Genomic DNA, 113676 nt, shown 5'->3' with positions numbered 1-113676 from the left:
TGCTGGAGCCGCAGCTGATGTCTGTGAGTAGCTGACCTTCTGGACCTCCATCAGCGGCCTGCAGCCAGGAGCTGAAGCCACAGAAACGGTGTCTTCTCAGCTATGATAACCTCAGTGCAAATGTGATTGATTGACTTTTGAATGCCAAACCAATTTTGCTTCTATGATATAAATGCTACTTGGTCATAATATATTATCCTTTTAAATGTATTGCTGGATTCTATTGGCTATTATATTGTTGAGAATACGTGTTTTTCTTCATATGCCACCGTCATCACCAACCCCTAAAACATCTGTTATGCCTTTTGAATGATCAGCTTTCTTTACCTCAAAAAGAAAATTGTTGATGAGAGTCATAGACATCCAAAGGCCCTTTCACTTCTTCGAGGGTTGTGAAATGCCACAAACTGCTAAGCATGAACTACTCCTTTGTAGCTGCTAAGTGATGAGCTGATGACACTCCCCATTCATGGTTTTGTTATACAAGTCTCTGACCTGGCATAAATTTAGTTTTCTAACAACTTTAACATGCACATGCAACCATCGTTGCCCACACAATAGCTACTAAAAGCTGAAAAGAAAGAATTCAGATTCCCTGCTGGAGAAAAACTTGAAGAGTTAGGCTTCGTATATTGTTTGCTAGGGTTGCTATAACAAAATGCCACAGACTGGGTGGCTTAAACAACAGAAATTTCTTTTCTTGTAATTCTGGAGGCTAGAAGTCTGAGGTTGAGGTTAGTAGGGTTACTTTCTATAGAGCCCTCTGTCCTTGGCTTGTAGATGACCTTCTTCTCCTTGTGTCTTCACGTGGCCTTTCCTTTGTACATGGATGTGTCCTAATTTTCTCTTCCTAGTAGGACACCAGTCAGGTTAGGGCCCATGTAGCTACTCTAAAGAGCCTTAGTTTAGTTGAAGAAGTAGATATTTTAAACCGTAATATAGTGTGATATGTGCAATACTAGTGGTGCTAATAACGTGCCGGGGGAAAAGGAGGAAATACAAATTTTTCTACAGAAAGGGATTTAGAAAGATACCTACGTAGGTTTGCTTAGACTGCTGCGAATAGCATACTATAAACTGGGGGGTAATTTGAGTCTGAGCAAACTGAAAGCTGAGAATTCAGGCTTCTTGTTCCATCCTTGTCCTATCATGATTTAGAGTGGGGGACTAAAGAGCCAACTGGAAACTCTAAGCAACTGGGCAGGGCTTATCAACTTTAAGCATCATTATAGTGTGGTCTGGGGGCATTGTTTCTTGGAGAATCCCCAAAGTTGGTATCATTAGGTCTTTCCTCTTACGTTGGTCTGAATCATCAAGGAAGATACATCTAATCTCTTACAAGTGGGTAAAGTTCTGACTGGCTGCCAACTGTCTTGCAGCCAAATGAAACAAGAAGCCCAAGTTCTCAGATTACAGTTTGCTCAGACTCGAATCACCCCAGTTTATAGTATGCTATTCACAGCAGTCTGACCAAACTCACATAGGTATCTTTCTAAATCCCTTTCTGTAGAAAAATGTGTATTTCTTCCTCTTTCCCCGGCACTTTATTAGCACCACTAGTATTGCACAGATTACACTAGATTACCATTTAAAATGTCTACTTCTTCAACTCGACTAAAGCTTTTCAGAGTAGATACAGAAATGAAACATGCCTGCCTTTCTTAACACCTGGCATAAAGTCTGATACTTGGTGGTACTCAAGTCATTTTTCATTACTTTGGGTAGAATAAAAACAACCGAAGTGCCTTTATTTTATGGGCAAGACTTCCTTTGAGGTAATAGCTATTTCTGGAATGCTGGATGTAGAGAAAGATTTGGAACACCTAAAGAGTCATACCTAGTAATTATAATTTATAACAATTGGGTTCACTGGACATTTATGTATGTGGTAGCTTAGACTTCTAATGTTATTTCTGAAACTGTTACAAAATTTATTCAGCAAGTGTTCATTGAATGTATTCTAGGTGTTGGCCACTGTGCTAGACACTAAAACAAGACTGCAAGCCCTAACCGACCTAGTTCCTACCACCACGGAGCTGACATGGCAGAGAGGAGTTTAAAGGTTTGGGAAAATAGCTTGGTTCATGCCAGGTTTCAGAGATGTAAACAGGACATGGCCTGTACCTTCTGCTTCATGGACGGGCACTGTGGGAGCACTGTGACACTGAGCTCTACCTCAGAGAGCCCAGGCAGCATGGTTGTTTTATAATGTCTCTTCTGGAGACATCTCTAGAATCTGACTCATAAATGAGGCCCTCATGGGTACACTACAAATGAGAAGAGCCTATGAAAACCTGGCTCCATTTGTCCCAAATGTTTGGAAATCAAATTATTTCTGAGTTTCAAAATGAACAAGAGAGGGCTCCTAGAAATCTAACACTACTAGGGAAGATGTCTGTACTTGAGACAAAGTAAGAGAAACAGTCTTCCAGGAACCAGAGACAGCCTTAGGAATGCTGATCATTCAGTAGAAAACAATTACTACACCACAGGAGTCATCACATCAGGTTCCTCGTCTCCAAATTGATTATAGATGTTCATTGTGCTAATCAATAATGAGATTTTTACTTATTTAGTCAGAAAATATCTTTTCACACACGTAGGTACTGGCAAACAGTGGTATCAAACTGTGACCATTGATTCTACTTTGCCATAGTCATTGTTTGGAGGATGAGAGCTGGACTCTCTATTCCCTGCTGAGGTGTTTGTTTTGTCTCCCAGTGTATACCATTCCCTCTCAGACCTGGTTTGGCACTGCTGACATCAGTCTCACCAAGACAGCCAGTTCTCAATTCAGCTTCAATGTTGGATCTCCACTTGCTGAGGATTAGCTTCTGTCCTTCCCGTACCAACTGCCTACCTGTTTAGCTTTCTGATTACTTTGTGTGCTTGTCAATCTCCTTGTAGGTTTTTCTGCTTTTTCCTCATGACTGGCCCTCCCTGAAGTTAGTCACCTGCCCATCTATCTCTGGCATTATGTTATTATGTGAGGTCTCCCTTCCTTTGTGGACTCCTTCTTCCTTTTGCTGTTGGACCTGAGCCTAGCATCCACCTCACCTCCACCACCCTCCTCAGTGTGATTAGTTTCTCTGGGCTCTCCCAGTCTAGCTTGTCCACCTATCACCCAAGCTCTAGCACTGGAACCAGGAAGGGCAGGTTCCTGAGACTTAAGGAAGTAGATGTTGGCAGGCCCCTAGGGCTTTTCTGAGACAACAACCCATTTGTTGCCAGAATTCTGTGGACATTGGGACCTTCTGTAACATGAGGAATGTTTATGGTTTACATTGATGGGTGACTTAATGGTAGCTGCCTCTCAGAATGCAAGTGTTCTGGGCCATTAAGCATTAAAATGTTCAGAGTAAAGTTTTCGGAACCAAGAAGGTACAGGTTGTTCTGAAGTTGAAGAAGAAAAGAAAAGAAGGTACAGATTTTTCTGAAGTTAAAGAAGAAAAGAATAGGCAAGGTTTCAAGGTCCAGTTAACTTAGAAAGTGTAGGTTCAGATCTAAGTGACACAGGCAGTCTATTCCAAAGTCTAAGCTGCATGGAAGGTGTGGTTTTGGCTTGTGTCCATTGATCAGGTGAACTGTTAGGATTAAGTTTTTCTTTTTCTTTTTTTAGATGGTGGTCTTACTCTGCTGCTCATGCTGGAATGCAGTGGTGCCATCATAGCTTACTACAGCCCCAAACCCCTGGGCTCAAGCAATCCTGACCACATCCTCCCACCTCAGCCTCCTGAGTAGCCGGGACTACAGGCATGCACCATAACTCCTGGATAACTTTTTATTTTTCATTTTTTGTAGAGACAGGGTCTCACTATGTGGCCCTGGTGGATCTCAAACTGGCCTTAAGTGATCCTCCTGCCTCAGCCTCCCAAAGTGCTGGGATTACAGGTATGAGCCACAGCATCCAGCCAGGAATAAGTTTGTAGAACTTGAAAGACTCAAAAGAGGTTGGGGTTTAGAGTTCAGTTAGAGGAATTGTTATAGCTGAAAATGTGGCTGTCGACTTGGCAATGCCAACCATCTTCACTATACCTACTTGTATTATACATAGCTAGATTCCTTAAGGTTTATTCATCTCAGGACCTGAAGGACTAGGATGTGTCCCTATTATCATATCCAAAATTTAGTGACTTAGAGATAATCTAATAATCTCTGATAATTCTGAAAAATGAAGAATTCAATGTCCATTATCAATTAGTTTGTAACAGAGACAGTCACCTACAAGCTAAGCCTTTATCAGAGGCCCCCTGACTTCCCCATCTAGGATTTTTGTGTGTGTGTGTTTTTCAGGGTTGAAAGAGGATGGGGATACACTTACTATGTACCCACAATTTTTTTAAATTAAAAAAAAAAAAGAAAAAGGATGAGGGATGAGGATGAAGGGAGAGAGAAGTGAAATTCTGGCAGTGTAGGACATAAGGAATCACTTAGTAAAGATACAGAGTGAGAGTCAGTAGTACCTTGGTGATATGGTTAGGCTTTGTGTCCCCACCCAAATCTCATCTTGAATTGTAATCTCCACATGTTGAGGGAGGGAAGTGATTGGATTCTGGGGGTGGTGTCCCCCATGCTGTTCTCGTGATAGTCAATTTTCACGAGATCTGATGGTTTTATAAGTGTTTGACAGTACCTCCTATGCACACATTCTCTTCTTTCTCCTGCCACCATGTAAAGAAGGTTCTTACTTCTCCTTTGCTTTCCACCATGATTGTAAGTTGCCTGAGGCCTCCCCAGCCATGTGGAACTGTGAGTCAATTAAAGCTCTTTTCTTTATAAATTACCCAGTCTCAGGTAGTTCTTTATAGCACTGTGAAAATGGACTAATATACTTGGTGTACAAAACTGGTATAGAATCAAGTTACATTTTGGAGAATACCAGGAAGAAGCATCTGAAAGGGCAACTGGAGTGTCAGAACCAGGTTAACAGCAGGCTCTGTGGTGCAACGGATAGTGCATTGGACTTTAGACTAGATTGAAAGCACCAGGTTAAGCTCAACAACTAATGCTGATGCTTTCACTGGTTAGGCTTGTAGGTGGAATTGGTGAAGTTGAGGGTATACCACACTAATTTTTAATTTTTCTAATTCTGAAACCCAGGCTCACCCGATTGTGGCAGTGGGGAATGTCCAAAATCTGTAGGATAGGGCAGGTTGGCAGACTGGCAACTCAGGCTAATGCTGCTGTTTTGGGAATGAATTGTTTCTCTGGTAAGCCTGTTTTTGCTTGTAAGGACTTCAGCTGATTGGATGAAGTGCACTCACGTTATTGAAGACCATTTCCTTTTTTAAAGTCAATTAATTGTAGTTATTACCACATCTACAAAATATCATCACAACATCACCCTAGATTAGCGTTTGATGAAATAACAGGATACCATGGCCTAGCCAAGTTGACACACACAACTAATCATCACAGCAGGAAGGAAAAGTAGGATCCCTAGCAACTGAAGGTAAGCTAGAGTCAGTGCACTGCCATAAGTGCAAGTAGGCAATCAGAACTCAGAAACCCATAAAAACGGAAGGCACATAACAAATGATTAGATAAAAGCCTCAGATTCTAGGAATCCCCTAAATTTGAGACAAATTATGACATAGGTTTGGTCTTTGTTTTTAAAAAATAGGTATGATTCAACAGCAAAATACCCTGAAGAAGGAACTGGTGGTATTTCACTTCCGAGATATCACTAACTAAAAGAATCGTGCATAAGTGACCAAATCCCTTTGGTGGTCCTCTGACCTTATCTGTAAAATCTGGACGTCTGATGAGAGTAATGACAAAATGTTTGCAGGAAAGAATTTGAATGTAAAGTGTTTAGACTGCCCTGAGCTACATATCACTAAGAGGGATATTTATTTATTTGTTTGTTTGTTTATTTATTTATTTTGAGACGGTCTCACTCTGTTGCCCAGGCTGGAATGCAGTGGCATGATCTTGGATCACTGCAACCTCCGCTTCCCAGGTGCCAGCGATTCTCAAGCTTCAGCTTCCCAAGTACCTGGGATTAGAGGCACGTGCCACCATGGGCCTGGCTAATTTTTGTATTTTTAGTAGAGATGGGGTTTCACCATGTTGGCCAGGCTGGTCTCGAACTCCTGACTCCATGTGATCTGCCTGTCTCAGCCTTCTAAAGTGCTGGGGTTACAGGTGTGAGCCACCATGCATGGCTAATTTTTGTATTTTTAGCAGACATCGGGTTTCACCATGTTGGCAAGGCTGGTCTCGAACTCCTGACCCAGGTGATCCTCCCGTCTCATCCTTCCAAAGTGCTGGGATTGCAGGTGTGAACCACCGTGCCCGGCTAGGATATTTTAAAAATACTGCTGCCCTAGTCAAAACTACATAAGATCATTAAACTGAAGTGGAGCCTGGGCTTCAGAATTAGAAAAATAAAAAATTTAAAAAAAAGAAAAAAGAAAACCCAAATGTCTCTGAGTACTTCTAAGTTCATCCAGTGTGGAGAGTCAGGTGCCCACGTTATTCAAATTTTTTTTATTATGATTTTTAAACACATGATACTCCATGTGGTTCCTGGAAAGAAATCTGTAAGAACCTGGATTTGGTTGTCTTTATGGCATCTTCTAGTTCTAAAATGAATTCCTTCTGTATCAACAACTAATGCTGATGCTTTTGCTGGTTAGGGATATAGGTGAAATTGGTGAAGTGGGGGGTATACTGAACCAAGGGAGTGATGGAAAAGACGGGCACAAACCCATAATGCCCGAAAGGAAAAGTGGCTCTCATGCTGCAGATTTATTTTTTATTTATTTTTACTTTTTCATTTTTTTATATTTTTGAGACTGGGTCTCACTCTTGTTGCCCAGGCTGGAGTGTAGTGGCATCATCTCAATTTCCTGGCCTCAAGTGATCGTCCCACCTCAGCCTCCTGAGTAGCTGGTACTATAGGCATGTGCCACCACACCTGGCCAATTTTTTGAATTTTAATAGAGACGGGATTTTGCCTTGTTGCCCAGGCTGGTCTCCAACTCCTGGACTCAAGCAATCCTCCCGCCTCAGACACCCAACGTGTTGGGATTACAGGTGTGAGCCACCACAACTGGCTATTTTTTTATTTTTTGTTACAGGGCCTCACTCTGTCTCTCAGGCTGGAGTTCAGTGGCGTGATCATGTGGCAGGCCAGGTCTCACAAACAGGCAGGTCTTCATAACAACTGTTTCAGCACTGACTGAATGGTTAGGTTAAATATTAAAGACTGAGAGAGCCAGTGCCCTTACACAAAAGCTGGAACGAGTAACAAAGGCCCACCAAGATTCTTGCCCAGGTGTTCCCCAGCCTTAAAGCATGAGAAGATAATGAAGGAATACTCACGCTCCTTGTGACAAGACAGTTGTCAGGAGATTCCCAGCAGCTGTCGGGTGAGATTTTCCTGGGGACTCTCCTGAGGGCTATCCCATGTGCAAAACCACATGTCCCTCTGCCTACCGGGAATAACGGAGAACAGGGTGGACATGCTGAAAGGGTAAAACCAGATTGTATACCAGGAGCCTATTATTTTCCTATCTGGGTTTGTTAAGCCATTTGCCTGGTACTGCTAATAGGGCTTGCTTATATACCCACTTTGCATTTGGTTAAGATCAGTTTTGAGTGGGTTTTGAATCTGTTCTGCCTGAGTGTACCCACCCCCTCTTGTCTTTGTCTGAAATCTGTCTCTGCTTGTTTGTGTATCTGTCATGGGTCACTGCAGCCTCAAACTCTGGCCTCAAGGGATCCTCACACCTCAGCCTCCCCAGTAGCTGGGACTGTTGGCATGTGCCACCATGCCTGGCTAATTTTTGTTGTTGTTGTAGAGACAGATTCTCCCTATGTTGCCCCGGCTGGTCTCAAATTCCTGGACTCAAGCAATCCTCTTCCCCATGATTTTCAGAAATAGTGTCTAAATCCCATGTTTCAGACATGTTTAGTTAGAGTGGTGACGTAGTCATTGTATTTATGTTGGAATGCATTCTTTTCATATTTTTTTTCTCACTGCTTTTAGGGTTGGAAGAGTTTAGTTAGAGTAGTGTTTTCCAAAGGGTTTACTGCAGTCTACAGGATTTTGATAATCTTTTCATTAGAGAAGAGTACTCAAGCTTTATTTAATCAAGGGGGTTATCATAGAACTCATGTTCCATGGAACCACACTTTGAGAATGACTGCCTTAGGGTCACTGAAAGTAGAAGACCTTAGCATCCACTATTTGCTAAAATTCTCTTTGGCCAACACAATTATTAGTTTAGCTTCCTTCATCACAAAACTGTAACCCCTTTTCAGCATGGAGTACACTTGCTAGGATGCACCAGTCTAGATAAATAAGAAAATAGTGAATTTAAATTGATTAGTGAAAATTGCTTCGATTTGGGGAGTTGAAAGTCTTGGGTATCAGTTCTAGTTCTGGCACCTAGTAAATAAGTAACTTTGAGCAATAAGTCATATATAATAATTTAAATACTCAGAGCCTTAATTTGCTCACCTAAAAAGAAGAATAAAATGTTTATAAGGGATATTGTTAAGCTTGACTTGAGCTAATGGGTATACAAACTAGTCAAATTGTGAAGACTGTAAAAAGCAAGACATAATTATCACAGAGATATGTACTTTATATTGGTTCAGTAGAGTTTCAGAATTTCTACTATAGTCAAAGCTTGTTTTGCTATATTGATTTTCAACTGCTATGAAGTTTATAGAAAAGCAGAAAGTCTGAAATTTCTGTGACAAGCCTTTTTGTTTGGGGTTATTTTTAAAGGAAACAGAAGATCAGATTGTATTAAAATTTGATGATTGCATTATTCTTGTTATATATGTCTTGACTAGTATTTAGTAAAAGTTATAAGGAAAAAAGGAGCAGTTGTCTGCAATATACTAGAAATGAACTTGAATCTTTTCACACTATCGTTATTACAACATTTTTCCTCTCTCCAGATTGCCCAATCACTGAAGAGCTGTGATCTTCCTAAACAGTTAAAAGTCAAGCACAGCTATGTAACTCATACAGTTTATCTTTGCCAGACTAGATGAAAGGAGCACTACCGCATTCTGATACCAGGACAATGGAATCTGTGTTGACTTTAGCAACAGAACAACCTGTTAAGAAGAACACTCTTAAGAAATATAAAATAGCTTGCATTGTAAGTACAATTCTTATTTTTAGTCTTTCCAGTTTTGTGACAAATGTTAAAAGTATGATTTCCCATTTACATTGCTTTGTGTTGCTATTAAAATGTAAACTTTTAAGTAACTGTATTAAGTATTATCCCTTATGAAAACTCTAGTGCAAATTAATATCTTAAATCATATTTTACAAGAAATTTGAGTAACAACAAGTTAACATTTCATTAATCTCAAAAGTTGGAATCCATGACAGAATGCTTTGTGACACTGATTTTTTGCGTGATTATAACTACCTCTCAATCACTTTTTTATTGCATGAGTATTTTAAGACAAGAAAGTGAAAAATTAAAATAATCATATCCTATTATTTACCGAACCAACAATTTTATCCTATTTTACTTCACTCCTAGAGATAGTCTCTTTTGCCTATTTTCTCTTTCTTGTCCTTTTATGTGGTAAGATCTCCTGCCACCACTCCTCAGCCCCCCCAAAAAAATTTCCTTGATTTTTTCTTTTTTCTTTATTTCTCTTAATTTAAATTTTTTTCCCTTTTTCTTTTTACTCCAGAAATATGCTTAGCCATTTCCTTGATTTTATTACTCTTTTCCCTTCGCCATCAAAATTTTGGGGAAAAGAGGGCTTATTTCATTGCTTCAGTTTTCTCAGCCCCCAACCATTCCTTCGTGCTCCGGCTTTTTTTCTACCGTACTAAGTCCCCGACTCAAAAGTCAGTCCTCCTCATCCTTTGTCCACTTGAGTGTTCATAACAATAATAACTGCCTGGTACTTTCTCATTCTGAATTATTCTCTCCCCTTGCTTCCACTATGACACTGACATTTTCATTTTTATGACTTTTTCTTTTTCTGCATTCTTAGTCAACAATTTCTCTATTCTCATGAAAATTACAACACAAGCTTCACTAAACCCTATCTAAGATCTCTTAAGAAATCTCATGTTCTCTAATAGTCTTTTTAATTTTTATTTTATTTTTGAGACAAGGTCTCCCTCCATTGGGATCTCAACTCACTGCAACCTCTGTTTCCCAGCTCAGGTGATCCTCCTGCCTCAGCCTCCTGAGTAGCTGGGGACCACAGGTACATGCTACAAGGCTCAGCTAAGTTTTTGTGAGTTTTCTTTTTCTTTTCTTTTTTTTTTTTTTTTTGTAGAGACTGGGTTTCACCGTGTTTCCCAGGCTGGTCTCAAACTTCTGGATCAAGTGATCCACCTGCCTTGGCCTCCCAAAGTGCTGGGACTACAGGAATGAACCACCGCACCTGGCCTCTAGTTTTTTTAAGAGTCATATCCCCAGCCAAGAATTCCAAGTAATCCACTAACTCCGACTTTTTGCCCAGTCTCTGTCACACAATTTCTTTTTTTAAAAGATGTTATTATTTTGTTAATATGTATATTTTTAGAGACTGGGTCTCGCTATGTTGCCCAGGCTGGTCCTGAACCCTGGGCTCAAGCGATCCTCCCACTCAGCCTCTTGCGTAGCTGGGGACTATGCGTGTGCCCCAGTGCACTAGCCTGTTTCAAATGCCTGCGTCCTGACTCCTGACTCAGTACCTTATACCAAAACTAATTGCGTTATTTTTTCACACCTATCTTGCTGCAGTTTTTCCCTGTATCCTGCACTTTAAGGTCACCACTATTCTCTGTCTCTCCAGAATTGTTTCAAGAAGTAAATAAAACAATGTGAATTAATGTGTGTAAAGCCCAGTAACAAAATAAATCCTGGCTATATTCCATTTAATCTTTATCCTTCTGGGAATTTCAATTTCAGAGTGTTCTTTACAGTTCTTATGCATATATATATACACACATATATATATATATACACACATATATATATATATACACACACATATATATATATATATATTTTTTTTTTGAGACAAGGTCTCCCTCCATTGGGATCTCAACTCACTGCAACCTCTGTTTCCCAGCTCAGGTGATCCTCCTGCCTCAGCCTCCTGAGTAGCTGGGGACCACAGGTACATGCTACAAGGCTCAGCTAAGTTTTTGTGAGTTTTCTTTTTCTTTTCTTTTTTTTTTTTTTTTTGTAGAGACTGGGTTTCACCGTGTTTCCCAGGCTGGTCTCAAACTTCTGGATCAAGTGATCCACCTGCCTTGGCCTCCCAAAGTGCTGGGACTACAGGAATGAACCACCGCACCTGGCCTCTAGTTTTTTTAAGAGTCATATCCCCAGCCAAGAATTCCAAGTAATCCACTAACTCCGACTTTTTGCCCAGTCTCTGTCACACAATTTCTTTTTTTAAAAGATGTTATTATTTTGTTAATATGTATATTTTTAGAGACTGGGTCTCGCTATGTTGCCCAGGCTGGTCCTGAACCCTGGGCTCAAGCGATCCTCCCACTCAGCCTCTTGCGTAGCTGGGGACTATGCGTGTGCCCCAGTGCACTAGCCTGTTTCAAATGCCTGCGTCCTGACTCCTGACTCAGTACCTTATACCAAAACTAATTGCGTTATTTTTTCACACCTATCTTGCTGCAGTTTTTCCCTGTATCCTGCACTTTAAGGTCACCACTATTCTCTGTCTCTCCAGAATTGTTTCAAGAAGTAAATAAAACAATGTGAATTAATGTGTGTAAAGCCCAGTAACAAAATAAATCCTGGCTATATTCCATTTAATCTTTATCCTTCTGGGAATTTCAATTTCAGAGTGTTCTTTACAGTTCTTATGCATATATATATACACACATATATATATATACACACATATATATATACACACATATATATATATATATATTTTTTTTTTTTTGAGACACATTCTTTCTCTGTTGCCCAGGCTGGAAGACAGTGGCATGTTCATAGATCACTGTAGCAACCTGGGCTCCAACTTGGGCTCAAATGATCTTCCCATCTGAGCCTTCTGAGTAGCTGGGACTTTAAGCATGTTTATTATATTTATCCTAGCTTATCAATTCAGGAAATTATAAAATCTTCCACAGCAAAATTTGTGCATCATTAATTTCCCTTCTTTGTATCTTTCTAGTGGTTTTGAGTATATATAATGAAGTTCAATATTTTTAAATCATTGTTTCAAAAGTACCCTGATGTCTTCAAACTTTTACTAAAGTTTCATGTAAACATTTTGAAGGTATCTGCTGTGTTTCTAGCACTCTTTGTTTAGCCCAGTTAAAGCCAAATGATGTGTTCTCAGTGGTTTTTGACATTCAGAGCATCCTCCCCACTTTGTTCACCGCATAACATCGTTTTAGATATATGTGCACCCCAATATCTAGAAGCTTTTTTGGAATTACTTATTTATAGTAAATGATTATAAAGGCTTAAAAATAGACTTCTTAGGCACAGCACAGTGGCTAGTGCCTATAATCCCAGCACTTTAGGAGGCCAAGATAAGAGGATTGCTTGAGGCCAGGAGTTCCACACCAGCCTGGCCAACATAGTGAGACCTCCAACTCTAAATAATAATAATAATAATAAGTAAGCCTTTTACTCTCAAGGAGCTCACAGAATAATGTAGAAAACAAGCCACAAATATATGGAACAAATACGAAATCATGAAGAAACAGATTCTAACATTAAACATTGTGAAGTTTTAAAGAATCTTAAGAACAGCTAGATGTTGTTGATTTTTCTAGCAAGTTTGAACAGCCAAAGTACCAAAGATAAAGTGTAAACCAAAATATGTTAATTTGTAAGTCTATGACGCGTGAGGTTTAGCAGGAGTTCCCCAATGTTGTTTTTCTGCTTTGTAGTAACTCTAGTTTCAGTCGCCTGTGTCTTCTAAGCACCATGACAAGGGATGAACTGCTAATGGTGTTATTTAGTAGATGTTTATGTTCATTTTTTCCCTCCATCCTCTCCACTGAATGAATACATACTGAAAGGTCACTGACCCTTGGGCTAACTTTGAGACTTCATGTAAGAATTGTTTTCTTAGTATTTTAACATAGCTTCCCCAATGGTTGAATTCACTTCCATTGTAAACATTAGATGTGTTAATTTTCCAGTTGACTTTCAGAATGAAATCAACCCTCAAAAAAAAATCATGTAGTTCTTAATTATCTAAGCAAAATCTGATTTTTTTCTTTTGTGAAAGTTTTTTTTGCGTGTGTCTGAAACTATAACAAAGGTTATTGTAAAATACTTTCCTAAGTAATTTGATTGTGTGTCCTTTTGCCATTCTTCATGACAATACACAGTATTCAAGCCCTGTCATCCAGCATACTTATCTCTGAACTTCATGTAAGACCAAAGAGGGCAGCTAGAAGAATTATATTTAATTGTATCATAGTTTAATCTAATCATAGCATGAAGTTCGTTACACCAAAGGGCTTTGTCAGCAGAGTGATAATGAATGACACAAACAATCTTTGGTCAGGCAGTTTCCAAATTACCTAAGTGGTTTGTATGAGTGGAAGACCAAAGCAGATCATTTATTTGGACAATATATTTTTATGCAGGTTAAATATTATCATCATCCTGTGATAGAGTAGGGAAAAAAAAAAAGCCCTGATCCCTTAGAATGAGGCGGTTAAGGATTTAATAGTTCTGGAATTCTTTTCAATAAATGATCTACAAATTGGTGTCTGGTTTTAAAAAAATGGCCCACAAAAATGGTTTTATGGTTTTAATTCTTAACTTTAACTCAATTTGCAGTTAGGTTCATTGCATTTGAATGGTAAATGTGTTTGAATTTGAAGATCTGTAATAATTGGTATCTTTAAATTCTTCCAAAATATTCTTTCTTATTTTCAAACATTAAATAAAATACTATACCTCTAGTTAGGCCAGATACTAGATCATTGTTGGATCTGGTATCTGGTATAACTAGCATGCTGCAGGTACTTAGAGAGAATACTGAGAAAGGGTGGTTATTTGTATCTTTGTAATTTTTTAAAACATTACAAAAGCTACTTTTTCTTTTTTGCAATAGGTTCTTCTTGCTTTGTTGGTGATCACGTCACTTGGATTAGGCCTGGGACTTGGACTCAGGAAACTGGAAAAGCAAGGTATACCCCTCAGTCTTTTCTCGGAGCATTCCCTTATTTCTTCTCTCTTCAGGCCTTAATTCATTAAAATGTATCTCCCATCCCAAGCCTCCTCTGTCCTCTGTGCAGCATTCTGCTCCTAGACATCTCCCACTCTACACTCTACTTATCTGGAGCCCACATCTGTGGTTGGCATTGCTCACTGTACTTTCTGGACTTTACTTTTTCACCCTGCTCGTTTGAGATTCATTATCATTCCAGTGTGTTTTTCTCTTACATGTCTCCATCCTTTTTTTTTCTTTTTTTGACAGGGTCTTACTCTGTCTTTCAGGCTAGAGTGTAGTGGCACAATCTCGGCTCACTGCAGCTCCTCCCTGCCCTCAGGTGATCCTCCCATACTTGAGCCTCCCAAGTAGCTGGGACCACAGGTGGGTGCCACCACACCCGGCTAATTTTTGCAGTTTTGGTAGAGATGGGCTTCACTATGTTGCCCAGGCTGGTCTCGAACTCCTGGGCTCAAGTGATCCAACCACTTCAGCTTCCCAAAGTGATAGGATTACAGGTGTGAGTCGCCATGCCCAGCCCTTCTTCATCTTTATAATGGACTTTGGTAAGTGGATCACAGGCTTTTCATTCTGCTCCCACTGTCATTTTCAACATCTGATGACAAAATATCTAGCCACTTAGTCTTGAAAGTCTTTGTTGCTTCATTCCCATGACCTCTTGCCACCACCCTGTACCTTGACACCATGCTAGAGCTGTTCTGCCTTTAAAATCTCTTGGTTCTGATTGGGCAGTGCCAAATTTTTGAAAAGTAGTGCATAATAATATCTTCAAAAAATTTGTTTCTCATAAGAAGCAAAGAAAAACAGGAGAAATATGTCCCCAAATATAAAAATACCTCACGTTCCTTTTGCTGTATTTCATTATTATGAATAGTAAATGCACCACTTACAAATGACAATATAAAAAGAATTACCTATAATCTTTTTACATATTATTTTATTACTTTTACTAAGGTGAAATATGAGGCCAGTTGCTAGATCATTCATGTCCCTCCCTTTCTGTTGTTTGTTTTTTGAGACAAGGTCTCACTTTGTTGCTCAGGCTGAGTGCAGTGGCGTGATCACGGCTTACCACAGCCTCGATCTCCTGGGCTCAAGTGATCCTCCCACTTTGGCCCCCCAAGTACCTGATATACAGGCATGCACTACCACACCTGGTTAATTTTTTAATTTGGTGTAGACATGGGGTCTCACTATGTTGTTCAGGCTAGTCTCAAACTCCTGGGTGCAAGTGATCCTCCCACCTTGGCTTCTTGAAGCATTGGGATTGCTGGTGTGAGACACTGTGCCCAGCACCCTTACCCCATTTTTGTCTTCTTAAAAATGTTTTGAACAATAATCATGTCTCAAATAAACCTCATTGGCTACTATACTGCCACTGCACAAAGCTCTGGACCCCTTTTTAAATTTCACTAAAACCTTCTAGTGTGACTCCAGTGGAGTAAGTCTCATTGCTGCAGCATTAGGAAGCCTCAGTAAGGTTAACTGGCAATTTTCCAGCCATGTATCTACTTGAGAAATACTCAGTTTCCCTAATATGACCTAGGAGCACAGCAGAACTGAAAAGTTGAATAATTGCTGGAAGATTACTACCTTCCCTTGGTCATTTGGCTGTTGTGTCTCTGGGCCATGGTGCCATGCCTTGATCAAAGAAATGTTGACAGGCCATTTCAGTAGTATTGTTTTGACGTTAGTTCACACAAATGGGCATCATTTCTTGGCTATTTTACCCCCTAAATCATATAAATTGATTGCAAAAGGCATATCTAATGTCTGAACAAAACCTCCTTTTGTTCCAGCTCTTTCATTCACTTTAGTACACCCATTGGCTGGCTTCCCAGAGTCATTTTTCCTTGTCCTCTTCCTTTCATCTGAGTTGATCAGCCCTATGTGGCAGAACTCTCTTCCCTCTCCCCGGCAGGACATTGGTAATTAACTCCAGCCTCTTTTTGCCTGCATCCTTAACATAGTCATCCTGTTTATTACTCATTTTTCCACTGCATCTATTCTCCTAAGCCCCAACCCTGAGTCATTTTCACCATTTTCCACTCCAGTTAACTCACCTTCCATAGGCATTATGTATTTTTTTTCTAATGTGAGTTTTAAAATCTGTGCATGTTATTACAGAATTAGCTAGCCAGTTGTGCCATTACTGTGTGTTATTCACTGTTACTTTGCAGTTACCACTTAAAATTTTTCATTATATAAAGTCTCTACAATTATATCTGCATTATTTATCACTTAATCTGCAATTTCCAGCACAGTGCCTGAAACAATTACTTTTGGAAGTCATCCTTGGCTCATTCCTCTTCTTCACTCTTTATATAAAGCTGAACTCAAACTAATTGCCCTTTAATTTCTCTTAGCTCTATTTACATCTTCCTTATGTCTACTGCTACTGTCTTCCTTCAGGCCCTTATCATTTTTGGTTTGGGTTAAAATTTCTTGCTTAGTTCAAGAGTTTCCATCCCTACCCTACTCACCTATTTTCCAGAGTGACTTTCTAAAACACAGATCTAATTCATTACTCTCTGCTTACTCTTTAATGACTTCCCGTTACCAAAGGTTGGGCTTCAAGCCTCTTAGTATGGCATATGCACCTTTCCTCACTCTAGTCCACCTCTACCTTTGAACTCTACCCCTTAGCCATCATAACCCATCTGCTGTTCTCCAAATATGCCTTCCTTAGCTTCACTGATTTTTAAAATCTTGATCCTTTCTCAAGACTCACTGGTGTCCTTGAATCCCCTTGCTAGTTTTTGTCCCACCCCATGTGCTCCCATGTACTTCTTGAACACATTATTATTATTATTATTATTATTGAGGCAGAGTCTTGCTTTGTCGCCCAGGCTAGAGTTCAGTGGCACAATCTCAGCTCACTGCAACCTCTGCCTCCCGAGTTCAAGCAATTCTCCTGCCTCAGCCTCCCAAGTAGCTAGGACCACAGGTGTGCACCACCATGCCTGGTTAACTTTTGTATATTTAGTAGACATGGGGTTTTCCCATGTTAGCCAGACTGGTCTCAAACTCCTGACCTCAAGCGATTCTCCCGCCCTGGCCTCACAAAGTGTTGGTATTATAGGCATGAGCCATGGCGCCTGGACATATCGGTGTCATTATTTATTACATTGCACTGGTAGATCCTGTAGCACCATAAAAATCATCTAGTTGTCTGTTGTAGTCTGTGCCATGTACTTCCTGTATGCTTCCACTGTTTAAGTGTGAGATATTGGATAGCTCCTAAATGTTGGGGCCCTATTTCCTTTACTTTGCAGGCAGCTGCAGGAAGAAGTGCTTTGATGCATCATTTAGAGGACTGGAGAACTGCCGGTGTGATGTGGCATGTAAAGACCGAGGCGATTGCTGCTGGGATTTTGAAGACACCTGTGTGGAATCAAGTATGAGTTCTGAGAATAAGTTTATTAGCATGTTGGTTGTGCTACTATTAATACATGTCAAATTTTTTTCTTTTCTTTCCTTTTGTTTGAGACAGAGTTGCCTAGGCTGGAGTACAGTGGCATGATCATGGCTAACTCCAGACTTAATCTCCTGAGTCTAATTGATCTTTCCACCTCAGTCTCCTGAGTATCTGGGACCACAGGCATGCAGCACCACACCTGGCTAATTGTTTTTAACCCCATCTCTACTAAAAATACAAAACTTAATCATGTTGCCTAGGCTGGTCTTGAACTCCTGGGCTCAAGCAATTCTCCCACCCTGGCCTCCCAAAGTGCTGGGATTATAGGCATGAACCACTGCGCCAGGTCTGTGTCCAAATTTTCATCTACATACCTTGTGTATTAGTTTCCTAGGGCTGCCATGACAAACTACCACAGACTGGGTGGCTTAGCCAACAGAAGTTTGTTTTCTCACAGTTCTGGAGACTGGAAGTCCAACTTTTAGGTATTGGCAGGGTTGGGTCCTCCTGAAGACTCCAAAAGAGAATCTGCTCCATGCCTCTCTCCTAGCCTCTGGTGGGTGCTGGCAGTCTTTGGCTTGTGGCAGCACAGCTCCAGGCTCTGCCTTCATCTTCACATAATCTGTGTCTCTTCACATAATCTTCTCTCTGTCTGTGTCTATGTTTAAATTTTCCCTTTTAATAAGAACACCAGTCATACTGGATTAAGGCCCACCCTAATGACCTCATTTTACTTAATTATCTACAAGTAATTTTTTTTGAAACAAAGACAGAAATGAAATAGTCTGTCATTTCTACTTCACTAATTAGCTAGAATGTTCTACAATGAGAAATATCTATGAAGCAAAATGTTTTGTTTTTGCTAATTTTTGTTAAGATTTTAAAAATTTGTTAAATTTCCCCCGTTTGATATCAGTTATTCTCATTGGCTATTTCTTTTTTTTTTTTCATACTTTCCTTTTTCTCTTCTTAGACTGTATGTCTATAGTTATTAAATCCGTGTCTTTTTTTTTTTTTTTTTCTGAAACAAAGGCCGGATTGCAGTGGCACAATCTTGGCTCACTGCAACCTACACCTCCTGGGTTCAAGCAGTTCTCCTGCCTCAGCCTCCTGAGTAGCTGGGACTACAGGAGTGCTCTACCAAGCCCAACTAATTTTTGTATTTTTGTTGGAAATGGGGTTTCACCATGTTGGCCAGGCTGGTCTTGAACTTCTGGCCTCAAGTGATCCTGCTACCTCGGCATCCCAAAGTGCTGGGATTACAGGTGTGGGCCACTGCACCTGGCCTCGGCAAGTAATTTGGAACCGTTTCTAAATAAGATCACATTCACAAGTAATGGGGGTTGGGACTTCAACGTCTTTTTAGGGGACACAATTAAACCTATAACACCTATACATGGTCTTATTATCATTTCTCCCTTAACAATGCTAAATACAGAATTCACACTTTATTTAACCAAGGTTGAGGAATAACAGGCTATGGTAAATGAAATGCTGTATCATTGCATACATTTCAGTGGAGTTTCACTATGGCTGAAGTTCAACATCTTGTTTGTTTCATTTGCAGTGGTTCTCAAACTTCAAGGTGCATAAAAGTCACTTGGAAAGCTGGTGATTCTTGATCATTCTGATGCCAGTATGCCACAGGGCACAATTTGAGAAATGCTGTTCTCTAGGTGGAAAAGGCAGCTTGCAATGTTTAATTCCCTAAATAATCTGGGAAGGTGGTGGGGGGGGTGTCTAGTGGTTGGAGGAGAGTGAAGATTAGAAGAGTAGAGTTCTTTACTTTATGTTCCCTGAAAAGGGCAAGAGGGAGAGGATAACCCAGTACAGATAGAGATCTGTGTTCCCTTTACTTAATCTCCAAAACCCTTTTCTTTCTATGTAAATGAGAAATGCTGGAGAAGGAAGAAATCTATATATAACTGAGGTGGACAAAATTACCTATTGAGAGTGTTTGTCTCAGAACAAGGCTGACGTTGATTTTAGTCACTGTTTCCTAGCAGGTGGCAGTGCCAAGCCACCTTCCTCCAGCCTCTTGCTGCTTTTAACAATGGGATTTATTGAAACTGTTCTCATCCTAAGTCCATAGCCTGGGAGAACCCCCAAGGCTTGGGTGGTAGCTGCTTTGTCACTGCTGTCACTTTCCACTGAGAAGTACCTTGACCTGCCTACATTCTCAAAGACATGACTGTGCTCCTGTTACTTCTGTTGTCACCTTTTCTTCCTTGCTGCTTGTCCTTAGACAAGGCTGGGCAAAGCTGCTCTTGGGTGGCAATAATCAGTCAGGGCTAGTGATTCTTCACTTTGGGGAGCTCCTGCTCTTGGGTGGGAATAGGAGCCGTGTCCAGATCTTCTCCAAGCTCACAGTGTACCTGCTAAGTAAACGTGGTTGTGGTTTATAAAGCTGCATTTCTCTCTGCCACCTAGCTAATGAAGAAAAGTGGTGGTTTACCCCTCATTTGGCATTATGTATTTTCATTTATTAATACAGATAAATGAAATTCTTGTTTGTATTATTTGATTGTATATCAAATGTATTATTATACAATCAAATAATCTGATTGTATTATTTACAATAAAGAATTGTATTGTATTATTATATTTGGTTGTATTATTATAATATAGCAATAAATAAATGAAATTTGTGTATTTTATATTGGAGGCTTAAATGCTCAGAACTGAATTGTATCATTTTACAGCTCGAATATGGACGTGCAATAAATTTCGTTGTGGAGAGACCAGATTAGAGGCCAGCCTTTGCTCTTGTTCAGATGACTGTTTGCAGAGGAAAGATTGCTGTGCTGACTATAAGAGTGTTTGCCAAGGTAAGCAGGAATATGTTAACTCATTTGTCCCTGCAAATTCAGAGGAACTCTGTGAGTTTCCTAGAGCTATGCTAGGCTGCAAAAATTAAAACAAGTCAGAGAATCGTTAGTTACTCCATGTAGAAGAAAAGATCAAATGCATTTACTGTGGAATGAAATGCGGTTTGTAACCACAGAGGAGGAGAACTCACAGCATAGATATAGAAGGGAGATCTTAAAATTCCTTATTTGTCTGTAAGGGAAAGTCTTTTCCAATCCAATGACCTTGCCAGATGCAGTTGTAGTTCCAGACACTGAATAGCAGATCCTAAAGTTAAAATATAGAGAATGAGGTTTTCTAGCTCAGATATCATCTTGTTAAGCCAATGTTGTTATTGCCAAAACAAATGTGTCCTCAACGGTTTAAATTGCTAAGTATCCTCACGGAGTTAATGTAGAGTCAAGATTAGGATTCAAGTTATTCAACTCTTTATTCTACCCACTCCCCTTTATAAGTAATGTGACTTTAAAAAAAAAAAATCACCAATTCCTCCAAACATCTGATGAAATTTATGACAAATGCATATACACATATATCAACCAAATTTCTTCAAGCTATCAATCCCTTTTTATAACCTCACACCAAACTGAGCTGACAATTTTAATACTTTTGACAAAAAAAGATTAGGTTGAATTCTGATTTCTGAAATTGGATGAAAATATTGTAGTGGAAACCTTAACTATAATCTACGAATGAAAATAAGTTGTGTACCAATGGATGAATCAGTTTTTATACAAAATATAATTAAAAATCACCTGAAATGGGTTATTAGAAAAGTCTGAAATGGTAACTCCTTTTTAAAAACAATAATTACTCAATATTTAATACTCAATACTGTATCATTTCAAGATTTCTTTAATTTCACAAGGCAAGTATAGGTTTTAGTCTGCTTCTTTCTCTAACAAATTCACTGACCATATTACCTCTGACCTCTCTATTCTCCCTTCTTCTGTTCCAATTTGGTAACTTTTTAACTTTTTAATCTCAAGGTGGATGCTTAGGCCATGTGGTAATTTTTTTTTTTTTTTTTTTTTTACTGAATTCACTGGTTACTCTGATGGAGTTAATGTAATCATTTCAGTTTATTTTTTAAAACAAATATAAATGTTTTCTCACTCTGAGAGTTAACATTTTATATTTTAAATGTTAAATGTGCCTACCAGCTTTTAGAATTAAAAAAAAGCTAAATGATTTTTGTCAAAATTGCATCTTTTGAGAGTAGTTTGAGAATTTTTATTAAAATTTTATCTTCTGAGAGTAGTCTGAGAGAATTTGAATCATTTTTGTTTGAGAAACCAGCTAATTACTTTTATATTTTGTTAAGTTTAGAATTTCTAAAAACGTTATGATACATTTCTACCACATACAGAGGTAGAGAGAATATTATGATGTTTTCTCTCTAAGTCCATCAACTATTTTCAACAGTTATCAATTCATGGCCAATCTTGTCTCACATTGACAAAGTATAATTTTGAATATAAAATGAACATGTCAAAGATTTACTAACTCATTTATAAGGTAACCAACTAGAATTAAAGCAAGTTCAAGGAGAATAAGAAACTAAGCTACTAAATTGTGTATATAAGACTGAAAGAATGTTGGAATAAAATCACTAGAACCATATCTTTTGGTGGGACAGAAATGAATTGCATTTCTGTAGGACAATTTATTTGCTATCAGGTATGAATCAGTTATATTGTTATTTGTTTTCTACTAGTTATTTATTACTCCCAAATAAACAACTTGTAAAATGAATAATAAGGAGTAAGCTGGATAAAGACACATACCCCTTGATAATTGGATAATATATTGTTGGGCTTTTTAGATAATTCCCAGCATGACATTAAAATGAAGTCTAATGATCAGTCCTCTTGCCTATTTTCAACTTTTAGATTTTTTTCTTTAACAAAATATGCTCATCATTGCCAGTCTCTCTTCCATCATTTTACATTGTTTCAAAGCAAAACCAAGAGTATCATTCATCTAAAATATGTATTTAGGTACATATTTTAAGTACATATCTAAAAAGATAAAGATAATTTCCATCAAGAGGCACATCATGCCTGCAGGTGTGTTTTTTGGGATATGTTAGCCAGTGATAAGCATTGCCAAGATCCACTAGGCATTGCAGATGGTGACACTAGGCGTTGCAGATAGTCTGTCATTTCTACTTCACTAATGAGCTAGAATGTTCTACAATGAGAAATATCCATGAAGCAAAATTTTTTGTTTTTGCTAATTTTTGTTAAGATTTTAAAAATTTGTTAAATTTCCCCCATTTGATATCAGTTATTCTCATTGGCTATTTCTTTCTTTTTTTTTCTTGATACTTTCCTTTTTCTCTTCTTTAGACTGTATGTCTATAGTTATTAAATCCATTTATTCTAGCAGTTGGGAAAATATTGTTCTTGAGGCAAAAAACATTGTCAAGAAAAAGAAGAAATATCTTTTTTTCATCTAAAAGAATCCCCTTTGGGGCTGGGTGTGGTGGCTGACATCTGTAATCCCAGCACTTTGGGAGGCCAAGGCGGGAGGATCACTTGAGGTCAGGAGTTCAAGACCAGCCTGACCAACATGGTGAAACCCTGTGTCTACAAAAAATACAAAATTACCCGTGCGTGGTAGCGCATGCCTACAATCCCAGTTACTTGGGAGGCTGAAGCAGAAGAATCGCTTGAACCAGGGAGGTGGAGGTTGCAGTGAGCTGAGATCACACCATTGCACTCCAGCCTGGGCAACAAGAGTGAAAGTCCATCTCAAACAAAATAAATAAAATAAATAAATAAATAAATCCCCTCTGTTTCTCTTGGTAAAGATAGACTTCCTGGTACTCAGTTAGTGCAGATTACTGGTCTCTACAAGTCACTGGAGACACTGCCTTTGCCAACAACTGAAAATGCACTTTACATGTTTTAGGAGAAATTAGTCATGGGACAGAAATTAAGTAGTTTGGGAAGATCATGTCTATTGAACACTTGCTTCTCGTTTCTTGTCTGTGGTGCAGCAAGTATAAAGATTTCGATCTTATGCTTTTCAGGAGAAACCTCGTGGCTGGAAGAAAACTGTGACACAGCCCAGCAGTCTCAGTGTCCAGAAGGGTAAGCATGACTGATACAGGGATTTTTATCCTCCTTTAACAAAGGTGCACATAAGAATGTAGTTAGTTCAGATGCAGAGTAGAATTTCCTCCACTTCATGTACATTTCAAAACAGAATAGTTGACAAAGGATTAGATTTCTTGTGGGTTCCAAGTTCTAATGGACTTTTGTTTGCTTTATTTTTTACAAAGACCTTTTATATTAATTTATTATATTCATATCTTACAACGACGACTTTATTATGTTTTTGTCTTTGAGACAGGGTCTTGCTCTCTTGTCCAAGCTGGAGTGTAGTGGTGCAATCACAGCTCACTGCAGCCTTGACCTCCCAGACACAGGTGATCCTCCCCATCTCAGCCTCCTGAGTAGCTGGGACTACAGGCATGCCACCATGCTTGGCTAATTTTTTATTTTTCTCTCTCTCTCTCTTTTTTTTTTTTTTGTACAGATGAGGTTTCACTAGGTTGCCCAGGCTGGTCTCCAACCCTTGAGTTCAAGTGATCCACTCGCCTTGGCTTCCCAAAATGCTGGGATTCCAGGCATGAGCCACTCTACCCAGCCACAGTAATGACTTTAAAAAATTGGTTGGAATATTAAATAAGTGATATTCCAAAGGTCTTGTGGTCAGAATTGAAATTAACTTGAAATTACTTTTGCCAGAACTCCTTTTCCTTTTTTAAATAACTTAATTCCTGTCTTCTTTTTTTAAATAGATAGGGTCTTGCTGTGTTGGCTAGGTTGATCTTGATCTGCTGGCCTCAAGCAGTCCTCCCTCCTGGGCCTCCCAAGGTGTTGGGATTACAGCCATGAGCCACTATGTCTGGCCAGAACTCTTTTCTATTTTACGTCTTGGTGCCTCAAATTTCTTCTTGTTGAGAGCAGGGAAAGAGGTTTGTGCAGGCCTTGAAATGAGAGGAGGTCTTTGAAGGGTGGATGAGGAGAGCTTTGTCAGGGGGCACAGGTGATGAACACGTGAGGTGACACTCCTCCCCCACCTCTCCCATGCATCTTTTCCACACGTTTATCATGGCTGCTTCGCTGACTGCCGGGGCCTGGAAATGTGCATCACCTCAAGCCAGCACGGATTCCCCATTTCTCCATCCACCCCTCTGCCCTTCACCCTTTTCTGGGCCAAGTAAGGGAGAATGGTGGAAGGGTGGATGAAAAAGAAAGGAATACCTGGCTTTAGGAGGAATTGGTAGAGGCAGGTTTTAAATTTAAGTATTATTATTATTATTATTATTATCATCATCAAGAGATAGGGTCTCACTCTGTCACCCAGGCTGGAGTGCAGTGGCACAATCACAGCTCACTGCAGCCTCAAATTCCTGGAGTTGGGCTATCCTGCCATCTCGGCCTCCCAAGTATTTGAGACTATAGGCATGGGCCCCCACACCCAGCTAAACATTATTTTGTATTTTTTTGTACAGACAGGGTCTCACCATGTTGCCCAGACTGGACTCAAACTCCTGAACTCAAGTGATCCTCCTGCCTTGGCTTCCCAAAATGCCATGATAACAGGCATGAACTACTGTGCTGGCCAGTGGAGGCATTTTTTGTTTCAAGACAGGGTCTCAGTATGTTGCCCAGGTTGCAGTGCAGTGGCGTGATCATGACTCATAGCAGCTGCCACCTCCCAGGCTCAAACAATTCCCTCACCTCAGCCTCCCAAGTAGCTGGGACTACAAGCATGTGCCACCATTCTCAGCTAATTCTTGTATTTTTTCTAGAGACAGTGTTTTTCCACGTTGCCCAGTCTGATCTCGAACTTCTGGGCTCAACTGATCCTGCCATCTTGGCCTCCCAAAGTGCTGGGATTACAGGCATGAGCTGCTGTGTCTGGCCCAGTGGAGGCATTTTTAAATAGTGTTATTTCATTTTGAAAAGGAGTATGGATAATGTGCCTGTTTTTGTTCCATGTTACTTTGGTTTGTAGCTCAGATTCAGCTGCTCTCTTCCCACCTTGTGGGTGGAAGAGCAAAGGATTAGAATATGAGAGAAGTTTGAGTCCTGATTTTGCCTGGTGGGTCTTTTGCACTAGTCACTTCTCTGAGTTTCATCTATGAAATTGAAATAATAATAATGCCAGGATCGGACAATTTCATGTGAGAATTAAATGACCTAAAGCAAGGGAATATGCTTGGCGAGTTATCAAGCAGTAGGTTAATTTTAGTTCTGGTGCATGGTGCATAGTAGTTACTCAAGAAATTGTTAATATTTTTCTAGTGAAATTTTTCTGTAGTCACTTGTTTTATTGGATGAACCTGATACTTGAATCTATTAAGGTGTGTCCATGGCATTTTCTCGTATTTCAGATTTCCCTGTCAATTCATCTGTGAAAAGCATACTAATACTGGCTAACATTCATATAGTTCTTATTATGTACCAGCATGTACATTACACAACAGTCATCTTACATATTAGTCCTTATAAAAACCCTTTGGTTCTATTATCTCCATCCTCATTTTACAAAGAATGAAATGGAGGCAAAAGCTGTGAAATCACTTGCCCAGTGCTGCATTGCTAGTGGTTGCTGGAAACAGGAAGCAAACCCAGGCAGCAAGGTCCCAGAGTCTCTGTGGCATAACGCTCCCTCAAGTCATAGGCTGAGCCCGTGATGCTGTGCGATTCATCAGAAGAAGGGGTAAGGGCCTGAATAAGGGTAAGAATTGTTTGAGGCACCAAGACTCCCTCACCTGTTGATAACTGGGAGGAGAGAGACATTAGGTGAGCAGGAAGGGTTTCACTAAAGTCTTTGTAAAGAGTCTCAACAAACCTAAATGACTAAGCCCAAATGATTAGTTCTTCTCCAAACTGGCAAATCACTGTCCCCCTGAGGATTTGAGAGCTGGAGCAGCATTCCAGAGAAATTACAGGACTGATCTGGCAACCTTGATGCAAGGTAAGACTAGAAAGGAACCTGGTGAGGAAAGGGGTGGTGGTGGTGGTGGTCAGTAGGACACTGACCATCACCTACAAACCCCTCATTCTCTTTATTCCATTGAAGTCATTCCTGCCTATACCTTCCATCCCTGCAAGGAAAATGGACAACGATGATTCTGCTCACCATGAATAATATTTGCTGGTAAAAATTTTATAGTGGCTAAAGACATTACATAAAACCCTCTTGCGAGACATTTATGCTAGTATTCTCTTTGCTTGTTTGCCTTACTATTTTGCTAGTGATCATAGTATAGTAAGGAGCTTAGACTCTTAAATCAGACAGATGTAAGCCAATAGCCTAGCTCTGCCCCTACTGGTGGTGGGACACCTTGGGTGAGCTACCTGATCCTAGTGAAATAATAGATCAGAGATGACAGTTCTTGGCATGTAGTGAGCTCTTACTCAAGCTTCATCACAGGCAATGAAAATAATATGGATGCAATGTTCAAGTTTTTTAGCAATCAGAGAAATAAAAATGAAAAGAAGATACAACTTTTACTCCATGAAATAATCAGTACATCGTGATTTGTGTATATAAAGTCCCAGCTACCTGTCTTGTTTATGAAAGTACTGTATAAGTTAATATCTACTGTTGGGAATGAATTGTGGCAATATTTTAGTCTCCTTTGAAAGTTTGTCGTAAGACCACGAAATGTGATCTTTATGAATTTATCTTTAGCAAATAATTAAGGATGTTTTAGCTACAAGAATGTTCGTATCAGCAGAATGTAAAATGCACTCTCTAGTTAGCTTGGACAGGCAAGCTGGCCATTAAAAAAGGGGTGCATTGGATCTTTGGATTCCACTCTTGATCCCACAGACAGTTGACCCTGTCTTTAATCTTCCAAGTTATTTTAATGGCATATTTATGAATATAAAATTTTTAATCAGTTATGTTAATGACTTTATGAAAAAAATAAGTATTTTCTCATGCAAATTGCACTAGGCCACTTTAATTTCTTCATGAATTTTCTGCACACTACAGTTCAAAGAGTCCCAGTTTTCCATTTTTATTTTTAAATTGAGGTATCCTATAGTTCATATACATTGAAATGGTCCTATCTTAATTGTATAGTATAATGCAATTTGGAAATTCACTAAGCTATGTAACTTACTAATATAGAATATTTCCAACATATAGAATATTTCCACCATCCCAGAAAGATACCTCATGTCCCTTCCCATTGCTTACTTCTCAAAGACAATCACTATTGTGATTTCTATCATCATACATTCCTGTTTTAGAATCTATGTAAATGAAGTTAAACCACAGGTTCTCTTAGGTCTGGAAACCTAATAACTTTCCAAATTGGAAAGTACTCAAGTGTCCGTGGACAGTAGAATAAGTTCTGGTTTATTCATTCACTGGAATATTAGACAGCTATATGAATGAATGATCCATAATTACTTGCAACAATATGGAAGAATCTCAAATATAATGTCGAATAAAAGAATTGAGACTCAACAAAATGCATACTGTATGATTTTATTTGCATATAAATGTAAGTACAAAAATAGACAAAGCTAATCTGTGCTGTTGGAAATCAAGATACTGATCATCCTTGGTAGGGTATGGTTTGGAGAGTGTAGTGACCACAGGAAGCACAAGCATCCTGATAATATTCTGTTTCTTCATCTGGGTGATGACTACACAGTGGAGTTCAGTTAATGAAAATTTATCAAACTATACATCTGTGAAATGTGTGTGTGTGTAACAGAAGTAAAATTTTACGCCAGGCACAGTGACTCATGCCTGTAATCCCAGCTCTTTGGAGGCCAAGGTGGGTGGATCACTTGAGGTCAGGAGTTGGAGACCAGCCTGGCCAACATGGTGAAATCCCATCTCTACTAAAATTTAGCCAGGTGTGGCAGCGTGCACCTGTATCCCAGCTACTTGGGAGGCTGAGGCACGAGAATCGCTTGAACCCAGGAGGTGGAGGCTGGGTGACGGTGAAACTGTGTCTCAAAAAAAAAAAAAAAAAATGACAGTGTCTGGCTATGGCCCAAAAGTTACCCAATTATTTTACCTTAACACAGGTCTAAAAAAAAAGATTGCAATGCTTTTGAGGTAAATATAACTATCCAAAATAATGGACAAATTTTGTTTTTCATTTTCAGGTTTGACCTGCCACCTGTTATCTTGTTTTCTATGGATGGATTTAGAGCTGAATATTTAAACACATGGGATACTTTAATGCCAAATATCAATAAACTGAGTAAGTCTTCTATAACTAGTGGCATGAAAATGATAAAGACACCTAGTTAGTCAATCTCTAGATGATGCAACTTTCTTTCTGACTTTTAACCTTAGTGGTTTTGGCCAGGTGCGGTGGCTCAAGCCTGTAATCCCAGCACTTTGGGAGGCCGAGACGGGCGGATCACGAGGTCAGGAGATCGAGACCATCCTGGCTAACACGGTGAAACCCCGTCTCTACTAAAAATATTAAAAAAAAAAACTAGCCAGGCGAGGTGGCGGCGCCTGTAGTCCCAGCTACTCGGGAGGCTGAGGCAGGAGAATGGCGTGAACCCGGGAGGCGGAGCTTGCAGTGAGCTGAGATCTGGCCACTGCACTCCAGCCTGGGTGACAGAGCGAGACTCCGTCTCAAAAAAAAAAAAAAAATCCATCATTCTTAGCAAACTATCACAAGAAGAGAAAACCAAACACCGCATGTTCTCACTCATAGGTGGGAACTGAACAATGAGATCACTTGGACTCGGGAAGGGGAACATCACACACTGGGGCCTATCATGGGGAGGGGGGAGGAGGGAGGGATTGCATTGGGGAGTTATACATGATATAAACGTCATGCACATGTACCCTAGAACTTAAAGTATAATAAAAAAAAAAAAAAAAAAAACAAAAAAAAATAAAAAAAAAAAAAAAAAAAAAAAAAAAAAAAAAAAAGACTTAAAGCAGAAAAAAAAAAAAAAAAAAAAAAAAAAAACCTTAGTGGTTTGTCTTAGCCTAGATCCTCTCTGACTTTACCACGTGGTATCTACTTTCAATAGGAAGTGTATTTTCACACTTGCTGGCTTCTCCTACCTTTATTTTGGTAGCATGGTCAGCCTTTTGTTTGTTTTTTGATTTGTTTTGTATTTGAATGTAATTTCTGTCCTGTGGAAATCTATTCGTGTGTACTGCCTTGAAAGGGATGTTTGTCAGACCTAGGTTCTGGGTCTTAGCAAGGTGGATATAACAAGAATTGGATCCTGAAGGTGGGTGGGCTAGACAGATCCAGCACCTCCCACCACTTCAGCAGATGTCAAGTCCAGGATCTATTTCTGGTTCTGGAATTAAACTGCCTACAACCTGACTCTACTAATTGCTAGCTGTGAGGTCTCAGACAACTTTCCTTCATCTTTTAGTGCCCTAGTCTCTTCATCTGTGAAATGGTGACTTCCCACCTGATAGGATTACTGTGAGAATGTACAGGTAGCTTTCAAAAAATAGCTATTTGATATGTGGCATATGATGGGTGGATTTAAGTAATTGTTATAATTCTTTTATTATCAATTTTACTATGTTGTACTTCTGTGTTAGGACACTTAGCCTTCACATAATTTAATAAAAGTAGTAATAAAGAGAAGTTGAGGCTGGACGTGGTAGCAAGTGCCTGTAACTCTAGCACTTTGGGAGGCAGAGGCTAGAGCATCTCTTGAACTCAGGAGTTTGAGACCAGCCTGGGCAACATAGTGAGACCTCATCTCTATTTAATAATAATTTTTTTTTAAAGAGAAGTTGAGTACCCAATGACACAGTGCTAAGAAGTGGCATAGTTAGAACCAGAGAACTAACTCCAGGACCCACACTTTTCACTGCCCTGCAATTCCTCTTTTTCTTCTGCCTCCTCTGAGGCCCTGTTTTATATCCCCAAAGTTCTCAAATTTTGTGTCATTTTTTACTGGTTTATTGTTTTTCTTTTTCTGCAAATTATTAAAAATAGCTATTTGACTCTGGGTAAGTCAATTGACTTTTCTTGGCCTCAGTTTCCTCATTTGTAAAACGAAATGACTAGATCTGATGATTTCTACTGTTAATTGCACCCCTAAAATGCCATGGTTGTCGGAAGATAGACCACTACTTCCTACAACTCAAGGTGCATTATTTTTTCAGCTTCTCCCTCATTCCCTGAGGCAGATCTTTAGCAAAGAGATTGTTTTCCAAATCCAGGACCTGTCACTTTTCTGCTGAGTCATTTTGTCCTACAAAGTTAGCTAACATTTCTCAGTTTCTATTTTCTTATCTAAATTTGTCTTGATAAAGTGGATATCAAATCTGGTGTCAAAAGGGAATTTGACTAGCCAGGGTGAACTGAACCTTTTCTAAAGTAAAATTCCTTGATTTGCTCATTCCATTGAGAATTAGAAATGACATCAATGAAATACAGCCACTAAGAGCTTTCTGCTTTTGATGTTTAAAATATTTTAAAACATTTAAAAAAATTTTAGTCATGTAAACAACATCTTAATCCTCAAATGTGTGAAGCTATGAGCATCTAGGCCTACCTAGGCAAAATGGGGCTGTTAGTTTTTAGGAGGCCCGATTAAGAATAGTTGTGGTAGGTAGGGGGACATAGTCTCAGGACATCCTGAGGCTGTTTTGAGGGAAAATTAAAAAAGGATAGATGTGGTTAAATAGGATTCGGATTATGTTAGCCTTGAATTGAGGTATGTGACAGCAGGCATTGCTGTTAAGGGAGTCCAGGGCCCCAACTCTAGGGTTTCATCAAGCTGCCTGAGTTGGGCCATCATGGTGGTGTAAACCGAGCCTAAACAATATCACAGAGCAGTGAGTCATATGAGTGACTATTAAGTGGACGAGGAAGTGGTCTCTGAATCACACTTTAGTCAGGCAAGAACATTGTCTTGTCTTAGTACAGGTGGCAGCAGACAAAGAAGGGCCAAGATCAGGAAACTGTCAAGTGGGATAGAGGTGATTTGGCCTATTTAGAAGACAGCCTTCCTGAAAAGTTAGATGGGAAACTGTGGATCAAATAAGACTAGAAGTAGCAGGTAGACAGCAAAGATCCAGCAGGTGACATATGCAGAGTTTCAGAGATTAGAGTTTGCAAATTTGGCATTCATGAACAGCAGAGCTCTTATATTGGCCACAGCAGATGTCATTTGCTGTCTGCTTTTTAAATTTTGTTAAGAATGCGTAACATGAGATCTATCCTCTTAACAGATTTCTCAGTGTACAATGCAGTATTATTATCTATAGGCACAATGTTGTAAAGCAGATCCCTAGAATTTACTTATTTTATAAAACTGAAATTTTATATCCATTGATTAACGATTCCACATTTCCCCCTTACCCAGCCCCTGGAATCCACCATCCTATTCTTTGCTTCTATGATTTTGACTATTTTAGATAACCTCATGTAAGTGGAATCATACAGTGTTAGTGTTCCTGTGACTAGCTTATTTCACTTAGCATATCTTCAGGGTTCGTCCATGTTATCACATGCTGCAAGATTTTCCTCTTTTATTAAGGCCATATAATATTCCATTGTATGTATATGCCACCTTAACAATCTATTTATCTTTTGAAAGAGAAATAGATTGTTACCACATCTTGGCTCTTATGAGTAGTGCTGCAGTGAACATGGGAGTGCTAATCTCTTTGAGATCCTGATTTCAACCCTTTTGGATAAATACTCAAAAGTGGAATTGCTGGATCATATAATTCTATTTTTAAGTTTTTGAGAAACCTCCATACCGTTTTCCATAGCAACTATGCCATTTTGCCTTTCTACCAACAGTGTACAAGAGTTCCAATTTCTGCATATCTTCATCAACACCTGTTTTTTTGTGTGTTTTTTTGATACTAGGTATCCTAACAGATGTGATATGATATCTCATTTTTTAATTTTTATTTTTAATTATTATTATTATGTTAGAGATGAGGTCTTGCTATGTTGCCCAGGCTGGCCTCAAACTCATGGGCTCAAGTGATCCTCCCATCTTGGTCTCCCAAAGTGCTGGGATTGCAGGTGTGAGCCACTGTGCCCAGCCTCATTTTGGTTTGATATGCATTTTTCTGATGATTAGTGACATTGAGCATCTTTCATACACCTATTGGATATTTGTATGTCTTTAGAGATGAACAATGTCTTTCCTCTTTGAAGAAATATCTATTTAGGTCATTAGCCCATTTTTTAATGAGACTATTGGATTTTTTGCTATCAAGTTGTAGAAGTTCCTTATATATTTTGGAACTTAACTTCTTATCAGATATATGGTTTGAAAGTGTTTTCCCCCATTTCATATGTTGTTTTTTTATTTTATTCATTGTTTCCTTTGCTGTGCAGAAACTTTTTGGTTTGATATACTCTTACATGTATATTTTTGCTTTTGTTGCCTGTGCTTTTGGCATCATGTTCATGAAATCATTGCCAAGATCAATGTCCTGCAGATTTTCCCCTATGTTTCCTTCCAGAAGATTTATGGTTTCAGGTCTTACTTTTAAATCTTTAATATACTTTGAGTTGATTTTTGTATATGGTATAAGATCAGAGTTCAAGTTCATTTTTCTCCACATATGGATATCCAGTTTCTGACATCATTTGTTGAAGTAACTATTCTTTCCCATTGTGTATTCTTCTTGGCACCCTTTTTGAAGATTGGTTGACCATATATGCATGGATTTATTGATTTATTTCTGGGCTCTCTATTCCGTTTTTTTTTTTTTTTTCTGAAATAGGGTGTCACTCTGTCACCCAGACTGGAGTGTGATGGTGTGATCTCAGCTCACTGCCACCTCTGCCCCCCAGGCTTAAGCGATCCCCTCAGCCTCCCAAGTAGTTGAGAATACAGGCACTGCATGCCACTATGACTGGCTAATTTTTGTATTTTTTGTACAGATGTAGTTTCGCCATGTTGTCCAGGCTGGTCTTGAACTCCTGAGCTCAAACTTGCCTTGGCCTCCCAAAGTGCTGGGATTATAGGTGTGAGCCACTGGGCCCAGCCTGGGCTCCCTATTATTTTTCATTGGTCTATACATCTGTTTTTAAAAACACACTGTTTTAATTACTGAAGATTTTTAATGTATTTTGAAATCAGGAGCTTTGATGTTTTCAGCTTTGTTCTTTTTCAAGATTGTCGTGGTTATCTGGGGTCTTACGAATTTAATTTTTTTTCTATTTCTGTAAAAACTGTCATTGGGGTTTTGATAAAGATTGCATTGAATCTGTAGATTGTTTTGGGTAATACGAACATTTTAACAATATTAAGTCTTCGAGTCCATGAACATGAGGTGTCTTTCCATTTGTTTATGTCTTCCTTAACTTCTTTTCCCAATTTTTCGTAGTTTTCATATACAAGTCTTTCATTTTCTTAAATTTATTTCTAAGAATTTTATTGTTTTCAATGTTTATAAATGAGATTGAATAGTTAATTATTAATACATAGAAATGCAACTGAGTTTTTATGTTGATTTTGTATCCTGCAACTTTACTGCATTTATTAGTTCTAAAATTTATTTAAAGCTTTTACGTATTTAGAGCTTTCAGTAGATAATATCACTTCTTTTGAAAATAGGCACAGATTTACTTCTTTCTTTCCTATTTGGATGCCTTTTCTTTTCTTGCCTAATTGCTCAGGCTAGGAGAGTGGACAGTCTTGCTTTGTTCCCGATCTTAGATGGAAAATCTTGCAGTTTTTCACCGTTGAATAGGATGTTAGCTGTAGACTTTTCATATAATCTTTATTATGTTGAGGTATTTTTTCTACAGCGATGTGCCACCCAACAACATTTCGGTCAACAACAGACTGCATATATAATGATGGTCCCATAAATTATAATGGAGTTGAGAAATTCCCATCACCAGCTGGGCATGGTTGCTTATTTCTGCAATTCCAGCACTTCAGAAGGCCAAGGAAGGTGGATTGCTTGAGCCCAGGAGTTCAAGATTAGCCTGAGCAACAAAGTGAAACCTTGTCTCTACCAAAAAAAAAAAAAAAAAAATTAGCTAAGTGCAATGGGGTGTGCTAGTAGTCCCAGCTACTAAGAAGACTGAGGCAGAAGGATCCCTTGAGCCTAGGAGTTCAAGGTTGCAGTAAGCTATGATCACACCACTGCACTCCAACCTGGGTGACAAAGCGAGTTCTTGTCTCAAAAAAAAAAAAAATTATATCACCTAGTGATGTAAGAGAAATTTTAATGTCATAGTGCAATGCATTATTCACATTTTTGTGGTGATGCTGGTGAAGACAACCCTACTGCACTGCCAGTCATAAAAAAGTACACACATTTATGTACATTACATCATATTTGGTAATGATAATAAATGACTGTTACCGGTTTATGTATTTACTATACTATACTTTTTTTAAAAGAGATGGGGTCTTGCTATGTTGCCCAGGCTGGCTCAAACTCCTGGGCTCAGGCGATCCTCCCACCTTGGCCTTCCAAAGTGCTGCGATTATAAGCATGAGCCACTGTGCCCGGCTTATGCTATACTTATACTTTGTACATTATTTTAGAGTGTACTCCTACTTATTAAAAAATGTTAACTATAAAACAGCCTCAGGCAGGTTTTTCAGTAGGTATTTCAGAAGAAGGTACTGTTATCATAGAAGACGACCTATCTACGCATATTATTGCCCCTGAAGACCTTTCAGTAGGGCAAGAAATGGAGGTAAAAGACAGTGATATTGATGACCTTGACCCCATGTGGGTGTGGGCTAATGTGTGAGTTTGTGTGTTAGTTTTTGACAGAAACATTTAAAAAGTAAAAACAAAAAATTAAAAAACAAAAGCTTATAGAATAAAGATATAAAGAAAGAAAATATTTTTGTACAACTGTGCAATGTGTTTGTGTTTTAAACTCAATGTTATTACAAAAGAGTCAAAAAGTTGAAAAAATTAAAAGTTCATAAAGCAGAAAAGTTACAGTAAGCTAAGGTTAATTGATTATTGAAAAACATACATTTTTATAAGTTTAGTGTATCCTAAGTGTACAGTGTTTATAAAGTCTATAGTAGTTTATAGTAATGTCCTAGATTTTCACATTCACTCACCAGTCACTCACTGACTTACTCAGAGCAACTTCCAGTCTTGCAATCCTTATTCATGACACATGGTCATATTTTTACTGTACATTTTCTATATTTAGATAAATAGGGTTAAATATACAAATACCACTGTGTTACAATTGCTTACAGTATTGAGTAGGATAACATGCTGTACAGATTTGTACAATAAACTTTACTATATAGGCTACGTGCATAGTAGGCTTTACCATCTAGGTTTGTTAAGTACACCCTATTGTGTTTGCACAATGATGGAATTGTCTAACAACACATTTCTAGGCATATATCCCTGTCTTTAAGCAATGCATGACTGACTGTATTCCTAGTTTGTTGAGAGCTTTTATCATGAAAGGGTGTTGAATTTTATCAAATGCTTTCTCTGCTTCTATTGAAATGATCATGTAATTTTTATCCCTCATTTTGTTAATGCTATATATCACATTAATTGATTTTCATGTGTTGAACCATCCTTGCACCCCACGGATAAATCCCACATGATCATGGTGTATAATCTTTTCATTGTGTTGTTGAATTTATTTTGCTAGTATTTTGTTAAAGATTTTTGCATCTATTTTCATCAGGAATATTGACCTGAAATTATCTTTTATTGTGATGACTGTATAGCTTTTATATTAGGGTAATGCTAGCCTTATTAATTTGAAAGCATTCTCTTGTCTTCAGTTTTTGGAAGAGTTTGAGAAGAATTGGCATTAGTTATTCAAATTTTTGGTAGAGAAATTGTCAGTGAAGCCATTTGGTTCCGGTCTTTTTCTTGGGAGGATTTTAGTTATTTATTTAATCTCCTTACTGTTTATAGATTTATTCAGACTTTCTATTTATTTAAGATTCAGTCTTGGTACATTGTATGTTTCTATGAATTTATCCATTTCTACTAGGTTATCCAATTTGTTGGCATGTAATTATTCATAGTATTCTCTTATGAATCTTTTATATTTGCAGTATCAATTGTAATGTCTCCTCTTTCTGATTTTATTTATTTGAGTTTTCTCTCTTTTTCTTGGTCTAGTTAAAAGTATGTCAATTTTGTTCATCTTTTCGAAGAACCAACTCTTAGTTTCATTGATTTATTCTATTGTTTCTCTATTCTCTATTTCATTTCTTCTTTAATCTTGTTTTCTTTTTTCTGCTAACCTTGAATTTAGTTTGCTCCTTTTTCTGTTCCTTGAGGTGCAAAATTAAGTTGTTTATTTGAAATTGTTCTTCTTTCTTAATGTAGGCATTTATTACTATAACTTCCATCTTAGAGCTGCTTTTGCTGCATTCTATTTTCATGTTCACTCATCTTGTTTCAAGATATTTTCTAATTTCTCCTTTGATATCTTCTTTGACCCATTGGTTGTTCAAAAGTGTGTTATATAATTTCTACATTATTTGTAAATTTTTCAGTTTTCCTTGTGATATAGATTTCCAGTGTTATTCCATTGTAGTTGGAGAAAATACTTGGTATGATTGCAATTTTTAAAATATGTTAAGACTTGTTCTGTGATCTAATGTGATCTATCCTGGAGAATGTTCCAGGCATACTTGAGAAAAACGTGTTGTGTTGTGTTTAATGTTCTGTAAGGGTTCTGCAAAAACAAAACAAAACAAAACAAAAAAACCGCGCTGATTGTTTTATAGGGCTTCTATTGTATATTGTGAGTTGCTTTTATTTTGCTGCTTTCAAAATTCATTGTCTTTGACTTTTGACATTTGATTATAATATGTCTTGGTGTAGCTTTCTTTAGGTTCATCTTATTTAGAATCCTTCAAGCTTCCTGGATCTGGTTGCCCATTTTCCTTGCTAGATTTGGGGGTTTTCAGCCATTATTTCTTTCTATTAACTTTCTGGTTCTTTCTCTTTTTCTTCTCCGGAAACCTCATCATGCATATATTAATCCACTTGTTGGTGTCCCACAGTTCTCTTAATCTTTCATCACTTCTTTCTATTCTTTTCTCTTTTTGCTCCTTTGCCTGAATAATTTTTAAAGGCCCGAGTTTGCCTCTCTTTGTGGAAATTTTCACTTTATTCACGCATTGTCCTCATCACTTCAATGAGCATCTTTATGAGTTATTTTGAAATGTCTGTTAGGAAAATTGTACCTATGCTTTATTCAGGTCAATTTCTGAAGATGTATCTTCTTCCTTTATTTTGAACGTATTTCCCCATTTCTTCATTTTCCTTTACTCTGTGTTGGCATCTGCACATTGGACAAAGCAGTCACCTTTCTCAGTTTTCATGGACTGGGCTTGTGTAGGAGAAACCCTCACCAGTAGGCCTGATCAGGGATTCTGGAGGCCCCTTAAACCTTCATGCTAGTCCAACCTTGTTTTTTGTTCTTAGGGGCCCCAAGTGTCTAGAGCCCACTAGGTCCCATTGGTGTTCCAAGATGAGTGAAACTTATCTTGGAAGGAAGCCAGCTCCTTGGGCAGTCACCAGAGAATCTGGATCATTAGATGTCTTGTCCAAATCTTTCTCTCCCCAGAGATAAGTTGGGATCTGGATTTTGTTTGGTTTTGTGGGGCTTTTCTTTTTCTTCTTCTTTCTTTTGCTTTTTTTCCTCTGTGCCGCACCAGGGAGAGGGGCTGTGGTGACTAATATGCTACATCAAACCACTGTGTTTTTTCTTACTGGCCCCCAGGTGACTAGAGTATGCTAGGTTCCATTAGTGCTCCAATACAGACAAGACCGAAAAAGCCAGTCCTTTGGGCAGTCCCTGGAAAAGTTGGGGCATTAGACACTTAGTGCAACTCTTCCTCCCCTGGGAGAAGTTGGGAGTTGGGGTTATTGTCTGATTTCTCTGTGCTGAGCCAAGAGCAGAAGCTGTGGTGAGTGCCCGCGTGCTAGTTCAAATCTCCTCTTTGTTCTTTGTAGCACACAGGGGACTAATACATGTTGGACCTCAGCGCTTCTAACTCAGGTGAGATAGAAGCCAGTTTTTCAGACAGCACCTGGAAAAATTGGAGTGTTAGATGTGTGGTCCAATTTTTTCCCTCCTTGGGGAGAAACCAAAAGTTGAGAGTTCTCTCCTGATCATATAGCACCATTCTGGGAATGGGTATTATGTCAAAGAAATGGTTCTGCTTTTCCTACTGGTTTCGATGTAACTGGGGTTATACTTGCCTGGTAGGCAGGAGCCTGTCAAATAGTCTCTGGGTTTCTCACAAAGGGAATTGATTTATGTGTGGCTATTGAATGATAGTGTCTGCTGTGGGAAAAGTCATCTAAGATTTCCTATTCTGTTATCTTGCTAACATCACTCCTCTTTGCTCTCTTTTGACCCTTCTTCTTTATGTGCCAAGGGCTTGAATGCATACTTGAATGAAGCCCCTGCAGAGCTTATTCTTCCTTATATTATTATTATTTTTTTTGAGTGCTAGAAATGACACAGGCCAACATTATGGCTCATCTTTCTAAGAGGTTATTCTACTAAATTACATATAAAATGAAAGTACCTATTTTCAGCCTGTGAATCTGTGAATACTAGTGAACAGTTTGCTATCTTTTCCATTTGTACAAATACCTCAGTACTATTTTATTATGCCAATCCTATAAGAATTTCGTAAGGACTACATTTTTTTTTTTTTTTTGAGTCGGAGTCTCGCTCTTTTTTTTTTTTTTGAGATAGAGTCTCGCTCTGTCGCCCAGGCTGGAGTGCAGTGGGGCAATCTCAGCTTACTGTAACCTCCGCTTCTCGGGTTCAAGCAATTCTCTTGCTTCGGCTTCCCACATATCTGGTATTACAGGCGTGAGCCACTGAACTGGGCTACTTTTTATATTTTTATTAGAGCCAGGGTTTTACCATGTTGGCCAGGCTGGTCTTGAACTCCTGACCTCAGGTGATCTGTCTGCCTCAGCCTCCCAAAATCCTGGGATTACAGACATGAGCACCACACCCGGCCTACCTTGCATTCTTTGGTTGCTTTATCTACTCACCCATTTAGACCTTTGCTGCTTCTTATAGTTTCTAGTTACTATAAACCTAGTTGCATAGGCGTATCTCCTTTATATTTTCAGATATTTTGTTTAGTATTTTCTTTTTTTAAATTTTCTTTAGAAGTAAAATACATACGTAAACACTTTAAGGCAATATTCGAGGGTATAAGTAAAAATAAATGAACAAAACTTTTTGCTGGTCTTCCTACTCTTCCTTTGCAAAAGCAACTGCTCATTGGTTTACTGTGTGTCTTTCCAGAAGTAGTCTGTTCAAGCATAACTTAAATGATTCATATTTGGAAGAAACCATGGTAGAAGACTGTGCTTTCTGTAGACTTTCTTCAGTAGCTGTGGTTCAAGGGCAGGTGATACGAAACGGTAGCTTGAGTCTATAGAGAGTCAGCAGATGTGTCTTATTTATGACATCATACAACTAGGGTGGTGCCATGCTTTCACAATACTGGTAGCTTAGTTTACATTTTATTTTATCCTCTAGCTTTAACCATTTAAGAATTTGAGTTTGCCACCCATGTTTCAAGGATATTGAAACTGACTTTATGTATCTGTTCATTGTATGAATTTTTTCCCACTTAAATTATTTTAATTGTGTAAGTGGACTGGATCTCATTTTATTTTCTTGTTATATGACTTCTTAACAATATTAAATGTCTTTCCCTAATTGAGATCAAAATTAACTTATTGCTGATATTGATTAAATAAGAAAAATAAAGGTTATTTTAATCTTATGTTTTATAAATTAAGTCCTGGAGAAGTTCTCAAACTTAAATACATTAGGATGACCTGGGGTGCTTGTTAAAAATGTAAATTTTTGGCCAGGCACAGGGGCTGATGCCTATAATCCCAGCACTTTGGAAGGGTAAGGCAGGGGGATCACCCGAGGCCAGGAGATCGAGACCAGCCTGGCCAACATAACAAAACTCCATCTCTACTAAATAATACAAAAATTACCTGGGCATGGTGGCGGTCACCTGTAGTCCCAGCTACTTGGGAGGCTGAGGCAGGAGTTGAACCCAGGAGGCAGAAGTTGCAATGAGCCGAGATCGTGCCACTGTACTCTAGCCTGGGTGACAGAGAAAGACTTCATCTCAACAAAGAAAGAAAGAAAGAGAGAAAAAAAAAAAGCAGATTTTTTGAACTCCCTTTCCTTCATCTCCTACCTTCCAATACCCATCAGAGAATCCTGTATAGTGGACTTGACATGGGGCCCTAGAAGATTCTGAAGGAGGAAATTACTGAATCAGAGGCTGGGAAGAAGACCAACCCATGCCTATTTGAGAAAACACTCATTGTGTTCAGCAGCAGAGCTTGTGACTTCTTGGACGACAAGCGATTTCATGTTTTGTTTTGACCTAAAGAGAATCTATAATGGTGAAGCTTTATTTTAGAAGCAGAGGCAACACAATTTTGCTGTGGAAAATTTCTTGTACTTCACTGCTGCAGAGGAAATAGCAATATGCCCCAGTGGTTCTGACCTCTTTAAACAGGGTTATTGCACAGATTGAAAACAAACAATGAACCTAAATTACTGTCATACTTTGTGAAACACAGATCACAGGAAACTTCCCTGGTCTAATGGAAACTGTACTAAAAGTAAGAAGCAGTAAAGTTAGCTTAATTTGTAAACAGTACTACATGACATAGGCTTATGCAGTTATACAAGTGAAATCCTTTTTCATTTGTCTAGACAGTAGTGTTCACTTTTGTTATATTAGATACTTTACATGTAAGAACTATCAGCTGGATGCCAATGCTATATAAAGCAAACAAACTGGCAGTGTATAATATAGAGTACATTTAGCTCAGGGGTCAGCAAGCTGTGGCCCATAGGCCAAATCTGGTTCACTCTGCTCGTTTGTGTATGGCCTGCCATATATACTGAGAATTGTTTTACTTATTTTAAAAATTATGTATTCATTTATTTATTTATTTGAAACAGAGTTTCACTCTGTCACCCAGGCTGAAGTGCAGTGGTGCGATAACAGCTCACTCCAGACTCCATCTCCTGGGCTCAAACAATCCTCCCACCTCAGCCTCCTGAGTAGCTAGGACTACACAGGCGCATGCCACCATACCCAGCTAATTTTTAATTTTTATGCAGAAATGGGGTTTCACTGTGTTGCTCAGGTTGGCCTCAAACTCTTGAGCTCAAGTGATCTGCCCATCTCAGCTTCCCAAAGTGCTGGGATTACAGGTGTGAGCCACTGGGCCTAGTCTGTTTTACATTTTTAAATGGTTGGAAGAAAATAAGAATATTTTATGACATGTAAAAATTTCCTGAAATTCAAATTTCAATGTCTATAAAGAAAGTTTTATTGGAACATGACCATGTTCATTTGTTTATTTATTGTCTACGGATGCTTTGGGGCCTCAATGGCAGAGTGGAGAGGTGTTGCAAAAAAGACCATATGGCCTTGCAAAGCCTAACATGTGTATCACTGGCTCTTTCAGAAAAAAATATATACACCTTGATTTAGCTCACTCCTCTCCTAAAAGACTGACATTCCCTGGGATAGAGGAAGCTTAGAGACCAGAATTTCAACCTCTTTCCATCTTCAATCAACTTTTTAGTTTTTTTTCTATTTTTCTGGGAGACTTTCATGTTCAGATTTTTAGTTATCCAAAAAACTGAAGAAGAAACAACTTCCTAATTTCTCACCATATTCTGTTGCAGAAACATGTGGAATTCATTCAAAATACATGAGAGCTATGTATCCTACCAAAACCTTCCCAAATCATTACACCATTGTCACGGTGAGTGCTTGACCCAGTGGTAAGACAGGCCAAAGACCAGAACTGACCACATAAGACAGACATGTTTGGGCAGGAACTGGCAGAGTTCTGAGACTTACCCTTCTCGAGCACATGTGGGAATAGTTCATGGCTGAATTCAGGCTGGAAGGAATGGCTCAATATGAGGCCAATCCAGGGCTGTGAGGCATGAACTATGAATAAGTATCCAGCATTAGGTTAATTCACCTGTGATGAGCCCAAAACAGACCCTTTGATGTGAGAAATACCATTTTCCTCTGGTCTTTCGATTGCCCTTTGTTTATCTGAAGGTCTGCTGGGAACAGTAGCCTATACATAGGGCCAACTACTTTGATGTGGGAAATTTTGTTCTTTCCTAGTCTTTCATTACAATTAACTTGATAGAACTTCTTTTGCATAAAAGAATTCACACTGTCCACATCTCTTTAGATAAAGCAATAAAAGCAAGTGAATTATCCTTGGTGTATAAAAAGATGTAGGTAGAATGATTAAAATGAACTCAAATAAAAATTAAATTATTTAAGACAGGTAGATTTAGAACACATTTAAGGCATCCGCTGCCTCAAAGGATATTTGTCTTTATTACTTTGGGTTTTATTCTTTTATTACTATGGAACAGTAACTATGACATTTAAATTTTAACCCCCACACAAATGTATGTATGTATTCTCATTACTTGCAGATTCTGTATTTGTCGGTTTGCCTACTTGCTAAAATTTATTTGTAACCCCCAAATCAATAAGTACAGTGCATTTATGGTCATTTGCAGCCATCACAAAGAAGCACAAAAAGTTGAGTTGCCCAATGCTCATGTTCCTAGCTAAGGTCTAACCAGGAGACATTCTGCTGTCTTGTTTTAGCTGTCATACTATAAACAAGTATCATTTTCACAATCTTACTGTTTATTGAATGTCATACTTTTTATATGCTCATGTTTTTAGGGGAGTTATTTCACTAGTTAAAATGGTCCCCTTGCATAGTGCTGACGTGGTTTCCGGTGTTCCTAAGAGCAAGAAGGCTGTGAATTGCCTTACAGAGGAAATATGTGTGTTAGGTAAACTTTGCTCAGGCCTGAGTTATACCATGAGTGAACCAACAATATACAAAAATAAGGTGACTTCAAACAAAAACACTCATAAAACAAGGTTATGTATTGATCAGAAGACAAAACTGTTGTAATCAGAGGCTCTCAGGAACCTAACTCTGTATTTTTCCTAGGAGCAATGGTTCAGTAATCATTAGTTTAGTGTTCATGACAACTTTATAGAACTACTATGAAAAATAATAATTGACTGTAGATACATATATACATAAATATATACCATATATACATATATGTATACATAAAATAAGGGATTATGCATAAATGCAATTAATTTACTATTTATATATTTTTATACATATATATGCATACATATTCATATACCTAGCAATGTTCTAAAATAAAGACCCTAAAATCTATAGGCATTCAATAAAAATGTGTGCAATGATTAAATAAATATGTGGGATTTGATTAAATAAATGATTGGTTGGATAGGTGGGTGGATGGCAGGGAAGATGGATAGAGACTTGGCAGGCTGCCTTTAAAATGCTGATAACACCCTTTAATTCAATTTAGCCAGGATATTTGATATATAGAAAGCTTCTATCTAGTAAATTCCTTGCTATTATTGCTAATATAACCAGTGGCTAACCATTATTCTAATATGGGAAAGTTTAACAGTTAATTAAACAGTTATTAAGCACACAAAAGTTACGTTAACACCATCAGGACAAGCCGTCAGCCTAATGTCTCTTATTTGCTGCTATGAACATGGTAGAACTAGAAAAAATATATATATATACACTTGGCCCTCCATATGTGTGGGTTCTGAATCTTTGGATTCTACTAACTGTGAATTAAAAATATTTGGGTGGAATCAACCTAAATGCCCATCAATGACAGACTAGATAAAGAAAGTCGTACATATACACCACAGAATATTATGCAGCCATAAAAAAGCAAGCTCATGTTTTTTGTGGGAACATAAATGGAGCTGGAGACTATCATCCTTCGCAAACTAAATACCACATGTTCTCACTTATAATTGGGAGCTAAATAATAAGAACTTATTAACACAAAGAGGAAACAACAGACACTGGGGTCTGCTTGAGTGGGGAGGATGGGAAGAGGGAGAGGAGCAGAAAAGATAACTATTGAGTACCGGCTTAATACCTGGGTGATGAAATAATACGTCCAACAAACCCCCATGACATGTTTACCTAAGTAACAAACCTTCAGATGTACCCCCAAACCTAAAATAAAAGTGGAAGAAAGAGAGAAAGAAAAGAAAGAGGAAGGAAGGAAGGAAGGAAATATTTGGAAAAAAATTGCATCTGTACTGAACATGTATAGACTTTTTTTGTCACTATTCCCTAAACAATGCAACAATGATTGACATAGCATGTATATTGTATTAGCTATTATAAGTAATCTAGAGATGATTAAAATATATAGGAGGGTATGCATAGGTTATATGCAAATCCCAAGCCATTTTCTAGCAAGGACTTAAACATCTTCTGATTTTCGTACCTGAGGGAGGTCATGGAACCATGCCCTATGAAAGCCAAGGGATGACAATATCTTCTGATATTTAAGTTCAGGTCCAGGTGTTTTACACTGAAAGGTATATAGTACCTTTCCTAGATATGAGTAATAGATGGTGTGCTATTTTAATTTAAATTTCTATTTTACTAATATTTTATCTTACATCTTTTTTTAAAATTATTATTTTAGGGCTTGTATCCGGAATCACATGGCATCATTGACAATAATATGTATGATGTAAATCTCAACAAGAGTTTTTCACTTTCTTCAGAGGAGCAAAATAATGCAGCCTGGTGGCATGGGCAACCAGTATGTAGCATTCTACACGTGCCAACTGAAGTAACCTCCATTTCTCAATGTGGCAGGAGGTCACTCTTCCTGCTCAGTGGAGCAAATTCTATGTCACTCATATAGTTTCTAAGGGCTGAGGGTGGGAAGGTGTTTTACCACTATTTGTAACTTGAATTTTTAAAACATTTATGGCTGTTAACTCAAGTAGCTATGTTTAAACTGGGGTGTTGGGCTATAAATGTATCTATCTGGAAGTTACTCAGAAAGATTATCCGTTAATGTTTTTCCTCATTTTGGTTTGTATTTTTTTTTTTTTTTTTTTTTTTTTTTTTTAGACAGAATATTACTCTGTCACCAGGCTGGCATGCAGTGGTGTGATCTCAGTTTACTGTAACCTCCGCTTCTTGGATTCAAGCAATTCTCCTGCCTCAGCCTCCTGAGTAGCTGGGACTACAGGGACGCACCACCACGCCCAGCTAATTTTTTTGTATTTTTAGTAGAGATGGGGTTTCACCATGTTGGCCAGGATGATCTCGATCTCCTGACCTTGTGATTCACCTGCCTTGGCCTCCCAAAGTGCTGGGATTACAGGTTGTAATTCTTTTAAAGGGAGAGAGGAACCATCCAATTTCACCAGTTTGAAAAGAAATGATCTTGCTTCTTAGTAGCTTGCTGCGTTTTTGGTTTTTGAGGCAGATTCTTAGATAATTATATCTTTTAATTGCTACAAAGATTAAAATTTCAATTTTAATACATGTTGCAACTGTTAATCTTGTTTAGTTTCTGGTAAGGTACACCATTTCTACCCAAAGTAATTATTGACTTTCGCTTATCCTAAATTTTCTCTTCTTACAGATGTGGCTGACAGCAATGTATCAAGGTTTAAAAGCCGCCACCTACTTTTGGCCTGGATCAGAAGTGGCTAAAAATGGCTCCTTTCCTTCCATATACATGCCTTACGACCGGTAGTGGAAGTGAAGCACTTTCAGATATTCTTCCAGTTAGGCAGAAATGATCAGGATGTTTTTGTCTTAATCTTGGCGGCAATTCCATTAATCCAGTTGTTTAAGCCAAAAATCTTGGGAGTCACCATTGATTCCTTTCCTTTATATCACTCAAGCAGTCTCTCAGTAAATGCTTTTGGCTCTAATTAAAAATCTAAGTAGCCTGAGAACTTTTTATTACCTCTAGCATTACCACTCTGGTTCGAGCTGTCATCTCTTGCCTGCATTAGCTGCAGTTGCCTCTTTACTCATCTCTCTGCTTCTTATCCTTTATAATCTAGTCTCATCCCACTCACCAGAGGGATTCCTTTAAAATGCAAGTCCAGCCGGGTGCAGTGGCTCATGCCTGTAATCGCAACAGTTTGGAAGGCTGAGGTGGACTGATCACTTGAGGTCAGGAGTTCAAGACCAGCCTGGCCAACATGGTGAAACCCCATCTCTACCAGAAGAAAAAATATAAAAATTAGCCAGGCATTGTGGCACATTGCCTGTAATCCTGGCTACTCTGGGGGCTGAGGCAGGAGAATAGCTTGAACCCAGGAGGCAGAGGTTGCAGTGAGCTGAGATCAGGGACTCCTGCAGTGTAGTCCAGCCTGAGTGACAGAAGGAGACTCCATCTCAAATAAATAAAATAAAATAAAATGCAAGTCCAATTATAGCATTATTTGGCACCAAAATTTCAGTGGCTCCCTGTGTCACTCAGAGTAAAAGCTTACAAGGCCCTATGTGGTATGACCTCTGGTGTCCCCTTACCTCGCTGACCTCCTCTTCTGCTACTCCCTCAGGTGCTTACTCTGAACTCCTTGGTGGACTTCAACATACTAGGCTTGCTTCTGCTGCAGGACATTGCACTGGCTGTTCACCCACCCTGAGATGATTTGCTTCATGGATCTGAATGCCCAGTCTTTCACTGCCTTCTGCCTCTGTTGAAAAATTACCTTCTCAATATTGTCTTACCCCAGTTATACTTAAGATTTAAAATTCCAAACCACCTTCATCTCCGTTACTCTGCTGTAGTGTTTTGTTTTTTTTTTTTTTGTCCACAGCATTTGTCACCTTTTAATACACTATATACTTTATTTTTATATTAGGTCAATTGTTTGTTACTTGTCTTCCTGCACTAGAATGTAATCTTTGGTTTACTCACTGATAAATTCTGTTTTGAATGAACAAATAGTATCTGGCAATAGATGTTCAATACATGCATATGCATAAATTTTTAAAAATGGAATTAATGGATCATAATCAATTGTCTTTTATTTTATTTGGGGGAAACTGAAGGAGAGAAGGGTGGGGTGAAAGAAAACAATCTGCCTTTCATTTATAGTGCTGCAAGTGTATCTATAAACAGAAATCCCTTTGAATAATAGTGAATACCTTTCAGTATTGTGATTATATAGGAACACAAAATGGATAGCTGAAGATATTCACTTTTCTGAATAGGAATGTAATGGAGTTATTCTTGATTTGATTCATTTTAAAGAATTATTTCTACTCTATTTTTTCAGAAGTGTCCCATATGAAGACAGGATTTCTACATTGTTAAAATGGCTGGACCTGCCCGAAGCTGAAAGGTAATGTCTAGTATCAGAAAAGTGCTGGCATAGTGGCATATATGTGGGTAAAAAATGAAGTTATTTCTTCACTTTAAATTACAATTTTTGGCTATTTTTGAAACAATGTGGCATTGCCTTTTAATGGGCACTTTTCATGAATTATTCCTGGCTGGGCAGGGGGGTCTCACTTGTGTAATCCCAGCACTTTGGGAGGTTGAGGCAGGAGGATCACTTGAGCCCAGGAGTCCCAGACCAGCCTGAACAACACAGTGAAACCCTGTCTCTAAAAAAAAGTAAAGAAATTAGCTGGTCATGGTGGTACACAGTTGTAGTCCTAACTACTTGGGAGGCTGTGGTGGGATGATCACTTGAGCTCAGAAGTTTGAGTCTGCAGTGAGCTATGATCATGCCACTGCCCTTCAGCCTGGGTGACACAGTGAAACTCTGTCTCAAAAATAAAATAAAGGAAATTATTCCTGAGAGCTGGTAACTTTTTGTTTTCGAAAATGTGGTTGACATTATTGAACAACAGAGATAGCGCTAACACCAGAGAGCAGAGGCAAATATCACAGAACCAAAGCCAGATATGGAATGGAGCAGAGCTGGGAGCAGGCCTGACACTCAGTTATAAGGACTGACTCCAAGAGCCAGAGGTGCTCCATCAAGCCCATGCCCACAGATTGGAGTGAGCATGGAGGCTCACTGAAGGCTAACCAGGAGCTCCAGGTAAACAGTGCATCAGAAACCAGACACCAGAAGAAAGAACTTAGTATAACAGAACCAAGAATCAGCAAAAAGTCAGAAACCGGGAAACAGAAAGGACTGGGGCACACCAAAACTGGTCTTAACTGCAAGAACAAAGCAGAATTTCACAACAGGGGCGTACCAGTACTTATATCTGGGAAAGTCTTATTTACTTCCTGTTAGGAAACCTATCCTTGCTGGAGCCAAGTAGAACTACCGGGTCTGAACAAAGAGGAGGAGGTTAGAGAGAAAGAAAAGGCAATGGCCGGCAAGCCCGAGATCTACAAAATCCCCCAATCCAGCCTGTAAGTTTATCGCAAATTGGTAATATATTTCTGTTTCAATTTTACCCTTAGACCCAGTTTTTATACCATGTATTTTGAAGAGCCTGATTCCTCTGGACATGCAGGTGGACCAGTCAGTGCCAGAGTAAGTTTTTTTGTTTATTTGTTTTTAAAAAACAAAACAATGTAAAATCATCTAACCCTAACCCGCAAAACAAAATAGTATTCTTTAACTTCTACAGAGCACAAATGTATTTGATACATACATAAGATCAAAATAGTTAAAGGTATAAAAGGGATGCCATGGTTCAACTGCCTTCTTAACCATAAAATAGTTGAAATTCTAGAAAGGACAACTGCGTTATTAACTGTATCTTGAATCATTTGAAAAACCCTCATTGAATACTTAGATGTGGCACTGTTGTTGCATATAATGAAAACATTAAGGCTAGATACTATACAAACCGATTCATACTAGTGTGGTGTATTTCAGGCTAAGTCACCTGCAAGTCCATTGTGGTATATCCAGCTGTCTAGTCTCCCACAGTTCATTTATAAGTTCCTTATAATTGGATTTAACATGTTATTACCTCAGGCAGAGTTATTTCCCTTCTAGGCTCCCATTATCATTGAAGTGGACTCTCTAATATAAGTTTATTCATTATCTAGGCCATTCTGTTATGATTTAACTACACAAACATAGTCCTTAAATATTGCTTTTAGCAAAACAAGCCATTCTGTCTTCTAAACTCCACTAAAGCCTCTATTGTCTTGGACACAATGGAAAGTTGCAAAGGCTGCCATGAGTATGGCATTTCCCCACCCCATGGAAACTCGTTGAGCAATTGCCCTCAATTGGAATGCAAGCATATTCGTTCTGGCACCATGCCTTTGCAATTTCTCAGAAAAGCCTTTTTTCCTTCCTTCCTTCCTATTAGGCCAAAATGATTCATAATATAGAGACTTGCTCAAGCCTCACCACTTTTAAGCCTTGGGCCTCTGTTATATTCCTGCACAGCTCTAGACTGTATCACAGAATTGTACGCCTTTTCAGGTTACTCTAAGCGTGAACTATCTAAAATATATTTACCATGCCTTCTTTTTATGTTATTTTATTTTTTATTTACTTATTTTTTGAGGTGGAGTCTTGCTCTGTCACCCAAGCTGGAGTGCAGTGGTGCAGTCTCGGCTCTCTGCAACCTCCATGTCCTGAGTTCAAGCAATTCTCCTGTCTCAGCCTCCTGAGTAGCTGGGATTACAGGCACGCGCCACCGTGCTAGGCTAATTTTTGTATTTTTAGTAGAGACGGGGTTTCACCATGTTGGCCAGGATGGTCTTGAACTCCTGACCTCAGGTAATCCACCTGCCTTGGCTTCCCAAAGTGCTAGGATTACAGGCATGAACCACCTCGTCCAGCCGTTCGTTTCTATTTTAACTGTTAGCTGTGTTTGATATGATTTGTCATTTGAGAAGGGACACTGTATTTTCATTCGTTGCACCTCAGGAGCTGACTTGAGATTAGGCACCATGTCCTTTTTTTCCCCCCATTCAGTGATCTAGTTTAAAATCCAAGTACATTCTAAGTATAATTTTGAAAAGTGCTGCAAAGGAAAAGATCAAGGTTCCCCCAAGAGATCTATCTAGGCAGTCTCAATCTAGTCTAGAGTAGGGTGCAAATTTGGCCTGGTTAGGAGACTCTCCCCTGAGTGACAAAAAGGAAGCAGAATTTGCAAGTGGGCTTATTGAGGAAGGAGCTGCGCACATTGGAGGAACACATAAAATGAGCAAATGGTCTGACAAACAAATGGCTAAATGGCTCAGCAAGTAGACAGCGTGATCATGGTAAGAATAATAATAGCAACTCACCCTTATTTGTGCTCTGCTGTGCCAGAGCTGTTGGACAAGCTATGAGAATTATCTCCCACCAATGTCTGCAGCATTGTGAAACAGGGAAGAGGGCTAAGAGGAAGCCCAGAGAAGGAGTCAGGCACCAAATTCTGCAGGGCCTTGCAAGTCCTTGCAGGCTAGAAAAAGTAAAACGAGAAGCATTGTAATAAGGGAGGTGACAGGATCAGATCTGTGTGTGTTTAGAGATCACTTTTATTTTGTAAGAGAAAAAGACAGGTGGGAAGAGACAGGTTAGCTTTCCCAACATTCCAGAAAAGAGATAACAGTGACTTGGACTAAGGTAGAGGCAACCATTGTGGATGGAAGAAGATATAACTGAGATTCATTTAGGAGAAAGACTTGGCATGACTTAGTGTGAGTTGGGTGAGGGGACTGGGGGATCAAGATTGATTTCCTAGTTTCTATCATGTGCTGGGAGGTGGTCCCATTTACATTAATAAGACCACTAAAGGAGGGTAAGTTTGGGGAGATGCTTGTTTTGCAATTGAGGTGCCTGTGTTGTCCAAATGGAGATGTCCAGAAGGCAAATGAATGTGGATTTAAAGCTCAAAGGAGGTGAGATCTGGGATATTGGCAGCATATAGATGGTGCATGGAAGGGGAGATGGCCTAAGGAGAAAGCAAAGTGAGAAAATAGAAGGGTTAGGACCAAATGTCACTTAAAACTTGAGGAGAAGAGGCAAATGAATGGAAGTAGAAGGTTTTGTGACTTCTTAATTATTATTGTTAGTTTTAATCACATACCTTTAATCAGAGTTAATATGACTTATAAATTGACAGTAAAAAGGCTATTTTAGTTTGTTTTGGCCCATTCACTAAGTGGAAAACTTATCACTCAAACTTAACAAAGCTACTCAATTGTTTCCTATTATAGGAATTTCTTGTTTCTTTTCTTTGGCTGGGTGAGAGTTGGGGACTGGCATTTCATGTTCTATCGAGTGTGTACTTCGTGACAGAATCTGAGTTCAAGAAATATGTAATGAGTTGGGTTGCATGATCCCTTCCCTGCGAGAACTCATGCTGTCCTTGAGAGGCAGACAGGTACACAGATGATTTCAAAACTGTAAAGAGTCCAGTGGCAGCCAGATGCCAGGGTGCTGGCAGAGGACAGAAGAGGAGGGGTTCTCATTGTGGTTGGGGGAGTGAGTCAGATGACTATGTAAAAGGGGACGTTATGTCATGACAACAGGTGGAAACAGTGACTCTCGCTGGCAAAGCAAAGTGCGGGTCACCCTAAGACTGAAGGCCAGGAAAGCATCTTGGAGTTGATGATGGATTGAGCAGTAGGTAGAGAGCGGCTTGTGTTCAAGTCCTGCTCTGTCCCTTATTAACTGAAGGACTGTGAACATGTCACTTAACTTCTTTAAACCTCAAGTTTCCTGACCTTTACAACTGACCATTCCAGTAGCTCAATCCATGAATATTTGCTGTGAGGATTTCAAGAGACAATGCACTAAAGATCTTAACTCTATCAGGCTTATAGAATTCTTTCTCAAAAAAATAAAAAAAGAGGCAATCATTGTTATAACAGTACTCTAAGAGATAAAACATTTCTTTCCCCAGTCCATTGCTATTATGCTTTCTTATTCTCTGGGGAAAAACACACACACACACACACACACACACACACACACACAGAAAATTTACATCAGTGAAATTTACTTAAACTTTATGTCAGTTCCATAAATTATATTCATAAAGTGTAGAAAATTTAAAAACACAAAGCAGTGAGTATAAACAATAAAATAAAAATGAACTCTAATTCTACTATTTAGAGACAACCACTGTCAATAGTACTTTGATATATTTCCTTTTAATTTTCTGTGCATGCATGTTTACTAAGAAATGCTAAATATATTTCAAAACAAAATCAGGATTATGCAATATGTATACAGTTTGGTTTTCATTTTTAATGCTTAACATTGTTTGTGACTATTTTCCTATGCCATTGTTTTTTTTGTGGGGGGGGGATGGAGAGAGAGAGTTTCGCTCTTTCGCCCAGGCTGGAGTGAAGTACTGCAATCTTGGCTCACCGCCCCCCGGGGTTCAAGTGATTCTCCTGCCTCAGCTTCCTGAGTAGCTGGAATTACAGGTGCCTGCCACCATGCCCAACTAATGTTTACATTTTTAGTAAAAATGGGGTTTCGCCATGTTGGCCAGGCTGGTCTCGAACTCCTGACTTCAGGTGATCCACCCGCCTCAGTCTCCCAAAGTGTTAGGATTACAGGCCTGAGCCACCACACCCAGCCCCATTGTTCTTTAAAAGTATCTTTTCATGACTATAGAGTAAGTCTTCTTAAAAATGTGTCATCATTTATTTTTCCTTGCGGCCAAACGTGTTAGCTCACACCTGTAATTCCAACACTTTGAGAGGCCGAGGCAGGAGGATCACTTGAGCCCAGGAGTTTGAGACTAGCCTGGGAAACCTAATGAGATCTAATCTCTACAAAAAATTAAAGAATTAGCCAGGCATGATGGTGTCCACCTGTGGTGCCAGCTACTCAGGAGGCTGAGACAGGAGGATTGCTTTAGCCCATAAGATCAAAGCTGCAGTGAGCGGTGATTGTGCCACTTTACTCTAGCCTGGGCAACAGAGTAAGACCCTGTCTCTAAAAATAAATAAATAAATAATTTTTCCTTGCATTTAAATTATAAATCAATAATGTGATGACTGTGTTTGTATGCAAGTCTCCATTTGTACTCCAAGTGTTGACTTAGGACAAATGCCCAGAAGTAGAATTATTGGGTTACAGATGCTGTTTTTAACTCTTTGGAAACCTATTGTCACATGACCCTCTGGAAGGTGTGTGACCTTTAGGCTGTCTTAGAAGTATCTGTCCACTCTTCTCTCTAACTTAGAGCATCACTATGAAAATCTTTACAGTTGGATAGTGTTTGTTGACATTCAGTATGGTTTCACATATTTATTGGCCAGCAGTCTATCTTCCTTTGTAGGAAGCATGGTTTAGATTTTTGTTTATAGAAATTTAGGGAATTAGTATTTGATAAATATGGTAGCATGGGTGCTAGTGCTGGGCTCTGATGTTCTGTTTCAAAACCAGCAATTTCAGAGACTGAAATGTGTTTAATTTTTACTTGATTAGATAACGGTTTGGCTAATTAAAACAATTCATTATGACAATCTTAACTCCAAATTATTTTTTAGGTAATTAAAGCCTTACAGGTAGTAGATAGTGCTTTTGGGATGTTGATGGAAGGCCTGAAGCAGAGGAATTTGCACAACTGTGTCAATATCATCCTTCTGGCTGACCATGGTATGCTTTTAAAAACAATCTTACTTTATTATTGATTATAATTTATCACTTCAGGAATCATACACAGATAACAGTGATATTTTAAAATCTCTACTTCTAGACCTAAAGTCTCTTGAAGAAGCAAGGAATGAATTGTGGTAGATTGTGATGAAAAGAGGACTACATTAAATTTTCTAGTTTAATTATTCTAATAGTCCTGAAAACCTACCCATAGACACTATGTTTTGTAAAAGTGGAGTTAATGATATTTAACAGGGATGTGGTTGGGTTTTTATTCAATCTAAAGAGTGCTTTGGCGCCTTCATTCCAGCCATGGTTCGTTCATGTAGATTGGCTGCAGTTTACTGTAACTGGCAAGTTTTGCCACACTGTGTGTATTTTTTTTAGTTATGTAAATAGATGTGTGTTTATTCATAGCTTTTCATCTTTAAAGTTACTGTCACCTCACATTTCTCTACTTGAGGTTAACTCTTGATTTTGATTAACCTGAATGTTAAAGGAAGTGAAACAGTGGGGACACCCTCTCCTACCTCATGCAAAATGCATTCAAACAGTTTTGAAGTACATATGCACTCATTCTACAGAATTTTTTTTTTTTTTTTTTTTTTTTTTGAGATGGCATCTGGCTCTGTCGCCAGGCTGGAGTGCAGTGGGGCGATCTTGGCTCACTGCGAGCTCCGCCTCCCGGGTTCATGCCATTTTCCTGCCTCAGCCTCCCGAGTAGCTGGGACTACAGGCACCTGCCACCACACCTGGCTAATTTTTTGTATTTTTAGTAGAGACAGGGTTTTACCATATTAGCCAGGATGGTCTTGATCTCCTGACCTCGTGATCCACCCACCTTGGCCTCCCAAAGTGCTGGGATTACAGGCATGAGCCACTGCGCCCGGCCTCTACAGATATTTTTTAAGTGCCTAGTCAATGCTAGGTACTTTCCTAGATATAGAGTAGATCCTTCCTAGCTAGGGTGTTCAAAGTGACTTCTTGAGGAGGACATTTAAAGTCAAGCCCCAGTATCTGTAAAGGGACCAGCCATGGGGCATGAGGAGGAAAAAGAGTGTGTCTGTAGAACTTTTGTTCATATTTTAGAGCATCCAGATAATGGGAAGCATAGTAATGTATTTTTAAAATTTCTAAGGTTCCCTAACACTTTGCCCTATGGTTTTAAAATTAAAGAGAAACTTTTTGTGTAATTTTGTAAGAAATTAATTAAAATAATAATTTATATGCAAGCCAGACACCATGGCTCAGGCCTGTAATCCCCTCACTTTGGGAGGCCGAGGCTGGTGGATCACCTGAGGTCAGGAGTTCGAGAGCAGCCTGGCCAATATGGTGAAACCTAGTCTCTACTAAAAATACAAAATTAGCCGGGTGTGGTGGCACACACCTGTAGTCCCAGCTACTCGGGAGGCTGAGACAGGAGAATCGCTTGAACCCAGGAAGTGGAGGCTGCAGTGAGGCAAGATCATACCACTGCACTATAGCCTGGGCAACACAGCAAGACTATCTCAAAAAAAAAAAAAATTATATGCAGTCTGAAAAATCTTCAAATAAAAAAAGTTAACTACCAGATCTTTTTATAGCACATACTCTTTATATAAATTTAAATTACTTTATACTTTTTTTTGAGATAGAGTCTTGTTCTGTCACTTAGGCTAGAATGCAAGTGGCATGATCTCAGCTCACTACAACAGCCACCTTTGAGATTCAAATGATTCTCATGCCTTAGCCTCCTGAGTAGATGGGACTATAGGTGCACGCCACCACGCCACCATGTCTGGCTAATTTTTGTATTTTTTGGTAGAGATTGGGTTTATCATGTTGGCTAGGCTGGTCTCGAACTCCTGGCCTCAAGTGAGCCACCCACCTCGGCCTCCCAAAGTGTTAGGATTACAGGTGTGAGCCACAGCCTAAATAATATACTTTTAAAAGTAAGAATTACTTCCATTAATCTATTATACGTTGAACAAATGATCTGTTTATAATACCCATCTGTGCTTCCCTCAAACATGACCCTTCCCCACTGCCACAATTTTCTGCCAGAGTAAAGTAATAGAGTGAATTGCGTAACTTCTCAGTGAAACTTGGTTTGAGATCTGTAACATAAAATGTCTTCTATTTGACATGACAGAGATCAACTGTTGTCATTTATATATGTTCAGTGGATTATTATGATTATTTTTTGATTCAGGAATGGACCAGACTTATTGTGACAAGATGGAATACATGACGGATTATTTTCCCAGAATAAACTTCTACATGTACGAAGGGCCTGCCCCCCGCATCAGAGCTCTTAATGTACCTCATGACTTTTTTAGTTGTAAGTATGAAGACACCTATATGAAATAAAGGGTAAAACTGAAAATGAATAACCATAGTTCTCTAATTCAGAGAGGAAGTTGGGATTATCAGACCCCCTACTGACTTCTTGAGAAGACCACCCAGAAACAAGTGGGCAATTCCCATGCTTAAGTACATTCTATAAAGTCTATGGTAATATCTAATATTGTTAAGTTGAACTATATCCTACTGTGTTCTAAATGCTAAAATAATTCTTTGCTTGAAATAATTTTTAATTTAATTTTATCAGATCATAGTTATTAATAAGTGAATGTATCAAATTCATCTGTGTGGTTCACATTCTTTGCATTTGTTTGTTATCAATTGTAATGTCATTTATTTCTTTTTCTTTTGAAACAGTTAATTCTGAAGAAATTGTTAGAAACCTCAGTGTAAGTATACAATATTCTTAATATATATATTTAAGTTAATGCAATGACCTTAATCTGGGTTTTTGAGAAATTCATATTTTATATTTCTAAGTCTAAGCTACTTGGAATTTATTTTTTAAACCTTCCATCAACATTATTTTATATGCGTATTAGTTGCTTTTATCTTAGTTGTTTTCATTTTGGAGCAGACACATCCAAAGAAATTAGTCTGCAATAATAGTAGCACTAAATCCTGGCTTATATTGAAAGGGCTGATGTCCCATTCAAAAGGGTGCCGTTAGCTTCAGGTAGCATCGTCTTTCTCATTTTTTGTGTGACTAATATAAGAGGATAGTGAATCACGTCTCTTACAGATCTTTTTTTTACAAGTCAAAAAGATAATCTCTTTACTCACTACTATAATTGCAACTGCTTTTGATTGGTTCCCACATCCCAAATTGTAAATAAATAAGTAGAGAAACTTCCAGATATCTTAAAGCAATATTTTTGAAAGTACAATTCACTACTCCTGGAGAGACCTGGAATGGTCTTCTGTAATAGTTTTGTTATTTATTTATTTATATTTATTTTACCTTTACAATGTTTGCTTTTATTAACTTTTTTTTAAAAAATTCAACTTTCATGTTAGATACAGAGGGTACATATGCAGATTTGTTACATGGGAATATTGTGTGAGTCTGAGGTTTCTAATATGGAGTCTGTCGTCCTGGTAGTGAGCATTGTACCCAATAAGTAGTTTTTTAATGCACACACCTCCTCTTCCCTCTAGTAGTCCACAGTGTCTATTGTTCCCCTGCTTATGTTCATGTGTGTTCAATGTTTAGCTCTCACTTATAAGTGAGAACATGCAGTATTTGGTTTTCTGTTCCTGTGTTAATTTGCTTAGGATTACAGCCTCCAGCTCCATTCATGGTGCTGCAAAGAACATGATTTCATTCTTTTTTATGGCTGCATAGTATTCTATGGTGTATATGTACCACGTTTTCTTTATCCAATCTACTGTTGTTGAGCACCTGGGTTGATTCCATGTCTTTGCTATTATGAATAATGCAGCAATACACATATGAGTGTATGTGTGTTTTTGATAGAATGGTTTATTTTGGCGGAGGGGTATATACACAGTAATGGAATTGCTGGGTAGAATCGTATCTCTGTTTTAAGTTCTTTGAGAAATCTCTAGACTGCTTTCCACAGTGGCTGGACTAATTTACTCTTCCACCAACAGTATATAAGTGTTCCTTTTCTCTGAAGCCTCACCATAGCATCTATTGTTTTTTGACTTTTGAGAGGTGGCCATTCTGACTAGTGTGAGATGGTATCTCATTGTGGTTGTGATTTGCTGACAAAAACAAGCAATTGGGAAAGGACTCAATAAACGGTGCTGGGATAACTAGCCAGCCATGTGGATGTTGAAACCAGACCCCTACCTTTTGCCAAATATAAAAATTAACTCAAAATGGATTAAACATTTAAATGTAAGACCTCAAACTATAAAAATCCTGGAAGGCAACCTAGGAAATACCCTTCTTGACCTGGGTCTTGGCAAATAATTTTTGGCTAAGTCTCCAAAAGCAATTACAACAAAACAAAAAATAGACAGGTGAGACCTAATTAAACTAAGAGCCTCTGCATAGCCAAAGAAACTATCAATAGAGCAAACAGCCTACAGAATGGGAGAAGATATTCACAAACTACACATCCAAGAAGGGCCTAATATCCAGAATCCATAGGGAATTTAAACAAATCAGCAAGCAAAAAACAAATAACCCCATTAAAAAGCGGGCAAAAGAAATGAAGAGACACTTCTCAAAAGAAGACATGCAAGTAGCCAGCAAACATGTGAAAAAATACTCAGCTTCATTAATTTTCGGAAAAATGCCAACCAAAATCATGATGGAATAGTTTTTATAGTTATATATTTAAAATATATTCACAAATATACATCTGCTACATGAAATTCATGAGTTTACTATTGTTTGCAATGCGACTATAACTATTTGAGTACAGGGGGTATGCAGCTACAGGCTTACCTTGGTTTATTGTGCTTCACTACATTGTGCTTTGCAGATGTTGCATTTTTTATCAATTGAAGGTTTCGTGGCAACTCTGCATGGAGCACGTCTATCCAGTGCCATTTTTTCAACAGCATGTGCCCACTTCATGTCTCTGTCTCACCTTTTGTTAATTCTCACAGTACTTCAAATTTTTCATTATTATTATATATGCTCTGGTGATCTGTGATCAGTTATCTTTGATGTTACTATTGTAATTGTTTTGGGACACCCTGAATCCTACCCACAGAAGATGACAAACTTAACAGACAAATGTTACATGTGTGCTGATTGCTCCACAAAGTGGCTCTTTCCCTTCCCGTCCCCCTCCTCTCCTATGGACTCTCTATTCTCTGAGGCATAACGATATTGAAATTAGGCCAATTAGTAACGCTACAATGGCTTCTAAATGTTAAAGTAAAAGGCATAGTTACACATTTCTCATTTTAAATCAAAAGCTAGAAATGATTAAGCTTAATGAGGAAGGCCTGTTGAAAGTTAAGATAGGCCAAAAGCTAAGCCTGTTGCACCAGACAATTAGCCAAATTGTCAAAACAAAGGAAAAGTTCTTGAAGGAAATGACAAGTGCTATTCTAGTGAATACATAAACAATAATAAAGCGAAACAGCCTCATTGCTGACATGGAGAAAGTTTTGGTGGCTGGATAGAAAATCAACCAGCCACAACAGTCTTTTAAGTCAAAACCTAATTCAGAGCAGAACGCTAACTCTCTTCAACTTTATGAAAGCTGAGATGGGTGAGGAAGTTGCAGAAGAAAAGTTTAAAGCTAGCAGAGGTTTGTTAGTGAGGTTTAAAGGAAGAAGCCTTCTGGCCAGGTGAGGTGACTCATGCCTGTAATCCTAGTACTTTGGGAGGCTGAGGAGGGTGGACCACTTGAGGTCAGGAGTTTGGAACCAGCCTAGCCAACATGGTGAAACCCCATCTCTACTAAAAATACACACAAAAAATTAGCCAGGCATGGTGGTGGGCACCTGTTATCCCAACTACTTGGGAGGCTGAGGCAGGAGAATTGCTTGAACCTGGAAGGCGGAGGTTGCAAGGAGCTGAGATCACGCCACTGCACTCTAACCTGGTCAACAGAGTGAGACTCTATCTAAAAGGAAAAAAAAAAAAAAAAAAAAAAAGAAGCCTTTCCATAACAGAAAAGTGCAAGGTGAAGCAGCAAGTATTTGTGATGACATAGAAGCTGCAGCAAGTTATCCAGAAGATCTAGCTAAGACCATTGATGAAAATGGCCACACTAAGCAACATATTTTCTTTTTTTTCTTTTTTTTATTATTATACTTTAAGTTCTAGGGTACATGTGCACAACGTGCAGATTTGTTACATATGTATACTTGTGCCATGTTGGTGTGCTGCACCCATCAACTCGTCAGCACCCATCAACTTGTCATTTACATCAGGTATAACTCCCAGCGCAATCCCTCCCCCCTCCCCCCTCCCCCTCCCCATAATAGGCCCTAGTGTGTGATGTTCCCCTTCCCGAGTCCAAGTGATCTCATTGTTCAGTTCCCACCTATGAGTGAGAACATGCGGTGTTTGGTTTTCTGTTCTTGTGATAGTTTGCTGAGAATGATGGCTTCCAGCTGCATCCATGTCCCTACAAAGGACACAAACTCATCCTTTTCTATGGCTGCATAGTATTCCATGGTGTATATGTGGCACATTTTCTTAAACCAGTCTGTCACAGATGGACATTTGGGTTGATTCCAAGTCTTTGCTATTGTGAATAGTGCCACAGTGAACATACGTGTGCATGTGTCTTTATAGCAACATGATTTATAATCCTTTGGGTATATACCCAGTAATGGGATGGCTGGGTCATATGGTACATCTAGTTCTAGATCCTTGAGGAATTGCCATACTGTTCTCCATAATGGTTGAACTAGTTTACAATCCCACCAACAGTGTAAAAGTGTTCCTATTTCTCCACATCCTCTCCAGCACCTGTTGTTTCCTGACTTTTGAATGATTGCCATTCTAACTGGTGTGAGATGGTATCTCATTGTGGTTTTGATCTGCATTTCTCTGATGGCCAGTGATGATGAGCATTTTTTCATGTGTCTGTTGGCTATATGCATGTCTTCTTTTGAGAAATGTCTGTTCATATCCTTTGCCTGCTTTTTGATGGGGTTGTTTTTTTCTTGTAAATTTGTTTGAATTCTTTGTAGGTTCTGGATATTAGCCCTTTGTCAGATGAGTAGATTGCAAAAATTTCCTCCCATTCTATAGGTTGCCTGTTCACTCTGATGGTAGTTTCTTTTGCTGTGCAGAAGCTCTTTAGTTTAATTAGATCCCATTTGTCAATGTTGGCTTTTGTTGCTGTTGCTTTTGGTGTTTTAGACATGAAGTCCTTGTCCATGCCTATGTCCTGAATGATATTATCTAGGTTTTCTTCTAGGGTTTTTATGGTATTGGGTCTAATATTTAAGTCCCTAATCCATCTTGAATTAATTTTCATATAAGGAGTAAGGAAGGGATCCAGTTTCAGCTTTCTACTTATGGCTAGCCAATTTTCCCAGCACCATTTATTAAATAGGGAATCCTTTCCCCATTTCTTGTTTTTCTTAGGTTTGTCAAAGATCAGATGGCTATAGATGTGTGGTATTATTTCTGAGGACTCTGTTCTGTTCCATTGGTCTATATCTCTGTTTTGGTACCAGTACCATGCTGTTTTGGTTACTGTAGCCTTGTAGTATAGTTTGAAGTCAGGTAGTGTGATGCCTCCAGCTTTGTTCTTTTGACTTAGAATTGTCTTGGCAATGCGGGCTCTTTTTTGGTTCCATATGAACTTTAAAGCAGTTTTCTCCAATTCTGTGAAGAAACTCATTGGTAGCTTGATGGGGATGTCATTGAATCTATAAATTACCTTGAGCAGTATGGGCATTTTCACAATATTGATTCTTCCTATCCATCAGCACGGTATGTTCTTCCATTTGTTTGTGTCCTCTTTTATTTCACTGAGCAGTGGTTTGTAGTTCTCCTTGAAGAGGTCCTTTACATCCCTTGTAAGTTGGATTCCTAGATATTTTATTCTCTTTGAAGCAATTGTGAATGGAAGTTCATTCATGATTTGGCTCTCTGTTTGTCTGTTACTTGTGTATAAGAATTCTTGTTATTTTTGTACATTAATTTTCTATCCTGAGACTTTGCTGAAGTTGCTTATCAGCTTAAGGAGATTTTGGGCTGAGATGATGGAGTTTTCTAAATATATAGTCATGTCATCTGCAAACAGGGACAATTTGACTTCTTCTTTTCCTAATTGAATGCCCTTGATTTCTTTCTCTTGCCTGATTGCCCTAGCCAGAACTTCCAACACTGTGTTGAATAGGAGTGGTGAGAGAGGGCATCCCTGTCTTGTGCCAGTTTTCAAAGGGAATGCTTCCAGTTTTTGCTCATTCAGTATGATATTGGCTGTGGGTTTGTCATAAATAGCTCTCATTATTCTGAGATATGTTCCATCAATACCTAGTTTATTGAGAGTTTTTAGCATGAAGGGCTGCTGAATTTTGTCAAAGGCCTTTTCTGCATCTATTGAGATAATCATGTGGTTTTTGTCGTTGGTTCTGTTTATGTGCTGAATTACGTTTACTGATTTGCGTATGTTAAACCAGTCTTGCATCCCAGGGTTGAAGCCCACTTGATCATGGTGGATAAGCTTTTTGATGTGCTGCTGAATCCAGTTTGCCAGTATTTTATTGAGAATTTTTGCATCGATGTTCATCAGGGATATTGGTCTAAAATTCTCTTTTTTGTGTGTGTGTCTCTGCCAGGCTTTGGTATCAGGATGATATTGGCCTCATAAAATGAGTTAGGGAGAATTCCCTCTTTTTCTATTGATTGGAATAGTTTCAGAAGGAATGGTACCAGCTCCTCCTTGTACCTCTGGTAGAATTCAGCTGTGAATCCATCTGGTCCTGAACATTTTTTGGTCAGTAGGCTATTAATTATTGCCTCAATTTCAGAGCCTGCTATTGGTCCATTCAGGGATTCAACTTCTTCCTGGTTTTGGAGAAGTTGGGAGAGTGTAAGTGTCCAGGAAATTATCCATTTCTTCTAGATTTTCTAGTTTATTTGCATAGAGGTGTTTATAGTATTCTCTGATGGTAGTTTGTATTTCTGTGGGGTCGGTGGTAATATCCCCTTTATCATTTTTTATTGCATCTATTTGATTCTTCTCTCTTTTCTTCTTTATTAGTCTTGCTAGCGGTCTGTCAATTTTGTTGATCTTTTCAAAAAACCAACTCCTGGATTCATTGATTTTTTGGAGGGTTTTTTATGTCTCTATCTCCTTCAGTTCTGCTCTGATCTTAGTTATTTCTTGCCTTCTGCTAGCTTTTGAATGTGTTTGCTCTTGCTTCTCTAGTTCTTTTGATTGTGACGTTAGAGTGTCAATTTTAGATCTTTCCAACTTTCTCTTGTGGGCATTTAGTGCTATAAATTTCCCTCTACACACTGCTTTAAATGTGTCCCAGAGATTCTGGTATGTTGTATCTTTGTTCTCATTGGTTTCAAAGAACATCTTTATTTCTGCCTTCATTTCATTATGTACCCAGTAGTCATTCAGGAGCAGGTTGCTCAGTTTCCATGTAGTTGAGCGGTTTTGATTGAGTTTCTTAGTCCTGAGTTCTAGTTTGATTGCACTGTGGTCTGAGAGGCAGTTTGTTATAATTTCTGTTCTTGTACATTTGCTGAGGAGTGCTTTACTTCCAATTATGTGGTCAATTTTGGAATAAGTGTGATGTGGTGCTGAGAAGAATGTATATTCTGTTGATTTGGGGTGGAGAGTTCTGTAGATGTCTATTAGGTCTGCTTGGTGCAGAGTTGAGTTCAATTCCTGGATATCCTTGTTGACTTTCTGTCTCATTGATCTGTCTAATGTTGACAGTGGGGTGTTGAAGTCTCCCATTATTATTGTATGGGAGTCTAAGTCTCTTGTAAGTCTCTAAGGACTTGCTTTATGAATCTGGGTGCTCCTGTATTGGGTGCATATATATTTAGGATAGTTAGCTCTTCCTGTTGAATTGATCCCTTTACCATTATGTAATGGCCTTCTTTGTCTCTTTTGATCTTTGATGATTTAAAGTCTGTTTTATCAGAGACTAGGATTGCAACCCCTGCTTTTTTTGTTCTCCATTTGCTTGGTAGATCTTCTCCATCCCTTTATTTTGAGCCTGTATGTATCTCTGCATGTGAGATGGGTCTCCTAAATACAGCAAACTGATGGGTCTTGACTCTTTATCCAATTTGCCAGTCTGTGTCTTTTAATTGGACCATTTAGTCCATTTACATTTAAGGTTAATATTATTATGTGTGAACTTGATCCTGTCATTATGATATTAGCTGGTTATTTTGCTCCTTAGTTGATGCAGTTTCTTCCTAACATCGGTGGTCTGTACATTTTGGTATGTTTTTGCAATGGCTGGTACTGGTTGTTCCTTTCCATGTTCAGTGCTTCCTTCAGGGTCTCCTGTAGGGCAGGCCTGGTAGTGACAAAATCTCTAAGCATTTGCTTGTCTGTAAAGGATTTTATTTCTCCTTCACTTATGAAACTTAGTTTGGCTGGATATGAAATTCTGGGTTTAAAATTCTTTTCTTTAAGAATGTTGAATATTGGCCCCCACTCTCTTCTGGCTTATAAAGTTTCTGCCGGGAGATCTGCTGTTAGTCTGATGGGCTTCCCTTTGTGGGTAATCCGACCTTTCTCTCTGGCTGCCCTTAACAGTTTTTCCTTCATTTCAACTTTGGTGAACCTGACAATTATGTGTCTTGGAGTTGCTCTTCTCAAGGAGTATCTTTGTGGCGTTCTCTGTATTTCCTGAATTTGAAAGTTGGCCTGCCTTACTAGGTTGGGGAAGTTCTCCTGGATGATATCCTGCAGAGTGTTTTCCAACTTGGTTCCCTTTCCTGCTCACTTTCAGGTACCCCAATCAGACATAGATTTAGTCTTTTCACATAAACCCATACTTCTTGCAGGCTTTGTTCATTTCTTTTTCCTCTTTTTTTCTTTAGACTTCTCTTCTCGCTTCATTTCATTCATTTGATCCTCAATCGCTGATACTCTTTCTTCCAGTTGATCGAGTGGGTTACTGAAGCTTGTGCATTTGTCACGTATTTCTCGTGTCATGGTTTTTATCTCTGTCAGTTCATTTATGGCCTTCTCTGCATTGATTATTCTAGTTATCCATTCTGCCATTCTTTTTTCAAGATTTTTAGTTTCTTTGAACTGGGTTCATAATTCCTCCTTTAGCTCTGAGAAGTTTGATGGACTGAAGCCTTCTCTCAACTCGTCAAAGTCATTCTCCACCCAGCTTTGATCCGTTGCTGGTGATGAGCTGCGTTCCTTTGGAGGGGGAGATGCGCTCTTCTTTTTTGAATTTCCAGCTTTTCTGCCCTGCTTTTTCCCCATCTTTGTGGTTTTATCTGCCTTTGGTCTTTGATGATAGTGATGTACTGATGGGGTTTTGGTGTGGGTGTCCTTCCTGTTTGTTAGTTTTCCTTCTAACAGTCAGGACCCTCAGCTGTATGTCTGTTGGAGATTGCTTGAGGTCCACTCCAGACCCTGTTTGCCTGGGTATCAGCAGCAGAGGCTGCAGAAGATAGAATATTGCTGAACAGCAAGTGTACCTGTCTGATTCTTGCTTTGGAAGCTTTGTCTCAGTGGGGTGTCCTGCCATGTGAGGTGTGGGGTGTCGGTCTGCACCTAGTGGTGGATGTCTCCCAGTTAGGCTACTCAGGGGTCAGGGATCCACTTGAGCAGGCAGTCTGTCCATTCTCAGATCTCAACCTCCGTGTTGGGAGATCCACTGCTCTCTTCAAAGCTGTCAGACAGGGTCGTTTGTATCTGCAGAGGTTTCTGCTGCTTTTTCAATGTAGAGGAAACAGCCTTCCATTGGAAGAAGATGCCATCTAGGACTTTCATAGCTAGAGAAGAGAAGTCATTGCTTGACTTCAAAACTTAAAAGCACAGGCTGACTCTTTTATTAGGGGCTAATGCAGCTGGTGACTTGAAGTTGAGCCAATGCTCATTCTGAAAATCCTAGGACCCTTATGAATTATGCTCAATCTACCTGTGCTCTGTAAATGGAAGAACAAAGCCTGCATGACAGCTCACCTGTTTATAGCATCCGTTTCCTGAATATTTTAAACTCACTGTTGAGACTTTCTGTTCAGAAAAAAAGATTCCTTTCTAAAGATTGCTGCTTACTGAGAATGTACCTGGTCACCCAAGAGCTCTGATAGAGATGTACAAGGAGATGGATATTTTCATGTCTACTAACACAAAATTTATTCTGCAGGCCATGGATCGAGGAGCAATGTTAACTTTCAAGTCTTATTCTTTAAGAAATACATTTCATAAGACTATTGTCATAAATAATACCTCTGATTGATCTGAGCAAAGTATTATAAAGTGAAAACCTTCTGGAAATGATTCACCATTCTAGATACCATTAAAAACATTTGTGATTTGTGGGAGGTCAAAATACTGGCATTCACAGGAGTTTGGAAGAAGTTGATTTCAACACTCCTGGATAACTTTGAGGGGTTCATGACTTCAGCAGAGGAAGTAACTACAGTCGTAGTAAAAATAGCAAGAGAAGCCAGGTGTGGTGGCTCACACCTGTAATCCCTGCACTTTGGGAGGCCAAGGCGGGCAGATCACAAGGACAGAAGATTGAGACCATCCTGGCTAACATGGTGAAACCCCATCTCTACTAAAGATACAAAAAATTGGCCAGGCGCAGTGGTGGGCGTCTGTAGTCCCAGCTTCTCGGGAGGCTGAGGCAGGAGAATGGCATGAACCCTGGAGGCGGAGCTTGCAGTGAGCCGAGATAGTGCCACTGCACTCCAGCCTGGGCTACAGAGCCAGACTCCGTCTCAAAAAAACAAACAAACAAACAAACAAAAAAAAAAAACAAGAGAACTAGAATTAGAAGTGGAGCCTGTAGCTGTAGCTGTGACTGAATTGCTATAATCTCATGAGAAAACTTGAACGGATGAAGAGCTGCTTCTTATGGGTGAGTAAGGAAAGTGGTTTCTTGAGATGGAATCTAACCCTGTGAAGATGCCATAAACATTGTTGAAAAGACAACAAAGGATTTAAAATATTCCATAAACTTAGTGGATAAAGCAGCAGCTTTGAGAGGACTTGAGAATATTTACTCTAATTTTGAAAGAAGCTCTACTGTGGTTAAAATGCTATGAAACAGTTTCGGATGTTACAGAGAAATACTTTGTGAAAGGCAGAGTCCACTGATGCAGCCAACTTCATTTTTGTGTCATTTTAAGAAATTACCACAGCCACCCCAGCCTTCAGCAACCACCATTTTTATCAGTCAGCAGCCATCAACATTGAAGCAAGGCCCTCTACCAGCAAACAGATGACAACTCACTGAAGGCTCAGAAGATCATTGGCATTTTTAGCAATTAAGAAATTTAAAATTCAGGTATGTACTTTTTAGACATAGTGCTGTTGCACACTGAAAAGATTACAGTATAGTGTAAACATGACTTTTATGTGCACCGGAAAACCAATTCATACAACTTGCTTTATTGTGGTGATCTGGAACTGAGTTCAAAATATCTCCAAGGTATGCCTGTAGAGTAAAATCTCTTGAGGATGGAGTGCGAAGGACTGAAAATAAACAGTGAGCAAAGAGTGGTTAATATAATCTGGGACCCACTGCAAGTTTCAAGTAGAATGGCCTTTAGAGCAGAAATTCTTTACAGTGATGATCACTCTGTTTTTCTCTCAACACCTTCCAGTATGCTGAGCTTGAGTAAAAACTGTAGGCATTCTTGCCCCCTCTTCTGGTGAAGTGTATACATGCAATGTGTTCATGCTGAGTGGATGCGTAGTTCAGAAGTTTTAACATGTGCACTCTCTAAATCCACATATGGTTTTATTTCTGTTTCATCACCTCATGACCCCCTTAACTGAAGCTCTGTTGGTGAGGAAGGGTAAATCTCTAATAATCCCAGTCGTGCAAGGGCATTAAGTATCGCAGGCTTTGGAAATCCATTGCATGGCATCACAGATATGAACTGGGCCTGGAGTTACAGAGCCCCAAAGAAATGAACTACCATTTCACATAGTCCATCCTTCCCAGGAAAGTATTTCATGCGGTAGTACAGTATTCCCAGCAGTGCTGTTCTGTGGACCTATATTGAGTTTATTTTGGACAGACATAACCAAGCATGAAGTGGCAACTTTTTAAGTTCTACAGCACTCTGACTACATGAGAGACATCACTACCATTTATTCTGAGATAAAATGTCAAAAACTGGGCCGGGCATGGTGGCTCATTCCTGTAATCCCAGCACTTTGGGAGACCGAGGTGGGTGGATCACTTGAGGTCAGGAGTTCAAGACTAGCCTGGCCAACATGGTGAAATGTCTTCTCTACTAAAAATACAAAAATTAGCCGGGCATGGTGGTGGATGCCTGTAATCCCAGCTACTCTGAAGGCTGAGGCAGGAGAATTGCTTGAACCCAGGAGGCGGAGGTTGCAGTGAGCCAAGATCACACCACTGCACTCCAGCCTGGGTGATAGCGCAAGACTCAGTCAAAAAAGAAAGAGAGAGAGAGAGAAAGAAGAAAAAAGTCAAAAATTGTATCTCAACTCTGGAGACTTCATTCCAAATTCTCAAATGCAAAGAATCACTGGTACTTCTTCGCCGGTAGGCAGTGTGCCTTCAGTTTTCTCTGGATTTACTCTGGCTATACAAATGCCAGGAACGTGTGACGGATTACACACAGGGACAATTTATAGTTAGTCCCTTGCATCTTGGGGGAAGCTGCATACTCAGCAGCTGCCAGCTTGTGCCTGCCTGCAAGTTACAAAAATATTGGCTTAAGAAAGAAGTAATGATAACTAAAACAGTAGAAGCATAAGAAGCCTGGAAAATATACCAAAATAGGCAAGAAAAACTGGCAAAAATATGTTTGCAATATATACTTTTGTTTTTCCTCTTTCATTCTATAAACTCTCTTTGCTCTTCCACTGTCTGTATTTTGTTTAAATTTTGCTTGTGTAAATTGTGTGCTTCATAGTTTCTCTTATTTTTCTTATCTAAATTGTCCCTGAGATAGTAGTGACACACTTGTTAATGTATATGATATATTGTGGCTTAAAATAAATAAGAAAATGAGGAAATAGGAAAAATTTCATTTTCTTTGTTTATGGTTTTTCTTCTTGTTTCTCAAAATGGTCATGAGGGAGAGAAAGTTCCTTTGTAGTTCTATTTCTCATTACCTCGTTTTTCTTTTACATAAATAGATACCAATGTGATCTGCATTTCTACAATTTTAAAATATGCCATACAGTCATAATTATTAAAGAAACAAAAATTTTACTCCAATTTGTAAGGAACCCACAATTTTTTTTACAAATAGAGAGACTATAATAGGTTTCAAAAGCCATTGACTTGATTGGAAAACTAAGCAAATGTAGGTTATTTAAAAGACAAATTGAGTCTGTTAGAAAGTACTTTTTTGTGCAGTTAACTACTTTTCAATTTTTTAAATTAAAAATAAAAGTGACACACTTGCTGATATATATGATATATTGTGATTTAAAATAAATGAGATGAGGAAATAGGAAAAATTTCATTTTAAAGTAATTTAAAACTACTTAAAAATTTTTTTACTCATATCTACTAATATGGTATATATTTTTATATGTAATTTAGGCTCAAAAGTTGTCATTGTCTCTCTAAATCTAGATGTCTGTCCATTTCTGTTAAAAAAGAGGGTAATTTATAGTGGTTTAATATATATTATATATGTTATATGTGATATATGATATATGGTTATATATTATATATGGTTATATATCATGTATTATATAATATAGTTTATATTATATATTATATAATATATTATAGTTATATATCATATATAATATAAATATATAACACATAACATTATATAATATATAATATATAACCATATATCATATATTTTATTTTATTTTATTTATTTATTTTTTTTGAGATGGAGTCTCGCTCTGTTGCCCAGGCTGGAGTGCAGTGGCCGGATCTCAGCTCACTGCAAGCTCTGCCTCCCAGGTTCACGCCATTCTCCTGCCTCAGCCTCCTGAGTAGCTGGGACTACAGGTGCTCGCCACCTCGCCCGGCTAGTTTTTTGTATATTTTAGTAGAGACGGGGTTTCACCGTGTTAGCCAGGATGGTCTCGATCTCCTGACCTCGTGATCCGCCCGTCTCGGCCTCCCAAAGTGCTGGGATTACAGGCTTGAGCCACTGCGCCCGGTGCATATATTTTATAATATATAGTCATATATTATATATTATATATGATTATATGTATATATGATATGTGATATATGATATAGTTACAATACATTATATATGATATATAGTTATCTATTATACATTATACATGAAATATATAATATATAACCATATATCATATATAATATATTTTATAATATATAGTCATATATTATATATTATATATGGTGATATGTATATATGATATGTGATATATATGCTATATAGTTATATATAATACATTATATATGATATATAGTTATATATAATATATACGGTTATATATCATATATAATATATGGTTATACACACACACACCCCCACCAGGAATAAAAACTGGAAACAGTAACTCATAATTTAAATCAGAATTTTTATTTTTTTGAGAGAGTCTCACTCTATGGCCCAGGCTGGAATGCAATGGCGTGATCTTGGCTCACTGCAACCTCTGCCCCCTGTGTTAAATCAGATTTTTAATTGCAACCTGATTATCATTGCAACGATAAAACTAATAACCAGGGAATCTGACTACATTGATAATAGGTTTACTATTCCTATTGTATTAGCCAAGCTGAAATCCCCTTACTTTTAAAAGGTGCTTCATAAATTGATGTAGAAGATGAACTTTTAAAATTAATTTGCATATCTTATATATCATAAAGTAATACTTACTTGCTTTTCAGTGCCGAAAACCCGATCAGCACTTCAAACCCTATTTGACTCCTGATTTGCCAAAGCGACTACACTATGCCAATAATGTCAGAATCGACAAAGTTCATCTCTTTGTGGATCGACAATGGCTGGCTGTTAGGTTCGTGTATCTGTTTACTTATCTCATAATGCCTTTAACAACCATCTGTCATTGTAAGTCTACTTAACCTTACCCTGCTATTATCATCACTGAGTTTTCCTGAGCATTGATATTTTCTTGACTTTTTGCATGCTATTTAGCAGCTCTGCATTTGAAGTGATTGTTATTAGATTGCTGATTTTAGCATCCTTATCTTCACAATATAGATGAGAATGAGGGGTAAGGCTAAGACTGTGCCCAGGGACTGTAAGTGCCAGCACCTTCTTACCCCCACTATGCAGCAGACAGATAATATCAGCTGTCTTTCAGCCTGATAGAGAGTGAGTGATTACACAACTCTTTAAGACCTTTGTCATCTTTGTGGTTTTTATAAAAGAGCACATATAGGGCTGTAAGACCAAGCTAATGAATTAGTTGTAACATTTATTTCTTATTACTATTTATAATTGCAATTTATGTTGATTATTGAAACATTTGCAAAATTTAAATGTGCTTAGAGAAAACAAAAACCATTTTTGACTTTGTGCATGCTATTTAGCAGTTCTGCATTTCAAGTGATTGTTATTAGACATTATGACTTACTCCATCTTAAATAACCAATTAATCCATTGATTCAACGTTTTATTGTATGCTTGTCATGTATGCGCCAGGCCTGCTCTAGGCATTTGAGATACAGATCTGTCTCCTGCTCTCATGTACTGTAGTGGAGAAAACTGAAAAATAAGCCAGCAAACAAATAAATACACACTTTGTCATAGCTAAACTGACAATTCCTATTTTTGAATTTCATACCAGCACTTTTTTCCTCATGCGTAAGTAGATATAAAAAGTATCTGGACTTTACAGCATTTTTCTAGCCTATTTAATACGCATGAATGTAATGCCAGGGGGATAGAATGGCAATGGCAATACAGTGGCTAAGAGAGATGCTTGATAAAGAAAAAGGAGATGACACTTTGGGAGGCCAATGTGCACAGGTCACTTTAGGCCTGGAGTTCGAGACCAACCTGGCCAACATGATGAAAAATACAAAAAATGTATAAAAATACCAAAATTAGCCACGCATGGTGGCACCATAATCCAAGCTACTTGAGAGGCTGAGGCAGGAGAATTGCTTGAACCCAGGAGGCAGGGGTTGCAGTGAGCCAAGATCGCACCACTGCACTCCAGCCTGGGCAACAGATCGAATTCGTATTTGATTCCATCAAAAAAAAAAAAAAAAAGGAAAGAAAGGAAAGGAAAGCAAAGGAAAAGGAGATGAAAGAAGACAAGGGACAAGGGAATTAGGCTCCAACATTCAGGATCAGGAACTGGGGATTTGGCTAAGCCTATTCTACAAAATAACCTGGAAACCCGTTTGGCCTGAGAGTGCAGTTTCACACTGGTTCACTAGATGGTGCGGACCCCTCTCTTTGGGATGGAAGTTTATTAGCCCTTTGTGTACTGTGGCTCAGGACATTCTCTAGAAAGTATTTTCCTTAAATATGTGAACAAAATTAAGCTCTACTAATATTATATACAATTTTTAGTAACTGAGGTATGTAATATATAAATAAATATATGTCCAAGTTGGGGTGCATTCTGCAAATATTTACTGTTGAGAGTCTAACACCAAAGAAGTTAGGTCACTGGTACAGAAGGAGAAAGGACTATAAAGTGAGAGCTCACCCACCCAAATACCTCTGGGTATCATGCATTAATACCCAATCTCAAATGGTGAGCTGTTTATTCTTTTAAAAACCAGCACTGAAATGTTAAAAGAACCGCAACCCAAGAGTTCACAGTCAGGCTCCCCACCTAGCTAGGTTGTGGGAACTAGGAAAAATTAATATCTTAGAGTCTAATTTTTCTCATCTGTAACACAAGATTAGCCTAGTTTTATTAGTTTCTTGCCATTAACATACGAAGTAAACTAACTTATGTCAAAGGAAATTTTGAATACAGCCTTAACAAGAGAGCAAGTGAAGAATCTAATCTGGGCCAGGCATGGTGGCTCATGCCTGCAATCCCAGCACTTTGGGAGGCTGAGATGAGCAGATCACAAGTCCGGAGTTCGAGACCAGCCTGGCCAACATGGTGAAACCCCATCTCTACTAAAAAAATACAAAAATTAACCAGGCCTAGTGGTGTGTGCCTGTAAACCCAGCTACTCAGGAGGCTGAGGCAAGATAATACCCGGGAGGCGGAGGCTGCAGTGAGCTGAGATCGCACCACTGCACTCCAGCCTGGGCAACAGAGCAAGACTTTGTCTCAAAAAAAAAAAAAAGAATCTAATCTCATTAAATCCTGAGTTCACTCTCTCCAACTCTTAAAACACAAGCCTCTGGCTACTTATTTTCTAGTGAAAGTACATCATCTTTAGTATAATGTGTATTATTTGATAACTAGGTTAGATCCCCTTTGCACAATTATAGCAAATTTCAACAGTTTGTATAATCTATTTTCATCATCATCATCATCATCTTTATTTTGCCTAAAATGTGTTAGATTTTACTAATTTCAGGAAACCTGATGTTTTGATATAGTAGAAGTATTAGTAAAGTGCTTTTTTAAAATAACGTGAATATTAGCTTCTTATTTTGGAACAGCAACTGACAAATAAATTTCAGGCACCTTTTTAAGAACTAGAGATAACCAACAAAACACCCAACCAAAGGATCTTTGCCCAGGTAGGAAGATAACAACTATAATCAGGTGGGATAACTATTGCACAAGTACAAGGCTCAAGGAAGCAAAAATTACAGACCCAGCTGTGAATGTCAAGGAGCATCAGAGAATGCTTCCTGATAAGGGTGGTTGCTGATTGGGTTTTGAAAGACTCATGATGGGACAGGATACACGTTGCCATACAGCAGGTCTGCCATGTACAGTCTGTGGGTTGTACAGTAGCATCCTGCCAACAAGGTGAGCGGGAGTGGAAATGGAATCTTTGCTCAGCTCACCAACCCTTAACGGGGGCTGCATTGGCAGGAGGAAGGGGATTCGTTTTTGTTGTTGTTGTTGTTGTTATTGTTGTTTTTGCCAGAAGTGCTGTCTGCTTGCCAAGCCTTGAACACTGCCAGGCTGCATCCTTCCAAAGGCACCTTTTTTTCTCTCAATGATCTGCCCAGAGCACCTTTTTTTTTTTTTTTTTTTTTTTGAGATGGAGTCTCACTCTATCACCCAGGCTGGAGTGCAGTGGTGCGATCTCGGCTCACTGCAAGCTCTGCCTCCCCGGTTCACGCCATTCTCCTGCCTCAGCCTCCTGAGTACTACAGGTACTACCTCCTGGGACTACAGGCACCCTCCACCATGCCCGGCTAATTTTTTGTATTTTTGGTAGTGACAAGGATTCACCATGCTAGTCAGGATGGTCTCGATCTCCTGACCTCGTCATCTGCCCTCCTTGGCTTCCCAAAGTGCTGGGATTACAGGTGTGAGCCACCGCACCCGGCCTGAGTACCTTTTTAAAGCCAGCAGTAGCTCTAGGGCAAGGAAGGGTAAAGAGAAGGAGGCAGGTTTCCAGATGGAAGAACTAGATTCCAGCAGTTGCAAGAAGTTCTGCATTGCTGGAGCACTGACTGCGTGAAGCTGTCATGTGTACAAAGGACCTTATCTGAAATAACAAAGGAGTGTGACTTTGATCTTGAAGAAAGTAGGCCATTGGTAGATACAGGTGGCTTGAGGTGAATACAGGGATATTTGCATTTGGAGAGTTCCTTTGAGATGCTACATGGACGAGGATGGTCTAGCACAGTGGTCCCCAACCCTTTATGCACCAGGGACCAGTTTCATGGAAGACAGTTTTTCCAGGGTCAGGGCGGGAAGTGGGGGGTGGTTTCAGAATGATTCAAACGCATGACATTTATTGTGCACTTTATTTCAGTTATTATTACACTGTAATATATAATGAAATAATTTTACAACTCATTATATTGTAGAATCGGGGAGCCCTGAGCTTGTTTTCCTGCAACTAGATGGTCCTATCTAGGGGCAGTAGGAGACAGTGATAGATCATCAGGCATTAGATTTTCATAAGGAGCATAAAACTTAAATTCGTTGCATGGGCAGTTCACAATAGGATTCATGCTCCTGTGAGAATCTAATGCCACTGCTGATCTGACAGGAGGCGGAGCTCAGGCGGTAATGCTCACTGATCCACCACTCACCTTCTGCTGTGTGGCCTGGTTCCTAACAGGTGTGGGACCATGGCCCAGGATTTGGGGAACCCTAGTCTAGTGTGAAACAGGGAAGCCTGTTAGAAAGGTATGTAGTGACCCATTCCTGGGCTCGACGGCAGCCCCAAGGGAGTCCATGAAGCCACAGGGATGGTGAAACTGTATATAGTGCATCACCGGGAAGGTATTATGGTTAACTTAGAAGCCACAGTTTCTAGGATAGTCTTGCTTTTATCATATTCTGTCTGACATTTGTTCTCATTAGAACACAGGTTTTTATTTCCAGCAGTGTTAAGTAAAATTAGGGGTGTGTGTTGGGGGTGTATGTGTGTGTGTGTGAGAGGGAAGATTCAGAAGTTCTGAAGGCAGGATGATCAATTCAGGAACTTGTTCAGGTCAGAGGATCCAGCTTAGAATGGTGGCAGTAGGCCAGGCATGGTGGCTCATGCCTGTAATCCCAGCACTTTGGGAGGCCGAGGTGGGTGGATCACCTCAGGTCAGGAGTTCAAGACCAGCCTAGCTAACATGGTGAAACCCCATCTCTACTAAAAATACAGAAATTAGCTGGGTGTGGTGGCAGGCACCTGTAATTCCAGCTTCTTAGGAGACTGAGGCAGGAGAATAGCTTGAACCAGGGAGGCGGATGTTGTAGTGAGCCAAGATCACACCACTGCACTCCAGGCTGGGTGCTAGAGTGAGACTCCATCTCAAAAAAAAAAAAAAAAGAATGGTGGCAGTTAAAGAGGAAAGAAAAGAACAAACAGGAGAGATGCCGCACAGGAAGACAGGACTTGGCAACTGATCTGGCATCAGGAGAGAAGTCTTGCTCATCTCCCACCTGTGCCATTACCCAGCTGTGGTAGAGAACCCCAGCCTTGATTTCAACTGTGTTCATTAGACATGGGGAAGATAATGGAGAATTTGTTCCAAAATATTTCATACAGGACTTGGAAGTTGAGCTAACTTATGACAGATAAAATCAACTCATTTTTCCAAGTGCCAGCTATCATTGTTCCATATGTAACTTCCAGAGCTAAATTAATGATTAAACATGAACATGAGGAGGTAGAGGGCAAATTTCCAAAGTTTTTACTTGGAAATAAATAGAAATTAGAGCTTTTCAAACAATGTTTTAATCTTTTGCTTCTGAATGAAATTTTGCAATATTTACTATGGTTTTTAAATTGAGCTGGATTAGGAGATGGAAATATTTTTAAAAACTAGATTTTTCTGAAAATAGAAAAATAACCACAGTATGAGCATTAGAAAATTTACCAAAAATCTTAGTTCAAAAAACCTTTTTCTTTCTTTCATTAATGAATATTCTAGCTTTCCACACAGAATTTAAAACTTAATTACCTCCTACTAAATAATTCCAGTAGTATTGGAAAACCAAATATCTATGCAGTAAGAATAAAAACATTTATTTATTAATAATTTAAAAAATAGAGGCCGGGCATGGTGGCTCATGCCTGTAATCCCAGCACTTTGGGAGGCTGAAGGGGGCAGATCACCTGAGGTTGGGAGTTCGAGACCAGCCTGACAAACATGGAGAAACTCCATCTCTACTAAAAATACAAAATTAGCAGGGCATGGTGGCACACGCTTGTAGTCCCAGCTACTCGGGAGGCTGAGGCAGGAGAATTGCTTGAACACAGGAGGCTGAGGTTGCGGTGAGCCGAGATCATGCCATTGCACTCCAGCCTGGGCAACAAGAGTGAAACTGCGTCTCAAAAACAAAGGAGAGATGGAGTCTTGCTATGTTGTCCAGGCTGGTCTCTAGCTCCAAGGCTCAAGCAATCCACCCACTTTGGATTTCTGAAGTGCTGGGATTACAGGTGTGAGCCACCATTCCCAGCTGAGAATAAAAACACTTTTTAAAACCTATTGTTCGGGCTGGGCATGGTGGCTCACACCTGTAATCCCAGCACTTTGGGAGGCTGAGATAGGTGGAACACTTGAGGTTAGGAGTTCCAGACCAGCTGGCCAACATGGCAAAACCCTGTCTTTACTAAAAACACAAAAATATTAGTTGGGTGTGGTGGCACATGCCTGTAGTCCCAGCTACTTAGGAGGCTGAGGCAGGAGAATTGCTTGAACCCAGGAGGCAGAGGTTGCAGTGAGCCAAGATCACGCCACTTCACTCCAGCCTGGGCAACAGAGCGAGACTTAGTCTCAAAAATAAACAAACAAACAAACAAACAAATAAACAAATAAATAAAGCCTATTGTTGTCATAGTTTTATGCCAACAATTTTATTGGCATTAACTAAGATAAGGACATGAAGTGACATCCTTAGGGTATCAAACTTAATTTCCTTAGGAAGCAGGACTTGTCTTGCTTTCCCCATTCCAGGTACTTACCTGGTCTCTCTTTTCTTCGCTCTATTGGGTAGAGTTCAGTGAGTGTGGCCTGGTCAGAGTTGTGATTTATTTTTTTATTTGTGATTTATTTTTATTTTCTATTTAAACTGAATTAGAGTCAGTTATGAATTTTTTTAATGTTTTTATGTCTAATGTATTTTTTAAAAACACTAAATTACTGTCCTGTTGTTAGTCGAGTTTGTAAAAACAGAAACCCTGTGGTGTGTGTGTGTGTGTGTGTGTGTGTGGTGTGTGTGTGTGTGTATTTGCCGTTTGGGTGAGAGGTGGGGGTGGGGAAGCAAATGAGAGAAACCTTTTAGGGCCAGTCTTTGGAAATAGGAGTCCTTTGTTCCCTTCAGAGACCAAATATGACCTAGTATAACGCTGTTGCTTTAAACGATCTAGGATCATTTATCGCTATTTTCCAAATATGAAAAACAGCTACTTATAAAATTGTTAATACTGCTCAATTCAAAACAGTATTAAAATGTAGGCAAAAGCAAATTAATTAAATTTGAAAGGTTATTCAAATAATAAAGCAACAGCCTATGGAAGAAAATCACAAAGGTAAACATTATATAATAATAATCTCTGAATTTACGGAATATACTAGCTTCTTTTTACCAAGTACAGTTATGTGTTGCATAACAACATTTTGGTCAACAACGAACTGCTTATGTGATGGTGGTCCCATAATATTATAATACTATACTTCTACTATAACTTTTCTATGTTTACATGTACTTAGATACACAAATCTTTGCCATTGTGTTACAACTGCCTATGGTATTCAGTACAGTAGCATGCTGTACAGGTTTGTAGCTAGGAGCAATAGGCTAGACCACATAGCCCCAGTGTGTAGAAGGCTGTACCATCCAGGCTTGTGTAAGTGTACTCTGTGATGTTTCCACGATGATGAACTTGTGTAAGAATGCATTTCTCAGAACATATTCCTGCCTGCCCTTAAGCAACGCATGACTGGATTATAATTAACTTGCCCTGCCTATTCTTTATTCATGCTTTCATATTATTTTCCTAGACATCTTCACTGGAAAACAGAAATTGCTATTTTTCCCCAGTTGCAAAGATTTATTCCTAAAGCATTGAAATGCTAAAATAACATATTAACCAAACTATTCTTCAGCATGTCGTCATTGATGTGTAAAGGTACACACATGAGCTTGAAGACAAATTCACTTTTTAAAAAATCTGTGCCTTTATTACTAGCCTTTAGTCAGTATCTATCAGTCAGAGACTTTTGAATTCTATTTATAGATCCTGGAATTTTCCGTTCTTCTCACATACCCTTCTGTTTGTTCCATTATGGTTATGAATTTGAGCATGAAAATAAATACATTTATTCATTGTTGATATAAAAATTTACTTATTCTGTTGTTGATAGAAAAATATATTATTCTGTTAATTAAAAATTTACTTATAAAATTTACAGAAACTATATAAAATTCATTAAAGCTTACAATATGGTCTCATATCAATGAGTGTGTGTAATAATCAGTGTGTAATAATATTTTTTCTTTATAGGAGTAAATCAAATACAAATTGTGGAGGAGGCAACCATGGTTATAACAATGAGTTTAGGAGCATGGAGGTAACTTACTGCTTTTTTTTAACTTTTATTTTAAGTTCAGGGGTACATATGCAGAATGAGCAGGTTTGTTACATAGGTAAACATCTGTCATGGGGGTTTGTTATACAGATTATTTCATTACTCAGGTGTTAAGCCTAGTTACTGCTTTTTTAAAACAGATATTTATTGCACACCTATTTTATTATAGGCAATGTCCAAGACTCTTGAATACATCTGTGAACAAAACAGATTAAGATCCTGCCCTCATGAAGCTTTTATTCTAAGAGGGGGATATAGACAGTAGGAATAATAAAATAATATATTATTTGTTATGTCAGATGATAAATATTGTGGGAAATAAAGAAAAAGTAAAAGAGAGTAAGGGAGAAATTGGGAGTATTTGGGGGTACCCTGGGGGCAGTAAGCAACTTTAAATAGGGTGGAAAGAGTAAGAGTCATTGAGTTGACATTGAGCAGAGACTTGAAAAAGGTAAAAGAATTCGCCTTTCAAATATTCAGGAGACAAGTGTCCCAGGCAGAAGAAACAGCCACTGAAAAGGGCCAAAATTGGGAGTGTGCCTGAGTCTATGAGTAGAAGGCAGGTGATAATCCCCCATAGGTAAAGCTTTGCAACCTGGTTATCTCATCTACTTCCATTTGTAACACACACACACACACACATGCACACTCCTTTCCAAATAGAAAAAAAAAATGTGTTAGGCCTTTTATGAATATGTTTCTTTTTATTATAACATTGCCATGGTGAGTTATATCTTTTTGTAAATATTTGAAAACAATCTCTGGAGAAAGAGCTTTACTATTAATTGGGGTACTATATAATAGTTAAATTAATTATTGCAAGAAAAATCTATGCCTCCAATTCTTTGATGATTATCTTAATATATGTATGTATATACACACACACCTGTTACCAAAACTTAATTGCTTATCTATGTTTGATACTTTTCTTCTAATTGTTTATAGTCTAAAATAATTTGATCTGTTATAAATGCAATCAAGTTAACATTAATTAATTCAGTGTAAACCAAAATATTTAGGTCTTTTTATCCCAAAAGTAAAAGAAAGAAGTATAAGTGGATCAGGAAGTTAGACTTCATCTAAAAAAAAAAAAAGTTAACATTTTTGTATCATGTATTAACATACTTGATTAATGATATGAAATAGTATGAAAAGATAATATGATGTTATATGATTAAATTTCTACTAAATATTGTGCACATATTGCAGAATTATGCTGATACTGCTTGTGTGCTATTGTTTATATTCTCCTACTTTATTGGTATATGAGGTGCTATGGAGGTAGATAGAGACAGAAGTAAATATAGCATTGATTATATTTGATTGGGATTGGTACAACATTACAGGTGGCAAAATATGAAAATCATTTTCAAAACTAAAAAAAAATCCCTACAGAGGCCTAATACAAATAGGAGAGTAGTTACAGAAGGAAAATTGTGTCTCTTCCTATATTTGGTTTTGAATTTAGATGACATCTAATAATAATATGACTATTACCACCTAGGCTATCTTTCTGGCACATGGACCCAGTTTTAAAGAGAAGACTGAAGTTGAACCATTTGAAAATATTGAAGTCTATAACCTAATGTGTGGTAAGTATATTTAAATAAGTTTGCCAACAAAATATGGATAGTTTTAAATATATGTAATTTGAAATTGGTAGCCAACTGAATCCGAGAGCCTGGATACTCTGTAGTGAGAAGGCAGAAAGTAAAAAAGATGAGGAAGAATTATTCATTATTCAGACTTATTCAGCTGTAAGAGTGAATTCTTTTTGTTTTACTAGTAATGATAAACTTTATTTTTATTTTTGAGATGCAGTCTTGCTCTGTCACCCAGACTGGAGTGCAGTGATGTGATCCCGGCTCACTGCAACCTCCGCCTCCCAGGTTCAAGTTATTCTCCTGTCTCAGCTTCCCAAGTAACTGGGATTACAGGCGTGAACCACCAGGCCCGGCTACTTTTTTTTGTATTTTTTGTAGAGACGGTATTTCACCATGTTGGCCAGGCTGGTCTCGAATTCCTGACCTCAAGTGATCTGCCCACCTTGGCCTCCCAAAGTGCTAGGATTACAGGCATGAGCCACCAAGCCCAGCCAGTAATGATAAACTTTAGATCTCAGAAGACCAACCTTTCTGTTAGTTAGTTACTAGATGATAATTTAACTTAATAAAACTTAGGTAAATAATACTTCCAACTTTTCAAAACAAGAGAAACATACCTAAAAACCCAAATATTTTCTTGTAATTACAGAGAGAAGCTCTCTGGCATAAAAACATGGGGAAAAAGTCCTAGCTGGATAGACACTTGCTATCATACTCAATGTTAGAAAAACCTTAAAGCATTAGGATTTTAGGAAGCCTAACCTACCTTCCTACCTGCGTGCTTGCTGTGGGCCATTGTATTAACAAATTATTTATTTACCTAGCAAGGCAATGAGTAAGATGCAATTTCACTGTTAGCTTTAGAAATTTGGACATAAACATGCTTACAACTGTCTCTCTTAATCTTGTCATTGGTTTGTGGTAACTGAATGTGACTTAGAGACCAAAAGGTATTCAGGGTTTTTGTTTTTGTTTTTGTTTTGAGATGGAGTCTCTCTCTGCCGCCCAGGCTGGAGTGCAGTGGCCGGATCTCAGCTCACTGCAAGCTCCGCCATGTCGGTTCACGCCTTTCTCCTGCCTCAGCCTCTGGAGTAGCCGGGACTACAGGCGCCCGCCACCTTGCCCGGCTATCAGTTTTTAAAATGGTGTGTTGTAGCCTTAAAAACTTACATTCTTGGCCGGGCGCGGTGGCTCAAGCCTGTAATCCCAGCACTTTGGGAGGCCGAGACGGGCGGATCACGAGGTCAGGAGATCGAGACCATCCTGGCTAACACGGTGAAACCCCGTCTCTACTAAAAATACAAAAAACTAGCCGGGCGAGGTGGCGGGCGCCTGTAGTCCCAGCTACTCCGGAGGCTGAGGCAGGAGAATGGCGTAAACCCGGGAGGCGGAGCTTGCAGTGAGCTGAGATCCGGCCACTGCACTCCAGCCCGGGCGAAAGAGCAAGACTCCGTCTCAAAAAAAAAAAAAAAAAAAAAAAAAAACTTACATTCTTGATCCGCACGGCTAGGTTTATGGTCTGGACTCTTGTTCCTTTGCAGAACTGGCTAAAAGGAACTAGATAGGACTGCAGTTCCAGGAGAGATCTGTTAGTGGCAGGCAGTCGGCAAGGACTGCAGTTCCAGGAGAGATCTGTTAGTGGCAGGCAGTCGGCAGGAATTATTTAAAAGGCTATATTGGTAAAATATTTATGTTTCATAGAAACACACAAACATGCAAATTATATGTTTCTATGAAACATACACTTGTATTTTGTATTATATATTTTCATAGAAAAAAATGAAAAAATCTCTCCGAATATTAAGCAAAATTCACTAGTTCCATTTTTTAAAAGTGTCTATCTTTAGATAACTTTAATTAAGTAAATGTACTATAAGGAAGATTATAAGTTATTTAATTTATTTAAACTTGCTTTTATTAAGAATATAGCTTTTTATGCTAGAAAATCATGATATGCTTATGAAACAAAGTGGTGATTTAAGGAAGCTTTTCTTTGGAGAAACAGAAACCGTTCATGAAAGTTCCTCTGGTTCATCTGCAGCAACTGTTCCTATTCCTCATTTATTTCAAGAGATGGGGTTTCAGTGTCTCCTAAGCTGACCTGAAACTCTCAGGCTCAAGCAAGCCTCTTGCCTCAGCCTCTTGAGTAGCCGGGACTACAGGTGCACTGCTGAACTGGATAGTTCTATTCTTTAGCAAGATTAGTGTTTGAAACCATGGAGAAGAAAGTCAGTAAACTGAATGGCATATGGAGTACATAGCTTCGTTACAGCAGAATTTATTAAAGGGAGTGAAAGAGTAGGTATTTGTTTCTTTCCATCTCCCACAAAGGAGTTGTTGCTTTCCAGTATAAAGCAACTTCGAGCTTGTTTTTTCAAAAAACAGATCTTCTACGCATTCAGCCAGCACCAAACAACGGAACCCATGGTAGTTTAAACCATCTTCTGAAGGTGCCTTTTTATGAGCCATCCCATGCAGAGGAGGTGTCAAAGTTTTCTGTTTGTGGCTTTGCTAATCCATTGCCCACAGATAATCTTGGCTGTTCATGCCCTCATCTACAAAATGTAAGTAACAACTTCATGCATCCATAAGAATGTAAAGGGGCAAGCTATTCTTAACCTGGGTAGCCGACAACTGGGGTAGCAACAACCAGGTTTGTGTTCTGCCTTGGATATTTACTTAGTAAATATATGTGGTTTCTCTGAACCTTATTTGGAAGCAAGAAGTGAGAATGCATACATTATAAGATTAAGTATGGAAACGTGCTTTGTAAACTGGAAAGCACTATTTGGTAATTGTTAATGTCATTATAAACTAACTGTCCTTCACCATTCAATACAGTAATCTTCGAGCTCTCTCCAATTATCCTTATAAACCATTCTTCCTGTGTTTTATGAATCAGATGTTCATGCCTGGTTATTTAGAGCAGAAAGAACTGGGAGGGTGTAGGGACTGTAGCCTGCTGTTTGACACCCCCACTAGGGTAGGTGCTGCAGGGTATTCCTTTGGGTAGCAGGGAAGAATCTGGCTGACAGTTGACACTGGGAAGGTCTTTTTAGTAGATCAGGCCCTCAGATGAGTTCAGGAGCAGGACTTCAGATTCCAGGAGACTTTCAATAAGGTGAGGTTTTAGTGCTAGCAGAGGCCCCAAGGGCAAGGAGTTATAACAGCAGCTCAAAATATAAGGACCAAGCCTACTTGTGAGAATCAGAGCACCTGGATGGGGGTGGGATTTCAGAGTGAAATTGGAGCCCAGTTATCAGGAGTCCATCAAGCTAAAATTAATGTCCAGGGTCATTTGATGCCAAGTTCCAAATGTGTTTGTAGAACTAAATAAAAACACCTGCTGCCTCAGGTAAGAGTTTTTCCTTATAGTCAGAAGTAGGTGAAGACATCACAATCTCTTCAAAATAGCATTATACCACAGAACTAAATAACCAACCAAAGGGGCTTTACGGGACAAAAGTCTAGAAAACTTCTCAATGAAGATCAAATCCACAGCAAAGATGAGTAAGGGTGTGGGTTTCCTACCGACTGCTCCTGATAACCTCGATCAAACTGCCATTAAAAAATAATAATATTACTTAGTGGGTATGTTGTTTCTCATTTTAGAGATAAAGCATGCTCAGAGAAGTTAGATAAATTCTCTGAGGCCAGAGAAGCTTGTTCTATCTGACTGCAAACCCCAAGTTCTATGTGAAGAATGCCTCTTGCTATTCAGAGTGTGGTCCCAGGACCAGCATCTGCATCACTTGCAAATTGGTTAGAGATGCAGAATCTCAAGCCCTACCCTAGGTTTACTGAACCAGAATCCATATTTTAACAAAACCCTCAAGTGACTGTATGCATATTACAGCTTAAGGAGCACTGGGATGTTGTCACCCAACTTAGTCACTGATTCCAGCAGTGATCAGAATGCTTTGCCCCATTATCAATTATATTTTTGCGAAGTCTCTCTCTCTCTCTCTCTCTCTCTCACACACACACACACACACACACACAGACACACAATGCAGGGAGCAGTAGTGTCTCTATATTTCTGAATAGTGGTAGAATCAGAATCTTTAGTCTAGCTTCTTTGGCAGTATAACACTAAATTGATTACTACAGAAATAATCTTGATTACCCTTTAAAACATGTACTGTTACTTTGATTTATTTCCTCCCCTTTCCCATCCCTCATTATCTTGCAGAATATTCAGCTGGAACAAGTGAATCAAATGCTAAATCTCACCCAAGAAGAAAGTAAGTCAATAGAAAACATGTTAAGTCTTTGATAGTTAGACCTAATAAAACATAACGTGGCCCTTTTAGGACTCTCCAAAATAAGCTGATAGAGGTTCCTGAACATAAAGATTTTATTGCCAACATACAAAAAGTAAACAAAACAAAACAAAACAAAACTCACAACAGATACAATGGCAACAGTGCAAGCATGGGGTAGTTCCAGTGGCTCCGGGAACAAAACGAATTCCTTGCAGCGGTTGTGACTCATCTGCAGTCCTCTTATTTCCTTTCCTTAGATGTAAGCGGACTGAGCTGCCTGGGTTTGAGTCCTACCTCTGTGCTTCCTGGCTGTTTGATCTGGGGCAAATCACTTAGCCCCCCTGTGCCTCAGTCTTCTCATCTGTAATAACTGTACTCACCTCATGTAGTTGTAAAAATTTAGAAAGTTAATACATGGAAAGAGTTTACAATTGTGCCTGGCCTGTAGCAATATTATTATTACCTGTTATCTTTTAAGTATTCTTGTACTAAACTCACTCTGTTTCAGTTCCATGGCTTGTAAAATGGGGATACCTACTTTATAGAGTTGCTATGAAGATTACATGAGTTAATATATTTTCCGTGATCTACAGTTAAGAGCTCAGTAAATGTACTAGTTGTTTTGATACTCTTATAATCTGCCAAGTGTTATTCCATGGCATGACTAGCCTGCAGGTTTTTTATCCATCACTAATTGATGGATTTTTAAGAAGCATACAAGTAAAAGTAAATAAATACAATAGAATGTTGTTTTAGTCCATCCCGGTTGCTATTAGGTTGGTGCAAAAGTAATTGTGTTTTTTGTCTATTAAAAGTAATGACAAAACCCAACAGGGCATGGTGGCTCATGCCTGTAATCCCAGCACTTTGGGAGGCTGAGGCAGACAGATCACTTGAGGTGAGGAGTTCGAGACCAGCCTGGCCAACATGGTGAAACCCCATCGCTACTAAAAATACACACACACACACAATTAGCTGGGCATGATGGTGCCCCCTTGTAATCCCAGTTACTCTGGAGGAGGCTGAGGTAGGAGAATCACATGAACCCAGGAGATGGAGGTTGCAGTGAGTCGAGATCATGCCACTGCACTCCAGCTTGGGTGACAGAGCGAGACTTGGTCTCAAAAGTAATGGCAAAAACCACAATTACTTTTGCTCTATCCTAATATAACAAGATACAATAGACTGGGTAGCTTATAAACAACAGACATTTACTTCTCATAGTTCTGGAGGCTGGGAAGCCCAGGATCAAGTTGCCAGCAGATTTGGTTTCTGATGACGGCCTGATTCTTCATAAAGGGCCTTCTTCTCATTCTGAGCTCATATAGTGGAAGGAGTGAAGGTGTCCCTAGGGTCTCTGTGATGAAAGCTCTAATCCTGCTCATGGGGGTCTTACCTCATGACTTAATCACCTCTTAAAGGTCCCACCTCCTAATACCATCACCTTTGGGATTAGGATTTCAATGTAAACGTTTTAGAAAGACATAAACATTCTGATTATAAGACATAAGTTTATAAAATTCCAACATCTTCCCTATGACAATTACTAAAGTGGGTCATCTTTGTTACAAAGTATGTACTTTTGACTTTGAAGATTTTACCTCTTCATGTACATCCTTTGAGCTGTAAAACATAAGGAATCACAGAGGGCAAGCTTCAGATCCTTGCTTAGGCTCTTGCTTGGGCAACTTACTTATCTAAACCTTAGTTTTATAATCTGTAAAATTAAGTAGTAACATCACTATTATTATTAATAATAATAATTACACATAGGATTGTTGTAAGAATTGAAAGAGGTTAAATATGTGAAATATTTGTTAGAGTACTTGTCATATAATAAGCCATAAGAGTGTGGTAGTTATTATATGGGTAGTTATTACATGCAAACAAGCATTTGCTAATTTCATGAATCTTTTTATTTTATGTTATTTTAATTTTAGTAACAGCAACAGTGAAAGTAAATTTGCCATTTGGGAGGCCTAGGGTACTGCAGAAGAACGTGGACCACTGTCTCCTTTACCACAGGGAATATGTCAGTGGATTTGGAAAAGCTATGAGGATGCCCATGTGGAGTTCATACACGGTCCCCCAGTTGGTAAGTTCCTGAGTCCACTGATCCATGCAGGCAAGAAATATTTATAATCCTTTCATATTCTAAGAGCTGAATTTTGTTTTGCAGTAGAGATTCAAAGGGAGGGAACTCATTGGCCTATAGCTTGTAAGACAATGTGCAAGTATTACATAAAGGTTTTTATAGGTGCTACATGGGTGCAAAAAACATTGTGTTTCACCTGGAGAAAATGGAAAATGTTTACAGGGCAATTGGCCAATTGGTAAGGAAGGTAGAAAAGGACATTTTAAACAGAAGCAACAGAAGTATGGAGGAATACTATTCATTTAACATTCCCCATGTACATCATGGGTGCACATAGAAGGTGATGATAACTAGATTATAAAGGGCTTTGTATTTATTTGATTATTTAACAAGTGCATTACTATTTGCTGTGTGTTATAGTAGGCACAAAGTGAATAAGGCATAGTTCTTCTCTGAAGGATGTGGAACTCTAGTAAGTCAGACTAGACTTACATGGACAAATGCATTATGTCAGAGATCTCCAGCTGAGGTTGAGGTCCACTTGTTTAAAGCCCCCTCCCTCTTCACTGTCTGGCAGACTCTCTTGCACTAAGTAGTACCAGGACAGTTGACTACCCTTCCGGAAGAAAATAGTAGATTCCTGCCTCACACCACACACAAAATTAAATTGCTGGTGAATTTGTAGACCTAAATAGGAACAGCAAGTCCATGCTCCCTTTGTGCATATCTTTATGATCTTGCGATAGAGAAGGCTTTCTCAGGAGACAAGAAGAACAACATTAAAAATGCAGAGGGAATTGTTTAATTACACTACATAAACATTAATGTATGACAAAATAACAAAGTTGTAGATGGACCAATATATTTGCATTGCACATAAGAAACAAGTTATGAGTATCCAGAATAATAATTTGATTCAGAATAGCTAATAAATTTCCACCAATCAACAACAGAATGACAAGCATCTTAGTTACTACGTGAACAAAGGATAGGAACCAAGCAATTGAATCTCAGTGGCAATAAGGAAAATGTAAATTAAAACAAAACCTAGGGCCAGGCGCAGTGGCTTATGGCTGTAATCCTAGCACTTTGGGAGGCTGAGGCAGGCAGATCACCTGAGGTCAGGAGTTTGAGACTAGACTGACCAACATGGTGAAACCCTATCTTTACTAAAAACACAAAATTAGGCAGGTGGGGTGGCATATGCCTGTAATCCCAGCTACTTGGGAGGCTGAGGCAGGAGAATCGCTTGAACCTGGGAGGTGGAGGTTGCAGTGAGCTGAGGTCGCACCATTACACTCCATCCTGGGCAACAAGTGAAACTGCATCTCAAAAAAAAAAAAAAAAAAAAAGCAAGCAACACAACTTAAAGTATGCCAAAAGTCAGTCCAAACACTCCTCTGGGGCAGGGATGATTTTATTTAATGTATCCTCAGCACAAAAGAATTGCCCAGTATGTGCTTATTGAATGAAATGCATTGAATGAATTAACCACAACCATTATTTTTAGACTTTTAATGACAAAGCTGTACCACCAACCACACGGGTAAATAATCAGGGAGCTGTTTTTGTAGAGAAAATCTTAGTATTTTAGATCCAGAGACCTCTTTTATGGAAAGGAAATATTGATTCCATAGGTTTACCTACTCTTCCTGTTCCAATTCAAAATTTTTGGAGAAAAATGAGCATATTTTCCTACTACTAATTAAAACTTTGTATATTCTGAAAACCAGTTCTGTTGCTGTCAATGGTTCAATTGTGGTCACTAGTAACAGTACTAATGTTTGTTTGCCAATGTGGGAAAATATTTTACCAACAGTTACCTGAGTTCATATGTACGTTGGTGGCAACATTACTTTCTTAATATGCACAATGTTCAATTCGTGATTTTCTTCAACACACAACACTCCTTAAAATAACTTCTATTTTGTTACTGTTTTCAAGAGGAGTGGCACACTCAGGGTCAGTCCTATTATTTAATTTTCTCTTTTGAAAATTCCAAGTATGAGGGATTGTGTGGCATTCAAGGGAATGTTTATGTTTTTAATACTTTTCCCTGCTGTCTTGCATTCTTGAATTTTTATGAGCTTCGGCGGAAACCAAAGGCGGAGAGATTCTAAGTGGGCTCAGGCTAAGAGTTTAGTACAATTCTTCTTTGTTATTGTTTTAAAACTAGCTTCTTTGTTACCAAAAGTTCCTGTCCTTTCACTGATCCCACAGAAGTACTTGTGTATTTCTCCCTCCATGTGACAGGATGGAATTCTAGCAATTTTCTGCTTTCTAATTCAGAAATTACTCTGTTAGTGTGTTGTGGTTCAAGAAAATTACATACAAGGATGTTTTGGGATTCACATAAAAATGTTGTAAATCAGCTCTGTGTTTCAAAAAATCAGACTTTAAATAAGCACTTTTCAGAACATGGACCCAATTGGCCTGAGCTTTTAAGATTTGTGGAGCTTTTGTTTTTCTGTGGTTTTGGTGGGTTTTGTAATTTTTGTTGTTATCTCAGAAGAGTTCTGGGGAAATAGTTGTGATTTTAAATCATGGTCCTAGAACAGCTGATTCAAAACCATTAAGGTTAGTCAGGATGTACATAGATTTTGCTTCTGGGCCTGTTCAGAAGGAAGATATGAACTAGTGTTTCTGTTGCTAAGTAAAAAATTGAAAATAAGAGCAAGAATTGTGATTATTGTTTAAAATAGGTATTTCAGAATTTAATATGAAATCAAATTTTTCAGAGTAGAAATCTAGTGTACTTTGTGGCCTCTCTCCCCCTATGTATCTATGTATCTCTCTCTGTCTATTTACCTACCTATAGTTATATGTCTATCTATCTGTCAGTCTACACACGTAACTCCCATATCTTTCCATGTTAAAAAGCCTTTTTTTCTTGTTTCTAAAGATTATTTTGTGAGTCTTTAAAACAGGGGCATTATTGTGTGTTGCAAACATTTTTGAACTATGAAAAAATTATTTTTCCCTGTAGAAAATAAATCATACAACCAAATAATTTAAAACATACATAGTCATTATCCTTACCGTAAGGCAAAATTGTAACTATTTAATCTTCAAACAAGTAGGTTTTAGCTTGTACATTCAGCCTACAGGTAAGAAGCATCTGTAACTTCAATAGAAATAATTTTATACTCTGTTCAAGTTCTACTTTGTTTCAATGCCAGACTAAAAGTACAAGCAGCTCACGTTCCTGTCTATACTCATCATTTACTTCTCCAGAAATATTTTGAGAGCTAAGAAGTTAATATTTTATCTGAGTGTCTGAATTCTATTTATTGCTTTCCTGACTTTCTATCCTGTTGCTTCAAAAATTCCAGGGAACTCTGACAGGATGGCAGGATTGAAGCTGTTACGTATGTGGGGGAGTGGTGGTGGTGGTTCACTAAAGCCTTCTTTACTACAGAAAGGACCTTCCTGTACCTCCCCTCCATCCTTCTAGAGGGCTGCCGATTGCATAATCTTGCCTGGATAAAGGAGGCCACATCCTCATTCCTAGTATTGATGTACTTTTATTTGAGGGTTCAAGTTTGGTATGTAAGAAATAAATCTCAAGATTTTCGGTTAGCAGAAAATGTGACTTTTTTTTTAGTACTTTCTGGCTGAAGCTATCCCAGTTCATTTCCCCTGGCCCAAAGTCTAAGCTACTTTGAGAACATGGTAAATATTTTGACCAACTAAGTTGTTTAAGCACAACTTTTACAGCCACAGCCTCATTAAAAATTACAATAAACTTTCTTTGCTAACATTTTTATAATTTTAACTGTTAAATTTAAGCATCTCAATCTTCTTACATTATGGAAAATGCATTTAGGGCTACATTTATACACTGTATATTTCTTCAAGTAAAACTTACTAATGTGAAATGTTTGAGTACAGCGATAAAGATGTGTGTTAGGAAATATCAAACTCGCAATATACCAGGGGTCTATGGGACCAACTTGGTCAGCAGTCACTATTCCTTATTCTCCAATTTTACAACATACTTATGTGGCCCTTATACCAAGTGGAGAAACCTGGTCACTTAGAACTGTATACTATGATATGTTTTTGAAAGAATATAAACAAATGCTTTTAGCTTTCCAGCTCTGCCACCTGAAGGAGAGTGAAATAAATGGTGAGAACTCATCCAACTCATTTAGCACAAACGTCATCATTTTTCTTAGTTTACTTCTTGTTTTGGTGGACTATATCACTCAGGAGCTTCCTGAGAAAGAAAAAGGGGAAGAGATATTCTTGAGAGTTTGTGTGTCTCAACATGTTTTTACTCTGCCTATACACTTAATTGGTGTTTTAGCTGGTTTCAGAATTTCAGAAATAATTTTTCTTCAAAATTAGTAAGACAGACCAAGCACAGTGGCTCACACCTGTAATCCTAGCACTTTGGGACTCTGAGGCAGATGGATCACCTGAGGTCAGGAGTTTGAGACCAGCCTGGTCAACATGGCAAAACCCTGTTTCTATTAAAAATACAAAAATTAGCCGGGCATGGTGGTGCGTGCCTGTAATCCCAGCTACTTGGGAAGCTAAGGCAGGAGAATCAGTTGAACCCAGGAGGCAGAGGTAGCAGTGAGCCAAGATTGTGGCATTGCACTCCAGCCTGGGCTACAGAGTGAGACTCCATCTCAAACAAACAAACAAACAAACAAAAAATTAGACTTCCTGGGCTGATTCTCTAATGTGTTTGAATTTTTCCTATTTTTTCCATCTCTTTGTCTTTCATTCCACCTTTTGAGTCACATCTGCAACTTCATCCTCTAGATCTTATTGAGTGTTTTCTTTTGGCTGTCATATTTTGAAATCCCAAGAGCTCTTTCTGTTACCTTTTCCCTTTTTAAAAATTGCCTCTGTTCCTTCTTTATGGATGCCATATATACTCTCAGTGCTCTGAGAAAAGAGTTTTCTTCTGGCTTCTACATTGTCTCTTTTTCTTCTCCCTTATTGCCCAATGTCTAGTGGTCCTTGGCTGTCATCTTCTATTTTAAGAATTAAGCACTAAACTTTATGGCTGGGTCTTTCCAGTCTATAAGCTTCACTATAGGTTGATCAGGAAGAGAACCAGCCATTTTGTTGAGGACTCCAAATTGACAGTATCTAGTTTCCTTTCAGGCTGGTTGTTTTCCAAAGAGAGGATACTTCTAATCTGACTCAGCATGTACAATTTTCAGGCTAAATGGGCAATGAGATTGGGGAATCTTATTATTGAGCATATAGTTTTATTTAATCTCATTGTTTTCAGTATGGTGCACCTGCTCTTGGCTGTGCCTTGTGTCTTTTAGTCTGATCATCCCTCTGGTTTAAAGTCTCCAGAGAGTAAACATACTGTCTAGCCCTTTTTGCAGACTTTCAATCTATCCTCTATTTCCAGCCTTATGCAAACTCCTGTCTTTAGGACTCCAAGTTCTAACCTTCTGGGGTTCTACAGTAAGACTTTCTTGGTGCTTTCCCCAAACATAAGCTCTTGGTAGTCAGTGTCTACTGGTCTACTGAATTAGATTATTATTTATCTGATTTCCAGCTTCTTAATATTCCTTGTCATCTCTTACATGTTTTCATTATTACTGTCCTCTTAATGGAATTTTAGAAGGGAGCAAAGTAAGTGTATGTGTTCAATCAAGTTGAGAAGTTTTCTCAACTTCTGCATCTTTTCTAGCTGGAGCTTTGTATTATGTTAGGGAGTACAGTCTCTGCCTTGCTTTTTCTGGACTTTTCTCATCTTCAGCTTCCACCTGTTCTATACCTCAGCATGGTGCTCTCCTGGCTACAAAGACAGCACACAGTGTATGTTGCCTCTTCCTTTGTGAATTGAACTCAGAGGTTTTAGACAACATAGCTAATTTTGCTTTCAGCACAATGCAGTGAATAAAGGAAGGTCATCCTAATTTAACTTAACCTTCATTTTTTTAAATAAATTATTTCAAGTTTTATTAAGAAAGATAACCATTATAGGCAGTAGAGAGCATACAAATCAAAATGTCTGAGAAAAATAAACAAATAGTAAAATGTTCACTTACCCATGATTATGTGCTAATCAAAATATGATGACCACATAATATAGTATTACCTTAAATACTCGAGTTAGGCAGCACATTTATAGGATGTCCCCTTGGTAAATAAATTATTGTACTAGTCTTTAAATAGGGTTACAAAGAAATTATTACTATTTTTTAAGACAGAGTCTCGCTCTGTTGCCTGGGCTGGAGTGCAGTGGCACAATCTCAGCTGACTGCAACCTCCACCTCCCAGGTTGAAGCAATTATCATGCCTCAGCCTCCTGAGTAGCTGGGATTACAGGCACACACCACCACACCCGGCTGAGTTTTGTATATTTAGTAGAGACGGGGTTTCACTATGTTGAACCTCGAACTCTTGATGTCAAGTGATCTGCCCACCTCAACCTCCTAAGTGCTGGGATTATTGGCGTGAGCCACCAAGCCTGGCCTAAGACATTATTATTATTATTATTATTGTTATTTTCAGATGGAGTCTCGCTTTGTCACCCAGGCTAGAGTGCAATGGCGCAGTCTCAGCTCACCTCCACCTCCTGGGTTCAAACGATTCTCCTGACTCAGTGTCCAGAGTAGCTGGAATTATAGGCGCCCTCCACCATACCTGGCTAATTGTTGTATTTTCAGTAGAGACGGAGTTTCACCATGTTGGCTAGGCTGGTCTTGAACTGCTGACCTCGTGATCCGCCTGCCTTGGTCTCTCAAAGTGCTGGGATTACAGGCATGAGCCACTGCGCCCGGCCGGGCCTAAGAAATTATTTTAAAAATTCTTATATTTCATGAGGAATGAAGCATGGCTGTAAGTTTATTTATATTCAAAACTAATTTGTTTAGACAACTACACCTTCTTTGAATTAATCTTAGGTTGATAAAAAGTTCTTGAATAGCTGAAGAATAATATATTAATATTTAGTTTATATCTGTATTTTAAAAGTAAATACATTTTACTTTCAATTTTTATTTACAAGTACAATATATATCACCACAAAAAAGTTAGATCTTGAAAAGGATTTTAGTTCTTAGGAATCGTTCCCATTATTCCTCTCCTCTCAATTCAGGTTTCATTGTGCAAATATTTTTTTCCAAGGTGTATTTGATTTGTCCTCCCGATGTCCTTAACCAGAAGGGAACCACAGAAGAAAACACTGCTGAAGACATTCATTCCCATTGCTTGCGTAGACCTGATTCACTAAGAAAATAGGAAAAGCTTAAATGAAAAACATTCTAGGGAAGTGACAAACCATATAAGGCAATGGGTGAGCCGCGATTGTGGGCGTAATTTTTTTCTCTCTCTCTTTCAACAGGGAGACACATCGCCTCTTCCTCCCACTGTCCCAGACTGTCTGCGGGCTGATGTCAGGGTTCCTCCTTCTGAGAGCCAAAAATGTTCCTTCTATTTAGCAGACCAGAATATCACCCACGGCTTCCTCTATCCTCCTGGTTAGTAGAACTCTTTTTTAGAGCAGTCGCTTAGAAAGCTCTCATCAGCTGGATGTGGCATGTGCCTTAAACATATACTCACCACCAAAACGACCTGCTTGGGCTAAGCTAGCTGCCTGAGACACTTCCAGTGGTTGTGGCTGGCCAGAGCAGCACAGCGGCTGTAATAAAGACTAAGACATTTTGCAGTGGGACCCACACAGCAGCTCTTATCTGGCCCAGATGTTTAGAGAGTTCGGCAGGCTTAAGTTTAATTTTAAAACTGAAGATTCTTTGCAGAAGGACACAAACATCTAAAAACCCATTTCTGCTGGCTCCTGCCCAAGCTAAGGTCTGCCTGGAGAATACAGCTGTGCCCGTGAAAAGAAATCAGGCTGGGTGTTTGCTTTGGCAGAACATATACTGAAACTGGAATGATACAGAGAAGATCACCAAATAAAATAAAATAAAATAAAATAAGAAATCAGGCTGGAATTTTGGCCTGTCGCTCATGCTGTAGGGCTAACAATTTCAAACTGCAGGTGAAGCAGGCAAATGAAATTTAAGTTTTTGTTGTTGTTGTTGTTGTTTTCGGAATGGATCTCTTTTGGGAACCTGCCAGAGCTAGTGTGATTTTCCTAAAACTCAAGCCATTTCCCTGTGCAACAGGAAATGTCATTTTTATTAACTTGCCTATGAGATTTTCAACAATTTCACCTTCTTAGAGATTTGTAAAGATTCTGAAATTTATAATGGGCAAAAAAGCTTAATGAAAGCAAGTAGCGTTATCAATTTAAAACTCCTAACAGAGTTAGGATAAATAAACTGATATGTTTTATGTATCTAGGTACAATCGGGGGTACCAAATTTATGTAAGCCCTGTGATAAACATTAAAAATTTGCAACAGGCCAGGTGCGGTGGCTCACACCTGTAGTCCCAGCACTTTGGGAGGCCAAAGTGGGTGGATCACCTTAGATCAGGAGTTCGAGACCAGCCTGGCCAACATAAGTGAAACCCTGTCCCATCTCTACTAAAAATAGAAAAATTAGCTGGGTTTGCTGGTGTGTACCTGTAGTACCAGCTATTCAGGAGGCTGAGGCATGAGAATGGCTTGAACCTGGTAGGCGGAGGCTGCAGTGGCCGAGATTGAGCCACTGACTCCAGCCTGGGTGACAGAGTGAGACTCTGTCTCAAAAAAAAAAAAAAAAGTTGCAACATTTTATTAATAAAATATTTGAAATTGGTGTATAAAATTGTATCTGTTAGGCTATAAGATATTAGTTAATACATCAATGTTCACCTGACAACGAATAAAATTAATAATTAAACAACTTGTCTCAAAAAATTAAGGATACGGCCAGACATGGTGGCTCATGCTCATAATTCTAGCACTTTGGAAGGTCGAGGCAGGAGGATCACTGGCTCAGGAGTTTGAGACCAGCCTGGGCAATATAGTGAGACCTTGTCAGTTAGAAAAAAATAGTAATAATCAGGATAAAATGAAACTCTCTTCTAACGCTCCAGTATAAATTCCAATTATTTATTAAAAATAGAAGTTCTATTACTAGCAGGTTCTTATTTTCCTCTAAAACAGAGGTAATGTTATGTTGATTGCCTTTCCAACTTTCAGGGCTTAGTTAAAAAGGTAGAAGAGGCTTTTTGTGGAGTCGGAGAACTATAAACACCATGTGAAATCTTAAGAAAAAAGAGCTACTTGTTTCTTCGTGTCTTTTGGTGTCTACTTATTGGCCTCTCATTGAGGAATTAGTTACCCAGGCAGGATGGTGCATGCCTGTAATCCCACCTACTCGGGAGGCTGACGCAGGGGGGATCACTTGAGTGCAGGAGCTCGAGATCAGCCTGGGTAAAATGGCAAGACTCTGCCTCAATAGTAATTAAAAAAAAAAGAATTAATTAGGATATCCAAGTATAGTTTAAGTGTAAAAAGTATTGTAATAGAAACTTCATATAAGTGGAAATGTGCACTATTTGTGTTCCTGTGACTTCCTTATTTCACTCAGTGTCCTCAGGTTTCATTCATGTTCTTATACATTACAGAATCTAAAATAGTCCAATTCATAGAATCAGAGAGTGAAATGGTGGTTGCCAAGGGCTGGGGGAGGGAGGAATGGGGAGTTCCTACTTAATGCACATAAAGTTTCAGTTAAGCAAGATAAATAAGCTCTGGGGATCTTCTGTACAGTATTGTATCTAGAGTCAACAGTACTTAAAAAGTTGTTAACAGAGTAGATCTCATGTTAAGTGTTCTTACCAAAATGAAATTAAATGAAAAAGGATTTGAATAAACATTTATAGGTTTGCAGCTTTTAATCCTCACAATAATTCTGTGAGACAGATGCCATGAGACGAAGTACAGAGGGATGCAGCACTTTGCCCGAGGGGTGCAGTTGTGAGCAGCAGAGCTGGGGTTCCCACCTGGGCTATCTGCTTCCAGAGCACACTCGCTGAACACTCACTGTGCTAGACAGCACAGCCATAAATCCTGAGAGCTCATGATTTGTGGTGTTCCCTTCAGCAGTCTCTGTATTAGTCAGTTCTCATACTAATAAAGGCATACCCGAGACTGGATAATTTACAAAGAAAAGGGGTTTAGGCCGGGGGCGGTGGCTCAAGCCTGTAATCCCAGCACTTTGGGAGGCCGAGATGGGGGGATCACGAGGTCAGGAGATCGAGACCATCCTGGCTAACACGGTGAAACCCCGTCTCTACTAAAAAATACAAAACACTAGCCAGGCGAGGTGGCGGGCGCCTGTAGTCCCAGCTACTCGGGAGGCTGAGGCAGGAGAATGGCGTAAACCCGGGAGGCAGAGCTTGCAGTGAGCTGAGATCCGGCCACTGCACTCCAGCCCGGGCGACAGAGCGAGACTCCGTCTCAAAAAAAAAAAAAAAAAGAAAAGGGGTTTAATGGACTCACAGTTCCACATGGCTGGTGATGCCTCACAATCATTAGGGAAGACGAAGGAAGAGCAAAGAGACATCTTACATGGCGGCAGGCATGTGTGTGTGGGGGAACTCCTCTTTATAAAACCATCAGATCTCGTCAGACTTACTCACTATCACGAGAACAGCATGGGAAAGACCCGCCCCCTTGATTCAATTACCTCGTACCGGGTCCCTCCCACAACATGTGGGAATTACAGGTGCTACAATTTAAGATGAGACTGAGAGGGACACAGCCAAACCATATCAGTCTCTATCAAGTAAAAACTCATTTTCTTCAGAAAATTTTATTTTGGAAGACAGCTATCTATAATAACATTATTATTTTGTGCACTACCAATAACTACGCATATATATCTGGCATTCTGTTTGTTTCCTAGGACTGCTGGAACAAATTACCAAAAAAGATTGAGTTAAAACAAAAATGTATTATCTCACAGTTCTGGAGATCAGAAGGCTAAAGTCAAGGTGTTGACAGCCATGCTCTTTTTGAAGGCTCTAGGGGAAAATCCTTCCTTGTCTCTCCCAGCTTCTGGTAGCTCCAGGCATTTCTTGGCATGTACTGGTATCACTCAAACCTCTGCCTCCATCTTAACAAGACCTTCTCCCCTGTGTTTCTCCTCTTCCCAAATCTCCTTCTCCTTATTAAGACACTAGTCACTGGATTTGCAGTCCACCCCTAAATCCAGGAGAGTCTCATCTAGAGACTCCTAGCTACATCCACAAAGACCTATTTCCAAATAAGTTTATATTCACAGGGATGAAAGGAATGGTTAGGACTTGGATGTAGCTTTTTTGGATCACACTTCAACCCACTACAGACATAAAACTGCCTGCATTATTAATGACTTCTGTTAGAAAGTACTATTTCTGTACTTTGACTGTTAATAAATTTATATTAATATGTAATAGTAATAGGCCTATTGTGCAGTATGTTATATTTTCTCTTATAGCTAGATCTAATAAGATCCATGTGTTTTGCAGCCATCAATAGAACTTCTGATAGCCAATATGATGCTTTAATTATGAGCAATTTGGTACCTATGTATGAAGAATTCAGAAGTAAGTATGTATTTAGAGTATTAATTTTAAAATAGTTAAGTGACTCCCTGAACTTCCAAACTAAACGCATTTTTTAAATTGCAATTTGTTCCTGCAATTTAAGGTCATTTTGTTCTAATGGTTTAAATATAGGTACAGGAAGGATCCCTCACATAGATTCTTTTCAACTTTGACTTTGAGTGACTTGTTGCTAGAATTCTGATAATTTGTTTTTAACCCTTAATTTGATTAGTGCCACTCACTAAAAGTAAATAAAAGGTAAATATTCATCCCCAGAGTAATAATTAATCAGGCAACATATGTGTTCTGATTATTTTTAACACTCGCTGTCCCATAAGCAACTCAGCCCTAGGGAGAAATTTGGAGGCATATTTAACTGTAATTTCAAGACTATAACTACAACAACAAAAAGCTATCATCAATGTAGCTGTTTATTTTTTGCTTGTGAAGCCTGTTCTAGAGAATTACCCAATCACCACTGACAATGATGAAAGCAGAATTTCATGCTATTTAAATGTACTTGTCTATAATAGAAAATATTGTCACGTTCAACTGAAGTAGACATTTTAAGCACTTTATTGTTTTATTTTTAGAAATGTGGGACTACTTCCACAGTGTTCTTCTTATAAAACACGCCACAGAAAGAAATGGAGTAAATGTGGTTAGTGGACCAATATTTGATTATAATTATGATGGCCATTTTGATGCTCCAGACGAAATTACCAAGTAAGTGTTTGACTTTTTGATTTATCAATAGGTCTCATGAGGGGAAATTCCAATATTTTAAGTAAAGCTTAGTACTTTAAATATTACATAATACATTCATAGACAAATGTTATTGTTGACTATTTTCAATCTAGTCTATCTAAATATTTAGGAGAAAACTTATATTGCAAACAATTTAAACTAAGGGGCAAAGAAAACACTTCCTGGAAAAGTTTAGCAAAAATTTCATTTGGAAAATTGCTAAATTAATGGGCAAAGATAACATGAAATTTTGTAAAGGCTAAAGAGGTAGAGAAAACTTGATGTACTATCAGTGAATATAAAACCAATCTAACAATAAATGAAAAAAAAGTCAAGTAAAGACTAAGGTAAATTTTACAAGAATAGTGAAAAGTCATGTAAAGACTAAGGTAAATTTTACAAGAATAGTGAACAATTCATAAAAGCATTTCCCAGGAGACACTGTAGGTAAATTTCATGATGCAGAGAACTAGTCCTAACTAAACTGTACATTTTAGTACTTAGCCTGGTCATAACAGGTTGCTAAGAATTAGTTTTGAATGCAGAGCACAGTAATAGAGTTTTAGAGAAGTTTCATCTACCATTTCTCTTTATTATCAAAACATATGAAGGACCAAACTAAACAACTATACTAAGCCTAGATTATGTAAAGCAATGATTTCTACCTGTACCTTCTGATAAAGTAACATTTATGACTACTAAGTATGTGGCCTTTTCCTATTTTTTTCACCATGTCTTTATTTCAATATTGAATGCATACTGAATCAATATTTCAGTATTGACTCTATCTTTCACAATTTCTTAATTCTAATAATTCTAACTTTGACAGCATTTTACTATATGCTAGGTACTTTTTAAAGAACTCACATATACATCAGTTAAACCGCAAAGATACCCTAGTTAGGTTCCATTAGCCCCCAGTTAGAGTTAAAGAAACTGAGGTTAAACAATTTATCTAAATTCTGCAACTAATAAGTGGTAAAGCCAGAATATGAACCTGGACGGCCTGGCTCTGAGTCCATGTTCTAAATCACAGTAATACACTTCTATTTATACCAGCTTGCATTCCTTTGGTGGAATCAGATTTTGCACTTAAAACTTTTGAAAACACTTTCATGTTCATTATCTGAAACCAAAGTACTGTCATATCAGTTGTATGGATTTATCCCCATGTCTACACTGTGAAGTTGATAGCACAGAATCACATCCTTGGAAAGCTGAGGAATCTCGGTAAATGATAGAATTAGAGGATGAGTAAAAGTCCAAACATTTCGTGGAAGTGCACGGCTGGAGGTGGAATCTGGGCTCCTTCATTCTCAGCTTCTGCTGTATTAGTAAACACTACTGTGAAGTATGAAGTCAACAAAACGAGGAAATGCAGGAGGCAGAATATCATGCTCTGCTTCTTTTTTTTCTTTTTTTTGTAGTCTAATATTTTTTCATGTTAGAATGACCAAGCTTGGACTTCTGCTGTAATCTCTATTCTGGCTGATGGGAGTAAAGAATATGTAAGACTTTGTGGTTTTTATTCATTACTTTCTTTTACTATATTTTTACTTTGGCATTTCTTTAAAACTATATGAAGACATTTATTGACCTGGTGCAGTGTCTCATGCCTGTCATGCCAACACACTGAGAGGCTGAGGTGGGAGGATCATTTGAGCCCAGGAGTTTAAGACCAGCTTGGGCAACAAAGTGAGAAACCATCTCTATTAAAAAAAAAAATTCCAAAGTACCATTAGAAGTAAATATATGTGTGTGTGTGTGTGTGTGTGTGTGTGTGTGTCTTTACATAGTTTTTTTTCATATATATTTGCATATTTATACCAGCTTGTATTCCTTTGGTGGAGTCAGATTTTGCACTTAAAACTTTGCATGCAAGTTATTTAAAAAGTACCTAGCATATAGTAAAATGCTGTCAAACTTAGAATTATACGAATGATTGTTTTACATATATATGAAAAAACTATGTAAACACACTTATCACCTTTAGAAACAAAAGTGTAATAACATCAAAACATGTTTTCAATTATGTTTTGTAAGACATATAGTGGACACTGACATTCCCATCCCAACGCACTACTTTGTGGTGCTGACCAGTTGTAAAAACAAGAGCCACACACCGGAAAACTGCCCTGGGTGGCTGGACGTCCTACCCTTTATCATCCCTCACCGACCTACCAACGTGGAAAGCTGTCCTGTGAGTATGCTTTGGGAGGGTCCAGGACATGAGAAAATGAGTCAGAGCTCTTTTGGGCTCTCATAAAAGTGGCTCTAAAATGTATTTTCTTAAGTGTTTCATGGGAAAGTTGTAATACTTCATTTTTAGGCTTTTCCTTAGACTATTGATCTCTATGTAATTAATATCAATTAAACATATACTGCATAGTTGAACATATGTATACCTCATGTATTTTATTTATATGTTTTATTCACATTCACTAAGAATGAAAGAGATGAAATCTTGTTAATCTCTTTTTTCTTTTTTATTTATAACATGAAAATTGTATGTATTATGAGGTATAGTGGGATGTTTAAATGCATGCATACTTTGTATACTGATGAAATCAGGATGATTAGCATATCTACTACTTTAAACATTTATCATTTCTTTGTGGTAATAACACTCAAAGTCCTCTCTTCTAGCTATCTTGAAATATACAATACATTGTTATTAACTACAGCCACTCTACTATGTAATAGAAACACCAGAACTTATTTTTATTTTGGTCACAAATCTTAAAGTTATTCCCAATGTTATCACTAAATTAATATTTCTGAATGAGTATGTACATGTAAAAATTCCATCAACTTGAGCCATGAGGTGTGAAATTGATTATACACATGCACACACAAATACACACAGTTCAAGTAACATTCTTTTTTAAACATCATTTATTAGGCTACCTCAAAATCCTTTTTGGATCAAGGCAGATTATATGTAAGTAGTTAATTCAACTTGCATATAAATTCCTTATAGAAAAAATATGTATACTGGAACTTAGGTTTTACTGAAGTCATTCAACAAATATATTGAGTACCTATTAAGCATACAGTATCATGATAGAAACTCTTTAGAATGCACAAAGGAGGAACACATTGTCCCTGCTTTTAAAGAGCTCATATATAACTTCAATTTATATATGAGATATAGACACACAATTTAGTCAGTCAACAATGCAAGAATTATTCTAAAAACTAAAAAATAAAAGAGGTTGCAAAGTTGGGATCAACGGACAATTAATGTTAAAAGGATTTAATATTTGAAATTAAAATCACATTTGGCTGGAATGATCAATAAAAATTTTATAAAATAAGGTGTAAGTAGGGCTGTGCCCAAAGGATGGATAGAATTTGAATATATTGAGAAGACTACGAAGAGTCTTCCATGGAGGGTGGGTATGAAGAATGAAGAGGATTTAGTAACTGATTGGATACAAGAGCCCCCACCCCAAAAGGAAACTCAAAGATGAATCAGATTTGAATGTTGGTAATTAGGAAAAAGGCAGAAAGAGGAAAGTTAGGAATGAGAACTTTTTGGTTGGTAGATAGGATCAGCTAAAGCTAGGCATTTTAAGTTTGTGGAAATGGGTATTGATGTGGAAAGTCCCATAGGCAATTAGAGCCTGAGAATTAAAGCTTGGGATCTAGGCCAGATTGGGATTCATCTATATCTTTCAGGTATTCAACACATGAGTGCCTTCACCATGCTGTGCACTATAGAAGGTACTCACAATTAGAAATCCAGGAAAACATTAGAAGAAAGAGATAAGTGATGTAAGAGAGGGACAGATAAACTGCTATAGTAGGATTTCAAAGGAGAATTATTTCCTGACAGGGAGGGTGACATTTCAGTTGGGTCATGCAGATACAATTTTACTTGAGTGTTTAAATTGTTTAACGAAGGTGGCCAAGTTTAAAGGCTGAATAGTGAGGCACTCACTATTCTTAAAATGAGGAAGAAGAGTTTCTAAACAGGAAACTATCAGGATATGTTGTTGAACTGAATCCCTTCCTACTTTTCCTGTCAGCATTTTATTTGGTTGAGACAAGGGTAAGCCATTATTCTTTACTTCCTCTTCCAATGACAGACATCAATGACTGATATGGTGTGGTACTCTACCATGAAATCCGGATTAAACTGTTCGTTATTACAGAGGTTCTAGGTAGACATAATGGAGTGATTACAATGAGTACACAAAGAAAAAAACATTTGCTATTCCTGGTCTGGGCCCTTTTGACCTTCTATTAGGACTCTTGAAAATGAATCTTAAGTAGATATGTGGTCTCCTCTTCTCTTTTCATTTGTCAGTGTGCACTACTACCAACTTACTCATCTTAAAATTTAGTTTATATTTTGTCATAGCCTCTCACCCCAAAACTTTTAATTATGCTGAACAATAACAACAAAATACAAAGGAGCAAACAAAAACAACTTTCAGCCTGTACTTAAGTCTCTTCACAATTTACCCTCAATTGACCTTACAGGCTAATGTTCCAGGCCAACGGGAGCCCTTGAAATTACTTGAGCACATCTTGAGTTTGCTTACCTCATCACTGTTGCCTATGTTCTTCTCTCCTCTATAATTCCCTTCTTTTACATCTGCTAAAAATTCCACCTGTGAGTCAAGGTAAAGTGCAAATAATATGAAGCTTTCCTTGATTATTCAAAGTAGAAGTGATCTCTCCAAAATTAATAGAGCATCATCTCTATTGAATAGGACATCATCAGTAATAAATTGGACATATCCAAGATTTTGAGGAATTTGCAGTATAGTAATAAGAATGTGACATCTATACAGATAATTATGAGACAAAATGCAATGAGTATAAAGCAAACTTAAGCCAAACTATGATTATAAAAGAGTTTGCAAAGTTAATAAGAGCAGCTGTCAATTAGATATGGGTGAGGAAAAGGCAAGATGAGAGAGAGGCAAAGATGACTAAAAATCCAGGGCATGACTAACCAGGAAATGTATACCACACATGATCTTTTGTTTTGAGAAGGATGGATTTGCTCTTGATGGTCTTCAGTTTGACAGACTAGTTGAATATTTAGGAGGATATATGGGAAATAGTATAAAATAGAACTTAAATACATGGATTTTGGAGTTGGACATCCTGGGTTCAGTGAATGACTTGGTTTCTTTAGGTAAGTATGTTAGTTTCCTCATCTGTTATATCTAATAAGGATAAAATATTCACCTCCTTTTATGAAGTTTGTAAAGATAAAACAAAATAATCTATATAAAACCCTAAGACTTCCCAATATAAAAAAAGGTGGCTATTATAAAGGAATCATATCTTATGATAAAGTTACATTCTAAAGTCAACAGAGGCCAGGCACAGTAGCTCACACCTGTAATCACAGCACTTTGGGAGGCCGAGGCAGGCACATCACCTGAGGTCAGGAGGTCGAGACCAGCCTGGCCAACATGGTGAGACCCCATCTCTACTAAAAATACAAAAATTAGGCCAGGTGTGATGGTGCATGCCTGTCATCCGAGCTACTCGGGAGGCTGAGGCAGGATAATTTATTGAAACTGGAAAGTAGAGGTTGCAGTGAGTGGAGATTGCACCACTGCACTCCAGCCTGGCCAACAGAACAAGACTCTGTCTTAAAATAAAATAAAATAAAGTAGTCAATAGAGAGTGAAATTGAATCTCCTATATGCAAATCATCCAGAAAGTATAGTACATTCACAAACTGTTTCTTAGTAAGTCTAAACCAGCCAATATTTCCAATAGCATTTGGATAGGTAATTGTGCTTTGATGCACCTGATAAAATAGATGGCTTGCTTTAAACATTGCATTGTATGAAAACTCTGTACTTTAAGTATTTGAATTACACAATGTACAGAAGTACTCCCACTATTAAGAGGTTAGAGGGAACTGAGATCAAGCTATAGGAATGATAGATTCACAATTTTGTCCCACACTTGGTATAAGGCATTAGATCATATTTTCTTATTTATTTTGTCCTTTCCTTGTTCCTTTCATCTTTTCTTCCCTCCTTTTCCCTTTTCCCTCCTTCTGTCATCTTTGTACTGTTAAATTTCTGTCAGATAAATGAGAATGTAGCCATGAGTTCAAGTGACTTTCCTTGTAAGTTACTCAGCAGATATGGAACTTGGAGGAGAAATCAGAACTGCAGATCTAGATTTGGGATTAAATCATGGGTGTGAAATACAATTGCCAAAGGGGAGAAAGTGGAAAGAAAAGATCCCAAATCAAATGGAGGAAAATGTCTATGCTTCCAGGAAGTATAGTCATCTGAGGAAACAGAAGGTATTATCAAACAAGTAAACAGTACAACTGTGGATAACAAAGGAGGAAATTCAGAAGCTACCTGAGGTAGCTAACTAATTGAAAAGTCTGAGGACACCCCATTCAGTGAGGTCATCATTGACAAAGTAGTTGCATTAGCATGATAGCAGCAATCACCGGACTGTAGTGGCTAAGGAAAGAGAATAAGAACGTGGATAGGGCAGAAAAATGCTGAAATCAATTTTGTCTCAAAAAATGAGTTGTATTTTGGGTATATACAATACACTTAATTCTGTAACAGGTCATTTGTACACACACACGTACCCCCGTCCACACACATATATTAATATCAAAGTATATTTCAATATAGTTCATAAAACTGTGTAGCCTATTCTATTGGCATGGACTGGTGCAACGAGGGCAGTTGTCTACAGCTGGCTTCTGTTCAGATTAGTTGGTGCCAGCGACTTACTCAGTGTTAAATACCTTAAGTATCGTCTCTGCATAAGTATAGTTTTGTGCTATGCTTTGTGGTCATTTCCCTGCAAATTTAAAAGAGGGAAGACTGCCAGGTACTGGGTAAACATTTAGTTGGATGGATGCCAAATAAGTCAGGAGAGAGTAGAGTCATATAAACCAAATGGGAGAAAACGTTATGGAAAAAAGTGATCAAAGATATTAGGTGCTACTGAAATGTGCAATGGTAAAGGCAGAATAGAAAGACTTTGAATTAGACTCCCATTGAAAGAATGAACTCAAACTAACATAGTGAATTTTTTTTTTTTTTTTTTTTTAAATATTAGCTCGCTTTGTGAATCTGACACAAGTGCTGTAGAGGTTAGGAACAAAAAGTATTTCCTCTTATACTTCCTCTGGCTCAGATAGTGGCTATCTGTATTAAGCCTGCATACTTAAACAAGTAAACCACTGCGTCGAAGTCAAATGAGAATCATGAAAATACAGTAATCTGATTAAACAAACTCCGAAACTTTCTTATTATGTGAAAAGTTAACTGAACTTTAGCAATATCATATGAATACCAGAAAATTATTATTTATAATAAAGAATAAAGAATGTGATAGAAACCCATGTTTCTAAATTATTGAACTAACTTTCATATTGTAAAAACAATCCAAAATAAAACGGTCGAGAAATAACTGAAAAGATGCACAAATATAACAATAGTCAGCATAATAAAATATAAATGGCATAAAACACTATTTTACACCCATGGTTTGGCAAAGATGTGGGGAAACGGGAATTATCTTTTACTGCCTACGGAACTGTAAATTGGTATGAAGACTGAGGAGTGCTGGGTTTAATATCTGATAAAGTTAAAATTTAATGTATTCCGTCACGCGTGGTGGCTTATGCCTGGAATCCCAGCACTTTGGGAGGCCAAGGCAGGTGGATCACCTGAGATCAGGAGTTTAAGACCAGCCTGGCCAATGTGGTGAAACCCCATCTCTACTAAAAATATTAAAAAATTAGCTAGGTATGGTGGTGGGTGCCTGTAATCCCAGCTACTTGGGAGGCTGAGGCTGGAGAATTGCTTGAACCTGGGAGGTGGAGGTTGCAGTGAGCTGAGATCACACCATTGCACTCCAGCCTGGGTGACAGAGTGACAATGTCAAAAAAAAAAAAAAAAGAAATTGAATGTACTCTATGGCCCAGCAATTTTATTAACATATCCTAGAAACTCATGCTCTTGAACACAGGAGGCTTATACCAAGTTATTTATTATAGCATTATTTATAATAAAAATTTTATCAACACGAAATGAAAAATTTAATTGTGCTGCATTTAAATGAGGAAATATCAAACCACAGCTAAGAACAAGTCACTTAACAAGACCTAGATATATCACTATAGATTACAAACATTAATACCGAATGAAAAAAATTTGTAGAATACCATTTATAATATTAACATAAGTTTAAAGACTCATCAGTACTGCATATTGTATAGTGATGTACAGTAAAAGTTTGAAAAAACAGACTGGGATTCGCCCTGATATAAAGATGTTTAGTTCTGAACAGAGGAGCATTGGGGACTTAACTTCATCTGCAATATTTAATTTCATTAAAAAATTTATATCTGAAGTAAACATAAAAATGGATAAATTTTGAATACTGTGTTCTATGTTAGTTATAGTATACTTTGTACTTTTGTTTTCTTTTTATTTTTAAAAACTAAATTTAGCTGTATCAAATTAAGATTTAAGGAGATAAATATCATTGGCAAAAAGACAACTTCTAAGCAATAAAAATATTTCTGTTCATGAAAAATACCGCCTTGCGAAAAAGAAAGTGTTGTGCTTTTCTTTTTCAGGAAGGTAAACTGGAAGCTCTTTGGGTTGAAGAAAGATTTACAGCTCACATTGCCCGGGTCCGTGATGTAGAGCTTCTCACTGGGCTTGACTTCTATCAGGATAAAGTGCAACCTGTCTCTGAAATTTTGCAACTAAAGACATATTTACCAACATTTGAAACCACTATTTAACTTAATAATGTCTACTTAATGTATAATTTACTGTATAAAGTAATTTTGGAAAAATGTAAATGATTTTTTCTGGAGATTTATAAAATAAAGTTTTTTATTATTCCTTAAGTCCCCTAAAAGCCATAATTTTTATTATTCCCTTTTCTCTTTTTCATTTCTATGAATATGTATTATTTTAAAGTTATATTTTTCACACAGAGATGATGCTATCTTACACCTTCCCTTTTTTGTTGGGTTTTTAAACTCTAATCTCATGACAGATTATACCTTCCTTATTACATGTTTTATCTCAGAATCTTTGAATATATTTTTCTGCCCAGAATTATCTAAACAAAAGAGAGAACAAAAGCAGTATGTCTCACTTGGGAACTGAATCAGCTCTAAATCAGTTTTGTCACAAAACTTTTTGTATTTGATTGGCAATACTGATTAAAATTTAAAATGCACAGAACTTTTACGCTGTAATTTCACCTGTAAAAACTGTCCCAACAGATGTGCTTGACACAAATGCATGAAAATGACATCTTTTATGATAGCAAAAAACAGAAAACAACCTAAAAGACTGGTTAAACAAATTATGAAATTTGTTTTGTTGAACAAATATTGTTCCATCTCTATAAAGACAGAAGTAGATCTATATATATCTTGAATGTATCACTACTGTTAAGTGAGAAAGCAAGTGGTAGAACAATGTATGTAGCCTACTGTCATTTTTCAGGGATCAGCAAACTTTTCCATAAGGGACTAGATGGTAAATTTTTTAGGCCATACAGTCTCTGTTACAACTACTTACTCTGCTGTGGCATCAAGAAAGCAGTCATAGATAATACAAAAAAGAAATAAGAGTGATTGTTCTATTAGTCTGCTTTCACACGTCTATAAAGAAATACCTGAGACTGGGTAGTTTATAAAGGAAAGAGGTTTAATTGATTCACAGTTTCGCATGGCTGGGGAAGCCTCAGGAAACTTACAATCACGGCAGAAGGAGAAGGGGAAGCAAGCACTTTCTTCACAAGGCGATAAGACGGAGTGAATGTAAGCAGATAAAATGCCAGACACTTATAAAACAATCAGATCTCATGAGAACTCACTCACTATTATGAGAACAGCATGGGGAAAACTGCCCCCATGATCCAAACACTTCCCTCCCTCAGCACGTGGGGATTACAATTCGAGACAGGATTTGGGTGGGGACACAGATCCAGACCATATCACCTATGTTCCAATAAAACTTTATTTACAAAAACAAGTAGAGGGCTAGATTGGGTCCCTGGGCTGTAGTTTGTCAGCCCCTGATTTATATAATAAAATCTGGGCTGGGGGAAGCAGGAATTAATAGAAAAAAACAGAAAAAAAAGATAACATTTTTATTTTTTGCTCTTTGTACGCCTGAAGTTTTTTGTTTGTTTGTTTTTAACTCTCTATATGTATTTCTTGAATTTTCAAAATAGAGTTATGAACCAAAGAGATCCCAGCAATTATTTCAGGGGCAATACTATTGGTCAGATTTTAGGGTTGCTAGACTGATAATTTTCCAGATTCTTCTCTGATATAAAGATAAGTTCATCCAGGGACACAGGCTTTGTAGCTAATGAAAAATCTTGTGACCTGAACTTCAAGGAATACAAATTCTATTTCTATTAGAATTTCAATTGAATTATGGTTATTAATTACAACCAATTGTGATGTTAGTTTATTCCCACTGAATCTTTTTTAACATAGTTTCTTCACATATAGAATTTAGGTCAAAAATGTATGCAGTGCAAAATGTGCAATACAGACAGGCTGCAAGTTAAGACACAAATAGGAAATTATTTCCGGATACACAGCAACAATGTTAATACTCTTCATATACAGACAATTTTTCCAATCAATGTTCTCCTGCCCCACCATGGCCCGGAAACTAAATAAGATCACCTGGAATTTACAACTCACAATAGGAAGACAGATGGTGGATGTTTACAACCCTGAACGGAGTTTAATAACCCTGGATTTCCTCATTACTTCTGAGTTGGTCTGAAAGTGGCTAAATTGTTGTTATAAAAATAAAAAGAGAAAAATTAAAACCACATTTTTTTTTTTTGAGATGAAGTCTTGTTCTGTCACCAGGCTGGAGTGCAGTGGTGTGATCTCAGCTCACTGCAACCTCCACCTCCCAGGTTCAAGTGATTCTCCTGCCTCAGCCTCCCAAGTAGCTGGGACTACAGGTCCCCGCCACCACGCCCAGCTAATAAAATTATATTTTTTACACAGAGATTGTGCAATATTGTATCTTCCTTTTGCATATTCATTATTCCATTAAAAAAGAAATATGTATATGTAAAGCCATTTTGAATGAATGAATACCAGTGATTTAATGGATCATGAAATTATAGAGGATTTGGTATATCTACTTAATAACTTTGAGTATGTAGCCTATATTTACAACGAACTTGTTTTATTTTTAAAAATCTGAAAATGTAAGCAATAAAGTTAGTTACACTTCAAAATATTTAGAAAGGATTTTATATGTACACAAAGTTTGCAAGAATAGTATAGGCCGGGCACTGTGGCTCACACCTGTAATCCTAGCACTTTTGGGAGGCTGAAGTGGGCAAATTACTTGAGATCAGGAGTTCAAGACCAGCCTGGGAAACACAGTGAGACCCTGTTTCTATTAAAAAAAGAATAGTATGAAGAAAAGAAGTCTTTATAACCCTTACCCAGATACCTCAATTAACATTCTCAGTATGTACATTTATATATAATTTTATTTCTACCCCTGTACTTCTGGTAGTACATTGTAGTGACTATGCCCATTAACACTGAACACTTCACTGGGCAAAGATCAAGAACATTAACTCACAGTAAGTTTAATGTTGGTACGATGCTACAAATAATCTAATTTATGAACCTATCAATTTTTTTCATGTTTTCAACAATTTTTTAATGATATTTTCTTTTTTGGTCTAGGATCTGAGAGAGAATCATTCATTGTATTACTTTTTTATCTTTGGTCTCTTATAATGTGCAACAGTTCCTTAGCGTTTAACAAATAATGTTGATACTTTTGAGGAGTCCAGGTCATTTATTTTGTAGACCGTCCCTCAGTTGGGTTTGTCTGGTATTTCCAGATGACTGGATTAACACAGTGCATTTTTGGCAGGGACACTACATTAGTGACATTTGTCCTCAGCGCTTCATATTTGGAAGCACATGATGTTCATTTGTGCCATCACTAATCCATGCCAGATTTGATCACTTGGTGACGTTAGGGTTCATAAGTTTCTCTTCTGTAAAGACAATATTTTTCCATTAGTAATTTATAAGTTATTTGTAGAAGGATATTGAGACCCTACACATATCCTGATTCTCATTAAATTTTTACCCAACAGCTTCAGTAGCTGTTAACAATCTTTCCCTGATTCAGTTTTTACGATGGCAGTTGCGAAGGGAGTGATTCTTAAAAACTCCATTATTTTACATTTATTAGCATTCTACTATAAGCAAAAGTGTTCTCTTCTTATTTATTTATTATTGTTTGTACAGACTCATCTTTTTTTTTATTCCAACGGATTAGAATACATTAAGATCATTATTTACATCAGTACTCAGATTGTTCCAGATTTGGCCAACAGGAGCTTCTTTAAGTGGGGTCCTGGGTCCTTTGGACATACCCCATTATTTTTTGAGGACTTTCCTATTTACTAGTACAAAAAAATCAGGATTATTTTGTACTTTCCCTGCACTAACTCTGGAATCAGTTCTTTCTCCAAAAAGCCCTGGTTCCATTTAGTGGGCACTGGTGCCCTAATTGCTTCTGGGGTATCATAACACCTAGGCACCTTCAGTCAACAAATGTGGAATCTATATCTACGTCCCTTTGCCTGTATTTATCTTTGTATTCATAATACTGTAAACTTGAAGTCCTAAGTCTTCCACTGATAGAACAGACCCTCTTGTGGCCAAGAGGACCCTAGAAAAACCTTAAAACTGAGTTCCTGGCCACTGCCAGGAGAGAGGGGAGGTCAGACATGCCTCATTCTACCCACTCTTTCGTGGTTTAGACACAATTGACCAGCATTAATGTTGAAATAGATATCATAAGACAGAACAGACTCTGTGGCAATAAGATACCAAATTATACACAAAAACAAAGACCATGCAAGGCAAGGATGAAGTCATGCACCCTACACTTAAAGAATAAACTGTTCTATTTATTTATTTATTTACTTATTTATTTATTTATTTAGAGATGGAGACTCTCTCTGTCGCCTAGACTGGAGTGCAATGGCGCGATCTTGACTCATGGCAACCTCTGAATCCTGGGTTCAAGCAATTCTCCTGCCTCAGCCTCCTGAATAGCTGGGATTGCAGGCACATGACACTACACCTGGCTAATTTTTGTATTTTTAGTAGAGACAGGGTTTCACCATTTTAGGCCAGGCTGGTCTCTAGCTCCTGACCTTGTGATCCGCGTGCCTTGGCCTCCCAAAGTGCTGAGATTACAGTCGTGAGCCACCGCGCCCAGCCTAGAATAAACTGTTCTAACTGCCACAAGGGTTTTTTTGGTTAGTTTGTTTTGTTTTTTCTCTCAAGCACTGGCTTTGAGATAAGCAGTATTAAAACAATTACAACTCATCTTGCTAACAGACGCTGACTAACTGAACAGCTGTTCCACCAACTATAACTACAGCTTTGATTGGACAAGGGCCTGATTTCAGTGACTTTCTGATAGGGAGACCACCGACCACAGACTGGTTCTGACTGGTTTACGGAGGTTGCTCACTTGTGTTACTTTGTAACTTGAAAAGATCTTTTGATATATAGGGTCCAACTGTAACACATTTGACAAGAACGGGTGCATTCAAGGTGTTATGGCGGTAGACATAACTGGAATACTTTTGAATATTAAGTTTCCACCCACAAGTGAACATGGGTCATATGTTACATGCAGATTTGCTCAGTATGCATGTGTCAGGACCACCTTCATGAATATTTATAGCTTCTCCCATAACCTGTTGAATATGTATTTTTAGCCAGCCTCTTCAGCATAAAACTGCTACTCCAATCTTTCCTGCTTTGAAGTGCTTGTCTGGTCTTAGCTGGAGGAATACTTTCCATCCTGAGGGGTGACCATTTTGCAGGCTGTAACCACTTACAAAAAATAAAGTCTCCTCCTTTTCCAAACTCACAGATTTGTGATTTTTTTTAAAGTTAACACACATGAATAAAAACCATGAATTCAATACTGCATGGTTTTCGTAACAACTTTCTATTTTATAATTGCATCTTCCTTCTCCAATAGTGAGAAATTTGGTTCCCAAAATTGTCAATGTATTTATCCACATGCTCCAGTACATGGAGGAGTAAGAACTGCAGACGAACACCACTTAAAGAGGGAAATCTACCAAGTAGAATTCAAGAAGTATTTCTAGGCTAAGAACTTAGTCAGAATATTGTTCCAGAATTATTTAGGCTTGATTTTCCCCCTTCAGTGTAATTACATTATTCATTTGAAATATAGTACTGCTCATTTGTTTCTATTTATATTCTGTTAAGGAGTTTCCCCATCCTTGTTGGGTCAAGTTTATTTGTTTTAGTGTATAAAATATTAACATGATTTTAAAAGCCAAAATTAGATGAAAAGGGACACTCAGAAGAAGTGTCCTCCCTTCACTCTTTCTTTTTCCATCCACCCTGTGTTTATGACCATCATTTGTTTCTGGTTTATCATTTCTGTATTTGTTTTTGCAAAAATAGGCAGATAGATATATTTTTCTTATTTTCCTTTTTTATGCAAAAGAGAC

At 38.3% G+C, this 113676-nt stretch overlaps 1 protein-coding gene across 2 annotated transcripts; it reads left to right on the top strand.

The window, feature by feature from the left end:
• Positions 1-7248: 7248 nt before the first annotated feature.
• On the top strand, positions 7249-108006 carry ENPP3 (ectonucleotide pyrophosphatase/phosphodiesterase 3). Of its 2 annotated transcripts, none has more exons than XM_033235444.1 (26): positions 7249-7376; positions 9012-9125; positions 14038-14113; positions 17433-17555; positions 20278-20403; positions 23481-23541; positions 28603-28700; positions 42147-42226; positions 45021-45140; positions 45978-46087; positions 47635-47700; positions 48783-48855; positions 53784-53892; positions 56084-56212; positions 56593-56624; positions 70669-70796; positions 78859-78925; positions 80448-80535; positions 82933-83111; positions 84740-84791; positions 86753-86907; positions 94232-94367; positions 98293-98370; positions 98964-99096; positions 101161-101317; positions 107717-108006. In XM_033235444.1, exons 2-26 carry the CDS (start codon positions 9012-9014, stop codon positions 107885-107887), a joined length of 2661 nt encoding a protein of 886 aa, XP_033091335.1. In that variant the 5' UTR covers positions 7249-7376; the 3' UTR covers positions 107888-108006. The 2 variants fall into 2 exon arrangements, with proteins under 2 accessions (XP_033091335.1, XP_033091334.1); XM_033235443.1 differs by having other exon boundaries at positions 9007-9125.
• Positions 108007-113676: the final 5670 nt, after the last annotated feature.

Source organism: Trachypithecus francoisi, unplaced genomic scaffold (assembly GCF_009764315.1).
Source record: "Trachypithecus francoisi isolate TF-2019V2 unplaced genomic scaffold, Tfra_2.0 Lachesis_group15, whole genome shotgun sequence".
NCBI classification, from domain to species: domain Eukaryota; kingdom Metazoa; phylum Chordata; class Mammalia; order Primates; family Cercopithecidae; genus Trachypithecus; species Trachypithecus francoisi.
The sequence above is the reverse complement of the archived record's forward strand: the minus strand, read 5'-3'. Positions and strand labels throughout refer to the sequence as shown.

Coding starts and splice junctions, on each gene's coding strand:
- ENPP3 (XM_033235444.1), top strand. CDS start 9,012: ATGAAAGGAGCACTACCGCATTCTGATACCAGGACAATGGAATCTGTG. Junction 56,625..70,668: donor AAATTGTTAGAAACCTCAGT/GTAAGTATACAA, acceptor CTTGCTTTTCAG/TGCCGAAAACCCGATCAGCA. Junction 94,368..98,292: donor CGGCTTCCTCTATCCTCCTG/GTTAGTAGAACT, acceptor TGTGTTTTGCAG/CCATCAATAGAACTTCTGAT.